This window comes from Rhinoderma darwinii, chromosome 2, assembly GCF_050947455.1.
Source record: "Rhinoderma darwinii isolate aRhiDar2 chromosome 2, aRhiDar2.hap1, whole genome shotgun sequence".
NCBI lineage: Eukaryota > Metazoa > Chordata > Amphibia > Anura > Rhinodermatidae > Rhinoderma > Rhinoderma darwinii.
Genome location: NC_134688.1, coordinates 412694682 through 412838860, shown reverse-complemented (window position 1 = coordinate 412838860; position 144179 = coordinate 412694682). Strand labels below are relative to the sequence as shown.

The following is a 144179-nucleotide window of genomic DNA, read 5'->3' as shown; positions in this document are numbered from 1 at the left end:
GTTACGGACGTGGCGATACCAATTATGTATAGTTTATTTGTTTATTTATCTATTTTTATTAATAATAAAGGACTGATAAGGGAAAAAGGGGGATTTTTACTTTTATTACTTTTAAAACTTTTATTTTCTAATTTTTACACATCTTTTTTTTATTTATTTTTTACTTTATTACTTTGTCCCACTAGGGGACTTGAGGGCAGGAGGCTCTGATCGCTATTCTAATACACTGCACTACATGCGTAGTGCAGTGTATTAGAATTGTCAGCTACTCACTGACAGCAAGCATAGTGTGTCCTGACATTGTCAGGACCCACTAGGCTTCCGTCGATGGCATAGCCGGACGCCATTGTTTGGTGTCCGGTTGCCATAATCACCATCGCCGGCCGCTATCGTGTAGCAGGCCGGCGATTGTAGCTTAACCCCTAAAAAGCTGCGATCCCTATTGAACGCGGCTTTTAATCACAGCTGCCCTCCTGCTTGCAATCATGCAGGCACACCTTTTTTGCCCATGGAATTACCCAGAGGTACATGCACATCAAAACGTGGGAATTATCTCCCTTATAACGTATACATGTAAGTCAATTTGCAGGTAGAGGTGTTTATTGTGTTTTTGGCCCTTCTACAACTATTCTAATTTTCAAGTATTTTTGAGCAACGAAAGGGCAGCAACACTTAGTAGAAGTTTACAGGAGATGGTGTTGTGTTTGGTGCTGCCACCTAACCTTATGTCTGAAATTCTTGGAATGTTTGCACCCCCACAATAAAAAGGGATGATATTAGTCTCAATAGTATAATGTCACTTAGTGAGAAACTAGACATAGACTGCACATCCACAATATATACATTGATCTGAGTCGCTAGGCATAATTTATAAACATGAAAATGAGGTTCTTTGTTAACATTTTGATGAAACTGTATAAGGCCACTTGCCACTTCACGGCGACCTCTTAGAAGTGGGTCCCTACTCTATCGGTTGCAACACCACATGGCAGCCACTTCCACTGCAGCATCGCTCCTGCAGAGGGAGCAACCCAAAAGCACCCATGCTATCAGGCCATGCCAAGCCTCCTTGGCTCTGGGCCACGTCCCTCCACAAGTGCAGCGCCACAATGTTGACAAAGAACCTCATGTTCATGTTTATAAATGATGCCTAGCGGCTTAGATCAAAGTATATAGTGCATGTGCGGTCCATGTCTAGTCTCACAATGCTGATGTTATCATATAGTCTATCCCCCATAATTATTTTTTTTACTTGGCACCAGCACTCCACACATTTGGCCCAGCTAATTTTAGTTTAGGAATGACCTCATAAGTGTTTCTGCTCTTGCTTGTGCTCTCAGTTGTTCACTGGGAGTGCATGATAAGGTGATCTTATGCCATCTGTTCACATGTTGTGGTACTGTGGGGTGGTATCTGTTGCTGTAGTGCTGCACTTGTGGGGGGACGTGGCCCAGAGCCAAGGAGGCTTGGCACAGCCTGATATCATGGGTGCTTTTGGGTCTCTGGGTTGCTCCCTCTGTAGGAGCGATACGGTGCTGCAACCAATAGAGTAGGGACTTACTTGAAAGAGTAGGCCGTGAAGTGGCAAGTGGGCTTATACAGTTTGCATAGCTTCCAACTGTCCCGGACAGTCCCAGTTTTTCACTGCTGTCCCGGGCGGACTGAACAAGGTCCCGCCCTGCCCCGAACCCTCCCTGTTGCCAGCCAGGCCCACCTGTAAGGATGCTGCCTGCGCAGCAGTCTGCCTGGAGAGAGGGAGCAGACACACTGGAGCAGAGCACTGCAGAGCAAAGAAGCCACAGCACAGTGGTGAGTACGCAGTTTAAACAATTTAGTGCCTGGGAACACTAGCGTTTCTAAAATCATATAATAAATGACATTATTTTATGATTTTAGAAACTCTTGTTTCTCTAGGCACATTCTTTTTGTGGCTCCCCCCCCCCCCTCGCGACCCATCCTCCCGGATTCCGGGCAGTGTCCCGCTGTCCCGGGCGGCCTGGGGTATGTCCTGCTGTCAAACTAATTCAGAAGCAGGGAACCATTAGCTCCCTGCTTCAGAATTAGTTCATAGTGGAGGAGCAGAGGGAGCTCCTCCGCTCGCAGAGGGTTCCCCGGGCACAGCGCTACTTTAAGCGCTGTGTTCGGGGAAGCCCTTGATGGTACTGTCCATTTATGAACGGAATTACCGGCAAGAGTCGGCAACGGGGATTCCGCTCAAGTATTAGCCACTGTCGTCACTGTCCATATATGGACAGTACCGTCAAGGGCTTCCCCGAGGACAGTGCTTAAAGTAGCGCTGTGTCCGGGGAATCTTCGGCGAGCGGAGGAGCTCTCTCTGCTCTGAACTATTTCTGAAGCAGGGAGCTGATAGTTCCCCGCTTCAGAATTAGTGGCTACTCCTTGAGCGGAATCCCCGTTGCCAATTTTCTGCCTGGGGTTCCACTCCTAGAGGAAACCCCTGAGGTCACTGTCCATATATGGACATTGACATCAGTGGCTCCTCCTGGAACGGAATCCCCGGCTAGAGTCGGCAACGGGGATTCGCTCAAGGAGTAGCCACTGATGTCACTGTCCATATATGGACAGTGACCTCAGGGCTTCCCTCTAGGAACGGAATCCTTGTCCTATGCTCTGGCTGGGGATTCCGCTCCTAGGGGGAGTCCCAATGATGTTATCTACAGGGCGGGGTTAGTGTTATCTACAGGGGGTTGGCACTATCAACATGGAAACTGTGGCACTATATAGGGGCTCTATCTACATGGGCACTGTGGCACTATCGAGGGGGCATTGGCACTTTATATATGGGCACTGGCACTAGGGGCAGCTTTGGGGGTATTATACTGTATAAGGGCAGCTATGGGGGCATTATACTGTATGGTGGAAGCTAGAGGGCATTACACTGTGTAGGGGCAGCTATTTGGTATTATACGGTGTGGGAGGCACTATAGGTGCATGATACTGTGTGGGCTGAATCGGGTGTGTATGGGCGGGGTTGGGTGGGATTAGAGGCGTGGCTTAAAAGAAAAAAAAATTGTCCCTCTTTGTGATACTTGAAAGTTGGGTGGTATGCAGTTTGATCAAAATGTTAACAAAGTTCCTCATGTTCTTGTTTATAAATTATGCTTAGCGGCTTAAATCAGAGTATATAACGGATGTGCGGTCCATGTCTAGTTTCACAATGCTGAAGTCTCAATAGTATATTAAGGTTGAAGTCATTTCTATGTAGTAGTAAACAGGTTAACAGAAAGTGATACTTCAACTGATACAATGAAACTTTGGATATTTTACCATTTCATAATCGTTGCAGATTACCAGATTGATGCAGTAATCTCTTTCCTGTGTCTCAATTATCTGTAATTCTTCAATTTATCTTCATCCATATCACAGTGAAATAATGAGGTAACTCAACTAACTTTTAAATATATGCAAAGTAATCAACACAGAGAAGGATAATGTAATGTTACAGTGGGATTTGGGAAAGCTGGAGGTTTGGGAAGAAAAATGGCAAATTAAGTTTAATGTGGATAAATGTAAGGTTATGCACCTGGGCCAGGGAAACAGATTTTACAATTATGCATTAAATGGTAAAACACTGGGTAAAACTACCACTGAATAAGATTTGGGGATATTGGAGGACAGTACATTTACCTTTAGCAACCAATGCCAGACAGCTGCTGCCAAGGCAAATATAATCATGGGATGCATCAAAAGAGGCATAGATTCTCGTGACAAGAACAAAGATTTGCCTTTATACAAATCACTAGTCAGACCACATATGGAATACTGTGTACAATTTTGGGCACCTGTGTATAAGAAGGAGATGGCTGAACTAGAACGGGTGCAAAGTAGGGCAACCAAAGTAATTAAGGGAATGGGTGAATTGTAGTACCAAGAAAGGTTATCAAACTTGGGGCTATTCAGTTTAGAAAAAAGACGGCTTAGAGGCGATCTAATTACAACGTACAAGTATATAACTGGACAGTACAGAAATCGTTCTGATGATCTTTTTACACCTATGCCTGTAACAAGGACAAGGGGGCATCCTCTACGTCTAGAGGAGAAAAGGTTTCACCACCATCACAGAGACGGGATTCTTTACTGTGAGAGCAGTGAGACTATGGAACTCTCTGCCGTAGGATGTTGTGGTGGTTGATTCTTTGAACAAATTCAAGAAGGGCCTTGATGCCTTTCTTGAAAAATATAATATTACAGCTTATGAGTACTAGAATCTGGAGATGGGATGTTGATCCAGGGATTTATTCTGATTTCCATATTTGGAGCCAGGAAGCTATTTTTACCCTAATGAAGTAATTGAAAATCACTGAACAAGCCATTCTTACTCACAAGGGCAGGTACACACACCAATTCCCAGCAGGATGCAGACAAACCACAATGCTACATAGAGGAAGATTACCCAGGTGCAATATACTGATGAACAGACACTCTACTATTCATGAGGGGGATGGCTGCTTAGTATTAGCATTGCACACAGATATAGCTTCTATAAGTGTGCCAGTAACACGGTTACATGTAGTGCACCATGCTGGCATACAGCATGGTGCATAATATAGTTCTTTTTCTGTAATGAGGCAATTGGCATCAAGCTCATGGGAGCTTTGCCTCCCTCCGGATTAACACAGTAGGATTATAGGTTGGACTTGATGGACCATTGTCTTTTTTCAACCTTATCAACTATGTAACTATGTTACTATCTATATTTAAATTTTTCGACCTTTCACTTGCTCTCGTTTAGCAGACATTTTGTTAGCATGTTACAAATTCTTTTTTCAGCTAAGGCTGAATTCACACTACCGTTGTCTCCTGTTTATTTGTCTTCCATCAGAGGAAGAGATGACCAAAAATCCAAATGGAAAGTGTCGCTTCCGTTTGAATTACCATTGGTAATTCTTTTGTTTCAGTTGGATTCTGTTCGCCTATGTTCGCTAGGTTTCCGTTCTTCTCACGGAAGCAAAAGTGCACTTGAATAGGAGCATTGCTGCAGTATTGCAGCATGGCTGCTTTACAGTGGTCGGAGCCATCTGCTTCCGACACTGACTACTGCATACCTTCCTATGCCGGAGGCAGCCGGAACAGCAGATTGGTGCGGGATCCGGATGTTGGACCACCACCGATCATATACTGATGACCTATCCTGTGGAAGTATGAATAACCGCCCCATGCCCAGACAACCCCTTTATCTCCACTTTTGGGTGATAAAATGATGAAAATTATGTCACACGGCTGTTAACAAGCTGCTCATGCCAGTTTTCTTTAGCGTCACTTTAGATGACAAAATTTAGTGTCTTAAGCTATGTACACTGTCACATCTAATTACTCCAATAAAATAAAAAATGTAACTTAGCAACTTTGCAAATAGTCTTATATTAAAATGTCTTACTGTTTTGGGTCTAAAACTCATTTTCAAACATATGTGTCTTTATGGCTACAGATTACAAACAACTCTGGGTAGTCTGATCCTGCAGTCATACGCCCTTTCATCTATCTCCTATTTCTTGCTTACCTACTTAATGTACATTAGGAAGAAGTAAGGGACAGATAGGAGGGAGTATGACAGCAGGATCAGAATACACATGGGTTTGAAGTATGTAAACATGGATATGCATGGGTCAGCATTAGTCTCAAAATATAACAACGTATGAGGAATATGGCATACACCAGATTTCAGTACTCTGATGCCTGGTATACATTTCAGATACATTGATAAATCTGCCCTATTATGCTGTAATAAGTGTACATTAAGGTCTAGTTCACATGGAAAAATTTGCAGGCAGAAAAAAAATCAGCCTCAAAATTCCTTCAGGAATTTTGAGGCAGATTTTGACCTGCCTGCACATTCTTGCTGCATTTTTCGCCCGCGGCCATTGAGGACCACGGGCAAAAAACGCAACTAAAAATGTTTTCTCTGCCTTCCATTGATTTCAATGGGAGGTCAAAAGTGGAACTGCGGCAAAAAAGAAAAGCCGTTGCGAAAAAAACAAACACCTTAGTCTCCTATTGAAATCAATGGGAGGCAGTTTCGGACATTTTTTAGTGCTGATTCCGATGCAGTTTCTGTGTGAACTGGCCCTAAATGTACATTTTGTTGTATCATTTGTACTACGAACGAAGACATTAGTGGTAAAGCACTTGGCAAACAAACAATTGCCACTGCAAAGTAATTTCTCAGTTTGGCTACAAATTGTGACAATTACACAGAAAAACAGACATGGATAAAACTTTTAAGAAATATCTCCCATATTGCACAACTCAGCCTCAGGTAATGTTTCCGAGTGGGGAATTCCATTTCTATTAGAAAGAGTGAAATAAACAAAATTCGTCCCTCTTGATCTTATTTCATGGAAAGGATGAAAGTCAGACATGGGACCTGAGCCAAATGACGCAAGAAGTTGAAGATGTGGCAGTGGAGCTAAGTTTTTCCAATATATTAATGTTGTATGCACTGTACTGTACATTTTGCATGTTTTAGTGGTAATAAAAACAAAAAGAATATGCAAAGCAAGCTGGGAATGTAGTAAAATGAAAAATGTAACACTCTTACACTCTTTACTCTTTTCATTTATTCTTTCCTTTATTTGGAAACAATATCCATGTAATGCAAGCAAATCTCATTCTGCATTGTTTCTGAAGTCATACATTTTATAGTTTGGCCAGTTTTAACTGGTTGCCGATCACTCACTGTATATATATGGTAAGTGGTCCAGGTCCTTAAAACCAGCACCATAGTATATCTATGGCACAGGCTTTAGCTGACTGTCCGAGCGATCAGGCTTCTACAGTACATGTCGGGTGCCGGACTTGCCGGAGTCTGTTCCAGGGCTTCATGCCAACACGTTGGAGACTGTTTGGACTAACGTGTCATCTGGCAGTTTGACCAACGGGCACAAGGACATTTCATGGATGGCCATCCAGAGAGGACTGCCTCTTAGGTCATTCATGCATGCCCGCAACCTGTGCAAGACCCGGTACTGCCCCAGGTGCCCCTTCACAGAGGAAACATCTTTGCACACTTTCTGGCAGTGCCCCTTTGCACAGGCTCTGTTGAAAGCCTTGGAACACGAACTCAAGGACTCAGTTCCCAGGAACAGACTGTTGTACCGCTCGGTACTTTATGGACTATTTCCTGGGAGTAACACGGATGGAGCAATCCAGGAGGCCTGGTGCCTTATGAACTGTTTTAAGGACGCTATATGGTTTGCCAGGAATCGTCTAATTTTGCGGAGAGAGAGTGTGTCCGTCCAGGACTGCCGCAGGCTGATCCACAGCCTGCTCAGAGACTATTCCACCTGGGACAGCCCGGACATCAATGAGGAAGATGACTGATAATCCCCTTCCTCCCCACTCTCCCTTCTTGTGTGTTGTCTTTCAATAAAGTTTCGGGCCTTTAATTCCCCCCCCCTACCCTCTCCTACCCACTCCCCCACCCCATCACTAGTCTGTAATGCTTTGTTGTTTGGCTTTAGTGAATGCAAGAATGTTAGTGTAGCATGTGGTGTGATGTATAGCATAGGTTAGCCTGTACTATGTATTACACTGTCATGTTATGTTTGGCGACTGTTATTATTTATTATTTACTGCTTCATGGCTTGCGCTGCGTCGCAGTAATGTTTGTATGATGACGATTGATTGTCAATAAAGCTTTTTCAATCAAAAACATGTCGGGTGCCCCAGAGAAAAGACAGAAGTGATTTTCACCACTTCTGACTTCTCTGTTCCCTTGTACACAGCGTTGAATGAGCACTGTGTATAGAATAAGCGCTGCCTCTATTGGTCCTGGTAATCATGTTACTGGTCACATGATCGCCGGGATGCCATTAGTAAGAGGCTGCTGCTGGGTCTAACTAGACCCAGCACAGCCCTAATACTGACAATATTAAAGAGGTAAACTCAAGCACTCCTTAGGTTAATTTGCAAATAAGAGGCAATAAATAATAACGTTTCGGCCACAATTCGGCCAAATAATGTTGGTATATGATGCTAATTGTATAAGGTACCATGTACCATGGGTATGCGTCAAGGTACCTTATATAATTAGCGTCATATACCAACATTATTTTCTATTGACCAGCGGCAATAGTGTTTGGCAAAGGCCGAATTGTGGCCGAAACATTATTATTTATTGCCTTATTCTAAATAAAACCACTTTTTTGCAAATTAACCTAAGGAGTGCTTGAGTTTACCTCTTTAATATTTACGGGGTGGGAACCCTACCCAAAGCACCCAGAAGAACTTGCAGAGTGCCACAGAATTTGATCAACATCTAATACTGACAATAGTCACTAACAGGGCTGATTTCCCCTCTAACTGGGGCTGCTGTAACCTGTATCCTCCTCCCTAGTCCTTTTACGATTTACTAATTCTCCTACACATGACGACATGCATTCATTTGATCTGGTCTTCTACCGGCTAAGCTCAGTTTTTGACTTCGTTAACTCTCTTCTCCCACACTCTGACCATAACGTTCTCTCCCTAAAGTCCTCTTACACGGCCCAACGTGGGCCAGGTAAACAAGCGCCGATCAACAAGACAAGATCAAGATCACAGATCTGCTCTCGTTTGCTCCTTTCACAAGGAGCTATGTATGGGAACGAGCGCTCGTTACTCCGATTGCTCGTCCCCATACATTTCTATCATGTCGGAGGCGCATCTCCCTGTTTACATACGGAGATGTGCTGCCGACATTGATAATATTTTATGCTGCCTAAACTATACAATCAGCCGATGAACGAGCATTTGCTCATTCATTGGCTGATCATTGTCCTGTTTTCACTTTTGTGAATGCTCGTGTAATGACAGGGTGGGGAGACAGCACTGGGGCAGAGATAAAGCACTCCTTAAGGATCTCAAAAGCCTGGACCGCCTCCTGAGGCCAGTGGAGGAGATCAGCACCTTTGCGAGTAAGATCCGTAAGAAGCTTAGCGATGACCGAGAAGTTAGCAATAAATCTCCTGCAAAAATTAGCAAACCCCAGGAAGCACTGTAACGTCTTCAGGGAGGCAGGTTGGACCCATTCAGCCACAGCCTGAACTTTGGCAGGGTCCATTCGGAATTCATTAGGAGTGAGGATTTGACCCAAAAATGGTATCTCCTGCACCCCAAACACACATTTTTCGGATTTAGCAAAGAGTTTGTTTTCCTGAAGGGCCTGGAGCACCTTCCTGACATGCTCAATGTGGGAGGACCAGTCCTTGGAAAACACAAGTATGTCATCAAGGTACACTACAAGAAATACCCCCAGGTAGTCTCTTAAAATCTCATTTATGAAATTCTGGAAGACCGCGGGAGCATTACACAACCCAAAGGGCATGACAAGGTATTCTAAATGACCTTCGGACGTGTTAAACGCAGTCTTCCACTCATCCACTTCTCTGATTTGGATAAGGTTATAAGCCCCCCGAAGATCAAACTTAGAGAACCATTGGGCCCCCTGGACCTGATTGAATTGCTCAGGAATCAAAGGAAGGGGATACTGGTTCCTTACAGTGACCTTATTCAAGTTTCAGTTTCGGTAATCAATGCACGGCCTAAGACCACCATCCTTCTTCCCTGCGAAGAAGAAGCCAGCACCTACCGGAGAAGTAGAGGGGCGAATGTAACCCTTGGCCAGGCTTTCCTGGATATATTCTCTCATGGCCTCACGTTCAGGACAAGAGAGATTAAAAATCCTACCCTTAGGGAGCTTAGCTCCTGGTACCAAATAGATTGCGCAATCGTATTCTCTATGAGGAGGTAACACTTCGGAGGCCTTTTTAGAAAAAACATCAGCGAAGTCCTGAATAAACTCAGGTATAGTGTTCACCTCCTCAGGGAGAGAAATAAAATTAACAGAAAAACAGGACGTCATGCATTCATTACCCCATTTGGTAAGATCCCCAGTATTCCAGTTAAACGTGGGATTATGCATCTGCAACCAGGGAAGGCCTAAAACCAAATCGGACGATAATCCCTGCATCACCAGTACAGAGCACTGCTCCAAATGAATGGAGCCAACAATGAGTAAGAAAAACAGGGGTATGCTGCGTAAAATAACCATTAGCAAGTGGAGTGGAGTCGATACCCACTACCGGGACAGGTTTAGGCAAATCAATCAATGGCATAGCTAGAGACATAGCAAATTCCACAGACATAATATTAGCAGAAGACCCTGAATCCACAAAGGCACTGCCGGTGGCAGACCTACCCCCAAAAGAGACCTGAAAGGGAAGCAAGATCTTATTAGGTTTCATATTTACGGGAAATACCTGTGCGCCCAAGCGACCTCCCCGATGGTCACTTAGGCGCGGAAGTTTTCTGGCTGCTTATTCTTACGCCTAGGACAGTTGTTCACTTGATGCTTGTCATCCCCACAGTAGAAGCAGAGACTATTCTTCCTGCGGAGCTCTCTACGTTGTTGGGGAGACACGGAGACCCTGAGTTGCATTGGTTCATCCGAGATTCCCGTGGAAGAACGAAGCAACGGAACCTCGGGAGCCATCATGGGGGAGCCAGAGGAGGAGGCACAAAAACGTTGCAGTCATCGTTCCCTGAGACGTCGGTCAAGACGTACCGCTAAAGCCATAACCTGATCTAGAGAGTCAGAAGAGGGATAGCTAACTAATAGGTCTTTCAGGGCGTTCGATAGACCCAATCTAAACTGGCACCTCAAGGCAGGATCATTCCACCGAGAAGCTACGTACCACTTCCTAAAGTCAGAACAGTACTCCTCAACGGTTCTCTTACCCTGACGTAAAGTCACCAGCTGACACTCGGCAAAGGCAGTCTTGTCAGTCTCGTCATAGATGAGCCCGAGAGCAGAAGAAAAAAGGTCAACAGAGGAAAGTTCAGGGGCGTCAGGAGCCAAGGAGAAGGCCCATTCTTGGGGGCCGTCCTGGAGCCGGGACATAATTATACCCAGAGCCGGCCCTAGTATAGGTGGCGCCCTGTGCGAAATGATCTTTCGGCGCCCCACCCCATCATTAAAAAAAAAATGCCCCATAAAATTATAATGCCTCTTTAGTGCCCCCTACAGTATAATAATAATAATATAATATATTACAACCCCTTCAAGGACACAGTATTTTGTCCTCTAATTGTGCCCACAGTATTATGCCACCTGTAGTGCCCCTACACAGTATAATGTCAGCTTAGTGGCCCCCACACAGTATAGTGCCCCCCTGTAGATTTTGCCATATAGCCTGCCTGTAGACAGTGTCATAATCCGCCACCTCCCCCTTGTAGACAGTCCCATACAGTCTGGACTGGAATCCCCGGTCATAGTGTCTGCAATGCTGTGACCGGGGATTCCGCTTCAGGAGCTTCCCCTGATGTCACTGTCCATATATGGACAGAGGCATCAAACAGCGCTCCAGGAGCGGAATCCCTGGCCACATGGGGATTCCGCTCCTTCAGGGAGCTACTGTGGCGCTATCTATCCTGGAAGGGGGGGGGGTTGCTATCTACAGGGGCACTATAGCAGAGCAGGGAGATATCTCCCTGCTCTGCTGTCTACTAGCGCCGCTGTAGCTGAAGGGAGCTACAGTGGCGCTAGTAGACAGCAGAGCAGGGAGATATCTCCCTGCTCTGCTATAGTGCCGTCGCTACCGCTATAGCAGCCACAGCAGCTGCTAGCGGCGCCACCGCCCTCATGCCCGATGTCACCACTAGCAGCCGCTATGGCTGCTACAGCGGTAGCGATGGCCACTAAGTGAAGAAGCGCCCGGGTGCGACTGCAGTTAGTGTGTGTATCCCCGCTGGTAGTTGCAACGGCGCAGGGATACACATACCCGCTGGCGCCCCTCTTGCCGTGTGGCGGCTGGCGCCCTGTGCGACCGCACTGGTCGAACATAGCTAAGGCCGGCCATGATTATACCCACTCGCTGGCTCTCAGAACCCGAGGAGTGGGGTCTTAATCGGAAATAGAGACTACAACTCTCCCGAAAGGAGAAAAAAGTCTTCCAGTCCCCTGAGAACCGGTCAGGCAACTTGAGGTGGGGTTCAAGAGGTGAGGTGGAGGGCACTACCTGGTTAGCATCACGCTGGTTGCACCTCTGAGCCAGGGCTTGGACCTGTAGTGAGAGACCCTGAATTTGCTGAGCCAGGGTCTCAAATGGGTCCATAGTAGTGTAGGAACCAGGGTAGAAAAGGTATATGGGCCTGTGATTATGTAATGACGGGGTGGAGAGACAGACAGGTGAGCCCTAATCTACCCGCCACTCAGTCCCTGCCTACTTCCACGGCCCGTCCTAGGCGACGGCGTACAACTGGGCGACGGTCCCTACACTCAATAAGTGCATGACAGACAAACAGACAAGGGTACACAGAAGCTAAGGAAAATGGGGCAGTTGCCCACGGCAACACCGTGAGAACCAAGAGTAGTCAACGAGCGAGTCAAGCCAGGAGTGTACGAGGTACCAAACGCAGAGCAGGAGCGTAGTCAGTAAAGCCAGGGTCAATTTGAAGCAGAGGTCAATAGTACTAGCAGGAACAGCAGAGCCAGTAAACAAGACAGAATCACAGGCAAAGGAAGAGCAGGAAATGAAGGTATAAATAGACCGAGGGCGGGAGCTAGCTCCGTCTGGCCAGGCTATGATAGGTTCTCCCACTCCTCAGCCTACCAGCCTGAGTGGTAGCAGATCGAGTCACTCTATGAGACCTAGGAGCAGATGCAGACTGATAAACCATGGGCGTTGACACAGAAGCTGTGTCTGGCAGATCCATTACAGCTCGTTTTCCCGATAATTTGCCAGTGAAGAGACCCTTACTCCCAAAATTCTCTGCCTTCTCATGATACACCCGCCCATCACGGATATGGAAATCTGCTTGGCCTTAACAGTTAGCAACTTATAGATAGTTTATAGTCTTCATTGTCCCCTATCTCTACCATCTCCTATCCCAATCTGTTAAATCTTTGCAATGAAACACTGAAAAGTGTCTTGAAAAAGCATCTCTACTACACTCTGATCCTCCTGACACAAATGACGGCAACCTTGGTACACATCTCAAACCCATTTTCTTCAGTCGTGCTTTAGGTGTACTGAATATGGGGAAACTCACATATATTAGCAGACTTACTCCATTACATGTTTTTGTTTTTTTTAAACATTTTTATTAAAAAAATCAAAGGTTTATACAAAGAACTAGTATAAATTTATATATAAAGAAAGAGAAAAACATAGTCAGACACATAAAAGCACATACTGTCTGCCTAATACATTTTGACAGTTCCTTACAAAGATTATGAACAAGATCACATATATAATCACGACACTTCAGTAAAGCATGCTTGGGAAGTCCGATATGAGCTATCCCTCCCGATAACAACAAACAACATCAATCAGATTGCATTAAGACTCCCAATGAGCCCTTCAAATCCTCTGTGTAATACCACCTGGAGAATCGAATTCTTGACATAGTTTCTCTGATCTCATCTGAAGTAAGGTGAGTATTGCTATGCCTCTCAGCGTCAAGTCTATCTGAATATAAGTATAGTTTCAACTGATCTGACACATCGGTTATCGAGGGTATGTGACTGGTAATCCATTTATTCAATAGACGTCGTTTCGCCACCAAGAAAATGACATGTATCAAGGCGGGCAATTTATGTTCCTTTTTAGATTGAGGTATTATAGGCGTTATATAGTGAAACAGTATCATCAGAGGCGTCATCTGAATGGGGATTCTCCACATGGTATTTATATAGGTAAGTATGCTCTTCCAGTAATCTTGGATCTGTGGGCATGTCCACATACCATGATAAAGGTCCGTACAGTGCTTTTGACATTTCGGACAGCTTGTCAATCTGTCAGGATTATGAGATGTGACAGGTAAATTGAAGGCATATATAGCTGCGTGTATTAGTTTAAAATGTGTTTGCCTCCAAGTTTCATTTATAATATGCTTTCTTAATAACAACCACCCCTCCAGAATGCATGCAGAAACTTCAGTATTACGTAATACCTACTCCCAATAGGGAAATCTGAGTGGTAACTTATAAGTCCCACATTTATCTCGTATTGTCTAATATATGTCAGAAATCGAGTTAGCAGTTAATCTCTGATCTAATAATTTGTCAAAATCATTAACAGATATTTCCCTAGAAACGCCACCAAAACTCTTGACACAGAATTATTTAAGTTGCATATACTGGAAGGTCTGATCACCTTGTAAGTCAAATTCTTGCTAATAGTCTTTATACATGGTATAGAATCATGCAATATATGTGCTAGAGTAGTGATGCCGCTCTGTTTCCAACTTCTGAAGAATTTATTAAGCCTTCCAGCCAGAAAATCTTTGTGACTCCAAAGGGGCAAATGTTTAGAAAACTGGAAAGAAAGACCGAATCGCTTTTTCAATTCCTTCCAGGTTGCTATTGTGTCACGTATCGTGATTGAGTGTTTTGCAATCAGCGGGGGAGAAGCATAACTGGAATGCACTAATGACATCAGATCAGCTGGTTCCACCAATGCAGACTCCAAAGCAAAATTAGAATATGAATTAGAGGAATGAGCCCAATCCACAATGTGCCTGCCCAAACATGCCAAATTATAGGTTCTGACATTAGGGACATTTAACCCTCCCTGCGTTCTACTCAGACACATCTTAACTAAAGATATCCGGGATCTCTGCCCTTTCCATAAAAATCTGGTAAATGCCCTGTTCAAAGTAGTGACATCTGTATTCTTCAGGAAAAGGTGGTATAGTCTGTAAGTGATACAAAATCTTAGAAAAGCTGATCATTTTAATGACATGTGCCCATCCCATTAAGTTTATTGGAAGTGTTTACCACCGTCTTAGTTCAGACTGTATTTTATGTATTATGGGGGGATAATTAAGACCATATATGGAAGCCGAGGTTTTACCTATTTTGATCCCCAAGTAACTTAAGTGTGTATGAGCAATTTTCAATCCCACCAAGTCAATAGCCTGTCGATCTAAATAGGTCATGGGGAATAAATTTAGAAACTCACATTTTTCGGGGTTAATTTTGAATCCCGACACTAACCCAAAGTCGCCAATATGTTGAAACACTGGCTGTAAATGAGTAGCAGGATCTGACATAAATAATAAGATATCATCAGCAAAGAGGGCAGTACGTACCATTTGAGATCCTATTTGTACGCCTAGAAATAAGGAAGTTCTCTCCAAATTATATGCTAAATGTTCCAAAGCCAAATTAAATAATAAAGGGGACAGGGGGCATCCCTGTCTGGTACCCTTTTGTAAAGGAAATAATGACGGTCTACAACCTGGTGAATATACAGCCGCTCGTGGTTGCTTATAGAGTGCCGAAAGGAACGTTCTAAAACTACCTATTATACCAAATTTGTGTAGTACCAAATCCAGCCATTTCCATCTAACGTTATCAAATGCCTTTTCGGCGTCTAAGGCTGCCAATGCATATTGCTTGGTAGATCGAATTTGAGCATGTGTGGCATCTAAGACGGTCAGAACCCTTCTGATGTTAGTTACTGCCGCCCTGCCACACACAAAACCCACTTGAGTCGGATATATTAGATTAGGGAGTATATAGGAAAGACGCTCGGCAAATTTTTGCAATGAGATTCAGATCCTGATTAATTAAAGATATTGGGCGATAAGAGGAGGGCAATAAAAGGTCCTTACCCGGTTTAGGGGGCACTCTTATATACGCCAAGTTAGCTGCTGGGGGCATATCTGCACCATGCAATATGGAATTAAAGTAGGCTACCAACGCAGGGGTAGTTTGCTGCCTGAGAGCCTTGTAGAACTCAGCCGAGTACCCATCAGGCCCCGGCGACTTATTGTTTTTAAGAGCTTGGATTGTCCGCAAAACCTCTTCCTCTGTGACCTCTGCATTTAACGCATCCAACTGTGTGGAAGACGGAACTGGTAGATCTAATCATTGAAGGTATTGGCAACCAAGATCTTTATGAAACGGAGTACCATCTGCATATAATTGCCTGTAAAACTGCTCAAAAGTGTGCATTATTTATGACGGTTCAGTGTGAACTGTGCCATTGCTATCTTTAATTTTGGATATATGGGAGGAGGGTCTATGCCCCTTAGCGAGATTGGCTAGTAACCTGCCAGATTTGTTACCGAATTTAAACAACTCTGCCTCCATCATTGAACGATGAATCTGCTCTCTGCGGTCAAGCCATAACTCAAATTATTTCGTTCTGGTAAGTTTCCATTCCTGCAATGTGGTCGAGGAAGATTGTAGAATATGCTTATTGTAAGCCTCCCTAAGGGCATCACTACTATCTTGATAATGTTTCTGAGTAATTTTTTTGAGTTTAGAAACGTGCGCTATCAATCTACCTCGAAGTACAGCTTTCACTGTCTCCCAGTATAAGGAGGGATTGTCGCTATGTCCCTTATTAAAAGAGTCATATTCCAACCACCAACCACTCAAAAGCTCTGTGAAGAATTCATCTTTTATCAAAAAAGAAGGGAAAACGCCAAATAAAGTCATTTCTACGTATGTGCATATCCGCTACCTCCAAGCAGACTGGTGCATGATCCAAGATTAATAGTTGTTCTATAGTTGGATTAGTCATGCGAGGTAAAAGCGAAGTCCCTGCCAACATGTAATCAATCCTCGACCAAGACCCATGAGTATTAGAGTAGTGTGTGTATTCCCTCCCATCCGGATTAAAAGATCGCCATACATCCACCAGTTGCAGATCTGAGAGGAAAAATTGTACGATTTTATCAGATGCTCTCACTGTCACTGGAGATGTTCTCATGCCCTTCCTATCTTCCATGTGCGACAATACAGTATTCAAATCTCCTGCAACTATTTTGTTGTGGGCATTATCAAGTGAAATTTGGTTCTGCAAGTTCGCGTAAAATTGCTTGTTATCCCCGTTCGGTCCATAAATGTTATAAATGCTAAGTTCCCCTGCTGGAGTGTCTAAAAGGGTATGAATAAGCCTACCTTCCAAGTCTGCATGTTGGGATTTTACCTGAAAAGCTAATGATTTACTCAAAAGCGTAAGAACTCCACCTTTTCTATCAGAGTCTGATCCTAGTACTTCTCCCACCCAGAATTTTTTCATCCGAAAAAATCCCTTTCATGTAAATGAGTCTCCTGGAGGAGGGCTATGTCAGCTCCCAGACGCTTCAGGTGTCGGAGTACCATAGAACATTTATGAGGGGACAGTAGTCCCTTGACATTCCATGTCACAATCTTCATGGGGGGAATAGAGTAATACACGATTTAATGTCTCAGAGTTCTGTCCACACCCTGCATAACATAAGGTATAGGCAACAATATAAGAATCTGCAGCCCTGACCAATTTGTCCATGTGTAACACCCCTTTGGGCCGACCTCTGTAGGCAGGGTGTATTGTAGTTCTCACCTCACTATGGTGCAGTGCCCCCACCCGAATCTTGCTAGGAGCTCTATAGGAAAGCAGGAGGGTCTTCCTCTTCTGCCAGGGGTCAACTCGGGAAACCCCCACCTGAGCTCAGTACACACGCACAAGCGGTTATGGTGAAACTACTCAACAGTTTTATTTAGGGAAAGGTGAACGAGAGCGATCTGAATAAGAATGATGCAAATAAAGAAATAAAGCACAAATGACATAACAGTTACAGTTCTGTGTGATTGACCCCCTAGTGGTGGGCATGGACTATATTCCAGGCCTGGCTGGTACAACACTTACAATATTCCCTGAAATGTTATGGGGATAACAAAGGGTTAGGATACGGTCTTCACCAAACATATACAGTATATCAGTGACCCACACAGGATAATGATCACTCACCCACGCTTATACTGCTGGTGATAGCTGGCACACACTTATACTGTTACTAATGGCAGCAGTAATGCAATGAACACAGTCCAAACGTTGGGGCCCTGTTGCCGTGGACGTTGGCGCGCTTTTCTGTAACCGTTGGTGCACTTAATTACTGGAATTCCTCTCAAGAATAGTTCTCTCACTAAGTCCTAAATATCAGCACAATAAGTTCCAGCAATGTGTACTCACTACTTCTTGCAGCAAAGATGATATTCCCCCGGGATCCAGCTTGGAGCCGCAGCGTTCAGACGCGTGGACGATAATGCGAGTGGCAGGCAAAATCCTCCTGTGCTGCAGACCAGGGAACCTCCCTGGAATCAGGCTGTTTTGCAGAGGTGATGCTGCTGCAGCATTTCTTCCTCTAATACAGTGAGCTGGTGGGCTGTCAGGACTGTCTCTGGGTAACACCCCTTGAGGAAGCATACCGCGAAACGCGCGTTGGGGTTCACCTGCACGCCGGACCGACTCTCCTATCCAACGCCTTATGGGTAAGACTCTCCTAAGATAGAGGGGTGGGGCGGACTGATCAGTCTGCGGACTGACTGTTATTAGCGATCTACTCTTTACTCTAAACCTGTTCACTGCATATACAGGTTGTACCATGTTAGGGTATGTCTATCGATGCATATTATTTAGCTCACTGCCCACACCCCATACTTACCACCTGGAGTGTCTGAAATTTTCCCTTGGACCACTATAGGGAGTCTCTTTGTTGTGCTTTACTGGAACTACAGAGTCTTCTTGTCTTTTTGTACCTTCTTTTAAAACGTTGTGTGTATTTATGTGTTAAATAAAATAATTTATTTTTATAATATTTGGCTTCTATGCTCCTTTCTCTCCCCCAGTTTATACATGTATATATAGGAGTTGCCTTTCATGGTACTTAGGGAGGATGCTTTACTTGCATAGCACCTAGCCCCTTACTTTAATTGCTATATGAGTCATTTTGTTTGTAATGCAATGAACACAGTCCAAACGTTGGGGCCCTGTTGCCGCGGACGTTGGCGCGCTTTCTCTAACCGTTGGTGCACTTAATTACTGGAATTCCTCTCAAGAACAGTTCTCTCACTAAGTCCTCAATATCAGCACAATAAGTTCCAGCAATGTGTACTCACTACTTCTTACAGCAAAGATGAAATTCCCCTGGGATCCAGCTCTGGGCCGCAGCGTTCAGACGCGTGGACGACAATGGAGTGGCCGGCAAAATTCTCCTGTGCTGCAGAGCAGGGAACCTCCCTGGAATCAGGCTGTTTTGCAGAGGTGATGCTGCTGCAGCATTTCTTCCTCTCATACAGTGAGCTGGTGGGCTGTCAGGACTGTCTCTGGGTCTCTGTGCTGTGTGCCCCAGTGCAGGACTCTCTTTTCTCTGCAATGCACTCACAGTCTCCCTATCTCCTGACCATGTGCCTCTACCAAAGATGGTCACTGTCTCTCCTCCCTGCTCAGCCTTGTCCCACAAACCCCTGCTCAGCCAATCAGTGCTCCCCTCTCCTGCTCCTCTCCTAGGCTGCAGGGGTATAGAGAAGCAAGTGTTGCTGGGACATGTAGTCCACTGCACTTCAGAAGAAGAAGTGCTAATGTCTGTTGATTTGAGTCCCTGCTTGACATTAACTGCAGCATCCTCTATACACAATGCTTTCTCTGCAGGTGTTACACTTGCACATATATAACCAATTGAACAACGAAATAACAGACATTAACCATAGCAGTAAATCTGCAAATCTCCTGTAGGAGAAAAATCATCATAAATGAACTTCGCTTTTTTTCCGACATGCGGAGTGCCCGTATGGCCATTTGTAAAGAGAAGGAGGTTGCACCAACAATTGGTGAACATAACCCGACATATCGACTCCATCAATTACCCTTTACACAGTGAATATCACAGAATTAAAACATAGCAATATGCATTTTGTATATCAACCATACTCACGCAGCCCCATATCCTGTCATACCACAGAGTAGAAGGATGGTCATCTATTGCAAATGTGAGCATAATGAATGAAAACAATCAAATCAGTCCTGCAGATATTAAAGGGAAAAATAATGGTTAAGACAGTGGAAGAGACCCTATTAGTCCCGATGTCAGCAATGTTTCAGAGGCGTCTTCGCCGCACCAATGGCGGCTGTTGAAGACTGCGTTCTGCTTGCTGCAGCTGTTGCATATGTTCCAGATGATGAGGCAGCCAAAAGATCCGACAGCAATGTCTCCACTTCTTCAGGATCCGTGTAAGTCTCATTGGTGCCATCTGGCCTGCTAAGGTGTAGTGTCGCGGGATATTGAAGCTGAAATCGCCATTTATTGTGATGGAGCGCTGTACAAATCTTGCTGAATGCTCTGCGCCTGCGGGTAAGTTCAACAGAATAGTCTCGAAACAATAGCACATTGACCCCTTCAATGCGTAAGGGCTGGGCCTTTCTTTTATAGGCTCTCAAAATGGCCTCTTTTTCAGAGTAGTCGAGATACTTGGCTAGAACTTGTCGAGGCCGATCAGGCTGACTCCTAGTCTGTGGCATGGTGGTTCGCTGCATATTGTCAGGGCCCAGACGGTGTGCTCATTCAACTTTAAATGGTCCCTCCAAATCGAGAAGGAGAGGTATTTGCACCGCACATATGTGAAATAGTGCACTGGCAGGCACAGATTCCGGAAGACCCACCAACCTTAAATTACTGCGTCTGTACCGATTTTCTAGGTAATCAATCTTTTCCAGAATATGGCCTTTTTCCCTCAGCAGATCCTTAATATGCGTGTGTGCTTTCGCCATATCATCTTCAGCAGCTGAAATGTGATGCTCCGCTTTATCTAGTCTGGCGGTATGCGCAGTAACTTCCGATTGTAGAACCTGGAGAGAGTCAGTGATAGTTTTTGCCAACGTAGATTGCAAATCCGGTGAAATCTGTTTGACGACTTTAATAGGCAGTTTTTTATAATCAATGTGAAGAGGCTGTGCATTAGATTTGGAGTCCTCAGACTCTGCCTCACAGGAAAGATCTTCCACTTCCTCTTTGCTAGCAACCTTATATGTGCGAGATGTCGGAGAGACAGTAGCAAGACAGGCTCGGCTGGGACTAGGCAGCAGGCAGGCGCCAGGTGTGGTGTAGCAGGACAGGCGTGGAACACAGCACAGCACGACTTCAGCTCAACATGGCACTTGACCAGGATAGCACGGGATACAGGTTACAGGTAGCAGGAACGGGGAACACTGGGAACTGGAAAACACTTAGGAGACCATTTGCATAGACATACTAGGATAACAACAACAATGCTCAGGCATTATAGGGAGGGGCACATCCCGTCTTATAGCCCAGGGTGCTCTGGGAGCAATCAGCTCAATCTCCCACCTGTGTGCGCTTTGGCTCCTTAAGTCTGGACTGAGCTAGCGAGCGCACCCTGTTGGTCACTGTGGAACAGGACGGCCGCATGTGCAGACATCTCTGGCGAGAAGGGCGTCGACTGGATGGAAGGAGTTTGTGGTCAGTGACCACGGACGTTACAGTTATACACCAGCTTGCTCCATTTTGGACTCTCTAACAGGCCCCTTAGGTCCTGAAGGTAGTTGAGGCCCTGGGACATATTTACCTTGTGCCTTTCCTATAATACGGCCGTGGCAATTTTGATTGATGGATGCCTTTAAGGACAGGGGCCCTTTTTTCAAAGTACAGTTGTCCTTCTCTCACAATAGAATGCAATTGAACACAATTTTCAACATGTGTTATACCCCAGAATGCTTCATGCCTACTTGTGTTTAAATACACTTAAGTTTCGGGTCCAAAAAAAAATATATAGTTAATTGCAAGTATCAAAAATATTTATTTGTGATTAAAAAAAGCATAATTTTCTGATAGAATAATTGTGGTGTGGCTTTAAAGAGAATATCTTATGAATGTATGTATGAATACTGCATGAAAGAACACAGAAATCGCCTGGGTTAATGCCTACCAGTGCCTCTTATTACAGTAGCTTCCTTGCAATTGTCACGATGCGGGGTGTGGACCCACTGGGCCATACCGCGTAGCGGGATGGCGGCTGGCCAGACAGGTAAGTACAGAGTTCAATTAGTTCAGTGAGGGTACCTGGGGCAATCGTAGGCAGTAGCGAGGCAGTCACGTCCAGGACCAGGCGGCGGGAAGTCGTCAGGTGAGGCGTAGCTAATCAAGCGTAGACTGTAGCACAGCACGGCAATAGCACAGCACGGCACTAGAACTAGGTAGCACGGAAACAGGATACGGGATACAGGAGCAAGGTACACTGGGAAACTGGAAGTCACTGAGAGACCATAAGCACGACAAACGATGGCAAAGAGCAAGGGGACAGAGCCCTTTTTATGGCATGCTGGACTAGATTTCAGACTTCCTACAAAAATGCGCGCACTGGCCCCTTAAGGCCATGCACGCGCGGGCGCGCGCGCCCGCCGGAGACACTGGAAGTCCGGAAGTGAGTGCCGGAACCTCACAGGAGGACGACGCTGCAGCGAGGTAAGATGTCCATGGCCACGGCCGTCGAGGTTAATGACCGAACGACGGACCGTGGCCATAGACGTTACAGCAATCATGAATAATCTAATAATACAGTAGTTAACACACAGAGAATATGAATTTCCTCTTTCTTCCGTATCAGCCCATCTGTAGACACATGCTGTTTTACAACATCCAGTGTCTGCTACTGTAATTTAAATAGTGGTGACACTTTTGTGCACTTTCGAGGGGTGGTAGAATGTTGACATTTTAGGGTTCTTTATCCAGATGTATGTTTTTTTATTTTTTTCTGATGATTCGACGGTGGCTTTAGCACTGTCAAAAAGGCATTTGAGTTTGTCAATGTAGGTATAGGTGAGATTTCTGGATATTCTAGCATAGTATTCTTTGTCAGACAGGATTCCTAGTGCTTCGTTTATGTATTATTGGCGGTCCTGAATGACTACACCTTCACCCTTATCGGCGCTTCTGATAATTATATTCTGGTTTCTGGTGAGGTTGGTTAAGTCTCTGCTTTCTAGGGTGGTTAGATTGTGAGAAAGGTGTAATCCTTGAATGATTAATTAATCTTAAATCTCTAGCCACCAGTACGAAGAAGGTTTCTATTTGGTTCCCCCTTCGTTGTATTGGATTGAAGAGTGATTTTGGTTTGAGGTCCGTTGGAATGGTGGGTGGTGATAGGATGGGGATACTGTTGGGTATTGTTTTTGCAGTGATCTTTGTTTTTTTTCACATAGGGAAAAATGCATTATTTGTGTGATTTTTCTAATGAATGCGTTTAGGTCAATGAAGAGGTCAAATTCATTGAATTTTTCTGAAGGGCAAAATGACTAGCATTTGGTAAGCAATTAAATTTCATGTTATGCTAGTGGGTGTGAGGAGAGGTTGAAAATTTTGACTTTAGAGTCTTCTTCCTTTTGGTATTGGATTTGCTGGAATAGATCCTTTGGGCATCCTGTTAGGTTTTCTCGTACATTTTTTATTTTTTGGTTAGGGGATAAAAAAAGTTTGTGGTTTTCGTTGATTTGGGCTTTGTCTTCTTGAATACATTGCTGTCGAGGTGATGACCCCGGAAGAGGTAAAAAAGACACTGAGTGTGTGGAGCTGAGTGATATGTTGGGTGGATGTAGCCTTGCTCTACTCCAAAACTCCAAATATGTCAGTACCTTTCTACTGACAACCTTATGCCAACCGCAGAACCTGAATTTCTTCTAAAAAAGCATACATTTTATTTTAATCCACAATATCTTAAAATTCAAAGGTCTACTATACAGACAAACCCGGGGGACTGCGATGGGATGACGCTTTGCACCATGCTTTATATGGGAGATTTTGAGGAAACCTTTATCTATAAGAAACATGAATGGAACAAAAAAAATCATAATATACAAGAGAAGTAACGGCAGATAGTGCTGCCAATTTGAAGTATACCGTAATAACAAAAACAACAACTGGAGACTCAACTTTACAGAGACAAACTCACACACCAGCATTGAGTATCTGGATCTATCAGGAGAAAGCAACAAAATTATAACCAAGACATATTTTAAAACGGTAGAGAGTAAAAGCAACTTAGACTTCTGTAGAACGCATTACAAGAAATGAAAGACCAATATCCCATTCAGCCAGTTCAAATGTCTTAAACGTAACTGCGCAAAAATAAGTGACTTCATCAATCAATGTAAAACCCTGGAGGCCAGATTCAAAGCAAATTTAGAACAGAGGTAGGAGAAAAGAACGGATTTTCCCTCTGGCGCAACCTACATGGAATTTGTTTGTTTCTACTCAGTTGAAGGACAGGTGAGTAAAAGACAGGACTTTTTTTGTACAAAATACAACAAAAAGTTTCGAGATTGAACAGATCTCTTCCTCAGGTTATGTACGAATGAATGTAATTAACACAGACTCTGCTATATATCACAGGAGGGGAATCGGTTCAAGAACGACTACCGGGTCAGCACTGACGGGTCAAGTGATCGGTAACACGGTATATATGTAAACAGTAAGTAGTGATGTTTCTTTTAAAAACAATAGTAATTGTATTACAATAGACATGTTAAAATAAGATAAGAATTATAGGCATTAAGAAGTATATAAGCAGGTAATATCATGTGTTAAAAACATGTGTTAAAATAGATATCATAACTGAGGTTCAGATACTGAAATATCATATAAAAAAAGGCATATATAAATATAATATAATAAAAGATATGGCGTTACAAATTATCTAAATATATATATAATTGTATCATTCACAATTATGTGAAAAAATGCTAGAAACGTAATATTGGTGAGGCTTAACCCCTTAAGGACGCAGCCTTGTTTTGGCCTTAAAGAGGCTCTGTCACCAGATTTTGCAACCCCTATCTGCTATTGCAGCAGATAGGCGCTGCAATGTAGATTACAGTAACGTTTTTATTTTTAAAAAACGAGCATTTTTGGCCAAGTTATGACCATTTTTGTAGTTATGCAAATGAGGCTTGCAAAAGTCCAAGTGGGTGTATTTAAAAGTAAATGTCCAAGTGGGCGTGTATTATGTGCGTACATCGGGGCGTTTTTAATACTTTTACTAGCTGGGTGCTCTGAAGAGAAGTATCATCCACTTCTCTTCAGAACGCCCAGCTTCTGGCAGTGCAGATCTGTGACGTCACTCACAGGTCCTGCATCGTGTCGGCCACATCGGCACCAGAGGCTACAGTTGATTCTGCAGCAGCATCAGCGTTTGCAGGTAAGTAGCTACATCGACTTACCTGCAAACGCCGATGCTGCTGCAGAATCATCTGTAGCCTCTGGTGCCGACACGATGCAGGACCTGTGAGTGACGTCACAGATCTGCACTGCCAGAAGCTGGGCGTTCTGAAGAGAAGTGGATGATACTTCTCTTCAGAAAGCCCAGCTAGTAAAAGTAGTAAACACGCCCCGATGTACGCACATAATACACGCCCAGTTGTTGCTGAAGCGGTCTACTACCACCCACACCACCGACTTGCCCTGAGATGGAGGCAAATCGGTGATAAAATCCATGGAGATATGGGTCCAAGGTCTCTGGGGAATGGGCAAGGAACGTAGTAGGCCCGCAGGTCGGGACCTAGGGGATTTGGACCTAGCGCAAACCTCACAAGCGGCGACGTAAGCCCTAACGTCTTTAGGCAACCCAGGCCACCAATAGTTTCTGGTAATGAGGTGTTTGGTGCCCAAGATGCCAGGATGACCAGATAGAGCGGAGTCATGGTTTTCCCTGAGTACCCTTAGCCGGTATTGCAGGGGAACAAACAGTTTGTCCCCAGGGACGTTCCCGGGAGCTGCACCCTGATCAGCCGCGATATCAGAAGCTAAATCAGAATCCGTGGCAGAAACGATTATACCAGGGGGTAAAATACAAGCAGGATCCTTCTCGGAAGGAGGATTGGCCATGAAACTACGTGACAGGGCATCAGCCTTAATATTCTTGGACCCAGCCCTATAGGTAACCAAGAAATTAAATCTGGTAAAGAATAGTGCCCACCGAGCTTGTCTAGGATTAAGCCTCCGGGCCGATTCTAGGAAAACCAGATTCTTGTGATCCGTAAGGACCGTTACCTGGTGTCTGGCCCCCTCCAGGAAGTGCCGCCACTCTTCAAAAGCCCATTTAATGGCTAGAAGTTCGCGGTTGCCAATATCATAGTTACTCTCCGTGGGCGAAAACTTCCTAGAGAAGTAAGCACAGGGGCGGAGATGGGTGAGGGAGCTGGTACCCTGGGACAAGAAGGCCCCCACTCCCACCTCGGATGCGTCAACCTCCACAATAAATGGCTCCTCTTGGTTGGGCTGAATCAGCACGGGGGCCGAGATAAAGCACTTCTTGAGGGTCTCAAAGGCCTGGACGGCCTCAGGGGGCCAATGGAGGACATCAGCACCCTTGCGAGTAAGGTCCGTAAGAGGCTTAGCGACGACCGAGAAGTTGGCAATAAATCTCCTGTAATAGTTGGCGAACCCTAAAAAACACTGTAACGCCTTAAGGGAGGCAGGTTGGACCCATTCCGCCACAGCCTGAACCTTGGCAGGGTCCATGCGATCAACAGAGGAAAGTTCAGGGGCGTCAGGAGCCAAGGAGAAGGCCCACTCTTGGGGCCCTTCCTGGAGTCGGGATATGAAGATACCCACCCGCTGGTTCTCGGAACCCGAGGAGTGGGGTTTAAGGCGGAAATACAGTCTGCAACTCTCCCGGAAGGAGAGAAACGTCTTACGGATCCCTGAGAACCGGTCAGGTAACTTGAGGTCGGGTTCTAGAGGTGAGGTGAGGGGAACTACTACGGCAGCGTCACCCTGGTTGACCCTCTGGGCCAGGGCCTGGACTTGCAACGACCCGCCCTAGGCGACGGGGTACAACTGGGCGGCGGTCCCTACGCTGTCTAAGTGCACGGGAGAACAAACAGGGAACACGCAAGGGAAGGGGCAGTAGCCCACGGAACGCCGCGAGGAAAGGGAGCGGTGAATAAGTTGTCAGGACCAGGATGAAGTGGAGTATACCCAAGTGAGCACGGAGGAGGAAGCAAGCCGGAGGCAAAGCAAAGCGGGTTAAGCAGAACAGCAGCAAGGCAGAAGCACGGTAGAAGCAGGCTGGAGCAAGCAGCAGTGGGGCCAGGAATCCAGAAGAATTACAAGCACTGAGGAGGAGAACACAGCAGGTAATAAAGGACAGGGGGCGGAGCTAACTCCGACTGACCAGGCCGCGATAGGCTCTCCCACTCCTGAGCCTGCCACCCTGGTTGGTGGGAGATGGTGTCAGTCGAACAGGTCTGGCCTCAGGTGTGGATTGATTAATCCCAGGAGTATACCTAGACGTAGTACCTGGCAGATCCCTAACAGGAGTGTACGAGGTACCAAAAACAGAGCAGGAGCGTAGTCAGTAAAGCCAGGGTCAAAATAAAGTAGAGGTCAATAGTAATAGCTGGAGCAGCAGAGCCAGGAAACAAGATAGAATCACAGGCAAAGACAAGCAGGAAATGAAGGTATAAATAGACCGAGGGCGGGAGCTAGAACCGTCTGGCCAGGCTGTTATAGGTTCTCCCACTCCTAAGCCTACCAGCCTGAGTGGTAGCAGATCGAGTCACTCTATCAGACCTAGGAGCAGGTGCAGACTGATTAACCACGGGCATCGACACAGAAGCTGTGTCTGGCACATCCTTTACAGTACCCCCCCTTTTATGAGGGGTCACTGGACCCTTCCTAGGTGGACCTGGCTTATTCGGGAACCGAAGATGGAACCTCCTGATCAATACCCCAGCGTAAAGATCCCGAGCGAGTACCCATGTCCTCTCCTCAGGCCCGTATCCTCTCCAATGGACCAGGTACTGGAGGGAGCCTTGGACCATCCTGCTGTCCACAATCTTGGCCACCTCGTATTCTACCCCATCAGGGGTGAGAACAGGGACCGGAGGTTTCCTCGAGGTAACCAAGGACAGGGAGCAGCGTTTCAGGAGGGAGGCATGAAACACGTCGTGTATTTGAAAAGACGGGGATAACTCCAGCCGGAAGGAGACAGGGTTAAGGACCTCAATGACCTTGTACGGCCCTATATACCGGGGAGCAAATTTTTGGGACGGAACTTTAAGGCGCACATTTTTTGAAGACAGCCACACCAGATCCCCGACCACAAACAAGGGGTTAGCAGAACGTCTTCTATCTGCCTTTTGTATGCTCTGGGACGCCTCTAGGTTCTTCTGAACCTGGGCCCAGACTGTGCACAGTTCCCGATGAACGACATCTACCTCGGGATTGTTGGAACCACCAGGTGAAACGGAGGAGAACCGTGGATTAAACCCAAAATTACAGAAAAAGGGGGAGACCCCTGACGAGTTACTGACCCGGTTATTAAGGGAAAATTCGGCATTTGGCCATTAGTTTCAGGATGGAAGGACGAGGAGAAGGACAGATCAATCTCCAACTTCTTACAGAAAGCTCTCCAAAACAATTAAACAAATTGTACCCCTCTGTCAGAAACAATATTGACAGGAACCCCATGGAGACGCAGGATGTGTTTGACAAACAAGGTAGCTAACGTCTTAGCATTGGGTAGTTGCTTGAGGGGCACAAAGTGGCATATCTTACTGAAGCGGTCTACTACAACCCACGTCACCGACTTGCCTTTAGATGGAGGCAGATTGGTGATAAAATCCATGGAGATATGGGTCCAAAGTCTCTGGGGAATGGGCAAAAAACATAGTAAGCCCGCTGGTCGGGACCTGGGAGTGTTGGACCTAGCACAAATTTCACAAGCGGCGACGTAGGCCTTTATGTCTTTAGGCAACCCAGGCCACCAATAGTTTTTAGCAATGAGGTGCTTGGTACCCAGGATGCCTGGATGGCCAGATAGTGCAGAGTCATGATTTTCCCTGAGTACCCTTAGCCGGAAGTGCAGGGGAACAAACAGCTTGTTCTCAGGAAGGTTCCCGGGAGCTGAACCTAGATCAGCTGCAACAGAGGATATGATTATACCTGGGGGCAAAACACAAGCAGGATCTTCCTCCGAAGGAGGGCTGGCCATGAAGCTACGCGTCAGCTTTAATATTTTTAGACCCAGGCCTATAGGTGACTACAAAGTTGTTATCTAGTAAAAAACAACGCCCATCGAGCTTGTCTCAGGTTTAGCCTCCGGGCAGATTCTAGGAAAACCAGATTCTTGTGGTCGGTAAGGACCGTTACCTGGTGCCTAGCCCCCTCCATTAAGTGGCGCCACTCTTCAAATGCCCATCTAATGGCTAAGAGTTCGCGGTTGCCCACGTCATAGTTACTCTCAGTGGGCGAGAACTTCCTGGAGAAGTAGGCACAGGGACGGAGATGGGTGAGGGACCTGGTACCCTGGGACAAGTCAGCACCCACTCCCACCTCGGAGGCGTCAACCTCCACGATAAATGGCTCCATTTGGTTAGGCTGAATCAGCACTGGGGCAGAGATAAAGCACTTCTTAAGGATCTCAAAAGCCTGGACCGCCTCCGGAGGTCAGTGGAGGAGATCAGCACCTTTGCGAGTAAGATCCGTAAGAGGCTTAGCGATGACCGAGAAGTTAGCAATAAATCTCCTGTAATGATTTGCAAACCCTAGAAAGCACTGTAACACCTTCAGTGAGGCAGGTTGGACCCATTCAGCCACAGCCTTAACCTTGGCAGGGTCCATGCGGAATTCATTAGGAGTGGGGATTTGACCCAAAAATGGTATCTCCTGCACCCCAAACACACATTTTTGGGATTTAGCAAAGAGTTTGTTTTCCCGAAGGGCCTGGAGCACCTTCCTGACATGCTCAATGTGGGAGAACCAGTCCTTGGAAAACACAAGTATGTTATCAAGGTACACTACAAGAAATACCCCCAGGTAGTCTCTTAAAATCTCATTTATGAAATTCTGGAAGACCGCGGGAGCATTACACAACCCAAAGGGCATGACGAGGTATTCAAAATGACCTTCGGGCGTGTTAAACGCAGTCTTCCACTCATCCCCTTCTCTGACTCGGATAAGGTTATAAGCCCCCCGAAGATCAAACTTAGAGAACCATTGGGCTTCCTGCACCTGATTGAAGAGATCAGGAATCAAAGGAAGGGGATACTGGTTCCTTACAGTAATCTTATTCAAGTTTCGGTAATCGATGCGCGGCCTAAGACCACCATCCTTCTTCCCTACAAAGAAGAAGCCAGCACCTACCGGAGAAGTAGAGGGGCGAATGTAACCCTTGGCCAGGCTTTCCTGGATATATTCTCTCATGGCCTCACGTTCGGGACAAGAGAGATTAAATATATTACCCTTAGGGAGCTTAGCTCCTGGTACCAAATTGATTGCGCAATCGTATTCTCTATGAGGAGGTAACACTTCGGAGGCCTTTTTAGAAAAAACATCAGCGAAGTCCTGAATAAACTCAGGTAGAGTGTTCACCTCCTCAGGGAGAGAAATAAAATTAACAGAAAAACAGGACGTCACTCATTCATTACCCCATTTAGTAAGATCCCCAGTATTCCAGTTAAACGTGGGATTATGCATCTGCAACCAGGGAAGGCCTAAAACCAAATCGGACGATAATCCCTGCATCACCAGTACAGAGCACTGCTCCAAATGAATGGAGCCAACAATGAGTAAAAAAACAGGGGTATGCTGCGTAAAATAACCATTAGCAAGTGGAGTGGAGTCAATACCCACTACCAGGACAGGTTTAGGCAAATCAATCAATGGCATAGCTAGAGACATAGCAAATTCCACAGACATAATATTAGCAGAAGACCCTGAATCCACAAAGGCACTGCCGGTGGCAGACCTACCCTCAAACGAGACCTGAAAGGGAAGCAAGACCTTATTATGTTTCATATTTACGGTAAATACCTGTGCGCCCAAGCGACCTCCCCGATGGTCACTTAGGCGCGGAAGTTGTCCGACTGGCGTATTCTTACGCCTAGGAAAGTTGTTCACTTGATGCTTGTCATCGCCACAGTAGAAGCAGAGACCATTCTTCCTGCGAAGCTCTCTACGTTGTTGGGGAGACACGGAGGCCCCGAGTTGCATTGGTTCAGCCGAGTATTCCGTATAACCTCGGGAGCCATCATGGGGGAGCCAGAGGAGAAGACACAAAAGCGTTCAGGTCGTCGTTCCCTGAGACGTCGGTCAAGACGTACTGCTAAAGCCATAACCTGATCTAGAGAGTCAGAAGAGAGATAGCTAACTAATAGGTCTTTTAGTGCGTTCGACAGACCCAATCTAAACTGGCACCTCAAGGCAGGGTCATTCCACCGAGAAGCTATACACCACTTCCTAAAGTCGGAACAGTACTCCTCAACGGGTCTCTCACCCTGACGTAAGGTCACCAGCTGACTCTCGGCCAAGGCAGTCTTGTCAGTCTCGTCATAGATGAGCTCGAGAGCAGAAAAAAAAATCAACAGAGGAAAGTTCAGGGGCGTCAGGAGCCAAGGAGAAGGCCCATTCTTCGGGGCCGTCCTGGAGCCGGGACATAATTATACCCACTTACTGGCTCGCAGAATCTGAGGAGTGGGGCCTTAGCCGGAAATAGAGCTTACAACTCTCCCGAATGGAGAAAAAAGTCCTCCGGTCCCCTGAGAACCGGTCAGGCAACTTGAGGTGGGGTTCAAGAGGTGAGGTGGAGGGCACTACCTGGGTAGCATCACGCTGGTCGCACCTCTGAGCCAGGACTTGGACCTGTAGGGAGAGACCTTGCATTTGCTGAGCCAGGGTCTCAAGGGGGTCCATGGTAGTGTAGGAACCAGGGTAGAAATGGTATATGGGCCTGTGATTATGTAATGTCGGGGTAGGGAGAAAGACAGGTGAGCCCTAATCTACCCGCCACTCAGTCCCTGCCTACTTGTACGGCCCGTCCTAGGCGACGGCGTACAACGGTCCCTACGCTCACTATGTGCACAACAGACAAACAGACAAGGGTACACAGAAGCTAAGGGAAATGGGGCAGCTGCCCACGGCAACACCGTGAGCAACAAGAGTAGTGAACGAGCCGAATCAAACCAGGAGTGTACAAGGTACCAAACGCAGAGCAGGAGCGTAGTCAGTAAAGCCAGGGTCAAAATGAAGTAGAGGTCAATAGTAATAGCTGGAGCAGCAGAGCAAGGAAACAAGATAGAATCACAGGCAAAGACAAGCATGAAATGAAGGTATAAATAAACCCAGGGCGGGAGCTAGAACTGTCTGGCCAGGCTGTGATAGGTTCTCCCACTCTTAAGCCTACCAGCCTGAGTGGTGGCAGATCGAGTCACTCTATCAGACCTAGGAGCAGGTGCAGACTGATTAACCACGGGCGTCGACACAGAAGCTGTGTCTGGCAGATCCTTTACAGATAAATGGTTAACAAGGGGAATGGGTTGCTGAATGCCAGAGGATAGCAAGTAAATGGTGGGAAAGGGTTAAACAGGTACCAGGGATTAAACAAGTACCAGGGGATATGCAGGTCAGGCAGGTGGGAAATGGTTTAACAGGGAAGTGTTGTGGGGGGAAGTTGCATGTAGCTGCTGCTACACGTGGATACTTAGCAGTTCATCTGGTCCAAGGTTGGTGTCGTCTCTCATGAGGGAAGAGCCATGAGGCAAGAGGAGACCACGAGGGAAGATATCCGTTGGTGGAGCCGGGGAGTGTGGGACAGTTGACCCTCTTATACCTTGTTCGTGCTCATCTGTGTGATATCACAAGCTCATGCACGTGCAAGTGTGGGGGGGGGGGAGGCCATGTGCTCATTACCTGTCGAAGGGTGGGGGAGGGCAGGCAGTATGAACTTCCTGCTTCCTGGGTTTGTTCACTGCTTATGGCTTCCACCCCCACAGGATGTCTCATTACCTGGTGAGGGGGGAAAGGCAGCTGGTGTGAATGCATTGGATGTGTCTAATGTCTTCTCCCCCTTCCACCAGAGGGCAGAGATACACACCTAACTAATATCTGACATAGAAAACACTTCCCTTTACAATGGCCTTGGGCAAAACAAGGAAATAAATTAGTTCAGAATGAAGGACTCCAACCTGGAGCTTCAACGGCTTGGTTTTAGAAACGATGGGATCAGGCAGAGGCAGTCCATTCACTGAGGCAACAGCCAAAAGATGTCTCCAGGGGAACTTTGGGCAACTGAAGATGATCCACTTTTGGATGAAGTTTGCAGCAGACCCAGAGTCAAGATAGGCAGAAACTCGATGCGTCCTCTCGCAGGATACTAGGGTCACAGGAATAGTCAGCTTGGAACAGAATGCTTTATTAGGTACCATTACACCTAGGGTTGCCTCTCCAACCAATCCTAGGCAATGGGGTCTCATTGGCCTGCCATAATGTGGCCACCAAAGCCTCATTGTTCCAGGTTAACTCAGCAGCCAGGATACGGAAGTGAATAGCATACTCGCCCACAGAGAGGTCTCCCTGGTGTAGGGTAAGCAGGGATGCAGCAGCCGAAGAAACTCTCCCAGGTTGCTCAAAGATCGAGCGGAAGGTCCGAAAGAAGCACTGCAAATCACGGGTCTTTTGTCCCTCTTGTTCCCACAGTGGATAAGCCCAAGCCAGGGCTTTGCCAGTAAGGAGAGAGATGATGAAGGCGATCCTGACGTAATCCGAAGAGAAGGACCTGGCATGTAGTCTGAAGTGGATCTGGCACTGATTCAAAAATCCCCTGCAGGTCCTCGGGTCTCCGTCATAGCGTGGAGGTAGCGGCAAGAAGCACAGGGGATTGGTACTGGTACAGACAGGATGTGTAGCAGGAGGAACAGCAGGAATGGGTGTGGTGACGACTGTGGTTGGAGCAAGCAGCCGATGGGCTATGGCGTTCACCAACAGGAGGATTTGGTCTTGCCGTGACTGGAGGTCTTGCATCTCGGCCAGCATGGCATGTGTCGTCAAGGTCTCAGGTTGACCAGCGCGGTCCATGGCCTGAGCGTACTCTCATGGTTTGTGGGTATGTGGACCCACTAGACCGCACCGCCGTAGCAGGGAGGCAGCTGACCAAACAACAGGGAACCCCAGAAATACAAAGTCCCGCACAAGGGTACCTGGATAGTCCAGACAGTGGCCGCAGCTCTGGCACGGATGGAGGTGGGTGCAGCAGGTAATGCCAGACGTGGCGGATGACAGCAGGTGCTGCAGGTTGCGCCAGACGTGGCAAATCCCTCAGGTCGTGGCAGATGACACAGGACGTGGTGGATGACACAGATGCCGCAAGTTGCGCCAGACGTGACGAATCCCTCTTGATGTGGCAGATGACTTAGAACGTGGCGGATGACACAGGTGCAGTAGACACGACTCCAACTAGTAGGCACAGGAACAAGAACACAGCACGGGATACAGGAACGGGTAACAGGGCACGGGAAAGAACTGGAATGGGACACACTAAGGGACCATTTGCAAGACAGACTTGGGGTATACTAACAACGCTCAGGCAAGGATCAGATGGTCTGGGGCCTTCTTATAGCCCAGGAGATCATGTGTGTTGATGATGATGATTTCCTACATGTGCGCGCGCTGGCCCTTATAGAGCGGCCACGAGCGTGCGCGCGCACCCTACGGGACACAGCGGACCGGAGCGGAAGTGAGCGCTGGCGTCTGCTGGGAAGGAGATGGGGACCAGTGCTCACAGATCCATGGCTGTGGGCGTCAGGAGGTGAGTGGACCCGATGGACCGCGGCCATGGACGCTACAGTATTCAATCCCTTTTTCACTCTTTATTTGCTGAGGAGACTCGCCTCCTTCATGAGAGAGGCACTAATAGTTCTCAAACCCTGTAAATACCCTAGAGCAGGGGTCGCAACCTTTTTTGTACGGTGTTCAGATCTAGAACAAAAAATTAAAGATGAAGTACCATGTATGTGACATCAAATAATTAATCAGTTAATGAAACTTACATTTCAGTGTGACCCTTGTCCCTGACTTTCTTTGCATAGATGATCTATCTGTGATGCATAGGAGGTTACTGAACTGAACACAGGCCTCACTGTGGTCTGCAGTAAGCCTGCTTCATGAGGGGCTGAGGATGGAATTCATGTTTGAGAGGATCTGCTCACACAGATATGTGAAAAAAGTTACATCCGCTCTGAGACGAGTTCACGTATTGTTCTTTGCAAGGCTAATGTGGCTTTTGACGGATGGGTGTATATGTTGTATTAGGGGCGACAGCCGCTGTCTATAGAATTGCACTGCGTACGTGAGCCGGGCACCTACATTCCAACCAAATGCCACTTGACTGATTGCTCTAGCCTGTGCAGACGTCACTGGTTTCTTTAGAGCCATCAATCAAGTCAAGGGGGTGACATTGGGCTAGGTTTCGGGTGGTGAGCAGTTGCTGTGCTTACAACTCAGCGTGCCAGGCAAACATGTCCAGCGTGCCAGCAGTGGCACACGTGCCATAGATTGCTGTCCCCTTGCCTAGAGACTGTGGCTCCTGTCGGCCTATCTCACTTCTCAATTGCGATACAAACTCCTAGCTAAGGTATTAGCAACACATTTACAAAAAAATTATTTCCTACATTAGTCACCGGGTTCAGTCTGGCTTTATGCCAGGAAAAGCTACTTATATTAATTCATGTAGATTATTCTCCAACTTTTCATCTGACCATAGTAACTCTGGCTCTAATGCTTCAGTAGATTTAGAAAAGGCCCTTGATTTGGTGGAATGGCCCTATCTGTGGTCTGTACTATGCAGATTCGGCTTTGTGCCGAAATTTATTCAATGGGTACAAATCCTATACTCCCATCAGGTCACTAGTGTGAGAACTAAATACCATATTTCCACTGTCTTTACTCTGGGTCGGGGAACTAGACAGGGCTGCCCTCTGTCCGCCTCCCTTTTTGCATTGGCCATCAACCCTCTAGCAACTGGTATAAGTCACTCACTTGACATAAAGGGATTTCTGATAAGATTAAGAGAGGAGTGTGTCTCTCTTTATGCCGATGGCAAGCTTCTATTTCTTAATTATCCCAGTCCCTCCCTGCGGGCGGTATTGGCTCTGTTTGATACATATGCATCTTTTTCCGGGTTGGGAGTCAATTAGTTTAAGTCGCTAGTTCTGGTATTGGAGAAGTCGGTCAAATATATATGATTGTCCCCTCCCCTTTACAATGGGCGGACAAGATTACATTCTTCGGAGTGGTGATGAGCTGTAATGTTAATAGCTTTATACCTGGCAATATAACACCCCTGTTAAAAGGGCTCAAAGCCGATTTTGATAGATGCCATTGCAGTGACGGGTTGTATTAATCTCATTAGAATTAAATCTCTCCTCAGGCTCTTGTAATTATTTCATAACTTTCCTGTGTGTATTTCCCCTTGTTATACTCTAATGTGAATAGAGATATTAGATCCTTTCTTTTGGCAGGTGGAACTCCCCGACTTGTCCTTAGTACTCTTCATTTGCCCATTGGAAAAGACTATTTGGCACTAACGAATCTCTATCTTTATTTCCTGGCGAGCCAGTTAGTGTATTTTTGGTGGTGGTTTACCCACAGGCATAGAAATCTTTGTACGGACCTCGAAGCATCACTTCTGGACTCCCCTACTAAACTTCTTGGTAATTTGAGAAGTTTGAGGAAAAAACTGATTTTCCCTGGCGCTGCTAACTGGTAAAACTCTTCTTGAGTAATGAGGACTTAAAATAAGCAAATGCAATATCAGATATTGTTTTAATTACTACGTGTTTCAAGGCCGGACCGGCCGATATCATTTGTATTTTACCCGATGAAGAGGCCGGTCCGGCCTTGAAACGCGTAGTAATTAAAACAATATCTGATATTACATTTGATTTTTAAATCCTCATTACTCAAGAAGGGTTTTACCAGTTTGCAGCGCCAGGGAAAATCTGTTTTTTCCTCAAACTTCTCAAATTGGCATTTACCACTGGACCCTTTGGATCCGGACCGGAACCCAGGCTGCAGCAATATTTAAAAACACGCTTTCAAGGATGTTGTGTTCCTAGCACAACCAACCAGGTCAGCCAAACTGATCACCTATCTGTGGCTTTTTTACTTTATCATTTGATGCACTTTGTGCACTTTGTGTTTTTTTTTTCTCCTCTACTGTTTAGCTACTAAACTTTTTGTACAGGTTGGGTCCCCATCCAGGTTACTCCCTCACGACCCCAATGAAAACTGCTTTAAAGATATGGCAGAGCTCCTTGTTGTTATTCCACACTGAAAAGGTGACTTGGTCACATGTGACACCATTATGGTATTATCAGCTTTTGCCACATTTACGACGACATCCTGACCCTAGAGGGGTTCTGACTTTGGAAGGTGTTGTTGTGGAGGGTAAAGTGGCCACTTTCACACAGATTAATTCTAAATACTAGGTCTCCCCCCCACCTAAGGTTCTATTATTTCAGCTACGACATGCCCTTTGTTTACAATTTGCAGGATATAATGTGAGACTATGTACATCCCCTGTAGAGGTTTGGGTAACACAGGACGCACTGGTTAGACCTCTGTCACTGTTATATAAACAATTGTTAAGTGTCTATTCTGACAATCATACTCACGCCCCATGCACACGACCGTAAAAACGCCCGTAATTACGGGCCGTAATTACGGACCCATAGACTTCTATTGGCCATGGGTACCTTCCCGTTTGCGTACGGGAAGGTTCCCGGGCCATTGATAAATATAGAACATGTCCTATTTCAGGCTGTAATTATGCCACAGGCAGGCCCATAGAAGTCTATGATGCTCCCGTAATTAAAGGGTTGCTACGTGTGTGCACCCGTAATATGAGCGTTGCTAGGCGACATCAGGGGATTTCAATTTTTGAATAAAGAGAAGCAGAGAAAATGGCGTCTGAGTGATCATGTGACGCATTTAAGGGGTTTGGACATGATTGTGACATAATTTCCAGCCCCTCTTTTTGACAACGGACCCGTTAAATACGGATTAAAAACGGGTGACAAAGGACCCGAGTTTACGGACAGTATTTACGGGAGCGGAAAAAATACGGTCGTGTGCATGGGGCCTCAGGCTTTGGATTGCTGGTCCCTGACTCTCCCTCTTGTGTCCACTGAAGATCATGAGGCAATAGACTATCTGACTGGCCCTTTAATCTCAGCCAGAGAACCCCTCATTCAGGTTAAATTATTTTATCAGATTTACTACACTTCTAAATTATTTAAGATTGGAAGGCTTGCCTCCCCTATTGGCCCTTATTGTCTTGGGGCAGATGGCTGTTTTTACAAATGTTCTGGGACTGTCCCGTTATCCTTGGCTTTTAGGTGGAGATTATGGAATTTATTGAAATTAAGGTGGGCCTCCCACGAGTACTGAATCCCAAAGTCTTTTTACTTATGTTGGTGGAAGAGTTTATACAGCCTGTAGCTTCCAGATCTCTCATGATGCTTCTCTTATTATATGCCAAGATAATTATTCTCATACATTGGAAGGACCCCAATGTCCCTATACTGAAGGCGTAGATCTCAATGGTAAATATTAACTGGTTCCCGACCGCTGGCTGTATATTTACGGCCTGCGGTCAGGGTCCTTAAAACCCGAGCCATAGACTTTTTACGGCTCGGGTTTTAACTTGCTGCCCGCGCGATCGGGCAGCTGAATGTCGGGTCTCCGGCTGTCAGTGACTACCGGGGACCCTGAGGAGAGGATAGAAGCAGCTTTCACTGCTTCTGTCTTCTCCGATGTGTTTTTACACAGCGTTCAATGAACGCTGTGTATAGGAATAGAGACAGCAGCGGCGCTGTCTCTATTCCTCCCGGTGATCATGTGACAGGTCACATGATCGCCGGGTCCCGTTAGTGACAGACTGCTGCTGGGTCTTACAAGACCCAGCACAGCCCTATTAGTGACAATCGTCACTATGAGAGGGCTGATTTCCCCTGTAACTGGGGCTGCTGTGCAGCTCCAGTTACAGTGGAAAAGATGGTGTAAAAGAAAGAAAAAATATATATAAAGTTCCCCAAAGGTCTTTTTTGACCTTTGGGGGACAGACCATAGTAATAAAAAATTAATAAAGTAAAGTGCAAAAAAAAATAAAATAATAAATACACATAAAATACCCACCCCAAAAAAAACATGTTCCCCCCGCCAATCATTGTTGTAACGCTAGCGCTGACCCAATTACCCTAAGATAGACATGTAATATATTAAAATTTACGGTAGACAATGACGATCACAAATAAAAGGTCTATTTTAGGTTAAAACTATATTATTACCCCAAAAAAATAGCTGAAACGTAAAAAAGCTTATTTTTTTACTATTATTTTCAAACTTTATGAATAAAAATTCTAAAATCGCAAAAAAGGTGTGTATAAAAACGATAAAAAATGAAACCTGCATTGCCTACGGAAAAAACGTCGCAAAAATCACGTCGTTAGCCCAACAAATAAAAACGTTATAGTCATTTAACTAACACGTGCTAAAAATGGCTAAACGGTGTCTGGTCCTGAAGGCGCAAAATAGCCCGGTCCTGAACTGGTTAACTTGCCTCTCTTTAAACTCACATATGAGGCAAGAGGTTTGCCCTGATAAGTTTGATAAAATACGGCAACCATTGATATCTAACCCCACACCAGCTCTTCTTAATCTCCAATGTTGTACTGAGTAATGCTCCTTTTTCTGAAGGCTACTGATATATCACCTTACTTCTTTAAACCTCAATTGTGCAATTACTACAGGCTGTACTGCTCTTATGCTTTCTATGTTTTGTAAAGTTGCTGCTCAGGTTATTTTGGTTGCTTGTTTTTTATATATAATGTGCTGCACAATGAATATATCTACCGTATATCCGTGTACTTTGTTTTTTGTTGACCTACTGTACTCAGGTGCAGCTGTAAAACATGTCATCCACCAAGTCATGTACCTTTGTTATCTGTGGTCTTAATAAAAGTTAACTTTAAAAATGAAAAAGTATGTGTAATAAGGAAGCTTAAAAACACACAATGCTTGCTACAGCATACAAATTATTATAATATAATATTATTGTTAGATGAACACATTAAAAGTTATGTAAAGCAGTTTCTCTCCAAGCCTACAGTGTGTTTTTTTTTTACAGAATTTACCATGTATTTAATCAAAACACAATATTCTCTATCTGTAAGCTGCTTGATAGGCTGGGTTCACACGACCTATTTTCAGACGTAAATGAGGCGTATTATGCCTCGTTTTACGTCTGAAAATAGGGCTACAATACGTCGGCAAACATCTGCCCATTCATTTGAATGGGTTTGCCGACGTACTGTGCAGACGACCTGTCATTTACGCGTCGTCGTTTGACAGCTGTCAAACGACGACGCATAAATTGACTGCCTCGGCAAAGAAGTGCAGGACACTTCTTTGCAACGTAATTTGAGCCGTTCTTCATTGAGGTCAATGAAGAGCAGCTCAAGATTTACGAGCTTCAAGGACGCCTCGCATAATGCGAGGAAGAGCTTTTACGTCTGAAACTACGCAGCTGTTTTCTCCCGAAAACAGTCTGTCTTTTCAGACGTAAAAGCCACTTATCGTGTGCACATACCCATACAGTTATTGCTATGGAATGTGCTGTCTGAATTATATAAACCAACAATATTTTGAATGGAAACATTCAATCCAGAACAAATTACCTCTAATCTGGAGCAAATGATAAACCATTTTATGTACTGCAAGGCCAGATTTACCAGTAGGCACTGTAGTGCTATGTCTATACAGACAGAACATGCATCATATAATAAAGATATAAAACTAGTTGAATAAATAACAAAAAAAACATATGATGTGAGTTTAGTTTGTTTTATACTATTGTCTACAGTTTATTTCCACTGTACAGTTGGTGGGGGCTGTCTATCTGAACTTGCAGAGATATATGATATTGCGACTGTTAATACATATCAGGAAATGCCAAAAAGCTGTTATCACAAGTGGATGGAAGCATCCGGCGTGCGGCTCCAATAGGCACCATTTGATTTTCATCTTCTCTGAAGCTGAAAAATACAGTGCAAGGCAGTATTTAATAGCTTGGTCTTCTGCCTTGACAGAGAAGTTGATTATGTTGAAATATAGGCTTTCTGTGCATTTACATCAGTTGAATAATCAATTCTATCTATCTATCTATCTATCTATCTATCTATCTATCTATCTATCTATCTATCTATCTATCTATCTATCTATCTATCTATCTATCTATCTATCATCTATCTATCTATCTATCTATCTATCTATCTATCTATCTATCTATCTATCTATCTATCTATCTATCTATCTATCTATCTATCTATCTATCTATCTATCTATCTATCTATCCATCCATACCTCTATCTCTCTGATAATCTTCCAGCTTTAATTCTACAACCATATACTTAGCTTTTTATTACATATATGTATTTTTTACTATTGTATGTAGTGTATGAGAATGCTCATTTATGCAAATATACTTAAAGCATACCTCCTATTATAAAACAACTTTGCATAAATCAATAGTACAAGCGAAGTTAACAAACTTTGCAATATATCTTAATAAGGAAAAATGCCTCTTTCTTCCCTTATAAGGCTTCTCCCCCATCCTGTTTACTGTTCAGGTTACAGCTGTCCATAGAAGTCTATGGAGAGAGGAGGGGGAGGACGATTCATTTTAGACAATTGTATGCTTACAACTTTGTGGCAATAGTTTGGGGGAGTTCTTTTCCTTTTCTAGCATGACTAAGCCCCTTTTCACAAAGAGACATGGTTTGATGAGTTTGGTGGGGAAGAACTTAAGTGGCTGCACAGAGCCCTGACCTCAACAGCATCCCATACTTTTGTAATGAATGGGAACGCCGATTGTGAGCCAGACCTTCTCATCCATATCAGTGCCTGACCTCACAAATGCTCTTTTGGCTAAATATGTGCAAATTGCCACAGACACACTACAAATTTTTGTGGTAAGACTTTCAAGAATAGTGAAGTGTTAGGAATAGTGAAGGAATAGGGAAGTGTTGACCAGTTCGTAGAAAAGATAAAAATTAAGAGATTTTAGTAGTTGATAGCTTTTAATGGCTAACTGAAAAGATGATGACAAATAGCAAGACTTTGAGACTACTTAGGTCTCTTCATGCCTGATGAAGAGACCTAAGTACTCTCGAAAGCTATCTATTTTTCATCATCTTTTCAGTTAGCCAATAAAAGGTATCAACTACTGAAGACTTTGCATTTTTAGTAAAGGCTGTTATACTGTAGCTGGGGCCCAATTCCATATTAAAGTCCATTGTTTTGGAATGGTATGGTATGTCTAATACACTCATTTAAGTGTAACGGTCAGTTGTCCACATGCTTTTGGCCATATAATATATACATCATGTCCATGGCCGCGGGCCGTCAAGCTCACTCACCATGCCTGAGCGTTGTTGTTATACCCAAAGTTTGTCTATGCAAATGGTCTCCTAGTGTTTTCCAGTTCCCAGTGTTTCTCGTACCTGTATCCCATGCTATCCTGGTTAAGTGCCATGCTGAGCTGTAGTTGCGCTGTGCTGCATACCACAGTTGTCCTGCTACACCACGCCAGACGTCTGCCTGCTGCCTAGTCCCAGTCGAGCCTGCCTTGCTACTGTCCGAGCTGCCACAGGTACCCTATACAAACTATAGACTGTTACCTGCGCCCTGTTGGCCAGCTGCCATACTGTCAAGGCAGTACGGCCCTGTGGGTCCACAAACCCAACATGACAATACGCTCTGGCCATTGACCCCGATGGTTGATCCAAGACCATGATGACCTGGCAGTGTTTATCCTCAGACTACACCTCCTGGCAGTGTTGATCCCCGTTTTTCTTTGCCACTTCCTGACCACTATGATCGAGACGCAGGTACCTGTCGTGGATTTTTTAACCACTGCCAGATCCACTTCAGTCTGTATGCAAGTGCATTTTCGTCTGACGGTGCAAGGGTCGCTTTCATCATCTCTCTCCTCACTGGCAAGGCACTTGCATGGGCGAATCCTATCTGGGAGAGACAAGGACCAGAAACCCGTGACTTCCAGGGCTTCCTCCGGACTTTTCGCATGGTGTTTGAGGAGCCTGGAGAAGTCTCTTCTGGCTACATTCTGGCAGGGACTGTCTCCTAAGATTAAGGACGAACTTGCCCTCTGAGATCTACCGTCTACCCTGGATGACCTCATCCTTCTGTCCGCCCGGATTGGTATGAGGATCCGAGAACGGCTCCAAGAAGCTCGTCGGGAGGGAGGCCTTCCTAGTCCGGCCCCAACCTTGCGGCAACCTCTGCTGTTCTCAGATGCCGATCCTCCTAAGGAGTCTGTGAGGATGGACCAGTGTAAGCTATCTACCCAAGAGAAACAACGCAGACGCACTGCAGCCTCGGAGGCCATCTGGTGCATCTGTGTACCCAAAAGCCTCAAAGCCTAGGGTTGGTAGGAGAGGCAACCTTGGATAAAAAAGTACTTCCATCTAAATTGTCCATACCCGTGACCATAGTGTTCGGCGAGAAAACGCATCGGGTCTTTGCGTATCTGGACTCTGGATCTTCTGCTAATTTCATTTGTAGAGACCTGGTGGATCTTCTTCAATTACCCACTACCCCTCTGGAGAGGCCGATGATAGTTGCATCGGTAAATGGACTACCTCTGCCAGACCCAGTTATAGCTGTGACCAAGCTGCTGAGGCTCCAAGTGGGAGCTCTCCACTCCGAGCTATCTTTGTCTTGTCCAAGGTCGTTAACCCCGTGCTGCTGGGCCTGCCTTGACTCCGACTTCATCCCCAAGTCCTGGACTGGAACTCTGGAGAGGTTCTCCAGTGGGGTCCCGAGTGTCACAACCGTTGCCTGGGACAGATTAGTTCGGCTCAGCCTCCTCAGGAAGACGCTGCCCCCACACCGCGGGTATGACTGTCCTATCGAGCTGGTTCTTGGTGCATCTCTTCCCCATGGTAGGGTATAACCTCTCTCCTTACCAGAGACTCTGTCCATGTCCGCCTATGTTAAAGAGAACTTGGAGCGGGGCTTCATACGGAAGTATTCCTTCCCGGCAGGGGCCGGGTTCTTCTTTGTCAAGAAAAAGGATGGTTCTCTGTGTTCCCGTAGTGACTACCTGGGTCTCAACCAGATCACGGTGAAAAATAAGTATCCATTGCCATTGATCTCAGAACTATTTGATAGTATACGTGGTGCCAAGATTTTTTAAAAACTAGACCTGCATGGGGCTTACAACCTAATCCGTATTAGCCGGGGTGATGAATGGAAGACTGCATTTAACACCCCTGATAGACACTATGAATATCTAGTAATGCCCTTTGGCCTATGTAATGCTCCCGCGGTCTTCTAGGAGTTTGTTAATGACATCTTCCGTGACCTCCTCTATGTTTGTGTAGTAGTCTATCTTGATGACATCTTGATTTTTTCTCCAGATCCTATGACTCATCAGAGACATGTCCGTCAAGTTATGCTGCGGTTAAGGGAGAATCGTCTGTACGCTAAGTTGGAGAAGTGTTTGTTTGAGAGAGATGCTCTACCCTTCCTGGGCTACATCGTCTCGAATCGAGGTCTCAAGATGGATCCTGAAAAGTTAAAGTCCATCCTGGAATGGCCACACCCTCAAGGCTTGAGGGCCATACAGCGCTTTCTGGGATTCGCCAATTTTTACAGACAGTTCATCCCAAACTTCTCCTCACTGACATCTTCTATCTCTAACCTCACCAAGAAGGGTGTAATGTCCGTGGCTGCGGGCTGTCAGCTCCAATCCCCTCCTGACAGCCGCAGCCACGAGTCGGCAAGCGCTGGCCCCAGCCTCCTCCTCAGGAGACGCCAGCGCTTGCTTCCACTCACCTCAGCCGGATACCATAGGGTGCGCGCGCACGCTCATGCCCGCTCTTAAAGGGGCAGCAAGCGTACCGAACTTTTGATGAACTTTGACCCGTGAGTACCCTGGACTATAAGAGGGGTCCAGCCCCCTGCTTCTATAACTGAGCGCTGTTGATGTTTTCTAGTTTGTCTATGTACCTGTACCTGTTCCAGTTCCTGTTCCTGTTCCTTGCATTCCATACCATCCTGGTCGAGCACTGTGCTGTGCCAGAGTCGTGTCATGCTGTATTCCACATCGAACTTGCTCCACCTCACCTGATGTCTACCTGCTGCCTAGTCCTAGCCGAGCCTGCCCTGCTGCTGTCTGAGCTGCCACAGGTACCTATACGAACTATAGACATTCACCTGCGCCCTGTTGGCCAGCTGCCTTACCGCCAAGGTGGTACGGCTCAGTGGGTCCACAGACCCTTCGTTACAAAGAGCATGAACGCCAAGGTGTGGACTCCTGAGGCAGAGTCCACATTCAATAGCCTGAAGAGTGCCTTCCCTTCAGCCTCTATCCTCCATCATCCAGATGTTTCTCTACAGTTCGTTGGAGGTAGACGCCTCCACTGTTGGTGCTGGTGCACTCCTGTTACAGAGAGGTTCCAAGGGCAAGTCAATGGTATGTGGATATTTCTATAAGCTCTTCTCTTCCGCAGAATGCAACTACTCGATTGGCGATCGGGACTTACTGGCCATCAAATTGGCTCTGGAGGAGTGGAGACATCTACTGGAGGGCGAAACTCATCCCAACCTAATTTTTACAGACCACAAGAATCTCACCTACCTCCAGACGGCCCAACAGCTGAATCCTCATCAGGCCAGGTGGTCACTGTTCTTTATCAGGTTCCAGTTTGAGCTCCATTATCGCCTGGCTGACAAGAATGTGAGGGCCGATGCCTTGTCCAGGTCTTTTGAGACAGAAGACACCATGGAAATTCCACAGAACATTATTGATCCTTCTTGCATTGTCTCTGTCAACCCTCTACAAGTTGGGGACATTCCTCCAGGGAGGACTTTTGTGTGCCTGGCTGAAAGAGGGAGAATCCTCCGTTGGAGACACTCCTCTAGATTGGCAGGTCACGCGGGGACCCGTAAGACCCGAGTTCTGATTTCCCGTCATTTCTGGTGGCCCACGCTGCCCAAAGACATTATGGACTTTGTTTCTTCCTGCTCAGAGTGTGCAGCTAACAAGGTCGCTCACTCCAGACCTGCTGGCCTGCTCCAGCCATTGCCTGTGCCCGATGCTCCCTGGCATCATATAGCTATGGACTTTATCACTGACCTGCCTCTCTCTGCCTGATACAGTACTGTCTGGGTGGTGGTGGATTGATTTTCGAAGATGGCCCACTTTGTTCCTCTGACCGGTCTTCCTTCTGCTCCTCAACTGGCCAAGCTTTTCATCCAACACATCTTCCGCCTGCACGGCTTGCCGCAGCATATTGTGTCTGATCGGGGGGTTCAGTTCACCTCGAAGTTCTGGAGAGCCCTCTGCAGACTCCTAGGTGTAAAGTTGGACTATAACTCGGCCTACCATCCTCAGTCCAATGGTCGTCGAGAGGATCAATCAGATCTTTGAGAACTACCTACGCCACTTCATCTCCATGCAGCACGATGACTGGGTGCAGTTGCTCCCGTGGGCTGAATTCTCATACAATAATCACACCAGCGAGTCCACAAGGAATATATAGTTCTTTATTGTCTATGGCCAATACCCACAAATTCCTCTCCCGGTGCCTGATATGTCCGAGGTACCAGCTGCTGACACTGCTTTTAGGGACTTTCTGCAGACCTGGCAGCAGACTCGATCCTCCATCCTGCTGGCGGCCGACCGCATGAAACTGAAGGCGGACACAAGGAGAAGAGAACCTCCTCAGTTTGTTCCTGGCACAAAGGTCTGGCTGTACTCCAGGAATATTTGACTGAGGGTGCCATCATACATATTTGTTCCCAGGTTCCTCGGACCCTTTGAGACCCTACAGCAGATCAACCCTGTCGCCTACAAGGCAGTACGGCCCTGTGGGTCCACGAACCCAACGTGACAACATATCTGTACATGTAGAAAGGGGTTTTCTGTACTTAGCTTAAAGAGGATCTGTCACTAGTTTATTAGTTCCCTATCTTCTAACTAATCTAATAGACGCTTTGCTGTTGATAACTACAATGTGATTTTTTTTCCCAAAAAAGTTTATTGTTTGCAAAGTTATGAGCGTTTTTCTGAATATTCTAATTTGGCTATACTTGCCAAATAGGAGGTGACTCTTTCTTTTCACTCTGGGCTTTGTAATGTTTTCTGTATGATGCTGTCCAATCGTAATACAGCTTCTCCCCATTCCCTGCCCAGCAACACAATGTAATCATATAGTATACATCTTCCATTCCTGACTGTGTTTTCAATTGGTGATATCTCCATCTAGAACTGCGATCCTCATCTTTCATATGACACCAGAACCACTGTTCTAGGTGGTGCACAGCCCAAGATATTGCTGTTTTAAGTGATCCCCCTTCCCTCCAGCCTCCGTCTCTCACACTGAGTGAAGCAGCTTCATGCTGATAGGACAGCGTCAGAGGCTGTGAGGTAGCTCCACCTCAGGAGAATTGCTGGTGTTGACACCCACTTGTCAAGCATAGGCTCATTTACATATTTAGAACAAAGCTCATAACTTCTAAAATAATAAACTTTTGGGACACAATTTTCACTAGCATTATCAGTGTGACAGTGCCTATTAGATTAGCGTGGAGATTGGGCATTACTATACTGGTGACAGATCCTCTTTAAAGTTTCAACTCCGGTCATTTACCGCTGTTATTATGCTCCTTCATGCGCGCTGACATGACGTCCATAGTGACGACATGTTAGGTTACTAATGCAGCCAGGGTAACCACAGCAGTCAAGCGATGCATCTGAATGTCAGCACAAAGGTGCAGCAGGATTAAGGATACACGGTACTGCTGACGGGGGAGCAGGATTAGAATGTAAATATCTTGCACAGTTTAAAAAAATGTTAAATCCTGAAGTGGGGATTGCTTAAGGAAATAAAACTTTCATTTAGCGCTGCTCAGGTAAAGGTTTCTATGAAATAGCATGATAATATCCACGGTATCAGTACATCATAATATTGTGTAATGCAGAGGTTGTCACTTCCCTCGCAGCTAAAAATAATACTTTGGGTGAGGTCCAATTTATGTATACTAATTGTAACAAGTGGGTGTGGAAAGCAAAACAATAATATTTGTATATTCCGCTTGCATCAGGATAGAGCAACATATATATGTAACAATAATAATTCTTTTTAAATGTTTCCTTCCTTCATCGCTGTCCTTGTTCTATTAGAGATGTGGCAACACATAATACTATAGCTTCAGGAATCAACCATCACTCACCTCTTTCATTGTGTATATTATAGGCATGGTAGATCCTTGTCGCTCTAAAATAGACAAGCGTCTATACAGAGCAAACAAAATTATGAGGGGGCCTCACAATTATATTGCAATCATGGCATTGTCTTCATAATGCAGGCATACAGAGATAGTGAATAATTGGTTACTGCAGCAGAAATACTGATGCTGAGGGCAAAAGGTGCTACAATTTCACAAATAGGTTACAACTGCCTACAAACCTTAGCTGACTGCTGGCTCAAAGCTATCCAGTTACCAGATATCACACCAGATACCCTTTTACCTATTCACAGTGATGCTCCCGTCCTAACAGTGCTGCTATGGGTCTCTGGGAGGCTTCTCCCTACTACAGCCTGACCCACCTTTTGCTTAAGCTGTGGGGTTGCACCAGTTACTTAGTCTAGATGTGCCATGCGCCACTATCCTCCAATTTACATCACTCTCTCTCTTGTACAGGCCTCAGTCCACTTACTTTACAGGGCTCTCTCTCTTGTAAAGGCCTCACGACAATGCAATCCTATTACTAGGCCTCAGGGTAATATAGTCCTCTCCCTAGGCCTCAGAGCAGCCATCTCCAAGTAAGCGCTGGTTACTAATATACTCCCAAGGCTGATTCTTCACGTCTTAGACCTATGGCTCAACACTAATGGCTTCCCTCCCAGCGACGAATATGAGCTTTCAGGTACACCACCCTTCAGGGATTTAGGACTTCTGACCTTTGCCACAGCGCACCAACAGTTTAATGGCGACTCTCCTGATCCAACTCTGCACCTCTCTTCTCTGGCATCCCATCGCTATACTTTACAGCCCACCACCAGCCTCAAAGTGGCTGAACTCACCGCCCAACTGCAGACACAGTATCCTATGGTACAGGGCCCACAACACTTCAATTGGTGTAGCCACACTACTCACTTCTGTCACCAATTCTTGCCCTTATATCTCCTGTCTTTCCTTCACTCACTGCTCCTAAATAGCATCCTGGTGCATAGAACAGTGCCACAACGCTCACCACTATGCTAGTGTCAGATTCTACGTGGGCCCACACTGACACCGGCCACTGAAACTGCTGCGACGACAGAGTCTGGCGGCGCAGCCGTGAACAGTGACCCATCAGCCTTCCAATAACAATGGGCAGATAGGTGCGCACTAAGCATCAATATACAAACAGGGCAGAGTACAATATATACACAGCATATCAACAATCAACATTTAAAGTTGTATACACACTAGTGATAAAGCAATACGACACAATTTTATGCATGGGGATGGAACATATGAGTTAGCACCTTACAACATTCATGTGCCGTGTTACTGTTACTTGAGGAAGGAAGGATGATTGGCTGCTGGACACCATCGGTGATGCTCAAAACAGCAGAGATCTAAAGACTGGCTACAAAAAGTACAACAGTATTAAATCTTGTATAGCTAGTAGAAATCATTCACATTCAGATTTATATAAACATTGTGGTTTCATGATTTTAACACCATTTTCATTTTTAGATCCAAAGCTCTGTTTAGATTAATTGATTCATTTTAGAGTATATCATTATAGAGGTTGAACCCTGGATTTTCTTATACAGAGATCCGAATTCCGCACTTTCCTTTAAACAACCATAAAGTTAAATAATGAAATTCTGGAGGCCTGAAAGGGGGTGTCCACTTTCTAATGCAACTTCTGTGTTCTGACCCAAGCAACTGTAAATTTCCCCATCACTCACCCTTGCGTTTCATTTCAGTGTCCCATTCTCTTCCTGGAAGGACTTAGAAAGCAAAGGACATTGTGATTATCCAGTCCATATATTTGAAAGATGACGGCAGTCAGGGGATTTGGCTACTTCCCAGCTGCCTGTACTTCTGCGCCAGCGTTATATCATGGCTAAACTCATTCAGCGCATGCATAGATACAGGCAGCAGAATCTTATGTATCGGTGCATGCGCTAAAATTATTCAACGCCGTCTCAGAAGATAATGCAGTCGGAAGGCGGTCACATGGCTAAATCACTTGACCGCAAAGAATCTTTGAAATCTATGGACGGGATAATCCCGCCATCCTCTGTTTACTAAGCCTTTCCATAGTGGCCAATCCCTTTAAGCCACCAATATGGGGTATTTTGGAGCTTATTGCATACCGATTTATTATTAAGTTCAATGTATAAATCCACATGGCGTAAACTCCTAAGCTTTCACTGACAACACGTATTTTATTGTTTGAAAATTTGGAGACAAGGATCAGATTTACAGGCCTAAAACCCTAATATATATATACACTATATGAAACAAAAGTATTGGGCCACACCTCTTAATCATTGAATGCTGCTGTTTCATTCAGTCCCATTGCCACAGGTGTATAAACTCAAGCTCCTTGCCATGCAGTCTGCTTTTACAAACATTTATCAAAGAAAGAATCTTTCTAAAGATCTCATTAAATTCTACCGTGGTGCTCTAATAGGATGCCACCGTTGTAACAATTTCTTCCCACCTAGATATACCACGATCAACTGTGAAGGATATTATTTCAAAGTGGAAGCTCTTAAGAACCACAACAATTCAGCCACGAATTGGCAGACCACGTAAAGTTACAGAGCGGGGTCATCGAGTGCTAAGGCACAGTGCATAAAAGTCACCAATGATCTGCTGACTCAATAACTGCAGAGTTCCGAACCCCCTCTGGCATTAACGCCCACATATTTTCTCCTAGCAGATTCATGGCATGGGTTTCCATGTCCAAGCAGCTGCATGCAAGAGTTACATCAACAAGTACGATGCCAAGCGTCGGATGGAGTGGTGTAAAGCACGCCACCACTGGACTCTGGAGCACTGGAAACGTGTTCTCTGGAGTTACGGATAGCGATTCTCTATCTGGCAGTCTGATGGGCGAGTCTGGGTTTGGAGAATGCCAGGAAAACGTTACCTGCCTGACTGCATGGTGCCAACTGCAAAGTTTGGTGGAGGAGGGATAATGCCTTGGGGTTGTTTTTCAAGGGTTGACCTTGGGCCCTTAGTTCCAGTGAACAGAAATCCTAATGTTTCAACATACCAAGACATTTTAAACTATTGTATTCTTCCAACTTTGTGGGAACAGTTCGGGGGAAGTCCCTTTTCTGTTCCAGCATGACTGTGCCCCAGTAAAGAAAGAAAGGTCCATAAAGGCATGGTTGGGTGAGTTTGGCCAACAGAGAGCCCTGACTTCAACCTCATATTGAACACCTTTGGAATTCACTATAGCGGAGATTGTGAGCCAGGTTCTCTTGTCCAACATCAGTGTCTGACCTCACAAATGACACACTCCAAAATCTTGTAGAAAGCCTTCTTAGAAGAATGAAAGCTGTTTTAGCGTGACATGTGCCATTGCACAGGGCGCATCACTCCAGCAGGTGAAAGGGGGCGCTGCGCTGGCTCACTTTCCCTGCTTGTTTCAGAAGCGCACAGGCCCGGCGACTTAGCAGCCACCTTTCCGCCCGGGCGCTTCTTCACTCAGTGGCGTCGCCATAGGGGCCGCTAGCGGTGACACCGTGCATGAGGGTGGTTGTGCCGCCCATCGGGATGGGCCCCTTATGGCCGGTGGTGCCGCTGCAGCTGCTACAGCGGTAGCGACGCTGCTATAGCAGAGCAGGGAGGTATCTTCCTGCTCTACTATCTAGTAGCGCCACTGTAGCTCCCTGAGAGACTGGAATCCCTGTGTGGCCGGAGATTCCGCTCCTGGACAGAGTGCTTTATGTCTCTGTCTATATATGGACAGTGACATCAGGGGCCATTCCTGAAGCAGAATCCCCGTCCACAGCGTTGCCGACTCTGTGACCGGGGATTCCACTCCAGGAGAAGCCCTTGACGTCACTGTCCATAAATGGACAGAGACGTCAGGGGCTTCTCCTGGAGTAGAATCACCGACACTGTGACCGGGGATTCCACTCCAGGAGAAGCCAGTGACGTCACTGTCCATAAATGGATACAGACGACAGGGGCTTCCATGGAGTAGAATCCCCAGACACAGCGTCGGCAATGCTGTGGACGGGGATTCCGCTTCAGGAGTTGCCCCTGATATCACTGTCCATATATGGACAGAGACATCAAGTGGAGCGCTCCAGGGGCGGAATCCCCGGCCACAGGGGATTCCGCTCCTTCAGAGAGCTACAGTGGTGCTATCTACAGGAAGGGGGGTGCTATCTATAAGGGGGCTGTGGGCTGTGTGCCACTACCTACAAGGGGACTGTGTGGCACTACCTACAAGGAGGCTGTGTGGCACTAACTACAAGGGGGCTGTGTGGCACTATCTACAGGGGGAATCTGTCAGTGGCGGGCTGATGGTCATTTTAGTGAGAGTGTCGGGCAGATGATAATTTTACTGTGAGTGGGGGGCTGATGGTCATTTTACTGTAAGTGCTGGGCTGATGGTCATTTTACTGTGAGTGAGGGCTGATGGTCATTTTACTGTGAGTGGGGGGCTGATGGTCATTTTACTGTGAGTTGGAGGCTGATGGTCATTTTACTGTGAGTTGGAGGCTGATGGTCATTTTACTGTAAGTGGGGGGGCAGATGGTCATTTTACTGTGAGTGGTGGGCTGATTGTTATTTTACTGTGAGTCGGTTGCTGATAGTCTTCAAGTGGTTTCCACCTCTGAGCTCCAATTTAAATTAATAGGAGGCAGAAAATGCCTGTGGCGCCTGTTTGGAGTGCTTTTTTGCCTGCGTCTTTTGCATTAGCTTCAACGGCTTAAAAAAAATGCAAAAAAAAAAAAAGATCAAACTACGCTGTCAATTCAAAATCTGCTACAAAATTCCTGAAGGAATTTTGAGTCAGATATTTTTTGCCATACATAAAACGTGTGCAAAGTGTAGTGCTTGTTTTTAGCTGTTTTCTGTCTTTCTCAAAACAATTTTTGGTAGGGGTGCCCTGAGAAAATTTTATTTTTCCAGTGGTGAGTGGAGTCCAAAAAGGTTAGGAAACTCTGTACTTGGCTACAGGATCACACCGGCCTATGCAAGGAACCAGTTGTGGAGCAGCTCAGTTCGTCGTGGGAACAGGGCATAGGTGAGTACAATTTTTTTTTTGGGTTTGGGGGAACTGTCTACATAGGGGAGGTTGGAGGCTGTATGGCATGATCTACAGGGAGTAGGTGGGGGACTATGGCACTGTCTACAGGGAGGCTGTATGGCACAATCTACAGGGGGCCACTAACTGCAAGGGGGGGCTGTGTGTGGCAGAAAGAGGAGGGGGGCATTATACTGTGTGGGGGCCACTAAGCAGACATTATAATGTGTGTGGCACTTAGGGGGCATAATACTGTGTGGACACAATTAAAGAACAAAATACTGTGACCTTGAAGGGGTTATAATATATTATAATTAAATATTATTATTATTATACTGTATGGGGGGCACTAAAGGGGCATTATACTACTGTGGGGGGCATTATACTTTTTATGGGGAATTTTTTTTATGATGGGGATGGGGCGCCGAAGGATAATTTCGCACGGGGCGCCATCTATCCTAAGGCCGGCCCTGGCTGTAAATGAGGGACCAACTCCATATTAATGCTTATGGATTTAGAATGGAATATCATAAAAGTTCCTGCAGGTGTAATGTGCAGGTGTCCCAATACTTTTGTCCATATATTGTATACTAAAAAATAAAAAAGCACATAATTAAGGACATATTTAGAGTAGAAAAAAAATGAAATTGAGAGTTAGAGAAAAACTGTGTGTGTGTACATGTATGGGTGTATGTAACTACATAGACACGCATTAGAGAGGGGAAACTGTGAAGACAGGTATAACCAGCCTCCACTGGTCATGGCCTTGGGACACATTGTAAAGGTTTAAAAGTACAGAACTGATGTTCTAGAACAGAAGAAATTACCACGACCAGCGCCTGCATAACAAGCCAACCCAGCACCACAGAGAGGATCCTTAGACCAGAGACTGATAAGTAATATACCCTACTTCCCTACACTACATTACAGACCCCCATATACCTCCTACAGCCCATATTACCTATTTAATCTTTGTCATGTAAACCTTATAAGACGTCAGGGGCTTCTCCTGGAGTAGAATCACCGACACTGTGACCGGGGATTCCACTCCAGGAGAAGCCAGTGACGTCACTGTCCATAAATGGATACAGACGACAGGGGCTTCCATGGAGTGGAATCCCCAGACACAGCGTCGGCAATGCTGTGGACGGGGATTCAGCTTCAGGAGTTGCCCCTGATATCACTGTCCATATATGGACAGAGACATCAAGTGGAGCGCTCCAGGGGCGGAATCCCCGGCCACAGGGGATTCCGCTCCTTCAGAGAGCTACAGTGGTGCTATCTACAGGAAGAGGGGGGTGCTATCTATAAGGGGGCTGTGGGCTGTGTGCCACTACCTACAAGGGGACTGTGTGGCACTACCTACAAGGAGGCTGTGTGGCACTAACTACAAGGGGGCTGTGTGGCACTATCTACAGGGGGAATCTGTCAGTGGCGGGCTGATGGTCATTTTAGTGAGAGTGTCGGGCAGATGATCATTTTACTGTGAGTGGGGGGCTGATGGTCATTTTACTGTAAGTGCTGGGCTGATGGTCATTTTACTGTGAGTGGGGGCTGATGGTCATTTTACTGTGAGTGGGGGGCTGATGGTCATTTTACTGTGAGTTGGAGGCTGATGGTCATTTTACTGTGAGTTGGAGGCTGATGGTCATTTTACTGTAAGTGGGGGGGCAGATGGTCATTTTACTGTGAGTGGTGGGCTGATTGTTATTTTACTGTGAGTCGGTTGCTGATAGTCTTCAAGTGGCTTCCACCTCTGAGCTCCAATTTAAATTAATAGGAGGCAGAAAATGCCTGTGGCGCCTGTTTGGAGTGCTTTTTTGCCTGCGTCTTTTGCATTAGCTTCAACGGCTTAAAAAAAATGCAAAAAAAAAAAAGATCAAACTACGCTGTCAATTCAAAATCTGCTACAAAATTCCTGAAGGAATTTTGAGTCAGATATTTTTTGCCATACATAAAACGTGTGCAAAGTGTAGTGCTTGTTTTTAGCTGTTTTCTGTCTTTCTCAAAACAATTTTTGGTAGGGGTGCCCTGAGAAAATTTTATTTTTCCAGTGGTGAGTGGAGTCCAAAAAGGTTAGGAAACTCTGTACTAGGCTACAGGATCACACCGGCCTATGCAAGGAACCAGTTGTGGAGCAGCTCAGTTCGTCGTGGGAAAAGGGCATAGGTGAGTACAATTATTTTTTTGGGTTTGGGGGAACTGTCTACATAGGGGAGGTTGGAGGCTGTATAGCATGATCTACAGGGAGTAGGTGGGGGACTATGGCACTGTCTACAGGGAGGCTGTATGGCACAATCTACAGGGGGCCACTAACTGCAAGGGGGGGCTGTGTGTGGCAGAAAGAGGAGGGGGGCATTATACTGTGTGGGGGCCACTAAGCAGACATTATAATGTGTAGTGGTACTACAGGGGGCAATATACTGTGTGTGGCACTTAGAGGGCATAATACTGTGTGGACACAATTAAAGAACAAAATACTGTGACCTTGAAGGGGTTATAATATATTATAATGAAATATTATTATTATACTGTATGGGGGGCACTAAAGGGGCATTATACTACTGTGGGGGGCATTATACTTTTTATGGGGAATTTTTTTTATGATGGGGCGCCGAAAGATAATTTCGCACGGGGCGCCATCTATCCTAAGGCCGGCCCTGGCTGTAAATGAGGGACCAACTCCATATTAATGCTTATGGATTTAGAATGGAATATCATAAAAGTTCCTGCAGGTTTAATGTGCAGGTGTCCCAATACTTTTGTCCATATATTGTATACTAAAAAATAAAAAAGCACATAATTTAGGACATATTTAGAGTAGAAAAAAAATGAAATTCAGAGTTAGAGAAAAACTGTGTGTGTGTACATGTATGGGTGTATGTAACTACGTAGACACGCATTAGAGAGGGGAAACTGTGAAGACAGGTATAACCAGCCTCCACTGGTCATGGCCTTGGGACACATTGTAAAGGTTTAAAAGTACAGAACTGATGTTCTAGAACAGAAGAAATTACCACGACCAGCGCCTGCATAACAAGCCAACCCAGCACCACAGAGAGGATCCTTAGACCAGAGACTGATAAGTAATATACCCTACTTCCCTACACTACATTACAGACCCCCATATACCTCCTACAGCCCATATTACCTATTTAATCTTTGTCATGTAAACCTTATATGATCGCATATCACTGCAATCCATACCATCCTTGTTCTATAAACCCTATACCATCCCTCAGATTATCCGCTGCTCTCCCATACCCTGACATATCCAAAACCCCCTTTAGAAAGAGGGACAGTCCAGTTGGGTGATGGGTCGCATGTGTGTGCTGGGTTATTTTTACCGTATCCATATATGTCAGGTGGTGTGTGTGTGTGTGTGTGTGTGTGTGTGTGTGTGTGTGTGTGTGTGTGTGTGTGTGTGTGTGTATGTTTGTACGGTAGGTGCTTTTTTTGCTAACTAATCTAAGGTGATTGTATTTTATATTATTTGATTTGCACTGTGTTTGGTAGAATCTTCTGTTTCTTATTTATTGTACATATATCAATTAGCTTCATTATACAAGCATACCATTATTTTATAGCGCCCTCTCCAACTGTCTGAAGAATAACAAAATCCCAAATGTAAACATGTATTCATTTATCAGCAGATGATCCCAGACTTCGGGTTGTATTTCTTAGCTAGTCAATTTAAAGAGAACCTTTCACCTGCCCATACATGTGCAGCTGAGTGCAGCATGTAATGGGCAGGGTTGCACAAACCCTTGGGCACTTAAAAAAAAAATTTCTACCCTCCTCCGCTATTTAGATATCGGTGCCGTTATATTTGGCACCCGATATTTAAATAACTGTCAATGGGGCGTGTAATGGAAAGGGGGCATGTAACATGGCTGTGTCACTGTTCAATCAGCTAAGGACAGTATCACAGCAAGAGCTGGAGACAGGAGAACGTGTGCGCGCGCATGCTCTCACTCTTTAGCCCTCGGCAGACGAGGACAAGACTGATTTCTCACGAGAGATCACACAGTCTTGTACTTGTCTGGTGAACTGGCAAAAGGGCGTGTAATGGTAAGTGGGTGTGTCACTGCTGCGGACTGTGCAAGAGCTGGAGAGAGGAGAGCGCGCATGCGCATGCACGCTCTCACTCTTCAGCTCTCGGCAGACAAGGACAAGACTGTGATCTCTTGCGAGAGATCACAGTCTTGTCCTTGTCTGCCGAACTGGAAAGGGGGCGTGTGACTGCTACGGACAGTGTAAGAGCTGGAGAGAGGAGAGTCTTGCCCTTGTCTGCCGGGAGCTGACGAGCGAGAGCGTGCGCGCGCATGCGCTCTCTCCTCTCTGCAGCTCTTACACTGTCTGTGGCACTGACAGTCCCTTTGCCATTACATGTCCCCTTGACAGTAGGGCAGTCAAGTACAAGACTGTGTGATCTCTCGCAAGATCAGTCTTGTCCTTGTCTGCCGAAAGCTGAAGAATGAGAGCGTGGGTGCGCACACGCTCTCCTATCTCCAGCTCTTGCTGTGATACTGTCCGTAGCTGATTGGACAGTGTCACAGCCATGTTACACGCCCTATTGCCATTACACGCCCCACTGACTGTTCAGGGGGTTATTTCAATATCGGGCGCCAAATACAACAGCACCGATATCTAAATAACGGAGGAGAGTAGAAAAAAATGTAAAGTGCCCCAGGGTTTGTGCAGCCTTGCCTATTACATGCTGCACATGTATGGGGAGGTGAAAGGTTCTCTTTAAGGGGATACAAGGATGGGTTTAGATCAATGAAAGATATGACATTTTAATGGCAGAATTAGGAAAATCTATTGGTTGCATTGGAGGGAAAAAAAAATGGTGAAGCACTACCCAATTTTTGAGAATCTTGTATAAAATGTATGAGAGGAGATTAAAAAAAAAAAGCTTTAAAAATTGAAGGATATACCAAATATCCCCCCCTTTAGCTTTTAGGTTATAAGAGATAACAAAAATCGTTACTGGGTTTGACAGCTGGAGAGTAGGGGGTTGACAAGACTTCAGCAGCTGCATGAGGGATCCTCAATAGAATCGTATGACATTTTATGCCAGAAATTTGGTAAGAATGAATTCTCCAAATTTGCCAATTGTTTACAGGGCTAAAGACTATGGGGTTTGATAAAAATGCTCATTTTGATTGTTTAGATTGCTTGAGTTTATGTTACTGAACAGGAATGTGAGGGGTGGCATTCATAAGATCTGTTATCGAGAAGCTACTTGGATATGTTCACTAAAGATCTTTTTAAGTCAAGATGTGAATATGGGGTAACAATAATGATGGCACAAATCTATCCAGTCTCCTCAAATAATAGTTGCTCCGATTCATCCACAAGTGTGTTGCTTCATGTATTTCCGCTGGGACGTGTAGTTCTAAACCATCTCTACTCACAAAGAAAGGTAGTAAGACCTTTCAAAAGATCAAGGGTACATGGAAGAGCACTGCATAAAGTTTTTCTCAAATCAGAAAGATTTAATCATACTCACAATGCTAAAATGTATAACAAGCATATCTAAAAACAAATAGCACGATAAGTAGATATCCCGACCAGGGTTTCACCGTTTCGGGTTCTTCTGGGGCTTACATGACGTGTCAAGTTCACTCCTATTTAACTAGCCGCTCCACAGGATACAAATTAAAAGTGTTTACAATGAAGTAAAAACATCTCTTGCAATTCACAAATGTGTATCACTCAGCTCTCCGAACATGATATCCTCACCACTCCCAGTTACTTATTCAATTTAAACCCTTCAGGACACAGCCTGTTTTGGCCTTGTGGACTCAGATGATTTTTTCAAATCTGACATGTGTCACTTTATGTGGTAATAACTTCGGAATGCTTTTACCTATTCAAGCGATTCAGAGATTGTTTTCTCGTGACATATTGTACTTTATGGGGAAATATCCACCTCTGAGCTCCAATTTAAATTAATAGGAGGCAGAAAATGCCTGTGGCGCCTGTTTGGAGTGCTTTTTTGCCTGCGTCTTTTGCATTAGCCTCAACGGCTTAAAAAAAATGCAAAAAAAAAAAAAGATCAAACTACGCTGTCAATTCAAAATCTGCTACAAAATTCCTGAAGGAATTTTGAGTCAGATATTTTTTGCCATACATAAAACGTGTGCAAAGTGTAGTGCTTGTTTTTAGCTGTTTTCTGTCTTTCTCAAAACAATTTTTGGTAGGGGTGCCCTGAGAAAATTTTATTTTTCCAGTGGTGAGTGGAGTCCAAAAAGGTTAGGAAACTCTGTACTTGGCTACAGGATCACACCGGCCTATGCAAGGAACCAGTTGTGGAGCAGCTCAGTTCGTCGTGGGAACAGGGCATAGGTGAGTACAATTTTTTTTTTGGGTTTGGGGGAACTGTCTACATAGGGGAGGTTGGAGGCTGTATGGCATGATCTACAGGGAGTAGGTGGGGGACTATGGCACTGTCTACAGGGAGGCTGTATGGCACAATCTACAGGGGGCCACTAACTGCAAGGGGGGGCTGTGTGTGGCAGAAAGAGGAGGGGGGCATTATACTGTGTGGGGGCCACTAAGCAGACATTATAATGTGTGTGGCACTTAGGGGGCATAATACTGTGTGGACACAATTAAAGAACAAAATACTGTGACCTTGAAGGGGTTATAATATATTATAATTAAATATTATTATTATTATACTGTATGGGGGGCACTAAAGGGGCATTATACTACTGTGGGGGGCATTATACTTTTTATGGGGAATTTTTTTTATGATGGGGATGGGGCGCCGAAGGATAATTTCGCACGGGGCGCCATCTATCCTAAGGCCGGCCCTGGCTGTAAATGAGGGACCAACTCCATATTAATGCTTATGGATTTAGAATGGAATATCATAAAAGTTCCTGCAGGTGTAATGTGCAGGTGTCCCAATACTTTTGTCCATATATTGTATACTAAAAAATAAAAAAGCACATAATTAAGGACATATTTAGAGTAGAAAAAAAATGAAATTGAGAGTTAGAGAAAAACTGTGTGTGTGTACATGTATGGGTGTATGTAACTACATAGACACGCATTAGAGAGGGGAAACTGTGAAGACAGGTATAACCAGCCTCCACTGGTCATGGCCTTGGGACACATTGTAAAGGTTTAAAAGTACAGAACTGATGTTCTAGAACAGAAGAAATTACCACGACCAGCGCCTGCATAACAAGCCAACCCAGCACCACAGAGAGGATCCTTAGACCAGAGACTGATAAGTAATATACCCTACTTCCCTACACTACATTACAGACCCCCATATACCTCCTACAGCCCATATTACCTATTTAATCTTTGTCATGTAAACCTTATAAGACGTCAGGGGCTTCTCCTGGAGTAGAATCACCGACACTGTGACCGGGGATTCCACTCCAGGAGAAGCCAGTGACGTCACTGTCCATAAATGGATACAGACGACAGGGGCTTCCATGGAGTGGAATCCCCAGACACAGCGTCGGCAATGCTGTGGACGGGGATTCAGCTTCAGGAGTTGCCCCTGATATCACTGTCCATATATGGACAGAGACATCAAGTGGAGCGCTCCAGGGGCGGAATCCCCGGCCACAGGGGATTCCGCTCCTTCAGAGAGCTACAGTGGTGCTATCTACAGGAAGAGGGGGGTGCTATCTATAAGGGGGCTGTGGGCTGTGTGCCACTACCTACAAGGGGACTGTGTGGCACTACCTACAAGGAGGCTGTGTGGCACTAACTACAAGGGGGCTGTGTGGCACTATCTACAGGGGGAATCTGTCAGTGGCGGGCTGATGGTCATTTTAGTGAGAGTGTCGGGCAGATGATCATTTTACTGTGAGTGGGGGGCTGATGGTCATTTTACTGTAAGTGCTGGGCTGATGGTCATTTTACTGTGAGTGGGGGCTGATGGTCATTTTACTGTGAGTGGGGGGCTGATGGTCATTTTACTGTGAGTTGGAGGCTGATGGTCATTTTACTGTGAGTTGGAGGCTGATGGTCATTTTACTGTAAGTGGGGGGGCAGATGGTCATTTTACTGTGAGTGGTGGGCTGATTGTTATTTTACTGTGAGTCGGTTGCTGATAGTCTTCAAGTGGCTTCCACCTCTGAGCTCCAATTTAAATTAATAGGAGGCAGAAAATGCCTGTGGCGCCTGTTTGGAGTGCTTTTTTGCCTGCGTCTTTTGCATTAGCTTCAACGGCTTAAAAAAAATGCAAAAAAAAAAAAGATCAAACTACGCTGTCAATTCAAAATCTGCTACAAAATTCCTGAAGGAATTTTGAGTCAGATATTTTTTGCCATACATAAAACGTGTGCAAAGTGTAGTGCTTGTTTTTAGCTGTTTTCTGTCTTTCTCAAAACAATTTTTGGTAGGGGTGCCCTGAGAAAATTTTATTTTTCCAGTGGTGAGTGGAGTCCAAAAAGGTTAGGAAACGCTGTACTAGGCTACAGGATCACACCAGCCTATGCAAGGAACCAGTTGTGGAGCAGCTCAGTTCGTCGTGGGAAAAGGGCATAGGTGAGTACAATTATTTTTTTGGGTTTGGGGGAACTGTCTACATAGGGGAGGTTGGAGGCTGTATGGCATGATCTACAGGGAGTAGGTGGGGGACTATGGCACTGTCTACAGGGAGGCTGTATGGCACAATCTACAGGGGGCCACTAACTGCAAGGGGGGGCTGTGTGTGGCAGAAAGAGGAGGGGGGCATTATACTGTGTGGGGGCCACTAAGCAGACATTATAATGTGTAGTGGTACTACAGGGGGCAATATACTGTGTGTGGCACTTAGAGGGCATAATACTGTGTGGACACAATTAAAGAACAAAATACTGTGACCTTGAAGGGGTTATAATATATTATAATGAAATATTATTATTATACTGTATGGGGGGCACTAAAGGGGCATTATACTACTGTGGGGGGCATTATACTTTTTATGGGGAATTTTTTTTATGATGGGGCGCCGAAAGATAATTTCGCACGGGGCGCCATCTATCCTAAGTCCGGCCCTGGCTGTAAATGAGGGACCAACTCCATATTAATGCTTATGGATTTAGAATGGAATATCATAAAAGTTCCTGCAGGTGTAATGTGCAGGTGTCCCAATACTTTTGTCCATATATTGTATACTAAAAAATAAAAAAGCACATAATTTAGGACATATTTAGAGTAGAAAAAAAATGAAATTCAGAGTTAGAGAAAAACTGTGTGTGTGTACATGTATGGGTGTATGTAACTACGTAGACACGCATTAGAGAGGGGAAACTGTGAAGACAGGTATAACCAGCCTCCACTGGTCATGGCCTTGGGACACATTGTAAAGGTTTAAAAGTACAGAACTGATGTTCTAGAACAGAAGAAATTACCACGACCAGCGCCTGCATAACAAGCCAACCCAGCACCACAGAGAGGATCCTTAGACCAGAGACTGATAAGTAATATACCCTACTTCCCTACACTACATTACAGACCCCCATATACCTCCTACAGCCCATATCACCTATTTAATCTTTGTCATGTAAACCTTATATGATCGCATATCACTGCAATCCATACCATCCTTGTTCTATAAACCCTATACCATCCCTCAGATTATCCGCTGCTCTCCCATACCCTGACATATCCAAAACCCCCTTTAGAAAGAGGGACAGTCCAGTTGGGTGATGGGTCGCATGTGTGTGCTGGGTTATTTTTACCGTATCCATATATGTCAGGTGGTGTGTGTGTGTGTGTGTGTGTGTGTGTGTGTGTGTGTGTGTGTGTGTGTGTGTGTATGTTTGTACGGTAGGTGCTTTTTTTGCTAACTAATCTAAGGTGATTGTATTTTATATTATTTGATTTGCACTGTGTTTGGTAGAATCTTCTGTTTCTTATTTATTGTACATATATCAATTAGCTTCATTATACAAGCATACCATTATTTTATAGCGCCCTCTCCAACTGTCTGAAGAATAACAAAATCCCAAATGTAAACATGTATTCATTTATCAGCAGATGATCCCAGACTTCGGGTTGTATTTCTTAGCTAGTCAATTTAAAGAGAACCTTTCACCTGCCCATACATGTGCAGCTGAGTGCAGCATGTAATGGGCAGGGTTGCACAAACCCTTGGGCACTTAAAAAAAAAATTTCTACCCTCCTCCGCTATTTAGATATCGGTGCCGTTATATTTGGCACCCGATATTTAAATAACTGTCAATGGGGCGTGTAATGGAAAGGGGGCATGTAACATGGCTGTGTCACTGTTCAATCAGCTAAGGACAGTATCACAGCAAGAGCTGGAGACAGGAGAACGTGTGCGCGCGCATGCTCTCACTCTTTAGCCCTCGGCAGACGAGGACAAGACTGATTTCTCACGAGAGATCACACAGTCTTGTACTTGTCTGGTGAACTGGCAAAAGGGCGTGTAATGGTAAGTGGGTGTGTCACTGCTGCGGACTGTGCAAGAGCTGGAGAGAGGAGAGCGCGCATGCGCATGCACGCTCTCACTCTTCAGCTCTCGGCAGACAAGGACAAGACTGTGATCTCTTGCGAGAGATCACAGTCTTGTCCTTGTCTGCCGAACTGGAAAGGGGGCGTGTGACTGCTACGGACAGTGTAAGAGCTGGAGAGAGGAGAGTCTTGCCCTTGTCTGCCGGGAGCTGACGAGCGAGAGCGTGCGCGCGCATGCGCTCTCTCCTCTCTGCAGCTCTTACACTGTCTGTGGCACTGACAGTCCCTTTGCCATTACATGTCCCCTTGACAGTAGGGCAGTCAAGTACAAGACTGTGTGATCTCTCGCAAGATCAGTCTTGTCCTTGTCTGCCGAAAGCTGAAGAATGAGAGCGTGGGTGCGCACACGCTCTCCTATCTCCAGCTCTTGCTGTGATACTGTCCGTAGCTGATTGGACAGTGTCACAGCCATGTTACACGCCCTATTGCCATTACACGCCCCACTGACTGTTCAGGGGGTTATTTCAATATTGGGCGCCAAATACAACAGCACCGATATCTAAATAACGGAGGAGAGTAGAAAAAAATGTAAAGTGCCCCAGGGTTTGTGCAGCCTTGCCTATTACATGCTGCACATGTATGGGGAGGTGAAAGGTTCTCTTTAAGGGGATACAAGGATGGGTTTAGATCAATGAAAGATATGACATTTTAATGGCAGAATTAGGAAAATCTATTGGTTGCATTGGAGGGAAAAAAAAATGGTGAAGCACTACCCAATTTTTGAGAATCTTGTATAAAATGTATGAGAGGAGATTAAAAAAAAAAAGCTTTAAAAATTGAAGGATATACCAAATATCCCCCCCTTTAGCTTTTAGGTTATAAGAGATAACAAAAATCGTTACTGGGTTTGACAGCTGGAGAGTAGGGGGTTGACAAGACTTCAGCAGCTGCATGAGGGATCCTCAATAGAATCGTATGACATTTTATGCCAGAAATTTGGTAAGAATGAATTCTCCAAATTTGCCAATTGTTTACAGGGCTAAAGACTATGGGGTTTGATAAAAATGCTCATTTTGATTGTTTAGATTGCTTGAGTTTATGTTACTGAACAGGAATGTGAGGGGTGGCATTCATAAGATCTGTTATCGAGAAGCTACTTGGATATGTTCACTAAAGATCTTTTTAAGTCAAGATGTGAATATGGGGTAACAATAATGATGGCACAAATCTATCCAGTCTCCTCAAATAATAGTTGCTCCGATTCATCCACAAGTGTGTTGCTTCATGTATTTCCGCTGGGACGTGTAGTTCTAAACGATCTCTACTCACAAAGAAAGGTAGTAAGACCTTTCAAAAGATCAAGGGTACATGGAAGAGCACTGCATAAAGTTTTTCTCAAATCAGAAAGATTTAATCATACTCACAATGCTAAAATGTATAACAAGCATATCTAAAAACAAATAGCACGATAAGTAGATATCCCGACCAGGGTTTCACCGTTTCGGGTTCTTCTGGGGCTTACATGACGTGTCAAGTTCACTCCTATTTAACTAGCCGCTCCACAGGATACAAATTAAAAGTGTTTACAATGAAGTAAAAACATCTCTTGCAATTCACAAATGTGTATCACTCAGCTCTCCGAACATGATATCCTCACCACTCCCAGTTACTTATTCAATTTAAACCCTTCAGGACACAGCCTGTTTTGGCCTTGTGGACTCAGATGATTTTTTCAAATCTGACATGTGTCACTTTATGTGGTAATAACTTCGGAATGCTTTTACCTATTCAAGCGATTCAGAGATTGTTTTCTCGTGACATATTGTACTTTATGTTAGTGAAAAACTTTGGTCGATAAATTTAATATTTATTTGTGAAAAACGTAACATTTAAGCGAAAATTTGCAAAGATTTTTCTACATTTAAATGTATCTACTTGTAAAACAGAAAGTAATACCACGCAAAATACTTACTAGTTAAAATCCCCCATATGTCTACTTTATGTTTGCATAGTTTTTTTCACGTCCTTTTATTTTTGTAGGACGTTACAAAGCTTAGATCTTTAGCAGCAATTTCTCATATTTTCAAGAAAGCTTCAAAAGGCTATTTTGTCAGGGACCAATTAAGTTCTGAAGTGGCTTTTAGGGCCTTATATATTAGAAAGTCCCCATAAATCACCCCATTTTGAAAACGGCACCCCTCAAAGTATTCAAAACCGCATTCAGAAACTATTTTAACCCTTTAGGCGTTTCACAGGAATTAAGCCAAAGTAGAGGTGAAATTAAAAAATTAAATTTTTTTTGCTGAAATTCATTTGTAATACATTTTTTTCTGTAACACAGAAGATTTTACCCGAGAAATGCAACTCAATATTTATTGCCCAGATTCTGCAGTTTTTAGAAATATCCAACATGTGGCCCTAATGGGCTAATGGACTGAAGCACCGGCCTCAGAAGGAAAGTAGCACCTAGTGGATTTTGGGAATATATTTTAGGCACCATGTCAGGTTTGAAGAGGTCTTGTGGTGCCTAAACAGTCGAAACCCCAGAAAGGGAACCCATTTTGGAAACTACACCCCTCAAGGCGTTTTTATAGGGGTATAGTTAGCATTTTTACCCCACAGTTTTTTTGCAGAATTTAGTGGAATTAGTCTGTGAAGATGAAAATCACCTTTTTTTCTGCGAAAACATATAATTTTTTTCAATTTTACAAGGAATAAAGGAGAAAAAGCACCACAACATTTGTAAAGCAATTTCTCCCGATTACGGAAATACCCCATATGTGGTAATAAACTGATGTTCGGACTCCCAGCTGGGTTAAGAAGGGAAGGAGCGCCTTTTGGATTTTGGAGCGCAGATTTTGCTGGATTGGTTTTCAGTGCCATGTCGGGTTTGCAACGCATTGGAGGAACCAAAACAGTGGAAACCCCTCAAAAGTGACCCCATTTTGGAAACTACACCCCTCAAGGAATTTTTCTAGGTGTATAGTTAGCATTTTGACCCCAAACGTTTTTTGTAGAATTTAGTGGAATTAGGCCGTGAAAATTAATATCAACATTTTTTTCCACTAAAATGTTGAATTTTTTAATTTTCACAAGGGATAAAAGAGAAAACCACCCCAACATTTGTAAAGCAACTTCTTCCGAGTATAGCAATACCCCACATGTGGTCAAAAATGTTTTTTTTATTAGAAATGAATTAACCCTTTCAGGACTGATCCTTTTTTGCTTTTTCATTTTCGTTTTTCACTCCCCACCTTCCAAGAGTCATAACTTTTTTATTTTTCCATCAATAGAGCGGTGTGAGGGCTTATTGTTTGCAGGAAGCGTTGTAGTTTCTATTGACACCTTTTAAAGTACCATAAAATGTACTGGGAAACTGAAAAAAAATGAACAAATTTTCGGGCAGAAATTGGAAAAAACTGTGATTCCTCCTTTGTTTTTGGGGTTTTGTTTTTAGGTCTTTCACCGTGCGGTAAAACCGTCAACGTTAGTTTTATTCTGCGTCTAAGTTCGATTACGGTGATACCTAATTTATATAGTTTTTTTTTATATTTTACTACTTTTACAAAGAAAAGACTATCTGTTAAAAAAAAAAAATTGTTTTGTATCATCACATTCTGAAAGCCAGAACTTTTTTATTGTTTGGTCGAGTGAGGTCTGGGGGCTTATGTTTGGCGAGACAAGCTGTAACTTTTATTGGTACCATTTTATGGTACATACATCTTTTTGATCACTTTTTATTACATATTTTTTTTTATCGCTAAGGTGACCAAAAAACAGCGATTTTGGCGTTTTAAATTCTTTATTTCTTACGGCGTTCACTGTGCACAATAAATTACATTTTACTTTATTCTGCGGGTCAGTACGATTACGATGATACCACATGCATATAGTTTTTTTTATGCTTTGCAGCGTTTGCACAATAAAATTTAGTTTCTATAAAATAGTTTATTTTCTGAGACACCATATTCTGACCCGTAACTTTTTTATTTTTTAGTCAAAAAAGCTGTGGGAGGTCTTGTTTTTTGCGGTATGGGTTGTAGTTTTTATTGGTACTATTTTGTGGTAAATAGCGATGCTGGCATCGTTTTTCATTTATTTTCTTTGCGGCATTCACCGTGCGGGAAAAATAACATTATATTTTCCTAGTATGGGTCGTTACGAACGCAGTGATACCAAATATGTGTACTTTTTTCTAACGTTTTAATTTTTTTCCTGTAATAAATGACTTATTATAGGAAAAAAAACAACTTTTATTTTTACACTTTTATAAAACATTTTCATAAACTTTTTTTTACTTTTTTTTACTTTTTACACTTTCTTTTCTTACCTGCAGCTCTGGTCGCTGCTAGAATACATTACACTACCTTGTAATTTAATGTATTCCAACTGTCAGACGTCACAGTCACTCTGACAGTAAGGCTGGGTTCACACGACCTATTTTCAGGCGTAACCTCTGCGTATTATGCCTCGATTTACGCCTGAAAATACGGCTACAATACATCGGCAAACATCTGCCCATTCATTTGAATGGGTTTGCCGACGTACTGTGCCGACGACCAGTAATTTACGCGTCGTCGTTTGACAGCTGTCAAACGACGACGCGTAAAATTACTGCCTCGTCAAAGAAGTGGAGCTGTTTTTCATTGACTCCAATGAAAATCAGCTCCAATTACGTCCGTAAAAGACGCCGCAAAAAACGCGTGCACTTTCTCCTGAAAACAGCTCCATAATTTCAGACGTATTTTGCGTTGCCGGGTGAACATACCCTAAGTCTACGAGGACCAGCCAAAAGCTGGTCCTCATAGGCTTCCATACATGGCAGACCCGGAGGCCGTTGCCTGGCCTCCGGGTGCCATCACAAGCATCAGCAACCCCCACAATTGCATGGGGTCTGCCGATGTGCTACAAACCCCCTAAATGTGGCGATCCACGCATTTAAGTTGTTAATTGCCAAAATCAGCGGCGATGAGCCGCTGATCGGCAACACTGGAGTGTTAGCTGTCGGGGACAGCTGACTTCCCAGTTCCCGATGCACACCGTGTCGCCGACAGTGTGCATCAGGAACGACACAGTCACTCTGACAGGAATCCTATCAGGACCAGCCGGTGGTTGGTCCTGATGGGCTTCCGTCCATGGCAGACACGAAGGCCATTGTTTGGCTTCCGTCTGCCATGCTAACTATCGGCAAACCCCGCGATTTCAGACCGTGGTCTGCCGATATGCTAGAAACTCCTAAAATGCGGCGATCACAACTGAATATGGAATATTTGTTCCTATCTTGTTTTGCGGTTTGCACTGAAATCTATATAGACAATAAGGGAATATTACTTTACATATAATCGGGATGATTCGTGTACACTTAGTTAGATATATACAAAGGCATGTGATTTCAAATTTTAAACTATAGAATATAACCATGGGATTTGCACAGCTCACTGTAAATGTAGACGCGGTTGTTTTTACTTACATCATTGCATCTATACATTAGAGGAAAGATGGGGAAGATATGTATTTCTAATCTGACCAATATTATATTGTATGAACCATTGTCATCAACATACTCTGTATTTGAAATATTGCAAAATCTATTGTGATCGATATGTATTATAAAATGGATTAAAGTGAATAAGTAACTGGGAGTGGTGAGGATATCATGTTCGGAGAGCTGAGTGATACACATTTGTGAATTGCAAGAGATGTTTTAACTTCATTGTAAACACTTTTAATTCGTATCCTGTGGAGCGACTAGTTAAATAGGAGTGAACTTGACACGTCATGTAAGCCTCGAGAAGAAGTCGGAATGATGAAACCCTGGTCGGGATAACTACTTGGCGTGCCAGCGGAACTACACAGAGTGACACCTGTGAATGTACACACCAACTCGTGGATGGAAGGGACCGCATTGGAACAACTATTCTCTGAGGAGTCTGGACAGAGGCGCAGCTAAAGGCTCATAGGCCCTGTTGCAAAAGTACAGCTTGGACACCCCGCCCGCCCTTGCCATCTTTGATAAAACCAAAATCTCGTATTAGTCATAAATACGCATAGACATTTTCCATAGCATGTTAACCAAATTACAGAAACCTCATTCACATATATGGGATTTTCGTCGGATTCTACTTGTAATTCTGACACGTGTGAGCAGGGCCTTAGGGTGAGTTCAGAAAAACTCTCCTGCAGATTTTGTTGGGGATTTGCAGTGGATTTAACCCTTTGCAATTCTGCAACATGATAGACATGCTACAGTTGATAATCAGTATGCCCTAAATTCTATGCAGGTTTTTTTCTGTTGCATGTGCATGGGGTTTTGAAAACTCCATTCACATGTATTGTATGGCAAGCTGTAGTGGATTCCTAGTGTGCAATCTGAACCGAAAATTTGAGACAAATCTGCAATATCTGACTGTACCATTCATTTAAGCAAATAAAAAAGGAAAAGACACTGCGCTCAAACTGTATAAATAGAGAGCTGGATAGTGGTGGTGGTGGTGTCTGTACCCCAAATTATTATTTTTATTATTTTATATTACATTAATTATAATAATTATAAAAAATATCCTATTTAATCTGTGTACCATCTGTGTCCCTGTACTATAATCATTTATAACAAAAAAATTATTTTATTTGATCCATAATAAACCCACAACCAACATGGATTGATTGTACGTAAATCTTCTTGGATTGGAAGATAGAAGCATTGGGGAATGACCTGATATTTCTCTAGCTTCAAAAACAACCTTATAGGGCAAAAACAAGAATAACTTAAAGGGGTTGTCCGGCCACGGGTCCGCAAGATAGGTCATCAGTATATGATCTGTGGAGGTCCGACATCCGTACCCCGCACTGATAAGCTACTCCGGCTGCCTCCGGGCGTCGGATGTCTGTGCCAGAAGCAGATGGCTCTGGTCACAGCATAGCTGCAGTACTGCAGTTCTGCTCCTATTCAAGTGAATAGAAGCAGAGTTGTAGTTCTGCAGCACGGCCGCTATGCAGTGATCGGAGCCTTCTGCTTCCGGCACCGAACACTGCATGCCGTGCATAACATCTGGTGCCTAGAGACAGCCGGTGGAGCTGATCAGTGCGGGGTGCGGGTGTCAGACCCCCACCGATCATATACTGATGACCTATCTTGTGGATAGATCATTAGTATGAAAATTGGTCCTGTGGCCGTTTCATGTAGACAGGTTTTTAGTTCTCCATGGGTCAAACCAACCAAGTTCAGCAATTAACAGAAAAAAAAAAGAGTTACTTGTCAATCTCTTCCAGGATAAGTACGTTTTCCTATCCAATTTTCCCTCAAGTACTTGGCTAAAGTCACCTTGCAATATATTGTAACCATCAAGTTTTTCCCCGAAGATGAAAGTAAACAGTTGAGTTTGGCAAAGAGCATCTGTGTCTGTCTTACTGCGCTATTTTTATGGCGGGGCACTCTCCATCAGACCCCCTTGTCTGTCAAGGGGTTCCATGACCCTTGTCCCCATGCTCAGTTCACCTATTACAGTGCAGACAGACCAGCGTGAGGTGTTGTGGAAATCCATCTGCCCTGAGCTCAGCAACTTTAAGGCTGGTGGTGGGCTGAAAAGTATAGCAACGGGAAGCCAAGGTGGAGAAGTGCAGAGCGGGTTTAAAACAGCTGCTTTAAAACCGTCAGTGATTTGTGACAGAGGCCAGATTTACCTGAGAGATTGTATTTGTCGCTGGGAGGGAAGCCGTGAATGGTGAGAGCCTGCACTTATTGGGCGCCATAGCTTGGTCTGTGTGAGATACAAAGTGTCAGTCCTGGGAGAACGTTAGTAACCAGCGCCTATTGGGTGGTGACCACCCTGAGGCCCAGTGAGAGGATTGTATTGCCCTGATGCCTAGTTAGAGAGGATTGTATTGCCCTGTATAGCCCTGTGGTCTGTACAATAGAGTCCTGTAAGGTAAGTGGACTGAGGCCTGTATAATGGAGAAAGTCTTGTAAAATGTGGACTAGTGGAGGATAGTGGGGCAAGTGGTAGTGAGTAATCCTTCCTCTTGCAACAATTGAAGTTCAGTGTTTGCCGCTGTATTCTGTAAGCACGTTTCCGTATTGTTACTACTGTTTTATCACTGGGGCAGGCTGTGGTAGGGAGGAGCTTCCATGAAACCCATAGCAGCACTGTAAGATGAGCAGAAACCGATAGTTATTTGGGGTTTAACCGAACCTTGGGTTAGCACCCATTACAACTGTGCTAAAAGTCTTTCCTCCAGTCTAGTTCTCTCTAGGAAATCTGGTAAACTTTAAAGGCTATGTACCCATTTAGGGTCTTTTTTAAAAAAAAATATGAAATGCATTTATTTAGTGATAAAAACAACTTTTGTAATTTACTTTTATTTAACCCCCTTAATGACCGGCCTATTTTAGACCTTAATGACCAGGCTATTTTTTACGTTTTTCCATCGTCGCATTCCAAGAGCTATAACTTTTTTATTTTTGTGTCGACATAGCTGTATAAGGTCTTGTTTTTTGCGGGACAAGTTGTATTTTTTAATAGCACCATTTTGAGGTACATATTATTTATTGATTAACTTTTATTAACTTTTTTTGGGTGGGGATAGAAAAAAATCTGAAATTTCACCACTCTTTCTTGCGTCCTAAATCTACGCCGTTTACCATGTGGTATAAATAACACAATAACTTTATTCAGCGGGTTGTTACGATTGCAACGATACCAGATTTGTATAGTTTTTGTATGTTTTACTACTTTTACACAGTAAAAACGCTTTTTTTTCAAAATTATTTGTTTTTGTGTCTCCATATTTGAAGAGCCGTAATGTTTTTATTTTTTTGCCGATGCGGTTGTATGAGGGCTTTTTTTTTGCGGGAAGACTTGTAGTTTTTATTGGTACCATTTTGGAGTAGATGCGACTTTTTGATCACTTTTTAATCAAATTTTTTTAAAGTCAGGATTCATTGAAAACAGCAATTTTTCCGTCGTTTTTTATTCAATTTTTTACGGCGTTCACCGTGCGGGTTAAGTAATGTAATAGCTTTATAGTCGGGGTAGTTACGGACGCGGCGATACCAAATATGTGTAACTTTTTAACTTTATTTTGGTTTTTTAATAGTAAAGCAGTTTGTAAAGGGAAAAAGTGGTTTTTTCATTTTTTTTTCACATTTTTTTTTATTAACTTTATTAAACTTTTTTTTAAACTTTTTTACTAGTCCCACTAGGGGACTTCACTATGCGATCCTCCGATCGCTATTATAATACACTGCAATACTTTTGTATTGCAGTGTATTATGCCTGTCCGTTTAAAATGGATAGGCATATGCTAGGTCATGCCTGCGGCATGATCTAGCAGGCATTCATTACAGGCAGACCTGGGGGCCTTTATTAGGCCCCCGGCTTCCATGGGAGACACAGACACTCGGCGATCTTATTGCCGGGTGTCGGTGGGATGAGAGGGAGCTCCCTCCCTCTCTCCAAAACAACTCAGATGCGGTGCTCCAAATTGAGCACCGCATCTGAGTGGTTAAACGGGTGAGATCGATACTAATATCGATCTCACACGGCAGAGCAGGGACGCTCCCAGCCCTCAGCTGCCTCTGGCAGCTGAGAGCAGGGAGATTTGACAGCTCCCTGCTCTGTTTACTTATTCCGATGCCGCGACGTAAAAAGTCTATGGCATCGGAATAAGGCCCGTTAGTGACCGACGTAAAAAGACTATGGGCCGGTCACTAACGGGTTAAATAAAAAGCACTGTTTCACCTTGGCAGCTTCTATGTAATACAGCACATAGAAAGCTGTTCTGAGCCAAATCCGTCAGTGAGCTGCAGCTTGGCTGACAGCGGCTCCTGTGTGCTCCTGAGCGATTTTCGAAGCTCAGTTCTAATCAAGTTAAAGTGGAGTGTTTTTGTTTTTTTATAAAATTAAATTACAAAAGTTGTTATTATCACTAAATAAATGCATTTTATTTAAAAAAAAGACCTTAACTGGTTGCCGACACAGGACGAGAATACTCGTCCTAAATGGCGGGTACTTGGCGCATCAGGAAGAGTACTCTCGTCCTGTGTGACAGCCAGTGTCCGCGCGCCACGATGAGTGGGGTAATGGCTGTACCTCTACTCTCCGCTGTTAACCCCTTGAATGCCGCGATGAAAGCTGATCGCGGCATTCAAAGCTAAAGTGTGAAGGGGGTCTCCCCTCTGATCGTGTCACAGGAAATCCCTGTGACGCAATCAATGGCTATACCTGGTATGGGCAGACAGCCCAGGGTCTATTGAAGGACCCCAGGGCTGTTTGACCATATTTCCTGTTATCAGGGCATACTGAGGAATGCCCTAACAACTGCCTGTGTACAATTAGTACACAGGCTAATGTACTGGCATATACATATATACCAGTACATTAAAGTTCAAAAATCAAAATCAAAATGAAAAATCCCTCTATGGGATTAAAAAAAAAAGTTACGTTAATAAAAAAATAAAAAGTTTTGTTAAATAAAAAAAACAATAGTAAAAACAAATACACAGAAATACTAATTTTTTTACAATAAATAAACTATTCAAAATATAAGTCACAAAACATGAAATAAAATATCCATATTTAGTATTGCCACGTCCGTAACAACCTGTGCAATAAATGTATCATGTTATTTATGATGATCGGTGTATGGTGTAAAAAAAAATAAAGAAAACTCCAGCGGAACTGCTTTTTTTTCTACATTTTTGCCAAAATAAAAATGTATAGAAATGAAACGATAATGTAAATGTACCAAAAAATGGTACCTACATAAAATACAACTCGTCCCGCAAAAACACAAAGTCTCATACAGCTACGTGGAACAAAAAAAAAAAAGTTATGAGCGTCGGGATGCAAGTAGGGAAATATAAAAAAAATGTTTAATCTTCAAGGACAAAATTGAATTAAAGGTGTTTATAGCCTTTAAGTTTGAAAGATATGGTTCTGCCAGGATCCATTTTCCTCATCTACCCCCTCTGAAGACAAAACTGGCAGACCTGCCATTCCAACCATGCCCTGTGCAGAGCAATTAGGTGATCATTTTCTATACTCCATTGTAAAAAGCAATTGCAAGATACAATTAGAGAGTAAGAAAGTGTAAAAGGACATGAGGCGGTCTTTAGGTTTAGATTCTGTAATCCACAACTAAAGGGGCTTTCCCATCAGGGACATTTATGACATATCCACAGAATATTCCAAGAAAAGTAGTAGGACAACAGCACACGTCTCCAGATCTTCAAAGTGGTTTTATTGTCAGAACATCCACGGCAAACAGGCAACGTTTCGACCCATAGTGAGTGTAGGGTCTTTGTCAAGCCTAGACTGGCAGGTGATCATAACAGGGATTAAACATATTGCTTTAAATTCAGCACAACGACTGTCTCAATTCTATATCATACATAGACTTTATTATTCCCCTAAGAAATTGGCCAAAATATATTTACTAAGGGAGCGAACGACTTACATATATTATGGGAATGTCACCTTATTGGGAACTTTTGGATTGGGATGGTCCGTAGCATAAATAGATGCTATGGAACTGCGATAAATCCCAGTATTGAGTAATGCATTTTAGGATTACCTATGGAACTAACTGGGTGACAGATGAACAACAGTACTATGACTAAACTATTATTCAATGCTAGGAAGTGATTGTGAAAAACTGGATAAGGAAAGAGACTACGGCAATTGAAATGTGGGTCAGGTACTCAAAATTTTTCCATCCACAGTGAAAGTTTGATAATCTTGAAAAAAGGAAACTATTATAAGATTAAAAAATGTTGGGATAATGGCCATCTCGGAACATGCTCCAGGAGGAACATGCTAAATACTCATTTTAAACAATATGACAAGGAGCTAAGATTTGTCTGGCTGCCAAGGTGTGTAATAGTCCTTAATCTTCCAAACAGGTGAACCCATGTGAGTAAAGCATGTGAGGATGGCAAAAGTAAGATTGGTTAACACAGTTTTGGCTGAAGTCTTTCTAAATCTGCAGATCACCAAAGAGGAAGCTGCTGTCAAATGATTGCCTCTCTGTTGTTTTTGTTGTATTATGGACTCATGCACACGACTGTTGTTTTCTTCAGTGTCCTATCCGGTTTTTTTGTCGATAGCATACTGAACCATTCCCTTCAATGCCCTGGACCCACAGATCCGCAAAAAAAAGGATGTGTGCATAGCCTACATGCACACATCAGTTTTTTTGTGGATCTGTGTGCCCATTCCACAAAATTATAGAACATGTCTTATTCTTGTCCATGTTTGCGGTCTGTCTCACCCATTCTATGTAGATCAAATCTGTGGCACTCTGCAAAGTGGTCTGGGTGCTGTAGGTAGGGTTCCCACCCCGTCAATATTGATAAGATAAAACTCAAGCACTCCTCTGGTTAAATATGCAAAGAAAATATAACATTTTCGGATCAGGCAATGTAAGGCTGGGTTCACACTGAGTTTTTTGCAGGCGGAAAATCTGCCTCAAAATTCAGTTTTGAATTTTTAGGCAGATTTTGCTCTGCCTGCACGCCTATTTTCGCTGCGTTTTTCGCCCGCGGCCATTCAGCGCCCCTGGCAAAAAATGCCGCAAAATACGCTTTCTCTGCCTCCCATTGATGTCAATGGGAGGTCAGAGATGTAAACGCCCGAAGATAGAGGATGTCGCTTCTTTTTCCCACGAGATGTGAAATCAATGGGAGGCATTTTCGGACATTTTTTGATGCATTTTCCGACGCGTTTTCCACTTCAGAAAACTCTGTGTGAACTGGCCCTAATAGAGAAATATGTAACGTTTCGGCCACCATCCGGCTTTTGTCAAAACTCTATAAGTAGATACAGAGAATGGTAAATCCATTAAAATGGATTGAAAAAGATCACAATCACAATAAACATATGAAATGAGTCACATATGAAAAGTACATAGTAATACAATGATTCAGGATAAACAAGCAGGTCCGACCAGGTCCTGTAAAGTGCATGACCAGAGTCATGGCAAAATTGTTAAAGTAGTCAAAATATAAAGCTAAATGATTGAGACTAACAGTGTTAATTTACAGCATGTGGCAAATAAACAATAAGAGAATAACATTTGACTACTGCAAAAAAATCTGATCTCCCTTGGAACATTGAACCCAATCTAGTGTATGTGTCCATAAAAAAAAATAGACAGCACACGGAAGCCACTAGGATCCGTGTTTTGCAGTTCACAAAACGGAAAAGATAGTGTGCATGATACCCTATCTAATACAGTTGAAAATGAAAAGTAGATTGATCAGAAAAGCAAAAAGGAACCACGCATTTGACATCAATATTGGCATAAATAGTCTAGATTAAAATGTCTATATGCACTATGGTTTTAGTTTCTAATAAGCCATAACGCCAACTTGGATTAATCGTATGACAAATCAAACAGCACCTAACAGACCACATTTACTTATAATGGAGCCTGTCGGCGTTCCATCATGCTGCGCTATTCATGTTGTTAAAAGTGACAAAATCCCGAACAGAACCCCCGGCGGAAGGGCCATACATAGCCTTTTATGCTAAATCGTTTATGTATGCTAGATCTTGGGAACAAATCGAAACACTCAACTGGATGTACTGAAATACTGTACGTCTCCACGTGTAAGCGAGTGACATCTAGTGGTAAAGGATAGTATTTCCCAATTGTACCATATCACTGAAAAGGCACACCTTTGAAACGTAAATTTTATACTGTAAATATGAAATTACTATTATTATTATTTATTTTAAAGCGCCGTTAATTCCAGGGCGCTGTACACATGATAAAGGGTTTAACCCCTTCCCCCTGCTTGCATTCTGGGCCCTAATGTCCAAGCCATTTTTTACATTTTTACATTGTCACATTCAAAGAGCTGTAACTTTTTTATTTTTGCGTCGGCATAGCTGTATAAGGTCTTGTTTTTTGCGGGACGACTTGTAGTTTTTATTGGTACCATTTGAGAGTAGATGCGACTTTTTGATCACTTTTTATCACATTTTTTTAAAGTCAGGATTAACAGAAAACAGCAATTTTTCCATTGTTTTTTATTTTATTTTTTTACGGCATTCACAGTGCAGGTTAAATAATGTAACAGCTTTATAGTCGGGGTCGTTACGGACGCGGCGATACCAAATATGTGTAACTTTTTTGCTTTATTGTAGTTTTTTTTAATAGTAAAGCATTTTGTAAGGGGAAAAGCTGGGTTTTTCATTTTTTTTTTTTCACTTTTTTTTTTTATTAACTTTATTAAACTTTTTTTACTTTTTTACTAGTCCCACTAGGGGACTTCACTATCCTCCGATCGCTATTATAATACACTGCAATACTTTTGTATTGCAGTGTATTACTGCCTGTCCGTTTAAAACGGACAGGCATCTGCTAGGTCATGCCTGCGGCATGATCTAGCAGGCATTCGCTCCAGGAAGACCTGGGGGTCTTTATTAGACCCCCGGCTGCCATAGAAGACACAGACACTCGGCGATTTTATCGCCGGGTGTCAGTGAGATGAGAGGGAGCTCCCTCCCTCTCTCCAAAACCATTCAGATGCGGTGCTCGCTATTGTGCACCGCATCTGAAGGGTTAAACGGGTGAGATCGATACTAATATCGATCTCACCCGGCAGAGCAGGGACGCCCCCAGCCCTCAGCTGCCTCTGGCAGCTGAGAGCAGGGAGATTTCACGGCTCCCTGCTCTGTTTACTTTATTCTACAGCAGCGACGTAGAATAGCGGCGCTCTAGAATAAAGCCCACTAATGACCGCCGTAAAAAGACGTATCGGCGGTCATTAAGGGGTTAATCACATAACTTTAGACAATAAAACAAGTACAATAAACATGAACTTAATAAATGACAAACTGGCACAGAAGGAGAGAGCCCTACCTGCAAGGGCTTACAATCTACGAGGGAAGGGAGAAGGAGATAGAAGGTGAGGGTACTAGCTGTTTATCCAGTAGTGTAGTGGCAGCAGGGTTATTATAGATTGTAAGCTTTTTCTGAAGAGGTGGGTTTCAGGATACTTTTGTAGGTTTCCATGGGGGGAGAGTCTGATATGTTGGGGTAGAGTATAGGGGGTTCACGGGAGAAATTTTGGACACAATGATGTGAGCAGCAGATAAGATGAGAGCAAAGAAGGAGGTCTTGGGAGGAGCGGAGATTACGTTGGGGATATATCGGGAGATTTGGTCAGAGATGTATGGAAGAGACAGGTTGTGTATTAATAATTTTAAAATAATATAAAGATATAATTCATCAATTGTATAGTCAGTAAAGCTTTGAGGAAACATTTATCAACAAAAACAAAAATTCTAACACAAGTCTACCAGATAACTAAATACCACACACAGACGTTAAGAAATGATGCAGCCTATTTTCCAGAATTTGGTAATCAGTCATGCATTGATTCTGCACAAGCAATTTTAATGCTATTGCAGCCCAATGACTCAATGATTTTCATTACCAAGCCTAAAATAACTTTTTGTTTTTATTTTGTGTCTTGGAAGGCAGAACAAGATTGACAGAATATCAAGGATTTTCCCAGTAGTTAAATAAACAAGTTCTGCCCCTTCCACGTCCAGGGTAATCCCTGTTTTACATGATCAAGACTTGTAAAGACTATTTAAGTGTTCTTCTATAACACTTCCTTACACTCTTTTGAAGATCAACCAAAGCAAGAGCCAGGTAAGATAAAGTCATTTGTTTTTTTACTTTTCTTACTTTACTTTTTCCTTACAGTTCTATATTTGTCCCTATGGCTTTTGATATTTTATTCAGTCTAAATATTTATGCCTTTAAGGCCTCCTTCACACACATTTTTTTTTTACGTTTTTAAAAACGCATTTAAAAAATGCCATGAGTTTTTGGTGGCATTTTTTATTTCTTGTCATATCGTATCAGAATTTTTCCTGACGTTCGATAGAGATACCTATGGTAAAAACAAAAGAATAGACTTACCTAGAGTATGCTGCGTTTTAGAAAAAAAAAGCCACTGACCCTAAAAGTGCTACAAAAATGCAACAAACCATTTTTGGGCAAGAAATAAAACAAGAATAAACACAGTGAAAAAAGCCCCCGAAAACACAAGAAAACGCTGTGTGTTTTCCAGCCTTATGCTGACCTTGTGCTTTACTCACAGTTTCTGTGTCCCATCACCAAAAACCTTCAACTATCATCTAGTTCAACCAGTGCAAATATCTTACACTTACAAATACTTTAAAAAATATTATACCATAATTCTACATATTGGACAGTTAAAAGGAGGTTAAGGCTGGAAACCTGGAGTTGAATCATTATAGTAGAATAAAGTTTATTCTGTAGTAATGATTGGGTTGCCATGGAGCCGCACATGTTGATGCACTGACGCTACCGGAAAGGGTCTTGTAAAAGGAGCGGGTACCCCTGCTGTGGCTTTAGTGAGCATGAGCTGGCTCCATAGAAGCAGCAAACAAGAAACTGGAGTTAGGTGAGTATTTTTTTTTTTATCTTATTGTCCCCTTCTTTGGTAAATTTAATTTTAGGGGCACTAAGGAAGATAAATTATTAATAGGGGCACTCTGGGGAGTACTATTATTAATGGGGGCACTGGGTAAGCACTATTATTAATGGGGCACTCTGTGAAGCACTATTATTAATAGGGGCACTCTGCGGAAGCACTATTATTAATGTGGCACTCTGGGAGAGCATTATTAATAATGAGAGGTAGACTGGGGAGAACTATTATTAATGGCAGAACTCTGGGGGAACACTTATTAATGGGGGCACTCTGGGAAGCACTATTAATATTAAGGACACTATTACTATTAAGGGCACTATTACTAAAAGGGGAACTATGGACTAGCAATATTATTATTATTATTATTGCGGACCACTTTTACTAATTGTGGCACTCAGGGGGACTATTATTACTAATGGGGACACTATAGGGGAGCACTATAACTAATGGGGGGCACTCGGCATCTCACAATTATATTTGGAAGCACTCCTTGAGCACTTTTAGTCAGGGGCACTATCTACTTGCCAAAATAAGATATTGGGGCACTTAGTGGACATTGTTCCTGTCAGGGGCACTATTTGTTAGGCAGAATTATTTTTGAGGGTACTATGTCTGGCACCAATTACTTTAGGTTTGGTACTAGTATTTTCAGGGGGATTATCCAGAGTGGTGAATATTTCTACAGTACAGTATTTGGGGGACACTGGGCAGCACAGCAGCCAGCACTTAGGGGTAGGAGCAGAGTGACTGTGTTAGGCGTGAGATGGTAGGGAAGATGAAGAAAAAGTGAGGAACATAAATTGTCTTAGCAGTAATCTCTGCCGAGACAAGTTGTGGATTGAAGAAGCATTCATAGCGGCCTGAGTCAGAGGGAGAAGATGAGGAAAGAGAAAATGTATCCATTCAGAGAAGACGTCACCTGTGAGTCACTGGATATCATTGTTGTGTATTTCACCTGTGACTGCCTCTGTGTAGTGCTGGATACTTCTGTATGTTCTGTAGCGCTAAATTTAATTTAAATATTCATACCCATCCCGGGACAGTCTTTTTTAAGACCCTATCCACGCCCCCCTGGTAACTTATACATTATTCCCCTCATGGTTCGTTCACAAATCAGTACCAAGTAGATCTCATGACCCTCCTAAGTTGCAACTGTAGATCTCCAAATCTCTAATGTTGTCTACCCCTGCTGTGACCTATTAGAAAAACAAAAAACAATATATATATATATATATATATGCATTAAGCAACTTTAAAAACATCAGACTAAAAAAGTCTCTAAACTAAAACACGAAATTTGTCATATGGGAATTCCATAAATAAAACAGCTAAACTACAAATCTTCTGATGCAGTATAAAAGAAAAGATGTAAAGGGGTTTTAAAGTGTCCCACCACTGCCCTATATACTTCCATGTGTTGGTGGCATGGCATCCATAGTAACGTGATTGACGGCCATGGTCATGTAACATGACGTCACCATGAATGTTACGTAACAACACAGTGAAGTATATAAAAGAACTGCAGCAACACATTAGGAAAAAGGGGCGCTGTGGCTGGGTTCAGTGGTGATTGGAGGCTAAATCCATATGAAAGGTAAGTGTTTTATCTTGCTATTGCAGACACAAGCAGGGGTTTATCTTGGAAAACATCTTATATATGTTTAGAAAGTAAATTGTCACACAAAAAAACAAAAAACAATCATGCATTAATATATTGGGACTGCATCTTATGTGATAGGTTTAATCTATAATCCTACAGTATGTAAAACAAGACAGTGATATTTTGGTAAATTTTGCCTCATAACACCCCAGCTCTACTACACCTGACAAACCCAGCCCTGCTACAACTGTATACAAGTAGTTCTTTTTAGGTCATGTGTACTTCTAATAACGCAGAAGAACCTGAGCATAGCAGAGCTGTGATAACATTCCTTTATGTCTTCTGATTGGACTGATAATGAAGAAGGAACAAGACAGTGTTTATAGATCCACCTGTTCCACATAGATAATAGTCTGGGAATATTTTCAGATTTATCATCATCTCTCCGTCTGGGGGCTGGAATAAGGAAAGTCATACTTTTAAAGGGACAAAGCTTAACATTTGAAAGGTAGAACATCTTTGTAGGTGCTAATGTATTTCTAGGAAATAATATGAGACTTCTTATACTGACATATTATAAGGTCCTGCATATTATTAAGGACAGAGGTGTTTTAATTTTGACTTTCTTGATCACCTACCTTATCCCTATTTCTCACACCTTGTGACTGGAGGAGCATTTACTATTACTACTGATATGGACTCAATGAGTAAAGTCAATACATTTCTAGGAATTATATAGTAAGGAAAAAACAGATGCCAGTGACAACTAAACCTTCGGATGTACTAACCCATAAAAATGTCCATGTTATAGCAAATTACAAACGACATGAATTGCTATGATAGAGCGGGATAACGTTTCAATTTTGCAACTTAATATTCACAACTCTGTACTGAACATGAAGAGAAAGTCTTTATAATTCTAGTCATTAATCTGCAATATCTCCTGCGTGTGAACTTTACATGACGGAAATAAGTTACCAACTATGCAAATATCCTGTAAGGTCACATATATTGCGGGCAAATTTCATGAATCACACTAAAGAGATGTATCATATTGATAGATGTTACATTACCGTCCTTAGGAAAACAATTAACTGTAGACTCCTGATGCCATGCACCGCTGCGGCAGAGATGAGTTTGCCATTTGGCATGATGTGCTGAGATACAAATATGTATTATCTGTGGTTTTCCAGAGAACTACAGGTAAACCCACAGCATTCTGATGACTCCCAATCGTTTCTAAAGATATTAGCTCTGCTACATCCGTAAATTCAGTTTCCTTGTAAAAGAGAGTATGTAGCTTTTTATTAGAACTACAAGTTCCAGCGTAGCAATATACACATTTTCTAGCATCAGATGTAATAAATAAATGTCGACCTATCGTGGCGCCCTATTTTATGTAGTACTACACATAGCCCATAGCGTATCCTGAGACTAACACTTTTGCCATGTCTCTCCTTAACCCTGATTTAAGTTTAGTTTTTATCCCATTTCCAGTATTACACATATGAGTTTTTTGGTCTCAAAATTAACCCCTAGATAATCTATTTGTAGAGCTAACACATTGACAGACAAAAAAAAGTTACTTGTAGGAAACCCCTGAACTGATGATGATCTTTTTAGTATAATATGCTGTTTGCAACAGCCCAATAAATTTTGAAGGTCATGTATTTAGAGTGCAGAGGATGTCGCTCTCTATAACTGTGAGAAAAAAAATGTTTCCTGGACTAAAAGCAGCGTCTTTTTTTTTTTTTTTAAAGCCAGGTCCTATTTGTTTATCCAGAAGACCAACCCCCTGGGGAGACTTTTTTTGCACCTCGTGTACGGTCTGACTTATCACTGATACTTGAACAATGATGTGCCCATGGAAGCTGCTCATGAAATCTGGAAACATTAAGGGAAAAAAGTCGTATGATGTAACCGATCTGAACAACAACCTGCCGGAGAATGACAAACATCTCAGGTAAGGAGAATGTTCCTGTCCTATCTCTTCGCTCTCTTCATCCGATCCTAAGGATTTTACTACAATTAGAATTCTCCCAACTGATCAGAGTTTTAATGACCATCTTGTACTGAAATTCTTCTCTATAGTAAACTCTCCAATGATATTTTCTAATGACAAGGTATATGCAGAATATTGCTAAATCTTGTCAAATGTATTACCAATGACTATGCTTAATTGCTAATGACAAGACAATGACCTCTGTATATTTTGTGTTTTTTTCATCTACTTTGGTATTACATTCTAGTATAATACATTACCTACCGGTCGTTGCTAATATTTTAACATTCACTAATGTCACAGAAGATATATAAGCTGGTATGACCTGGGCATATTATATGTTATGCATATAGTTTTCTATGCAATAGATATCTAATTGAAACCTAGATTTACTCAGTTTGTTATGACACTTGTACACCTAGAAAGTCAATCAGACGTGCCAAAAAAGTTTGATCAATGAGGATTAAGCATCTCATTTCTTATTCTCAGTGAAGAGCTGGCAATGTATAGCTTGTCACTCACCATTGAAATGACTAAGGCCTGATTTACACGAGCGTGTGCGTTTTGCGCACGCAAAAAACGTGGCGTTTTGCGTGCGCAAAAGGCACTTAACAGCTGCGTGTGTCATCAGTATAGGATGCGTGGCTGCGTGATTTTCGCTCAGCCGCCATCATTATGACACTCCGTTTGGAAGTTTGTAAACAGAACAGCACGTGGTGCTTTTCTGTTTACATTCAGAGTTTGACAGCTGTTGCGCGGTTCACGCAGTTCGCACGGAAGTTGTTCCGTGCGGCATGCGTGGTTTTCACGCACGCATTGACTTCAATGGGTGTGTGATGCGCGAAAAACGGCGAAATATAGAACATGTCGTGAGTTTTACGCAGCGGACTCACGCTGCGCAAAACGCACGAACTGTCTGCACTGCCCCATAGACTAATATAGGTGCCTACAACACGCGTGAAAAGCACGTGCGTCGCACACGCGTATATTACGCTAGTGTAAATGATGCCTTAGGGTAAGGGTAGGGCTCCATGGTGATATGGGTCACCCGTGAGTCACGGTAAAATTATTACAGACTTGAATGTTTCCCTATGTTGAAAGAAAGTCGCAAGTGACCTTGAAACCATGGCAAGATATCTGACATGGTTGGATTTTTTGCAATAGTTGGAAGGTCCGTTGAGATTTTTTTTTCCATAGGGAAACATTAAATATGCACGTAAGTCATGATAATGCTGCTATGTTACTGCAACTTGCTGGTGACTAAATGTCGCCATGGTCCCATAGCCTTATGGAAACCTCTATGTGAGAGCCCACCCAGATAAAATGTCCCAATACATAATATTTCCTATTCTGTTAATAAAGTTACTTGCTGAAAACCATTTAGTGGACACTTATATTTAGTACATAAAGAATTCTATGTCACAGAATATGAATAATTCTTGACATTTTATGTGATCACTTATCTGTACATTGGAGACAATATTAAATTCAAAAAGCCGAGGGGTCTACTTGTGAAACTACACCCAGGGCAAGTACAGGAAATCTGATACAAATCCTCCCTAATAGAACCTGATACATTACACGATAAAGTTTATAGATAAGTAAGTCAGAATTTATACTTCTTTTGACTTCTATTTTTTATAGACATGGCATATAACATTGTACTGAATATATTCCAACAAGCCGTGTGTCTGTATGTACAGTACATATTATGTTCATATAGGCTGCTATGTAGACCTAGGCAAAAAGCCATTCGTCGCCTGGAAACCTTGGACCTGGAGATCTACAATAAGGATCAACTTTTACAAGGACAGAGTCATAACAATTGCAATGTTGTGGGTAGAAACAAGTACTGGACATTTACATAAAGGGGTTCTCCACTTTGGACAATCCCTACTTTTAAAAGAGTCCCTTGACAATTAGCTGATGACAAAGTGTCCCCTGATAGGACCCCCAGTGATCAGCTGTTATCTGTGGTGAAACCTGGCAGTAAGTTTTTAACCCCCTACAGCGCCACCACAGGGGAAATTAAGCATTGCACAGTCAAATCAATGTGTTGATTGTGTAATGTAGGACAGAACAGGTTCTCCAGAGCGTGAGACACTTTTTGTAACTGTTCTCCACTCTGGCATGGAAATGAGGACCCTGAGCAGAGGACCCCCACCCCTATTAATTCAGAGTTACCTAATAGGGTATATGAAAATGGCTTTTCTAAACTGGACAGCTCTTTGACCCTAATGCCACTACTCTATCTACATTCCCTACCCAATTTTCCATCTTCCGCACTTTCCCTAAAGTAAACCCATATATATTACTCACTATCTAATTACCCATCAAAATTGGTACTAAATTAGCAGACCTGCTACTATTAAAGTTGGACATTTATGGCATATCTACATGATTTTTCTTAGAACTCCTATAGAAGTGAATGGGATTTGGAAACAACATAGCACAGTAAGCTACACTGTTTCTATAGCTTCCGAGTTCAGGAAACAGAGTATCATGCTGTGCTACGCTGTTAAGAATTACAGGGTGCATATTTATGTCAGCCACACATATACTGAAAGATGCATGAAGATCACTCCTATGTGCTCAGGCATTGCAGGGTTAATAACAATGGCAGCCATATACGTTGAGCAGCGTTATGCAACCTTTTTTGTATGGCTTGCCAATGTAAAAAATAAAAAATCAATGATGAAGTGCTCAGTGTGCCATGCATACATGAACTTCGTATAAGACAAACTGTTACCACGTATGTATCATAACTCAATTAAACAGTATATTTAACTTATATTTCAGTGTGACCCTTGTCCCTGACATTCTTTGCAAAGATGATCCCTCTGTGGTGCCAACTAGGCTACTAAATACCAGCTGGGGAGGAGCACATAGATAAGACTGTGGCTACTGAACACCAGCTGGGGGGTGCACAAAGGAGAGACTGCGGCTACTGTAGACCAGTTAGACGAAACTGCACACAGTAGAGACCGCGGCTACTGAACACCAGGTGGGGGTGCACATAGGAGAGACTGCAGCTACTGAACACTAACTAGACTAAACTGCACACAGGAGAGACCGCAGCTACTGAATACCAGCTTGAGGTCGCTGTACACATGGGAGCGACTACTGAATACCAGTTGGGGAGGAGCACATAGATAAGACTGTGGCTACTGAACACCAGCTGGGGGGGGGGTGCACATAGGAGAGACTGCGGCTACTGAACACTAGCTAGACTAAACTGCACACAGGAGAGACCACGGCTGCTGAATTCCAGCTTGAGGGCGCTGCACACAGGGGAGCGACTACTGAAGACCAGCTTGGGGGCACATAGGCGAGAGCATTGCTACTGAACACCAGCTTGGCGGGGGGAACATAGGAGAGACCACGCTACTGAACACCAGCTTGGAGGGTGCACATAGGAGAGCTGTAAACTTTTGCTAACTTTTTCTTTTACAGAGCAGTTATTGAACTCTATCCTTGTGGAGCTGATTTACAGGAGAGAGCAGCGCTTAATTATGCACTTGTTGACGCTACACACCAGGACAGAGAGCAGTGCTGCATTGTGTGCATTGCTCTCTCTTTTGAACAGCGCCATCAAGCGTATAATGAAGTGCCGCTATCTCTCGCTGTGTTCACCGCTTCCAAGCACGCAATGGTGCTGGTCACTGGGAGAAGGAAGTGTGCGAGCAAACCATGCCCCAAGTGCCGTCTGTGGCCCCTGTGCCATAGGTTGCTGACCCCTGACGTAGAGGAAAAAAAGAGACATAGACGGTTACCCCTATGTGCTCAGAGATTACAAGGTTTATAATCCCAATAGTCATATATAAAGATCATAAAAGATAAAAGTACTAACCTTTCTTCCTGTGGTATTCATTCGTAATTGTATAATTCATATCTTTATGGTGATCATTTTATTATAGAAATATAGAGGAGTATGTAATAGGAGGAATGCTGATGATGCTGCTGGTTATTTGTTTTCATAGATCAAGATATTTTCTCCGTTTTATGTGTCTGCGATCCTTTTTTTTTTTTTTTAAAGGGAACACTGCAAAGATGAATAAGATGGCCATAGATTTACAGTAGGATAACTGGCAGTCAACATTTAGCAGACCTTACTCCCCCATTATCAACTATGTTCATCTCGTCCAAATGTACATGTTATTTCAATCAATTTGGAGATATGAGCAGCCATTTTAATAGATTTGGAGACATGTGTATGGCCAGATTTGCATTAATGTTGGTCTCGGCTCAGTTAAAACCATGACCTATAAGGGCATGTGGAAGTCATTAGCCATTAGCCAAGAGGGAGAGCCATTGCAAAGGGTGGATCTATCTCTGGAGAACTCGGTGCAACCATATATTACAAGGTCACCCATTGAATTCCATGGGTGCCTTGTATTTCTACAAACTTTTCACAGGAAATATATATGCACTGATCACTGGAAGTTTATGGCGGTCAAACCCCTGAAGCTGTGGAATGAATGGGGGCTGTTCTGATTGGATTATCCCTTTAGCCGCTACCATATATTAAAAGGGTTGTCACAAAAAGTCAACCCCTTTCTATATACCCTATTAGGCCATATGGACATCCTAGAGGAGATTGCTTGTGGACATGGCCCGTCCATGTATTACATGGCTGTCCATTCATGGGATATGTATAGTTAATTGCGGACCCGCAGTGATCAATGCATTGTCCATACAGGCTTTTGTCTAAAAACAGGTTTTCTTCATGACACATATAAATATATAAACAGAGTATTTAGAAATTTGCTTCCTAGGCTTATGACACATCCTGTTTATGACTTTTCCCGGCAATGAATAAATGAATTACTGGTGTTCGGTCTACACCTCAATTCATTTATAGTAAATTTCTTATATAAGAGTTATTGGATAAATCAATTGCCGACGTGTATTTTTTTTTAACTGGCACCATTTAGTCAGCCTTTCACATTATATTATGTTACGTGACTTCGTAACGACAAAGGGGAAGCTACAGTAGTAACATATGTAAATGTTACCAGAGATAAAAGAAAAATATTTGAATAAAAGTAAGAAGCAAGATTGTGTCTATGTCTGACAATATTACTGCTCACAATTAACCACTCAGGATCATTTTATTTTCTAAAGTTCGTTGAAACATGAGGATGTCAAATCCAATAGCAAAAAAAGTGATATGGCCGAAGTTAAAGCAGCATTAGAGGTAGGTACTAAATGATCACCCGGTTTTTAAGATAGTTGCTGTAGTTGGAGGCACTGATGCATTTTGTCTATGAAAAAATGTTACATATATATAAAAAGTCCGTAAAATAATAATATTGTTTTTTTGCATCTTGAATATTAACTTATAAATTCTGGAAAACGGAAACTGAAAGATATTTTTATGCAGTCATTTCCTGTGACTAACATTTGAAGGATGAATCTTGGTACTATCGTTGGTGGTTAGAGAAACTTTGGGACTATTATTTACAATGTAGAAATTGTGGTTAAGCTAACTCTTTCCTATTTCAGGGTTGTGGAGGCCCTTGGGGAAAAAAAAAAGTGGGCACCCCTCCCCATTAATAGTGACGTATCATGCATTGCAAGCTGCTCATATGCATTAGATAATTGTCAGACAATGATGGCAGGATCCGCATAAATCGTATTTATTTGGGGGCAGCCTAACTGGTCCTTCATGTTTGCTGTTGAGGAAATCAATAATCGAGGATGATGTAGGTTAATATGCCTGATACTTTGTTACCTCGAAAGTAAGCAGATCTGAAAGTGCCTGGTAGTCACTTATCCTCTCATTCCTATAGCAGTAAACATGAACACTTGACCACTTAATTTCTTATTGTTAGAGCCTATTCACATCTGTCCAAGTATGGACAGTGATGTCAGGGGCTTTCAACTATGGTGTCGCCAGCCCCAGCATCGGTCATGCCCTGGCTGGGGATTCCAGGACTGGAGAAGCTGTTGGCATCACTGTCCATATATGGACAGTGATGTCAGGAGTTTTTAACTATGGAGTTCCCGGTCAGAGCACCAGTAGCAATCTGGCCGGGGTCTCTGGGACAGAAGAAGTCCCTGATGTTACTGTCCATATATGGACAGTGACGTCAGGGGCTCCTCCACTCCCAGAGTCCCTGGTCAGAGCGGTTTCGATGCTCTGGCCGGGGACTCTGTAGTTTAAAGCCTCTGACAGGTTCTCCCTGTAAGAGTGGAATTTTCAGCCAGAGCATCGGCAACGCTCTTGCCAGGGATTCTCGCAGATTCTCGCATTACAGAGCCCCTAACGTCACTGTCCGTATATTTCCCAAGACAGGAGTCCCTGGCCAGAGTACTTGCGATGTTCTGGCCAGGGACACTATAGTTGAAAGTCGCTGACATCACTGTCCATATATGGACAGTGATGTCAGAGGCTTCCTCGGGCTCAGCACTTCTATTAGTTAATTAATGAATTCCTATACATTATGCCATTACAGTGGGATGCCTCGGTGCCTTCCGATGTATACCTCCAAGGGAGGGAAAAAACGTGATGTGAACAGGCCCTTAGTAGTTTTATCAGATGGGGTATTGCAGCTCTGAACAAACAGAAAGGGGTTTTGACACATATGTCTTGCTGATGGAAGCATAGAAAGCATTTAAAGGAACTGAAAAGTTGAGGTGGTGGAGGCCTCTGGGCAATTGCCCTCTCTATAATCCAGCCATTATTTCATCTATATTAAAAGGAGCTCAGCAATTTACGGTACATAGCAGTACTACACATTTGCCAATATTTAACATCTTCATATTTGCACCATTTTAACATTTTAAAAGAACATAGCCCACAATAAGAACAAACTACATCCTGATCCACCCTCATTCCACCCTTATCAGTTTAGCCACCCTAAAATTCAAGTGATGCTAATCTTACTCTTCAAAGGCCATGTCCCACTCCTGATGTGGAAATTGGGACAGTGTCACAACAGGGAAGGCTTTTTATCTTTCATTTAGGACCTTTCTGATAATTGTATTTGCGTATTTCAGAAGAGTGCATCGGAAAACCATGGACATTTATGCAAAATAAAGGCTTGTCCCAAATACTTCAAGATAAAAAACTATGAAAATGGAAAGATTTGGCAAGACACATTACATCTCAAGGCAAAACAGGTATACTTTACTGTACCAAATCTAGCAGGAAAGATGAATGCTTTTGTTCAAATGCATTTTACATATCAATTCTTATGAGTTTTAAGTACAGCATATATTTTTGTGAGCACCAAGTTGGACAGCTCACTACAAGGAGAGTTGGATTAGGGCCATGGGGTTACCTACCGGTCTTTCACCCCTGGCTGTGCTGTTGATTCTTCCCTACTTATATGAGTTCCTATTGTAAGAACTTCTTGTTACATTTTTCCTTTCCGTTAAGAAATGGGGAATGCAGTTCACGCTACATTATAATTACATTAGTGTTATTACTAACTATATCTGTACTTTCACCTCTTGAAACAACCATTGTATTATGATTCTATAAGTAAGGGCTCTGTAAGCTAGAAACGCATAAGCGATTTTTCCTGTACAGATGTAGCCGTCTTTATCTTGACTTTTAACGCAATAAATACACAGTGGCAAGATCTCTTAGCTTAACTTTTTCAATGACTTTTGTTGTGTGATATCACGCTGCAGCAAGTTATCACAGTCAAGATAAAGATAGCTACATCCATATGTGTTTTTGTCACGTTTGGGGTCCCCAGTTGTTTTGCCTAAGGCACAAGTCCTTCTATTGGCGTTCCACATATGCTTAGTGTAATCATTGTATTAGTCTGTAAAATCTGACCATTATTGATCGATTAAAGACCTATTCAGCTTTTAAAAGGTTGTTTGGTTTAAGAAGTCACTTTGTCAATACAGTTTCATGTAACTCCAGCAATCCAAAATATATGTCTTTAAGAAATAATGAACAATTCATGTTATCATGTATCTCGTGTAGTGTTCTGATGATGATAATAATGTTATGAATCACAATTTCTTTTTACAGAACCTCAGCTGCCAATCAACTGTTTGTCATGGATCAATAATGAATCCTAAGTGTTATACGAGAGGTCCAAGGGATAAGCCAATACCTCAGAATGTTCTACTACCTCAAGCAATAGAGTTTATTAATCAATATTACAAGTCTTTCAAAGAGTAAGTCATTGTTATGAGTAGTTTTCTACATTAAAGGCTGTAAACCTTTGATCGGCGTATGTTTTTTTTTTTATAAACAGGTTATTCTGTGTGTTTGGTGTAACCTTTTAATTAGACTTTATTAAAAATTTGTTTTACTTTTTTAGATACAACTGCTCTGTATTCTCTATAGGATCCACCTGTAATCTGTCACATCTAAGTTATGATAGATTACAGGTGGATCCTGCGTGTCAGAGACACGCAGGACCCGCTTTCACTGACCACGTCAGTCTCTTGGACCGTATGTCCGAGCGTGTTCGGCTCGTCACATAACTATGATGCTAGAAGCCCGGCTCCCTGCACTGTGATCGGTCCGGGAAATGCTTCCAACATGCGGACCATATAAAACGGACCGAACACGGTCATGTGAATTAGGCTTTAGCGCTACATACAGCGGCTGTGTATAGAGAATACAGAGCAGCTGTATCTAAAAAAGTAAAACTAATTTTTAATAAAGACTAACCTTTTTACCTTTTAACCAGTGTGTCTGACCTTTTTATAAAAAAAAAAAAATGGCCATCAAAGGTTTACATAGCCTTTAATATTCCTGGAAAGTCTATAACATGCACAGTTAAATATACATAGTTTAATCTATAATAAATATAAACAATTACAGAGGTGTAACTTGAAGCCCCAGGGCCCCAATGCAAAACCTGTAACAAGGCTTCCACCTACTATGCGCCATTTATAATTGTGGTGTCTTATATAGCAGAGAGAACTTTGAGCACCCTTAGGCACCAGAGCCTGGGTGCGGCTGCTAGCCCTGTACCGGTCTACTCCTACACCTCAGAATAATTTTATTTCCTGTAAACAGCAGTTTTTTCATTTTCATTTGGCCTTTAGGCCCAGTTTATGCAGTTTTTGGTGCTGATTTTGGTGGAAACCGCATCAGAATCAGCGCCAAAAAACTGCCGAAATCGCCTCCTATTAAAAAAAGTGGCATGTCCTTTCTTGCCACGGTTCCGCCTCTGACCTCTCATTAAAATCAATGGGGGGCAGAAAAAGAATTTTTCGTGGCGCTTTTTGCCCCCAGTCCTCAACAGCCACAGTAAAAATCCCTGAAGGAATTTTGAGGCAGATTTTTTCTGCCTGCAAAATACTCCGTGTGAATTAGGCTTTAGATTACTGCGTTATCCAAATAAATAATACTATTGGGCTAAAGACCTTGTGAAAAGATATCTGTCAAAATAAACAAAACCTTTAACTAAGCAACTAAGCCTTTCAAATCAAAATCTATTTCATCTGTTTTAAAGTTAACTGTAGAAATCTTAAAATATATTATTTCTCTCCATTAATTTTAGGCCCCAAATAGAAAAGTACCTTAACAGACTGGAAACAATCACCAAAGATATTGAGCTTACAGGAACCTACCAGCTAACGTACGATGAGCTGATTTTTGCAGCTAAACAGGCATGGAGAAATGCCCCTAGGTGTATAGGGCGAATCCAATGGAATAATTTGCAGGTACGTAGAAATTTGTAGTACTTTTAGTAGATATTTTACAGCCTTTTTAAATATCCCTATATCATCAGATCTTCTATGGGAAAATCGCTTTGATGGGTTCCTAGAAAGTACCCAAAGATGCCAACAAAAGTTTAACAAATGAACATAGGATATATCTAGTATAACATATACATTTCTATTAGTCATGTGATATTTATGCCTAAACAAATTTAAAGGGATGTTCCACTTAATATATGGTTGAGTTGTATGAGCATCTGAGACATATACCAAGTGTACTAATAGGACAGCTGCAGGGAATCAGATTTCCATGTGTTTGCTGCCCTCACCCTGTTTACCTATTACACAAATTCCTTCTGCTTATAGAAGGAACAATTCTGATTATTAGGAATTGCTTTATATCTATTCCCTAATACCATATGGGAGATTAACTTTTTTATGTATTAATTTATACAAAATTCTACGAATGACACATTTGTAATTTACATTCAAGGTGTTTGATGCCCGGAACATCAAGACGGCTCAAGAAATGTTCCAGCTTATTTGTCGCCATATAAAGTATTCCACGAATGGCGGCAATATAAGGTATTATTTATATAAAAGTTTTTGTTTTTTTTGTATTTTTATTAAAGTTCTACATTTTACATCCAACTTTATTGCACTGTCCTGGTAGGTGAAATATTTACTATAGATGGAAAGTATGAACCCGTCTTTCTAATTTCCTCTCTGATGTAAAAAATATATTAAATAAATATTAAATATTAAATATGATAATTAAAAATTTATTAATATTACTTACTGCAAAAATAGGAACTGTCCTGGTTTAAGGGCCGGACTGGGACATAAAATCATCCCTGGCATTTTAAGGCACACAGGCCCACCTGCTGTCCATGCAATATATTTGCATGGTTGCTGGCCCACATTCAAGCTATACAAAAACATTGTACATTGTTTCCGATTGTCCTTGAAATGCTGCTATCCTGTTGTGCTAGTCAGATATTTCACAAATTAGTAAGTAGTCTAAATAAGTACATCCCACAAAACTGCTTAATGGGTGAAGCATGTGATGGGCTTTATGTATACACTGGTCACAACTCTGAATGCATTCCACACCCCCTTTCGTTGCCACTAAATTACAGATAAGACTATATTGACACTTGCATTGTGACTTTAATTCATAACAGAATCCACAATGTATAGCACCGGCGCCCAACGGTCCCCATTGACTTACAATATGATACGTCGGGTTTCGGCATGGCGTCCGTCATTTTGAAAAGAAAGATAATGCTGCATATAGTTCTATTTTTCCAATCAAATCTGACGGAGACTGGGTCAGAGGCACCAACGACGATGTGAACAGAACCTTGTTTTCCTGTAGCTACTGATGGTGTTGGTTTACTGCATACAGTAATAGAGAGGTTGGCACTACTGGGCAGCTTGTGTATGCTAGGTCCAGTGACTGCTTAGTGGCTCAGAATACAGCAGCCATCTTGCTTAGAGACCTAAAGTGAATAGGCTTCAGGCTGTAGCTATACTTAATAAGAACTGTGTGGGTGGCAGCCAGCCACAAGCCCATCATGCATTTGCCAGAACTGCCAGATGGCCAGTATGGCCCTGACTGGTTTGATACCACACTATACAAATAAGGAAAATAGGTTAGCATACCTAACTGCTAAGTTGCAGCAGTTTGATACTCTTGAAGGCTATGTATGGAGTAGTAGACAGATGGAAGGGAGTCGGACTGTAGGATCATACAGGTTGTTTGTAGTCTGTAACCATGGAAACACATAAACTGCATATGGGGCTTGGGCAGTGTGTGGCACTATCTACAAGGGACATCATGACACTATCTACAGGGGGCGGTGTGGGGCACTATCTACAAAGAGCACTTAGTGTGGCACTAGCTATGCTGGTTTTTACGCTACCTGTAGTATTCAGCACGTATCCACTAGCCCAGCCCTTTATAATAGAGCTTGTAATATTAAGGGCTAGGCTGGTGGATAAGTGCAGACAAATACTCGTAGTGTAAAAAACAGAGAGTAGCGGGAGCGTAGTGAAAATAACTTTCTTCAAAAATTATGCGTTTGTAATCCCCCCATTTAAAAATCTTTTGTTTGCCCCGATCTTGTTACGTAATGTCCTCTTCTCCATTCACATTCAAAGCTGCATTTAAAATTCAGCTGGCTCAGTCAGCATTGTTCTGACAGTGCTAACTGAACAAGCTGATCTCCTAAAATGCAATGTGCTCTATTGAAGATGTAGTGATTTCTGTGTCGGACTACTGCATGGTGCCTGGTGTAAACACTACCACAATCCAACACAGCACGTTATTCTCTGCATAGACACAGCACCAGCAAGAGACTGTTTGGAAATGAGATATCATGCAGCCTGAGAACCAACAGGAAACCAGTATCCTGATCTTTAATAAAATTCTTACATCTGCCAACCTGCAAATGCAAAATGACAATGATTTCATAAGACTGAAATTCTATTTTAACTGCAAATCCCGTATTGTCTTCCGCTCAGATCTGCGATTACCATATTTCCTCAGCGTACTGATGGGAAACATGATTTCAGAGTCTGGAACGGTCAGCTGATTCGATATGCAGGGTATGAAATGCCAGATGGGGTAGTCATTGGGGACCCTGCCAGCATAGAGTTCACAGAGGTATGTGAAGAAACTCTGCACATGTGAAATACATTAGTAGTCATCATATTAAGACTGGATTCAAATGCTACGGATTTTCACACCACAGATTTAGCTACAGCAAATCCTCAACAAGATCCACTTGCGTTACATGCAGATTTAAATGTGGACTTGCTGCGGATTTCAACCTTTGGAATACAAAGGGTGAAATCCACAAAAAGTCAGAAGGCAAAAGTCAAATCCGCATCAAAATCCACGTGTGGATTTTGAGGTGGATGCGCTGCGGCCAAATCCGTAGTGGAAAAATAAGCCACGTTTGAATCCTCCAAACTTGTTCTCTGTACTACAACCATGGAACTATACAAATAAATTTGTGTGATCGGCTACAGCCTTATTAATTGTTCCTAATACAACTGTCTAAGAAGCAAGTGCTTTCATTAGTTTCATAAGGAAATCCATCATAGGTTGAATATTAAAGTGTAGCTTGGAAATTTGGATACAGTACATTGATTAAATATTGTGTTATATAGAGCTATAAAGCCATAGAGTTATAGACTGCAGTTTATAATAGGACTGATCCGATATATAAAAACGTGGAAGATGGATTTAGCAAAGGGAAATACTGAATACTGATAAAATAGAATTAATAACCTTATACATTTTATAATGCAATGTAAACTATTTTTCTAGCTTTGTGTACAGCTTGGATGGAAGCCAAAATATGAGCGGTTTGAGATTCTCCCTCTGGTACTGCAGGCAAATGGCGAGGACCCAGAATTATTTGATTTACCGCTCGATCTAGTATCTGAAGTCATAATGGAACACCCAAAGTAAGAATATAATAATTCAGATCACTCCAAAAACAAGGACACATATTTTTGTATCATTTCATGTCCAGAAATGTAAAAATAAAAAAGATAGATGTTAGATAGATAGATAGATAGATAGATAGATAGATAGATAGATAGATAGATAGATAGATAGATAGATAGATAGATAGATAGATAGATAGATTAGATAGATAGATAGATAGATAGATAGATAGATAGATAGATAGATAGATAGATAGATAGATAGATAGATAGATAGATAGATAGATAGATAGATAGATAGATAGACAGACAGACAGACAGACAGACAGACAGACAGATAGATAGATAGATAGATAGATAGATAGATAGATAGATAGATAGATAGATAGATAGATAGATAGATAGATAGATAGATAGATAGATAGATAGATAGATAGATAGATAGATTAGATAGATAGATAGATAGATAGATAGATAGATAGATAGATAGATAGATAGATAGATAGATAGATAGATAGATAGATAGATAGATAGATAGATAGATATGAGATAGATATGAGATAGATAGATAGATAGATAGATAGATAGATAGATAGATAGATAGATAGACAGACAGACAGACAGACAGACAGACAGACAGATAGATAGATAGATAGATAGATAGATAGATAGATAGATAGATAGATAGATAGATAGATAGATAGATAGATAGATAGATATGAGATAGATAGATAGATAGATAGATAGATAGATAGATAGATAGATAGATAGATAGATAGATAGATAGATAGATAGATAGATAGATATGAGATAGATAGATAGATAGATAGATAGATAGATAGATAGATAGATAGATAGATAGATAGATAGATAGATAGATAGATAGATAGATAGATAGATAGATAGATAGATATGACATAGGAGATAGAAAGATAGATAGATAGATAGATAGATAGATAGATAGATAGATAGATAGATAGATAGATAGATAGATAGATAGATAGATAGATGGATAGATGGATAGATAGATAGATATGACATAGGAGATAGAAAGATAGATAGATGATTATGATTATTATAGATGACGATTAACCGCATGATTTAGAGTTTCGATATGTTGTACGCGGGTTCCTCCAAATAATTACATTAGAAATGTATTTGTTGCAGTGTGTAATATGTATTGTAATATATGATTTAAAAAATCTGCTAGCATAGCAGCATTGTTCATCTGTGTAATTGTTGGTCTTGTTTTTGAAGGTTTGATTGGTTTAAGGATCTTAATCTGAGGTGGTACGTTCTACCTGCAGTTTCCAACATGCTGCTTGAAGCTGGGGGCATTGAATTTACAGCATGCCCCTTTAATGGTTGGTACATGGGGACAGAAATTGGTGTTCGAGACTTCTGTGATGTTCAGCGCTACAATGTTCTAGAGGTAATGTTTGTGCTGAGGGTTGAGGTTAAGGGTTAACACTTTCATTTTTAGAACATTAGAGAGAATGAAAACTATGCAGAAATGACTTGAGTACTGGTCATGGGAAAATAGTCTAACAGGAACTGACCCGTAGTCCACCCATTTCTTGTGTACTCTGAAACTCATACTGAAAATAAGTTGTCAGTCATTATAATACTAAATAGTTGTGTCGGCTTGGAAAAAAAATGAATAAAGCGAATTGGTTCAAAATAAACAAACTCTGGTTATCAATGCCACCCCCTAAAGTACATTATAATATTTACTGAAGATGCAGTCCGTGAAATACAGTTTGGCCATTAGTATAGACATCTATCATATACAACAACTTTAAATGTTTATAGAATGATTGTTGTCAAGATATATCACACATTAAGTAATAGGTTATTTCCATTGGTGTGCATGTAAATATTACCTGGACTAGCGCTGTATCTTTAGGAAAACTTACAGAGACCCTCACTTGTTATTTATGGACCCATATATATCAACCTACAGGCTAAAAAAAGCTGCGGGACCAACCAATATGATTAAAGAGGACCTGCCATCTCTCCTGACGTGTCTGCTTTAGTGAAAACTTGTATTCTCCATAAAATAACAATTCTGGAGCATTTTGTCTTAGAACTTTGCATTGTGTCATTCCTCTGTTATTCATCCTAGAAATGTATGAATATTTTGAAAACTGGAGATTACTAATCCCTTTGTTAAAGTGGCGTGTCCCTATACAGTCTGATAGTGTCAATACTGATTGGACGGTATCAGACTGTGTAGTGAAACATCGGCAACTGGTAACACCCAATTGTCAATTTATTCATACATTTCTAGGAGGTATAACAGAGGAACAGCACAATGCAAAGTTCAAAGAAAAGGTGCTCCAGAAATTTTCTTTTATGGGGAATACAAGTATTTGCTTTATAAAATTATTTTCATTTATAGTAGGTGGTACACTATTCTATATACTTGCATGCAGTATGTAATAGTGACATAAAGTACCCATAAACTGTTGCAGACAAAACATAGTAATGACACTTGGTAGTGGCCACATAGCAGGTAGTCCTCATACATTATAGCTCATAAAGTAGTGCCAATACTTCATCCGTGTAGCCTTAGGTTTTCACTTGCATGCAATTGGACAAATTCTATATCTTCACGGTAATTTTCAAAGTGGTAGAGTATGTGTTAGCATATAGAGATCAAACCATTATATATTTGTATAAGTACTGTGGATATTCATACAATGTTGTAAAGCACCCAAATATTCCTGATGGCTGATGTCAAATACGGCTCTCAAGAGGTTTATAATCTTCTGCCAATCAACGCCATATTTTCTTGGCAAGACAGAATTAAATAAATAATCACTTATCATAGGTGTAGATCGTCTCAATCACATACAATTTATTTGTATCTACATATAAATGCAATATCTAATATGTAACGATTTGACGTTTCAGGAAGTGGGAAGGAGGATGGGCTTGGAAACTCACAAACTGGCTTCTCTGTGGAAAGACCATGCAATTATCGAAATTAACGTTGCCGTTCTATACAGCTTTCAGGTAAGTTCTGCTGTCATAGGCAAGTTCAAAGCATTGTCTGTATGTAGGTATTATGGGCAAATTATATATTTTCCATAAAAAGGAAGATTTATTGTCACTGTATAGTTTAGTGTTAGGTTTTGTGTAACAGGACGGTGTCAAAGAAATGTGTTGTCTATAGCAACCAGCCTTCATTCCATAAACTGCAATTGAAATATTGATAGATGTGAACTGTGATCGGTTCCTATGGGTATCAAGACAAAGCAATTTTTTAGTTGAGGTGGTTTTGATACATGTCCCACCTATTGATGGCTAGAGTGTAACTCAGTCTCTCAGCCCAAAAGGATGGCTCGAACATTACTCCAGTATTATTTAACCAGCGACACTTATCTGTCGTTTTTGCCTGACATCATAGACACAGAATAGTGTTCTGGTTATACTCTTCTAGCAGTCTCATTGGAATACTGCATCACCTTTTGAGGTCTCTAGCCAATACCCATCATCAGAGGCATAACTTGAAGCTCCTGGGCCCCAATGAAAAATCTGTAACCAGGGGCACCATACCTACCATCTGCCATCTATAATACTAGTGTCTCTTTATGTGGCGGAGGGGTTTTCGGGCCTACTCAAGCACCCAGCCTGGGGGATTTTGCTTCTTCTGCACTCCCTATAGCTACACCTGTGCTTGTCAGGTTCTAAGACTACTTTTGGGGTGAGACTTGTAGGGTAGACACCTGGGAGTTGTGCTATAGAGTCAGCCTTCTTCCTTTTGGAGGAGAATATATACTTTTCCCAGGGAGAATGTCTACAATCTCTCTAACTTCTTGCTGGTTCTCCTTACGATATGGACATAACGCCTGGTTGTTTCTGTATCTCTTATAGAGATTGTTAAATGTGTATAGAATAAATTTCTTTCATGGGAAAAATCCCTTTTAAGGCAAAGCAGCATTCCAACAAACCTTTACATGTCTATAAACTATTATATACCAATATGGTTACATGTATTGTGTATATGATACATTTTTGAGAAATGTAGCAAAAATTAATAATGGGAACAGATGATGTTTGATTTTTGGTGAAACAGATGCTAACTATTCTATGTTTTAGAAACACAATGTGACCATAATGGATCATCATTCTGCGGCTGAGTCGTTCATGAAGCATATGGATAATGAACACAGGTTAAGGGGAGGATGCCCAGCAGATTGGGTTTGGCTTGTTCCGCCAATGTCGGGAAGCATCACTAAAGTGTTTCACCAGGAAATGCTCAATTACATTCTGAATCCTTTTTACTACTATCAGGTATGAGAAAAGTCTACTCAGGACATGATGTTATAGTTGTGTTTGTCGCAAACCACCAAGGATTCTATTTACATCAGAGGCACTAGTTGAAGCTCCTGGGCTCGATGCAAAATTGTTAAATGGGCCCCTCTTAATCTCTTATGCTATTTGAGGCCTTGTATACAATGAATTCATTATGAAATGACTTGAATGTAGTATCTAAAGTTTACCTACAATATGAACACAAATAAGTTTTCATTTGCTTAATAGGATAGATTTATCTAGTATAATGTTATGAAATTAACCGATCTGCAAGTGCCCTATGGGGAAAATTAAAGTTAATAGAGGGAGGTCTCATGTTCAGTACCCTCATGTGGCCAGAGTAATTATCGACTACAAAAAGCATCTCTTGTAGGAGACAGCACCTGCATGCATTACACGGACAGTCCATTGATTTAAATGGGAACTATGCAATGCTTCATTTTCCTGCGATGTCCAAAGCGGAAAAACCCTTTGAGATGAATGGAACTGTAATATTAACCGTGATAAAAATTGTACACTTCATTTTTTCTAAATTTTAAATGCCTAGTAATAATGTGGAAAGTTATTTGTTTACAATGATCCCAAGTAATGGTAGTTGGGCTCGTCTACCAAAACACTTGAAATTTTATTGTACCCAAATTTTATATTTTCTTTTCTTCTTTACAAAACGTTTTTGTTGGGCTCCAATTCCCATCTTTTTTTCCATTGTAATACCTATGTGTTTCAAATCAACAATTAGTCCTAAAAATATAAAGAAATCTCACAAAGGTTTCCAGATTATGCACCAATTTTTCTCCCAAAACCTTTTTTATATATATTACAATACATGCGGTTTATAGTGAAATGTGTGATGAATGACATGATTCAAATACTATAATAATGAATGAGGCTTTTTGGGTCTCTGGATAACATTTGAAAATATAATTTTTGTCAATCTACTGTACCACTCTCCCAAAACATTACTTGCCTTGGGTTACCGTACATGATTTTTCTTTCTTTGGTTTATGACATCATCAGTGCCTGCATATACACATTGTGCTGAATCCTGTATTATAAAACTGAGTGTTTCATTATTATTATTATTTTTATTAGTAGTAGGAGTAGTTTTTGTCCCAACTTTAAACACTTTGTGCACTTGGATGAGCATTTACATTTGTAGAACTTTTTTTCAGATCGATGCCTGGAAAACTCACGAGTGGCTTGACGAGAGCCGTAAACCAAAGAAGAAAGAATTCAAACTCAGTGTTATTTCCAAGTAAGAAATTAAGATTTTTAACCCAGATATCTGAATGGGAAACAAGCCTATACCCTTGTAGTAACATGAAAAGGTTCTGTTCCCATTCATCCTCTATGACAAGTCAATGGGTTTTAAGGGAGGTTTCAACATTGTAATAATGGAGCAAGCAGGCTGACGAAATGAGATAACTCTGAGAATCAACTTAGTTGGCGGACATGTATTGTAGAAGAAAATATTGCTGGACTCATAGGAAACAGTCTGTTAATCCTGTTACAGAAATAAATGATGTGTCGGCCTTCCATGTTTTGCTAGTTGTATACATTATATGTGTAATGTACATAGTGTTCTTGCTGTTTTAGGGCAGTTCTCTTTGCTTCAACACTTATGAGGAAATCTATGGCTGCCAGGACAAAGGCAACTATCCTCTTTGCTACTGAAACTGGAAAATCTGAGACATTTGCAAAAAAGCTACACTTGTTATTTAGCTATGCATTTAACACTAAGGTAAGAGAAAATGTTTTATACTTACATATAGATTCACATTGTGGGCTGAGCAAGCTCTCATGAGATCATAGCCTATAAGGGCCTGTTCCCATCAGCGTTAGGTTCCGTTGATGGGTCCCGCTAGACCTTTCCGTTGGAGGAACCCATTAGCGGAAAGGCAAACGGAAACCATAGCTTCTGTTTGCATTACTATTGATTTCAATGGTAATGCATCCGTTGCAAATGGTTTACGTTAATTTTTGTTCCATAGGATTTCAGTTTTTTTGGCAGAAACAGTAGCGCAGTCAACTATGCTAATGTTTCCGTAAAAAAATATGGAAACCTTACGAAATGGAAACAGACGGAAACCATGCAATAGATGGTAATGCAAACGGAAGTTATGGTTTCCATTTGCCTTTCCGCTGATGGGTTCCTCCGACGGAAAGCTCTAGCGCAACCCATCAACGGATCCTTAACGCTGATGTGAACACACCCTAACCTGGGCAATTCTATTTAAAATTCACACAACAGGAAAGTACAGTTTTTGCAGTACAATAATGTATTAAAATGGTGCAAGTTTTTACCTACCACACACACCTCCTCTGGGCTCTCCACTGGGATCTCAAGGGATACACAACCACTATGGGTGCCCATCAAGGACAAAAGAAGGCCCCACTCCACCATGTCCACCTTTAACTATATTGCAACTCCTCCCAGCAATATCAGCTGTTCCAGATTTTATGGGTATTCTTTGGCAATGAACTGAATTTTTTAATGATCACTAATGAATGGGTACATATCTTATTGGAACTTGACCAGTTCAATATTTAACATTGTAGGTAGTCTGCATGGAAGATTACAATATTGGTAACCTGGATAAAGAATCCCTTCTCTTGGTGGTTACGAGTACGTTTGGAAATGGCGACTGCCCTAGCAATGGAGAGGTGGGTGTAATATATCTTGTTTATACTTGTTGAAAAAATTGCCAGCTTCAAAAGCAATGAAGAAACAATGGGCAACAGTTAATTAAAACAATGCACATAAAAGGGTGACATTGTCCAGAGTATTTCCATTTACTGACTTTCTATAACAAAGGAGATATTTTAAGATGTAATATAGCCAGTTTCTCAAATTGGAATTGGATGGCAAAATGGCAATTCTTACAATGGCCATGATGACACCTTCATTTTAAAGATAAATAGATAGATTAGATAGATAGATAGATAGATAGATAGATAGATAGATAGATAGATAGATAGATAGATAGATAGATAGATAGATAGATAGATAGATAGATAGATATGAGATAGATAGATAGATAGATAGATAGATAGATAGATAGATAGATAGATAGATAGATAGATAGATAGATAGATAGATAGATAGATAGATAGATAGATAGATAGATAGATAGATAGATAGATAGATAGATAGATAGATAGATAGATAGATAGATAGATAGATAGATAGATGATAGATAGATAGATAGATAGATAGATACAACATTTAAATCATATATTTTAGTATTAAATGTGTAATAAAAACTATTATGAATAAATAATTACAATTATGTAGTTTAATGACATTCGTGTATTGAGGGGAAACATAAATGAGTCCCTGTCGATTTCTTGAATTAGGTCAGATATACTCTCTGGTAGGGTAGAATTAGTCTTCATAAGTTTAGTTCCTCCTGCTGTCCGGTAGCTGTATAGCATTCATATAGGCCTGTCTACTATTGAGTGTTGCCAATCAGGGCTATATATATATATATATATATATATATATATATATATATATATATAGTAGAGATTTTGCCTTCTATATACTCATACTGTATATATAAACACATATATATATCTTTTATTTATTTTTTATTTTTTTTAGAAATTTAAGAAAGCGATTTTCAACTTGAAGAAACTGCAAGACAAATTGAGGTATTTTAATACAGAAATAATGAGTAAATTAGAGTCACTCCTGGACAATACAGAAATGCACAGTAGGATAGGATATTTAATATTAAAAGCATTTATTTAACTTAAAAATAGACTTGATTTCAATGTCTTCTATAATTAAAATTGATGTATTCTCAACAAAGGTATTTTATGTGACCTTCCAGTACAAAGGCTTTTGGCTCCATAAAACATGCGTAATACACTAGCATATGCTCTTTTAGTGAATTAGCTGACATATTTCGTACAATGTAAAAAGTACATAATCTAGAGGAATGCGGCACCTAGAATTTTTTATTTGTATATTTGCATTGTTACCTATGAAGGACAGGAGGCATAACTGATAACCAAAAGGAATCAGCTATACTATTCTAATGCACTAAAATACTGACTGAAAATCATATATAATATGAACCATATGATGCATTGAAATAGTTTCTAGATGTTTAAGAAACCAAAATATAGTGAGTTATCCAGGCAGCCTGCTTGGGGTTTTTTGGGCCCCTGCCGATATAAGTTGCAGGTTGCAACCTACATGGAAGAATGTGCCATGCCACTCCATTACTGTACCTAACTCTGGACATTAGACAAAGAGGCATGTCATCCTCTTGTAGTCCATGCAGATGACTGTGTGGTGATTTGCTGTCTAGAAGAGAGGAGTTTCCTGGGTTAATAGGGGTCTTGAAAGCCCCAAGCGGGCTACACAACCCTCATTTATTTATAATGAGTGGCTAATGAGAAATCCATATATATAATATATATATATATCATATGTTATCTATCGATACTCCATATGTCTTACAAATTTAACATTTCACAACAGGTACGCTGTTTTTGGACTTGGCTCCAGCATGTATCCACAGTTTTGTGCATTTGCCCATACCGTAGACCAGAGACTGGCACGGCTTGGTGCCTCACAGATTAGCCCTACAGGTGAAGGAGATGAACTTAGTGGACAAGAGGAGGTATTCCTATCATGGGCTGTCCACACATTTAAGGTATGCATAAATGTTTAATGGTTTTGTCCATTTTCACATAACTCTCCTACATTTATTTATTTGTTCGTCTTTTGTATATGTACATTTATGGATTTACCACTGTTTTATACCATATTGTACAGTGTAGTCGAAGATGACTATACTACAGAAATATTGACGTTTTATTGACCAAGTGTGCTATATATATATTTATTTAACTGTTAAAATAAAAATGTATCAAGCTATTCTATACCAAGCCATTGTTGTTATCTATTCTTGTGTAATGTGTGCACCCTACACATTAATGGTGCTTGTATCATTCTCAGGCTGCATGTAAAGTGTTCAAGATTCGTGACAGACAGAAAATTATTTTGCCAAAATGTTATACCTCAACAGAAGGCTGGATTGCAGAAAATTATCGTCTTGTAAATGAAAGTCAGCCTTTAGATCATATTAAAGGTATTTGTCCATGAAAATTTTTTATTTGAACCTAAAATGTAAGATTTTTTTTCAGTTAAGAAAATTAATTTGCATACAGGGTAACAATGTATTAATGTAGAAAACAGCTATCTGCTTGGAGTCCATGACAAGAGAGCAATGTATGCTGCTGCTATGCTCATAGAGGACTCTAAGACATTGTAATAAGCCCATCAGCGGTATGAGCTGGACTAGGTCAGGGCAGGTTTTTGCTCTCTCGCTGACAGCACACATACATCTCAAAAATAGGAAGGAGATGAAACCCAAAGTTTATTAAAAAAAAGTTGACAAACTTTAAAAAAAAAAAAAAAAAAAAAAGTGACATAAAACATCTGGGAAAGCCACAAATAAGTAGGTAGATTTGCTGTAGATGTAGTAGAAAAAAGTAGTATCCGGCACTCATCCCAATACAGATTAAAAACCACACGCTTTATTTAGTCTAGATTAAAAACAAGTCAAAATATTCCTAGGAACTAAACAGTTCAGTCTGCTATGACTAAGTGCCAGATACTACTTTTTTCTACTACATGTATTACCTGCTACCGATGTGGAGCTATAATCCTGGCATTGCCTAGATGTGAAACACAAAATACAAGTGTGTGGAGACCGAACCGTATGCTTCATTCTAGACTAAGATTCACAGTAGACCTGAGACAAGCCGGATATGGTTTGAACATCTGAACGAAAAGCCCTTTCCATTTTTTCACAAATAATATTTCTCACCCATCGATACAATATGGGATAAATGTAAGATATTCGGCGTCCGACCACTTTGCCCCCCCCATCAATCACTAGAATGGGGGACCCTGACCTTTATTCCCTCTAATATGGTTGGCTACTAATGGGAGTTGATATATGGAGTAGTGGCCAAACAGTCTTGTGGCCCACTCATTACAAGTATATGGGACATCTGGAAACAGATATTCTTTGAATAGGGGATAAATGTTATTTGTGTTTGCAGAAATAGCAATTCCCTATGATAATGTTATTTTATAATAACGTGCATGAAATTTGCAATGCCCCATGCTTGCCCTCAATCGGCACAGGCTGAACATGATGACAGAAAACTGGCTGGAGTAAATAATGGCTAAAGTGAGCAATACTGACAGTACCAATGTATTAGAGAATTGCTGTGGAAGTGGCTCCAAAGACTTACGTCTGGGAATAGCAAGGCTCATATTCTGCTAGGCAAGCCAGCTTTTATGTTTCTAATTACTATACGGTTCCCAGTTCTCCTATTCTTGCTGCAGAGTTCTTACAGTAGCTCATTGTTACCCAACATCTGTCTAATAGCTGAAACACGGAAAAGGTGTGGACTCCATGTACAAAGGAAACCGGCTTCAGAATAATGTGCACATTAACAGCTGAGTAAAGGGACCACTTGTTCTTCAGCTGTAGACTAGTCTGACTATTGTTTAAGAGGATAATGAAAAGATATAAAAATTCTGCGGATAACAACCATTATTTATTTGATTTCTGTTTAGAATAGTTTATTGCTTATTATATAAAAGATTGATTGAGCCGAGAGGGACAAGGGGGCATATTTAGCAAATAAAATGCGCGAAAAGAGTGGCAGAAGGCCGGATTCAGTGGCATAGCTAGGTTTTTCTTCATTTGGGGCCAAGACTCAGTTTGCTTTCCTAGTCTGGCCCTGTATGTGAATACCCTAGTTAGGGCTGAGTGACTTTTTTTCAGCGACCCTCCCCTGCCCTCCAGCAGCCGGGCACGTGCCCTTTCAGAACTCCCTTCCCAGCTACACTCCTGGTGGGATTGACACACAATGCTTAGGTCATGTTTCAATACGAGAATATGACGTTCTCTATACACTATCGGGGAGATTTCCCAAAACTGTCTTAAAGAAAAACTGTCCATCAGCGTTGGCATTCAGCTTTCATTTATTAAGTTGGTCTGGGAAAATGAAAGCTGCGCTATGATTTGTTGCTATAGGCAACAAGGACAGTTTTTCTTTCAGTCAGTTTTGATAAATCATACCCAATGCATTTTTGAGGGTGTATTTTCCCCAAAGACTTATGAGTAAAAACCTATAGTTAAAAACGGAGTGTGTGTACTACAATGTCAGGGTGAGATTTATCAAAATTGGTTCATCACAAAAGTGGAGTAGTTGCCCATGGCAACCAATCAGATCACTGTTTTTATTTTCCAAATTACAACTGAAAAATGACAGGTGGAATTTGCCATAGGAAGCTACTCCACATTTACTTTGCATCTGCCCCTGTGTTTCTAACACTTTTAACCCATGTGATCAAACTGGACTGGAAGGCTGGATTAACACGAGCACATTACGTCCGTAATGGACGGAACGTATTTCGGCCGGAAGTCCCGGACCGAATACACAGCAGGGAGCCGGGCTCCTAGCATCATAGTTATGCCTCGCTGCAGGACAACTGTCCGGTACTGTAATCAGTACGGGACAGTAGTTCCACGGAGAGGCAGGGACTCCTAGCGTCGTAAATAACTATGATGCTAGGAGCCCGGCTCCCTGCAGTGTGTTCGGTCCGGTACTTGCGGCCGAAATACGTTCCGTCCATTACGGACATAATGCGCTCGTGTGAATCCAGCCAAAGTGTTTTGGAAACCATTTTAGGACAACTGAAAAAGCCACAAAAACAGCATAAAAATGCAAAAATCATGCCTTCTAGAAAGAAAAATGCGTTTGGAAATGCATCAAGAACACCAGAATAAATACATAGCGAAGTTTAAAACTAAATCATTTTTATGTACACCTTTCAATCCTCAAAAAAAATACCCAAAACTTTTGCAGCAGCCACCACTAGTATGTACATAATAAATGATACAGTAAGCTCCAAAGCGCCCTCTAGTGGCGGATGCAGGCAGACAGCATTTTACCATTGAACTCTATGACGATGCAGGAATCAGCACAGAATGTTGTACCTAAAAATTATAACGTTTATTTTAACAGGAATTAGATACACGCAAAATTGCAAAAATAGTAATACTAAAAAAGTATTTGTACTAGTCCGAACGTCAGGGTTAGTTAGATATTATTCACATAAATTATCATAATTTTCCATGTTCTTCCTTTGCATTCAGCACTTTCAAAACTGCATTCAAGAAATATCCTGAAAATGACCCTAAAGTCAAGACAAAATTTGCAAAGCCTTAAATCTACGTAAGTAACATGGAGACAATAGCACATCTTAATACAGCTTGGCATAAGAGGGATCTCCTAGAATTAAACATAAATGGATTCAGTCAAGTGTTTAGTAGAAACATTTGGCCCTTGGGTCACTTATCTTTGGGTAATATAAGGCCCCCTTCACATTTATCCTATCCTCCCATCATGACTCCCTCTGGCGTAGTACAGAAACAACGGTGGGAAACTGATGACAAAACTGATTTTATAGATTCCTATGAAAACAGTTTTGTGTTCGGTGACATCAGTTGTAATGCCGGAAATCTCCCTACGCCAGACAGACGTTGCCTACCTGAGCTGTAAACAACTGGCATAGCTAGGCAGATACCAGGGCCCACTGGGTTTAAAGGGCCCATAGCAATCTGTGCAAACATACTATAGCTATATCAACCTAAGGATGGGTTAGAGTGCCCACTGTAATTTAAGGACCCACATACACCTGGAGCTGGCACTCACTATGCTGATGCATGTTGCTTTAAGGTACCTGTACTTCAGATTTAATAGACCTGTTGCAGCATTCCAGCAGGAATAATCAGACATAATTATATTTATGCCATTCTACCATAACAATACCTCAAATAAATTGCATGTTTTTATGATAATTTCTTTGAATTTTTGCTGTTCAATCATTTTGCCCAGAATTTAAGGGGCTAACATCAAGTTATCATTTACTATGAAGCAGCCAAGAAGCAAACTTATTAATATGGTGAACACTTCACCATATTACTACGTTTGGCTGCTTCATAGGAGGTTATGACTTGGTGTTGGCCACTTAAAGGGATTGTCCCGTTTCAGCAAATTAATGTTATTTTTTGTATTCACATTTTTTAGTATACTTTCTGTATTAATTCCTCATAGTTTTCAAGATTTGTGCTTGTTGTTTTTTTAGTAGGAACATTCATTGATTACTCCCGGTAGATAAAAATTCTGTAGTTCCAGTACGTGTATCACAGCAGTGTCTGCTAACGATCCCAGCACCTGTGTGTCCATCACATGACCATGGAGAGAATTGTATCCACTGGAAGTAAACAATGAATGTTCCTACTGAATAACAACAAGCAGAGATCTAGAAAACCAGGAAAGATTAAAACAGAAAGTATATAGCAAAATTTTATAATTTTGAATTATACAAAAAATAACATTCAATTGTTAAAACTGGAAAACCCCTTTAAATTCAGTAAAAAAAAAGTGTCAGTCGGTCTGTAAATGGATTTGTTGATTCTACTCTGGGAGAGGAAATCCTGTATACGTAATTAGTCCTATTAAGAGTTCCTTCTTGTTGTTTTCAGCCGTGCCACCCTCCTAGTGAAACTTTCCAGTGAGAATTACCAGGAAGTTCAGTATCTGCCAGGAGAACATGTTGGTGTGTTTCCTGGCAACCAGCCAGAGCTCGTTACTAGCATAATTAAACTTCTGAAGGATGCTCCCCCCATCAATCAGGACATCCGGCTGGAGACACACAGTGAACAGGGTAAGAATCTGTTTTGTTTGGGTGAACGCCTTGACTTCCTTCATGGTATATTCAGATGGTTTTTGCGTCATTATAATAATCGACAATTAGGCTGTCTCTTTGATATAAAGACTTCCCGACTCCAATGATCAAAGAGATAAAACTTTTGGTTGAAAAGACTATTTTTTTTGCTCTGTGCTAGGTTTTATTGTTTCATCGACCTCACACCCCACATGTCCTAAAACATACTGTAAATAACAGCAAATCAATAACTTATAATGATTGATAATATAATTACATGGGGTATTACAGACGGTCATTTAATAGCAGGAAATCATTGTTATGACCGGGATTAGTCTGACACATGACTGGTAGCATCCTTCATTCTCTACAGTACTATTGAAGGTTAACTATTACATGAAATGTATATGTATTATAGGCAATGATACTTTATAACCAGGGCGTACATACCATGGTGGCAACATCTGCAGCTTCTATGGTTGCCTCCATGGTATATACCACAAGGGTTGAGTAGGGCGTAGAGTTGTCAAGTATTGGGCTTTCTTATACTTAGTGTGAATCAGCACCTGTAATTTACTAACCCCAAGCACAATTCTCAACACTAGAGGTAGCAGAGGTGTAGATCTCAGACCCAGCTTTCTTTTGGGCTATTACAAATAATCTCATAAAAAAATGACCTGGAGGATGAGGTTTGCAGAAAGAAGATCATAGTATCCTATTCATTGTCACCTAAGCAATTTGGATTAATATATTAAAAAGGAAAGGATTTTAGATTTTTTTTTATATTTCCAGATTGCTCAGTAATCACAATAGGTACATAAAGTAGATAGAGATTTATGCCCCGCGGAGTCTCAGGCATGGGTCCTATTAATTAGAATAGGGCCCTTCTATGAGACTCTTCAAGAGTCGCACAGTTGCTGTGGCAGCTCAATCCCCATTGGGCCCGAAGATTTTCCCTTGGAATATTTATTGTTACTGTTTCTGAGCTCACGCTAAATACAAACATCTTAAAGTAAACCTATGCTTTTATATGTTTTTCTATATACTGATTTATTATTGAGTTAGAGGAAAGTTGTATAAATCCATCTTCTGTAAGGTCCTCCTAGTGACAGCTGCAGGAAGCAAAAATTTTATCATTTAAAGCAATGGTGGGAAACCTTTTTTTCTGCCAAGGGCCATTTGGATATTTATAAAATCATTTGCGGGCCATACAAAATTATCAACTTAAAAATTATGCTACATTTGGTCAAACATTTAATTAACTCACCTCTAATGGGATAGCTGGAACAGCTTCTTTTTAGGGGCATGAGATGTTAGCCGGTATTGATGATGTTGCTACTGTGTCGATCAGTCTCGAGCACAGTCGACTCTTTGCAATGGTAAGTTTTGAAAAGAACTCACAGCAGTAAATTGTTCCGACTTACTTTAAGGGGTTTTCCCATCAGGGACATTTCTGACATATCCACAGGATATGTCATAAATGTCAGATAGATGCGGGACCCACCTCTGAGACCCGCACCTATCTCTAGAACGGGGTCGGCCCCCTAAACCCAGTTCTGGCTGATTTACGACTATGAAGAAGAAAACAGTGTAACTCGCTGAGCTGCGCTGTTTCCGTACCTACCATACTAGTGAATGGCAGTTTCGGAAGCAGCGTAGAATGCGACTTACGCTGTTTCCGTAACTACTATTCAGTTCTATGGGACTTACGGAAACAGTGCAGGTCCGCGAGTTACGCTGTTTTCTTATTCATGGTCGGAAATCACAAGCTTCAGCACAACACAAAGAGGTAGAATGGTGTTTATGGGCCCCGTTCTAGAGATAGATTTGGGACCCAGAGGTGGAGCCCGCATCTATCTAACATTTATGACATATCCTGTGGATATATCATAAATGTCCTTGATGAAAACCTTTTAAGTCACCTGGACCTCACTAAGAGGAAGTAGGGCGAGCGGACAGAGCCAAGGAGGGTCTGCTTTCACTGAACCCGTCAGTCCCGCGGATGTGACGAGTACAGGATTCAGTGAACGATACAGCTGCTCTGTATACAGGATAAAGAGCAGCTGTATCTTAAAAAGCAAAAAAAAATGTTAGAAAAAACTAATTTGAAAGCTGCACCAAACACACTGATCGACATTTTTAATAAAAAAAAAAAAAACAACACTTTTAAAGGTTTACATAGCCTTTAGGTCTATGGCTCTACAGAGGATTTGGATCTCTTTATCAGAAAAATGGAGCTCCAACCCCTAAAAAACATATATTCTAGAATTGATCAGCACCAATTTTTGAATCCAGGTACATTGTACATTGTAATACAGAAGAGAAGATGAAACACTGAACTGTTTGAACCCGAGAATCAATAAGTTGTTTGTACATAAAAAAAAAAGGATCATGTTATAGATGTATTCATAATGCACATAATGCTGCACATTATTATGGAGGGTGGTGAACTACCTGCCATTGTTCACAGTAATAATGTTGTAGGGTCCTATTTCACATGGCAATTTTCTAATTGACTTTGCAAGAGGTTCAAACATTTCAGGTCCAATGGCATAATACCTAATTTGCATAGGTCAAAATAATAGATTTTTATTTTCAGTATTTCCCTGATGACAAATAATCTACAATTAACGTAAGTGTAGGTTACAATTACATTACAGTGATAAAAGTTGCTAGGGTATGGAACAAAACATTTATTCCATCACTAAGTATCAGTTGCGCAGTTGGAGTGTTCAACCACACGGGGAACTCTATTCTTAGAGCCTCCTCGCCACATAAGTGAAAGGCTGTGATTGTAAACATGGGATCTGATATCAGATTTTTCATTTTGATTTAAATTTTTTAACTTTAATGTACTGCCATATATCTATATGCCAGTACATTAGCCTGTGTACTGATTGTACACAGGCAGTTGTTAGGGCATACCTCAGAATTCCCTAACAACAGAGAAAATTGTCAGACAGCCCTGGGGTCCTTTAATGGCACCATTTATTGAACCATATAATGTACTGAAAAACTGAATAAAAATCATTTGTCGGGTGGAATGGAAAAAAAACAGCAATTCCTCCATAGTCTTTTCGGGTTTGCTTTTACAGCAGTCACCACGCAGGAAAAATGGCGCCATAAAAACAAAACCCAAAAAACAATGGTGTAATTATGGGTTTTTTTCAACCACCCCAAATTTTTTTATAAAAGCTATACAGTATGTGCCCCAAAAGGGTGCCCGCAAAAAACAAGCCCCATGCAGCTATGTCAGCAGAAAAATTTAAAAGTTATGACTCCTGGAATGCGACAAAGGGAAAATGGCAGAAATCGCCGTGTCCCAAAGCCCCTGCAAAACGAAAGAGTGGAGATTTGGAGCTCTGTAACAGAAAAACATAGCTCCAACCACTATAAAGATAGGTTTAGAAATCAGTCAGCACAGAATGGGGGACCAAAAAATGACATGGTGTTAAAAGTAAATTTATGAAAGCAGCACCATACGTCTCCATAGTATGGGAAGATGAGGATGCAAAGACGGTCTACATGGATTTATCCATATCCACCAATAACAGTGTACAAGTTGACTTCAGAAAAACTTCATCTTTATTTTTTATGCCCCATACAACATCAACAGGCAATGTTTTGGCTTAAACAAAAGCCTTTTTCAAGCTTGAAATAGGCATTTGTATAAGCCGAAACATGGTCTGTTGGTGTTGTATGGGGCATGAAAATAAAGATGAAGTTTTGATGATTTCAACTTGTACACTGTTATTAAATTATAAGGTGGACATTCATTTTAAGCTCGGCAATCAATCATACGAGGAAAAAATGATATATGACAAATGAGGACCCCTAGTCGTAACAGCCTGTACAAAAAATGTTATCAATTAAAATATAAAACAAAAAAGAAACAATGAAAAACAAAAAAGAAACAATGGTGGAATTGCCGTAGTTAGGTCAACAAGCATAGCATAAAGCTTAGGTTTCTTGAGTGTTAGGCCTCATGCACACGACCGTGTTTTTGCGTCCGCAATTCCCCCGCAAATCCACGGGAGAATTGCGGACCCATTCTTTTCTATGGGGCCGTGCACACGACCGTAGTTTTTGCGGTCCGTGCACGGCCCGGGAACCCGGACCGCAGAAAGTACGGACATGTCCTATTATGGTCCGGAGTTGCGGTCCGGGCTCATTGAAAACAATGGCCCGGCCATGTGCATGTGCGGGCGGCTTGCGGCTGACAGTCCGCTGACAGTCCGCAGCCGGCCGACACGAAAATCACGGGCGTGCACACGGCTACGGTCGGGCTACGGTCGTGTGCATGAGGCCTTACAATATATTTGTAAAACGTCTAATTAGAAATCTGGAAAGGTCTCATAACGGTGTGTGGCAGTACAGGATTTAATTACATTTTCTACCATTGTCCTATGAACATGACTACAAGATGTTGTGGCATCTAATAGTTGTGAATGTTCCAGACTACAGTCTATCACAGAGGCTTTCAGGAATTTAAATTCCCTGCCAGCTATATTATTGGCAAGTTCCTGCTGCTAAGTCTTGGTTCACACTGTGCTTTATTGTGTTTTTAGCATGCTTTTTCAGAGAGATGGTATAGGGAAGGGGTGATATGGACTGTAGGAATATGGGATCTCAGGGGTGGTATAAGGTCTATACGACAGGGATGACATGGGTAATATGGTCTGCAGGAATAACATATATAAAAAAATAAATATATATATATATATATACATATATATATATATATATATACTGTATGGAAATATACAGGGGTCTGTAGGATAGTGCAGAGGAGTGGGGTATGATACTTATCAGACTTTTGTCTTAGGATCTTCTCTCTGCTGCTGGGTTTGCTTGTTGTCCAGGGGTAGTCGTGGTGATTTCTTCTTCCATAGAGCACCAGGTCTGGGATTTTCAACTGGTACTATGTGCCCCCAAGGCTGCAACCAGTGGAGGCAGGTTATAAATGTCTTTACAGTCCCGTCCCCCCCCCACACTCTCCGGCAACAGCATCTATGTGTTGAGGTACACACTTATAATAAATACAATGTTTGTATATATATATATATATATATATATATATATATATATATATACAGTGGATATAAATGGTCTAAAATGCCCGGTTTTTGTCATGCAAAGTCAGTACAAGATTAATCATTTCAGAACTTTCTCCACCTTTAGTGTGACCCATAATCTGTACAATTCAGAGGGGAAAAATAAAAATAAAAAAACTAATATAATATGGTTGCATAGATATGCACACCCCTAAACGAATACTTTGTTGAATTACCCTTTGACTTTGTGACAGCATTCAGTCTTTTTGGGTAGAAGTCTATCAGCACGGCACATCTTCACTTGGCAATTGTTGCCCACTCTTCCTTGCAAAAGCGCTCCTAGTCTGTCAGATTGCGAGGGCATCTCCTCTTCAGATCACCCCACAGCTTTTCATTGGGATTCAGGTCCGGGCTCTGGCTGGGCCATTCCAAAACTTTGATCTTCTGGTGACCCATTATTTTGTTGATTTGGAGGTATGCTTTGGGTCATTGTTGTGCTGAAAGGTGAAATTCATCTTCAGCTTTTTAGCAGAGGCCTGCAGGTTTTGTGCCAATATTGACCGATATATGGAACTGTTCATAATTCCCTCCATCTTGACTAAAGCCCCAGTTCCAGCTTCAGAAAAACAGTCCAAAGCGTAATGCTGCCTCCGACATACTGCACTGTGGGTATGGTGTTCTTTTGGTGATGTGCAGTGTTGGCTTTGCGACAAACATACCTTTTGAAATTATTGCCAAAAAGTACAACCTTGGTCTCATCAGACCATAACACGTTTTCCCGCATGCTTTTGGCAGGCTTGATGTGGGTCTTTGCAAAACATATCCGGGCTTGGATGTTTTTCTTTGTTAGAAAAGGCTTCCATCTTGCCACCATACCCCACAGCCCAGACCTATGAAGAAAACGGGAGATTGCTGTCACATGCAGTACACAACCAGTACCTGCCTTTAATGTTGCTGTAGGCCTTTTGGTAGCCTCCCGGACCAATTTTCGTCTTGTCTTTTCATCCAGTTTTGAGGGACGTCCAGTTGTTGCTAATGTCACTGTTGTGCCAAATATAATCCACTTTTTGATGATCGTCTTCACTGTGTTCCATGGTATATCTAATGCCCTGGAAATTCTTTGGTACCCTTCTCCTGAATGATGCCTTTCAACAATCACATCCCTTTGATGTGTTGTAAGCTCTTTACGGACCATGGTATTTGCTCTCACATGCAACAAAGAAAATGTCAGGAAAATCCTAATAGAACAGCTGAACTTTATATGGGGTTACACAGAATCACTTTAAATAATGGCAGCTGTATACTGACTACTATTTAACACGAGTTTAAATGTGATTGGCTAATTCTGAACACAGCCACATCCCCAATTATAAGAGGGTGTTCAGACTTATGCAACCACATAATTTATATTTATTTTTTCCCCTCTAAATGATTTCAGTTTGTTTTTCAATGGAATTGTACAAAATTATGGGTCGCATTAAAGGTGGAAAAAGGTCTGAGATGATTCATCTTGTACTGACTTTGTAACATAATAAAAACTGGCATTTTAACAGGGGTGTGTAGACTTTTTACATCCACTGTATAGATACAGATTTTAGAGGCAGTGTCTAGTGGAGGCAGGTTATACAATTATGCCTGCCCCAGAGACAACAACCAGTGGGGCAGGCTATGCCTCTTACCCAAGTATGCCGCTTACTTGGCAATGAACAACAGTAATATATATATATATATATATATAAATATATATATATATATATATATATATATATATATATATATATACAGTATATAACTATACATATATATATACACTTATATTTATATAAATATATATATATTATATATATACATACAACCATACATAGACACACATTTAATCCTTTACACTTAGCAAAGGTGGAGAAAAAACTGTCAGGAACACTTTGGATCCCATTCTAATACATTTCCTCTTTTAGGTAACTTCTGGACAACCAGTGAGAAAATCCCTCCCTGCTCGCTGTCCCAGGCATTGACTTACTTCCTAGACATAACTACTCCACCTCCCCAGCTGCTGCTGAAAAAACTGTCTCTTCTGGCTGCTGACGTGGAAGACAAACAGAGATTGGAAGACTTGGGCAATGTACGTACAACGTTCACTCACTCTTCACACAGATAGTCCATTAGATTTAACGCACTGTATCTATTTTGGGTAACTTATTTGGTCTTGGCAGAAATTACAAATCTTCTGCAAATTTAACTAGAGAAACAATTGAACTGAATTCTAAACATAACTTTTAAGGCACTTACGCATTTTGGGTATTTATAGTCCTGATGGAAGCCAAAGTCTATTTGTGTATATCCAGCCTATGATAGGTGAAGGTTAAATTATGGGATCTCTAAGATTTGGGGGGTCATAAAAGAGAGTGCCCTCTTTTCTAATTTGTGCTTACCTCTGGCTTATTGGCAGAGAAAAATCATCCAACCAGCTCCATAACTTCTTTCTTGTACAAGCACCCACTAAGTTTTTTTAGGACATCTCATAGATGCCCTTATATGAAGAGACTTGTTTCCATGACAGATCCTTGTTAGTTAGGATTAATGGAGAAAAAAATAGCAATTGTTATTTTAGTCATGATATCTAAAGACTAGTGTGCTACTGTTTATATCGGTCTACAGCCTATGACCTGTAGACTTAAAGGGGTATACCTATATTAAGTATTTATTGCATATTCACAAGATGTGCGATAAATCCCTGCTAGGTATGAGTCTCGCCTCTGAGACACTCACCTGTTGGGAGAATGGGGGTCCAGTCACCCCCATTCACCAATTGATGACGTAGACACACTTCCTGTGGATAGGCCATAAATGCCTAAAATGGGAATATCCCTTTAAACTGGCCATTGACAATCTTATGTCTTTGGTGAGTGACAGACTATACCCTGCCATCTGCCGTCTAGGAAATTGGGATCAGTGTCTGGCAACCGCCGTATACGTGTGCTCCTGTATTAGTTGTTTACTTTAGCTATGGTGTGCGTAGAGTTCGTTATTATTATTATTATTATTATTATTATTATTATCTATTTATTTATTTCGGCTGTACTGTAATATAAAATTATTTTCTATGTGTCTATTCTTGTGGGTCTTGGTTTGATAAACTATCTTTAATTTCTAGGATACAGAAAAGTATAATGCCTGGAAATCGTACAATTATCCATCATTCCTGGATATACTGGAAGAGTTTAAATCTCTTCAAGTACCGACTACATTTCTGTTGACTCAGTTACCACCACTTAAGGCAAGGTACTACTCTATCAGCTCCTCGAATGACATGACACCTGGAGAGATTCACCTCACGCTTGCTGTTGTAAACTACAGAACTAAAGGTTAGTGACTTACACTAGTGAGACAAAGAAGCACGACCTGAGAAATAAGTTATGCAATAAGTTCTGAAACTTTATTATATACTTTGTTTATTAATTCAATGTTTTTTTTGTTTTTTTTAAGATCTCTGTTTTCTGTCATTGAATGGGATTCTCAATTATTTACATTCAGAGTCTAAAAATCTGTCCTAGTCATGTGATAGACACAGGTGCATAACTCGTTATATGAGACAGCTCTGATACATTGTACTGTAACGAGCCCTGCACCTGTGAGATCATCACATGACCAGGAAAGATTTTCATTAAGTCAACAAGAATGAAGAGTCTCATTCAATGACCAAGAGATGAACTAAGTATATTAGAAAATTGTATAACTTTACATTTTACAATGAATAAACTTTATTTGCTGAAACTGGGATAAGTCTTTAAGATATTATGTGTCATTGTTAATAAGAGCAGTTGACAGCTTCAGTGTAATAACTGTAGGGAACATCCACTGGATGATTGGGGTAACGTGTCTTATTAAAATTGGCATGAATAAAGGTGTTTATGCTGGGAACGACTTGCTCTCTATAAAGAAATGATTTACGGTTATGAGAAAATGTATTGTAGGACTATTGCAGTACATTCCCAACCTATAGGAAAGCTTATCTTATAATATTAGACTTCTGATTCCCTTGATAAACTACCCAGTCTTCTAGATTATAGTTTATAAGCACGAAAACCTGATCTACCTTTAAACGTAATATATTTTTTTTTAAAGAAATTAAACGTTTGCCTTTCTATTGTTTTCTAATTGTTTATTTTTAGGAGGTCATGGTCCACTTCACCATGGAGTATGCAGTACATGGTTTAACACTATGAGCCTGAATGATGTGGTTCCCTGTTTTATACGGAGGTAGGAAAAGAATATAGCTATGTATGTTCTCCAATCAATTTCCAGTATGGTTTTATGTGGGGCCTCCCTATACAGGTCCACTCGTCAGATATATGACACTTTTATTAACACTTTATTTATATGTATTTGGGCTAGAAAACTCACTACAGTAAACATACAGTAAGTATGCTGTTTTACCATATGAGGGTCTTTCAAATATGATCCCCCTTTGGTTGAACAATATTCACTTTGTTCAATTCCTGCTGGGGTCTAAGTTTGTAAAAAAAAAGCCCTCCTCGTGGTTGTGCAGAACAGAGGATGACCCTCCATATCTGGTGGACATGCCCACATGTGGTCTTATATTGATCCCAAGGGTTCTCACTCAACTCCATATTTATCACAATCCATTTTCTGAAAAATTCAACAGTTCTCCTCTAGGCGGATAAAACCACGGGATTTAAAAATCAAACACAAAGCTAACCCAATTCATTTGCATGGCAGTAATATACATATAATGGCTCAATGGAAATGTTCCCTGCTAATATCTATCCTCGGTCAAATCTCGAGTATTTAAGATGATGTCATATAAGAGGATTCATACCATTGGCACATACGCCATCAATACCTGGCAACTTAAAGAAGAAATGGAGACAGCACTACCAAATTTTCAAAGTGAAGATCCTTTTATTCCACGGTGCAACGTTTCAACTCAATATGAGCCTTTCTCAAGCATTTCTCATGCTTGAGAAAGGCTCATATTGAGTTGAAACGTTGCACCGTGGAATAAAAGGATCTTCACTTTGAAAATTTGGTAGTGCTGTCTCCATTTCTTCTTTATCTTGACTGAGGGGTTACTCGGACTGTGACCCAGGAGACGTGCACCCTCTTGAAATATTTATCCTGTGCTGCTGATCTATACATATCAATACCTGGCAACTGAGGCTGTCCTATATCGACTAGCGATGTCTGCAACCCTTAGTCACATCTTGAATAGGAGATCGTTCTTAGGCTGGGTTAACACGAGCATGTTACGTCCGTAATGGACGGAACATATTTCGGCCGCTAATCCCGGACCGAACACACTGCAGGGAGCCGGGCTCCTAGCATCATAGTTATGTACGACACTAGGAGTCCCTGCCTCGCTGCGGGACAACTGTCCCGTTCTGTAATCATGCTTTCAGTACGGGACAGTTGTCCTGCAGCAAGGCAGGGACTCCTAGCATCGTACATAACTATGATGCTAGGAGCCCGGCTCCGTGCAGTGTGGTCGGTCCGGGATTAGCGGCCGAAATACGTTCCGTCCATTACGGACGTAACATGGTCGTGTGAACCCAGCCTTACTCCTACACGACACTTTCCTCCCTCATTATTTATAATGCTGTAAACCTGTGTTCCCTTGTCTGTTCTGTTAGATATATTTTTATTTATTTATTGTCTGACCATTATATAATGTGTGATCACAACTATATTTTCTGAAATGTTGCTGTTTGCAAATCGTTGATACCCCTTGCGGGGTCTCTTTTTGGGACTCTTGGTACTTTGGCCAATGGTTATTTGTTTTATAAAGAATAAAAACTTTTTAAAACTAATATGGTTGTATATGAAAAATCTCATACAAAAGAGCAGGTGATGAGTAAAATTGTGTTCCTATCTAGTGATGGCAGAAACAGAGAAGGGATTGTAACATAATATTTCATTTGTTTTTCTGGGAGGACGAGCAGTCATTATAATAAATGGATAAAATATCTACCATTGTAGTAGAATTGATTTGGTCAATGGAATTGTATCTTAAATGTTGATGTATAACGAATAAAAATAAACGAAATATTATTGCAAAATATACCATAAAAAGTTATATATGTAGTATGTAGAATTATATAAAAATCATCAGTATTACCTATTATATATAATTTATTTGTGGCTAATGTTAATATTTCTTTATTTTACAGCACAAACACATTTCATCTCCCAGGAAACCCATTATCACCATGCATTCTGATTGGCCCAGGAACTGGAATTTCTCCATTCAGAGCTTTCTGGCAGCAGAGACTGTATGAGATTGAGAAAGGTATGACAAACATGTATTGGCCTAAATGTATTACATAAGTACTACATGACCTGGTGCTTGAGTCCATTGTGTTAAAACTAAAGGTGTTGTCTGAGTGAACAACCCCCTTTCCAAGTGTCCAATAGGGCATTCTGATTTATTAGAAGGGGTCCTCATTCAGAACCCTCCTTTATCAACCAGAATGGAGAGATGCCGTAAAAAAGACCCAACGCCACAGACAACCCATGGATTTTTTGGGGAGCTGTGCAATGCGTGATTTCATCTGCTGCTTACCCTATTAATAACAGTTGATTGATGAGGGACCCGATGGCAGGACCCATTGCAATAAGCTTAGCACAGGGGGAAAACCCATTGGAGCAGAAATAGGCTATCTAATTCCCAATTGAAAATGTGAATGTATAATTGCGATCAAATTGTGTAGTTTCAGCTGCTGGATGCCACCATGACACCATATCTAAAACGTGAAAAGATTTATGCTGTTATAGGAGTTGGCCAGGATTACAAAACAGGATCTGCATTTTTCCTAGAAACAGCACCATGTCTTTCCATGGTCTCTGTCTAGATTAGCAGTTTAGACCTATTCACCTGAATGGGGATGAGCCCATAGACTACAATGACACTGTTTCAAGGAGAGAAAAAAAAAGAAAAAAACCCCCCAAAAAAAGAACACACTTGTTTTCTAATCCTGAACAACTCCTTTAACTACAATTGAACAGCCTGTGGGCTGATCCGGCAAGCAAGGTCTCAGATCTACTAAATTCAGTTGCATACGTGATTGGGAACTGCCACTCTCTGGGTCCCATTACCTTGCCAAATTGACCCTCAAGATTCAGGAATGGAGGCACATCGACACTGGAGAGCCATAAATAATCCATGACGAATAGCAGCAGGAAAACAAAAACAAATCCAATTTTGGGTTTCCATAGAAATTTAAAATGGCACTCTTTAATTCCCTGCTTATCTATCAATAGGCCAAGAACTGTCTATAGCAGTGTAGACTGTAAATGGAATTCAGAGTAAATCAGTCTGTTGTCTGCTAGTGGGTGGGCAGGGAAGTCACAGAGGATTTACAGACTTGGATTGCTACCAATGCTAATGTGAGCTATTCTAATAATATCATATTATGGAATTACTGTTTAAAGGGTTTAAGTGGGGACTGAAAAGTATTAGCAGTGTACTCACTGCAGTATGTGAGTACACTCGCTAATATACATTCCGGTCCCCCGTCGCACTGATTATGAGATTTTAATAGATTTTTATAGCACTGATGGCGGATCGGAAGTCTAGTTGCACAGTCTTCATTTATGGCGACACGACTCTCCGTCATGTGACCGGCCACGCTATACTCTATGTATTCGCTGTACTACTGCTTGTACATAGAGTACACTGGTGCCGGTCACATGACAAAGAGTCATGTCATCATAAAGGAAAACTGTGCAACAAGACTTCCGATCCGCCATCAGTGCTATAAAAATCTATTAAAATCTCATAATCAGCGTGACGGGGGAAGGGAATGTATATTAGCAGTGATACATACTGAAGGTAGTACAATGCTAATACTTTTTGGTACTTACATAACCCCTTTAAGCTATTCTGTAATATTTTCAGTAATATAACTTTAAAGCAGTGCTTCACTTTAAGGTATATATTCATTGTACTGTTTATCATAATTACTATAATCCAACATAGACCTTATAATGTTGTAAACTTGCAATTTTAGGTAAGAAATGTGGTTCCATGATATTGCTATCCGGCTGCCAGCAACCTCAAGTTGATGAAATCTATAAAGAAGAGAAGGCAGACATGAAAAGAAAAGGCGTTGTACAAGGTGTGTTCACAGCTTACTCCCGGCAGCCAGGAAAAACAAAGGTGAGAAATATTAGATAAATACACTGTGTCTTGCAAGCTTAATGTTAATACCATGCACAGTGCCATGCACTAAGTCTTCTTTGCTTTTTCATTTACATCACCTGGAAATAAACCAAGGTTTAAAACATTACCAGAACATTAAATGCTATGTGCACGTTTGAAATCGTTGTGTTTCTTTTTTAAATAAAAATGTCTATCAGTGTGATTGGTGCAACTTTCTAAATACTTTTTATTATATATTATTTTTAGAGATACAGCTGCTTTGTATCCTGTGTACAAAGTAACTGTATCTTGCGCTGAGACCAGAATCTGTCAGGTCAGCGGCACTGACGGGTTCAGTGACAGCGGGTCCTGGGTTTCTCTGACACACAGGATCCACCTGTTATCGATCACATCTAAGTTATGAATTTAGATGTGATCGGTAACAGTTTGATCCTTTGTGTCAAAGACACGCAGGACCTGCTATCACTGAACCCGTCAGTGTCACTGACCTGATGGATACAGGTTTCAGAGCTAGATACAGCTGCTCTGCATACAGGATACAAAGCAGCTGTATCTCAAAAAGTAAAAATTATTTTGAATAAAAAGTATTTAGAAAGTTGCACAAAACACACTGATACACATTTTTTACACAAGTTTTCAAAGATGTACATAGCCTTTAATGTGTAGCAATTATAAGTGTGGCCCATCATATGGTTTCCTAGGCATCTTGTCTGTCCAGTCTCTCAGCTGTCTCCCGCCATCACTTTTAAAGGGGTTGTCCGGTTTCAGCAAATGAATGTTATTTTTTGTAGAATATTAAGATGTACAATTATCCAATATATTTTCTGTATTAATTCCTCACGGTTTTTCAAGATCTCTGCTTGTTATTATTCAGTAGAAACATGTCTTGTTTACTTTCAGTGGATACAATTCTGTCCATGGTCATGTGATGGACACACAGGTGCTGGGATCGTTAGAAGACATAGCTCAGATACACATAAATGTAATGATCCCAGCACCTGTGTGTCCATCACACATGACCATGGACAGATTTTATCCATCAGAAGTAAACAATAAATGTTCCTACTGAATAAAAACAAGCAGAGAAAGTATATTGGAAAAATTTATAACTTAAATTAAACAAAAAATTACATTAATTTGATGAAACCGGACCCAAATCCTAGCCCCTAGTCAGGCCAAAGGACAAATCACTCATGGAAAAGGATTATCATAAGCTAAACTGTAGGTCATCAATAAAAAACAATCATAACATATAGAACATATACCAAGAAATACCAATGGCCTTGTCCCTTTGTATACAAGCATGTAAGCTCAGGACAGTGTAAATACCCCTATTAAATGAATTATGCAAAAGATATATATATATATATATATGTATATATATATATATATATATATATAAATATACGATCTTACTAATACTATCAAGGAAAGGGGTGCTTTATGTCTATGGCTCCATGAGGATCAGAGAACCCCATACGCATCGCCGTGAACCCGGATTTATCAGGGGCCCATTTCTTACAACTATATGAGAAAAAATATTTAAAAAATGATCATATTTATATAAATGATTCCTCTGCCTATTACCTACAGACATATGTTCAGCATATTTTGGAAAAGAGCCTTGAAGATGAACTGTTCAAGACACTTTTTAAAGAAGGCGGCCACGTGTATGTGTGTGGACATATAGAAATGGCCAGAGACGTGGCTACAACAATTAAACTGATTATTGCACGGAAGAAGGGGCTGAATGAGGAGAAGGTGGAACAATGTCTGGACCAGTTAAAGGTATATTACACATTAATCGGGGATTTATCATTCACTAACTGTGAGCCGCAAGCAAATATAGAAGGAATCATACTAATATTTATACTATCTATCTATTTATATACATTACACATCAGTATTGCCAACTATCATTGCAGTCTGAAAGGTACCAGTTGGACCCTTTAGTCACCTAGTCCAGGTCTTACATTATTTTTAATTTTATTAGTTGGAAGGTGGTGATGACTGCTGACATTTGGCCCAGCATCACACTCCCTTGTCTATAAGTATTTCTAATCAGATTGGAATATAATACGTTTTCTAGAAATTGTATGAAGACTGAGGCCAGAAAGAGGTGACTATTCTCTTGAACACATCAAGCCTCATGTATCAAAACTGTCTTGCAGTATAAGAAGCTTTTTGGCCCGACAGTCTTAGTATTTAAGGCCTTATATGCGTAAGGCTCTGTTCATTAACCTTGAAACCCCCGACGGCCCTATTAAAGTCAGTGGACAGGATTTGCTGGTATCTGTTTGAAAACAAATCCGGCATACAGATGTCATGGCTCTGTTATCTATACAGAAGCCATAACGCTAGTCTGAACAGAGCTTTACAGATTACTTAGGTCTCCCTCCTGCCTCAATCTTCATACTGTAAATAAAATTTGTAGGAAATGTATCAGTCTATTTTGAAAGACCTGTGGACAGATGAGTGTTATACTTGGCCAAATGAAAACAGTGATCACCACCTTCCAGCTAATAAACTATACACTGGATTATTAAATGAATACAATGTTCACCGGAGCTGGCGGAAAAATGGCTACACTATCTGATTCAATTAGATTTGGGCAGTTGTATTTTGGAACAGCCTTTTAAAAGGAAATCACATAAATCTTTACAAAAGTTGACCTTCTCTGCTTGTCCATGGAGTGTGATTATATCCAGGCTCGAAAAATATATTGATTCACAAATTTAAAGAGCCAACTGCAGAGTCTCTAACTGTCTTCTATTGTTTGTGACTATACATGTGTTCTGTTGTGTAATCATCACTGTAAACATTCAACATTACATGACCTAGTAATACATTTAATACAATCTGTACAGGTAGCACAATAGGCATATCGTCCTGCATGACAATACATTTTGGAATTAGTGGAAACCAAGGAAACTATAGACAAAGAACCAGACCCATCTATCCTGAAATGACCACTAAACCTAAACACACATGACATCAATGTGACGCTTATAGGACGTCTACCCAACATACACAAGCACTGTGTGAATAACCCTCCACTATTATGTGATACAAAGACAGTATAAAATACTTACTCTACAAGGAATATAAGTCTCGAAATGCTTATAGTATCTAACAATGACACTTATCTTATTTTACAGCATGAATTGCGTTATCATGAAGATATATTTGGGGCAACATATAAGCCACAGCAACCCCAGAATGGAATCTGTCTCCCTGAATCATCTGAATCGGTTTAAATCATCTTCGACAATTCAGAATTTTTCAATGTGAACCATGGTAACGTTTCTTCCACATTGTACACCAAAATATCATAAAGGCAAATTCCTTCCAGATTGTTTTGAAATAATGCATCTCCTGCATGGACAGTGCATGCCATGCGAAGCCAGAAGGGAAGAAATTAACTTTTATCAAAATGTTTTTATTTTTTTACCATTCAAGGAGGAATATAGGGTGAGCAATTTCACTATTTTCTATAAATATTATTGACCTTTGTGGCAGATTGCTTAAATCTATTATAAAATACTTCCCTTCTAATTGGAGCAAAAGAATTCCTAAAGATCCAGACGTGTCTCAGCAGCTGCAGATGATGAGTTTCCAATGGATCTTAACCAAACATGACTATCTCCTTTTCTTTTTTTTTTTTAAATACTATATTAATGCTCTAACATGAAACCTGGTAGTCCAATACCATGGCTGGAGAATATTTGGGAAAATCCTGATTTTTGCATTCACATGTATGTACAATGATTTGATATCAGTGCACTTGCAGTAAGTGTGTCGCTATTTTCATGTCTTGTGTTCTAACAAAATATACATTTATTTCGATTTGGTTTTATTTCTGTAATACATTGTACAAATATAGATTTTCCAGTTAGTAACACTAAATGTTATGATATTTATATCTATGTTTTATGATACTACGATGTTTTTTTGTAGTTATGATTTCAAAATTATTGTAGAGATTTTTATGTGTTGGAACAGTTTCGTCTTTCAGTTGTGGCTCTAGCGGCTCTGTCACTTGTTGCTTTTTTTGTTCAGATCATTTTGAAGAGCCAAAACGTGTACTTAAAATAATCTTAATACAGCAATGCTGTCAAAGTAATTTTGAATCGACCTCACATAATGTTAACATAATAAATATTAATGGGTTAAATTGGTTTTCTGATAAATGACTTTATGACAGATCAATCAGATTTGTTTATAGTTTATGCTAGTAGGGGTCTGGAAGATGGGACCATACGCGATTTGATATTTCCCCGAAATCTGAGGCAAAATTTAGCTGTGTAACATGTAGATTTTGTTATTGAATTTTGATACATAACAACCGGTGATATCTGCTCCAAATCTGAACAAATCTAAACCATGTTCTAAAACCCATGTGGATTTTTCCACTGCATGTGAATGGGTTCTCTAAATCCGCAATGAAAATATGCTACACAGCCAACCAAGGTTCTTGCACCTCATGTGAGTAGATGCCGTGACGGCGGGGGACCGGAAGTCTAGCTGCACAGTCTTCCTTCATGACGACATGACTCTTTGACATATGACCGGCCCCGCTCTACTTTATGTACTTGCTGAACAACTGCTACTGCTTATACATAGAGTACAGCGGGGTAGAACAGAGTACAGCGGGGCCAATCACATGAAGAATAGCCGTGTCATAGATTTTTTTTTTTTACGCCATACAACTCCCTAAATTGCCCTCAAATGTAATTTGTTCATTGGGAGAAAATTAAAGAATGAGATATACCCTACCCTATACACCCTATAGACACCAGCTTAAATTTACCCCTACCCCTTACCTTCACCCATCCTCTGGTTGGACTTGATGGACGTGTCTTTTTTTAACCATACTAACTATGTAACTATCTATTACTATGTAACTTTTGGCTCATGCACACTATTATGGGTCCATGTGGTGTACATCTAAAATTTGGTGGCCATAAAATGATATGTGCCTACACTGTACTTCTGTGTGTCCCCGATTTGATAAATTTTTTATGAAAATCTGCAGGAAGAAATACCTGTCAGTCCACATCCCATGCCATATTATGGTAAAGTGGAAAATAAGGTGCCTCGCAGAGGCATTATACATCACACCATATGGGTTCATAAGCATGAGGCCCAAATGGCTCATCCAATGATACAAAAAAAAATCCCAAAAGATATATATGTGCCTGTGGTTAATATTAAGGTACTATAGCGATATCTACATTTCTCTGTGTCTCTGTGTACCAAACTGGCTCTTGTTTGGTCATGATTGATTGAGATACATGGTTGGTAGCTGCCTGGCTGGACCAGGGGTTCAGCTAACAACCTCGTATTCATAGTTTGTGACTCGATATGACTTTTTAACCCAATTCTATATAATGTATCTGAATTTTATCAGAGCCTATATTAATATATTTAAATAATTATTTGTAATAATCATCAGTATGTGTTTTAAACAATATTCTTATTAATCTGTGTATAATATGCTTGTTTTAAAAAATGCATTTACTCTGTATGATAAATGTAAAATTAAATCAAACTGTATAATTCCTGCTTGAAATTACATTAGTTCTTTATTTATGTGTAATAAAATACAAACAATTCAACCATATTTAAGTGTACCTCGTATATGATTTGTAAATAAGTATTCAGTAAGGGTTACCTTGCTTTATGGCAGCTTTACTATTCTTTAGAAGCAGTATGGGAACCAATGGGACCAAGCGTACGGTCCGTTCAGGTTTCTGTAGTTCCTGCACAGTGTGTAGTACGGTCCCTATAAGGTCCTGCTGCAATATTTGTAAAATTAAGAAACATTCACTGATGTACTACAAGTGTATTGAAGAATTGACCAGCAAAGTCTTGGCTAATTATTTTTCTATTCCAAATTGCCAGTACACTTTAATAATAATAATAATAATAATAATACATATTTCATAGTGTGCTGTTTCTTTGCACACATGATGACCCTTTCTTCAATAAAGGATATTGACAATTACTGTATGGTATAGATATAGGGGAGATATATCAAAACTGGTGCAAAGGAAAGTGGAGTAGTTGACCATGGCAACCAATCAGATTGCTGCTTTCATTTTCCAAAAGGCCTCTGAAAAATGAGAGGTAGAATCTGATTAGTTGCCATGGGCAACTACTCCACTTTTCCATGGCACCAGTTTTGATATATCTCCACATAGAAAAGAATTTGTCATAGCTCATGAATGCTATCACAATGTGTTTGGGTTAGGAAAGGAGGTATACCTACTGCATTGGCTGAATTCAGAATAATCATCATAATGCATGAACACATGTATACAGCATTACTTTCTTTATTGGTTATCAATTATAAAAAGGTTGACTTGGCAATGCAATATATTTAAAATGTACCTATTGTTATTATACGGGATGCAGAGGTTGCAGTCGCACACTGACCCTGGTGTCATAGGGGGCACAACCACCTCTCTGCCGCATAAGGGGACTGTAAAGGATCTGCCAGACACAGCTTCTGTGTCGACGCCCGTGGTTAATCAGCCTGCATCTGTCCCTAGGTCTGATAGAGTGACTCGATCTGCTACCACTCAGGCTGGTAGGCTGAGGAGTGGGAGAACCTATCACAGCCTGGCCAGACGGTTCTAGCTCCCACCCTTGGTCTATTTATACCTTCATTTGCTGTCTGTCCTTTGCCTGTGATTCTTGTGTTTCCTGGCTCTGCTGTTCCTGCTAATACCATTGACCTTTGCTTCATATTGACCCTGCTTGACTGACTATTCTCCTGTTCTGCTTTTGTTACCGCGTACTCTCCAGGTTTGACTCGGCTCGTTCACTACTCTGTTGCTCACGGTGTTTCCGTGGGCAACTTCCCCTCTTCCCTTGCTTCTGTGTTACCTTGTCTGTTTTGTTTGTCGTTCACATAGTTAGCGTAGGGACCGTCGCCCAGTTGTAAGCCGTCGCCTAGGACGGACTGTGCAAGTAGGCAGGGACTGAGTGGCGGGTAGATTAGAGCTCACCTGTCCATCTCCCTACCCCAACATTACAGGGACACTTGTATTATACATGACACATGATAGTTAGGGACCCTGATACAAATTTTACATTGGGACTCAAAGAATCTCATTGAATGTTTAGAAATCTCCTAACTCACCAATAAATAAAAAAGTATACACAACATTTCTGACTTCACTATCCAATATACAGTATATAGACAAAAATATTGGGACACATTGAATTCAGGTGTTTCATTGAGTCCCATTGCCACAGGTGCATAAAATCCAGCACCTTGCCATGCAGTCGCCTTGACCAACATTTGTGAAAGAATGGGTCGTTGTAATGAACTCAATTAATTTGAGCGTGGTACTGTAATAATATTCCACCGTTGCAACAAGTCAGTTCATGAAATTTCTTCCCTTTCTAGATATTCCACGATCAACTGTGAGGTGTATTATTACAAAGGGGAAGTGTTTAGGAACAAGAGAAACTCAGCCACGAATTGGCAAACCACGTAAAGTTACAGAGCGGAGTTGCTGAGTGATGAGGTGCATAGTGCATAAAAGTTGCCATCGCGCTGCTGACTCAATAACTGCAGAGCTCCAAACATCCTCCAGCATTAACATCCGCACAAAAACCGTGCACAAGGAGCTTCTTTGCTTGGGTTTTTATGGCTGAGCAGCTGCATACAAGCCTTACATCTCCAAGCACAATACCAAGCGTCGGATGGAGGGGTGTAAAGCAGGCTGCCACTGGACTCTGGAGCAGTGGAAACGCGTTCTGTGCAGTGACGAATCTTGATTCTCTATCTGGCAGTCCGATGGACGAGTCTGGGTTTGGTGAATGCCAGAAGAAGTTTATCTGCCTCACTGCATTGTGCCAACTGGAAAGTTCGGTGGAGGAGGGATAATGGTATGGGGTTGTTTTTCAGGGGTTGGCCAAGCCCCTTAGTTCCTGTGAAGGGAAGTCTTAATGCTTCAGCATACCAAGACATTTTGGGCAATTGCAACTTTGTGTAAACAGTTTGGGGAAGGCCTTTTCTGTTCCAGCATGACTGTGTCCCAGTGCACAAAACAAGGTCCATCAAGACATGGTTGGTTGAGTTTGATGTGGAAGAACTTGACTGGGCCGCACTGAGCCCTGACCTGAACCCCATCAAACACTTTTGGGATGAACTAGAACGAAGATTACAAGCTAGACCCTCTTGTCCAACATTAAGTATCTGACCTCGCAAATCCTCTTCTGGATGAATGGGCAAAAATTCCCACAGACACACACCAAAATCTTTCCAGAAGAGTGGAATCAGTTTTAACTGCAAAGGGGGATTAGCTCCATAATAATGCCTATGGATTTGGAATAGGATGTCTTAAAATCCCCTTTAGGTGTAATGTGTAGGTGTCCTAATACTTTTGTCCATATAGAGTAGATATACACCTGCGTAAGGAGGGATTGGAATTTTGCTTTTGTAATGATAGGTACACAATAAGTCAGGGTAGGCAATGTTGGTGAGGCAGAAATCTACTGTAATAATACAGAAGGTTCTTCAGATCTACTGCTTCATACAGAAGAGAGTCAACCATGCGTAAGCCACAAACTCCACTTATAAAAGGTGCTCTCCATTCTTTAAAGGGGTTCTCTCACAATGACAATCCCTGTCCATAAACTCTATTTAGGCATATGAATGTTATAGATTGGGGTCCCTATATGCCAGAACAGAGTCCCTCTGCGGACCCGGCTCATTAATTTGAATGGCTAACATGTAATGCTACATTTGTATGTACAAATGAATGCCTGGACGTGGCTTTCCCAGTGAAAACATCTCATAGCTGGGGTAAGAAAAGCCAAACCCACAGCAATTCGCTGATCACTGTAACATCTTCTTTTAAAAAGATGTTGTCTACAGGATTTTTTAAGGATTTGTTCATACATTTTTTTAAATTGAAGCATCCTCATTGGTAATCTAAGCCATCACCGATCTTGTCAAGACCTGTCAGATATACTAGTACATCTTGATTCACTGGTTGCCTACCTAGGCTTTTTATTGGTATATTGGAGACACATACAGTATAATATTTTAGGGGCATAATATTACTAGTGTCTTACCCAGCACCACTTCTAAACACAGGGCGGACCTTACAGTGAATTTATTATAAGTTCATTGCCTGGACTAAATAAGCTCCAGACAACCTCTCAGTGTCATCCCTGAGGAAAAGTCTAGAAAACGCTCCCGCTTCCCCTTGCCAGCAGTTCTTTGCCACTCATTTCCCAAATATACTCATCAATCATGTTAATATTATGAAATACAGTTGGATCCAAAAGTATTTGGACAGCGGCACAATTTTCATCATTTAGCCTCTGTGCACCACCAGAATGGATATGAAACAAAGCAATCATACGTTGAAGTGCAGATTTTCAGCTTCAACCCAAGGAGTTTAATAAAAATATTACATTAAGCACCAGGAATTTCAGTCATCTTCTACGCAGTCCCTGCTCCCTCCTTATTGCATGACAAATTAAAGGGGTTGTCCCACTATTAAATGCTATTGCAATATAATTCAGCATTAAAATATAATTTGTTTTGTACTTTACCTTAACAGGTTCCAGCGGTCAGTGTCTCTGAAGTCCGAGGTATAGACTAATTACTGCGGCACTTCAGAGAATGTGCACGCGCGGTCGCGTGCACACAGCCCTGTGCCCTGGCTGTTGTTAACAGCCATGGGCACTGGGCAGAGTGTCAGGGGCCAATCTTTTGGTCCCTGGACATGTGATCGCTGTGACAACCAATCACAGCGATCACATGCATTTCTATGTAAAATACAGCGTGTACACAATCGCGTGCACACAGCCCTGTGCCCACGCTGTTACCAACAGCTCTGGGCACTGGGCAGAGTATCAGGGACAGCGATGACATTTGTTTTTATTTTGGAATTTCTGGCAGCAAATCTCCGGCCTTTTTTCTTCTCCTCACACATTGTTTCAGCGTGAGGAGAAGAAGAGACTCGAGAGAATTTCTGCCAGAAGAATACTGTGAAAAAAAATACAGTGTTACACTTCAATACACTCTTTGTATAGATAGATTTCGATCTATCTATACAATCTATCCATCTATCCATCCACCTTTCTATCTTTTATTATATTATATATATATATATATATATATATATATATATATATATATATATATATATATATATAATATAGCAATAGCAGTTTATTTTTTTATTAGTGGTAGTGTAGAGATTATATATACCGTATTTTCCGGACTATAAGGCGCACATAGAATGCTGAGAATTTCTCAGAAATAGAAAGTGCGCCTTATAATCCGGTGCGCCTTATATATGAACCCGACAGTAAAGAGAGGGGTTCATACAGGATCCTTTACCTCTATCGTGGGCGGCAGGGGTCGGCGGCGGCATACCACAGCACACACCATGCTCCTCCCCCCCGTGCGCCTAGGAATGAACTGAAAAAGTACGGTAAGGGTATGTGCACACACACTAATTACGTCCGTAATTGACGGACGTATTTCGGCCGCAAGTCCCGGACCGAACAGTGCAAGGAGCCGGGCTCCTAGCATCATACTTATGTACGATGCTAGAAGTCCCTGCCTCGCTGCAGGACAACTGTCCCGTACTGTAAACATGATTATACTACGGGACAGTTGTCCTGCAGCAAGGCAGGGACTCCTAGCGTCGTACATAAGTATGATGCTAGGAGCCCGGCTCCTTGCACTGTGTTCGGTCCGGGACTTGCGGCCGAAATACGTCCGTCAATTACGGACGTAATTAGTGTGTGTGCACATACCCTAAACGTTTTGATTTGCAATTACAGCTGAACCAGTTGCAAGTTATTGTTAAAAAGTGTAATAAATTTTGACTTGCAGTCTGAGCAATGGTTTATTTAACGGTAATGTGCTGCGCCTTATAATCCAGTGCGCCTTATATATGAAACATGATTGCTTATAAGGCGCTCATAGAAAGTGCGCCTTATAATCCGGTGCGCCTTATAGTCCGGAAAATACGGTATATATATATATAAAAAGTCCAAATACAATGTCAGCCGCACAGCCTTGTAAATCATAGGTGGGTGCCGACCTGCCTAGATCAGGGCTAACAGACCTGCTGTAGTAGAATCCAAAAATCAGGCAGCACTCCAAGGTATAAGCAAGGTAGAAAAAGGTGCTTTATTGGTCCATATACACACACGACGTTTCAGCTCAACACTTGAGAAAGGCTCCTGTGTTGAGCTGAAATGTCGTGTGTATATGGACCAATAAAGCACCTTTTTCTACCTTGCTTATACCTTGGAGTGCTGCCTGATTTTTGGATTATATATATATATATATATATATATATATATATATATATAGATCACATAAACACAACAAAAAGTTGAACAGCACATTCCAACTAAATGATACAAAATGTATGCAGGTGCAAGAACACCTGTGACTGCAGAAATACAGCAGACAAAAAATGGCGACAGCACCCTGCGAACACTAATGCCACCTAAACCACTAAATATAAATAAATATGCACTAAAGCTAAATCTACTTACAAATAGGGAGGTTCTTAGTGCACATTTTGATCAAAAAGTGTTAGCCCACCTGCCCTGGGTGATTTTAATCAGTTCAATGCTGGATCCTACCATCCCCAGGTATATATGTAGGCTTAGTCCCAGTTCTGGGTGTATGTGCAGCGTAGGTTCCCACCTTACAGAGGTCGCCTTGTCGTGGCAGGTGGGCTAACACTTTTTGATCAAAATGTGCACTAAGAACCTCCCTATTTGTAAGTAGATTTAGCTTTAGTGCATATTTATTTATATTTAGTGGTTTAGGTGGCATTAGTGTTCGCAGGGTGCTGTCGCCATTTTTTGTCTGCTATATATATATATATATATATATATAGAGAGAGAGAGAGAGAGAGAGAGAGAAAAATAGAGCGCAGTAACGGCACCAGGACTTCAAGATAGATGAAAGCAAAAGTGGATTTATTTCACCTCAACACAGCAACGTTTCGGTTCAACAGGAACCTTTCTCAAGCCATAATAAACTGAATAAAGTGTCAAGTATTTATAGGAGGAGCATACATCAATCGACAATAAAACAATTATATGTATAAATCCATCAAAACATGTACAAAATATATACCAGTATTGAATGAAAACATTCATAGAGTGCACATCACTTTTCCACTGTGAAATATATAAAAACAATACAATATACATGAAAAGTGTAGTAATAATTGCAAGGAACAAGGTAAATAAAGGCAATTTACGATAATTGGAAGCAGGCAGAAGCTAATTATATTATAGCACCAATGTACTCACTGTAAATCGTTCAATATGCAGAGAGATGAAAAGTGCGCCCGACACACACATGTGTGTGTCTAGTGCGCATGTCCCAAGATGGCGCCCACACCGGATATTAAATCCGGTGGAACGCATCAGACAGCAGGTCCCCACTGCGCACGCGCCACGACGGAGCTTGCGTTCCACCGTTCCTGCGCATGCGCCAGCCGGGAATTAGCTAAATAAAACCTATAGATATCTGAAAATAGCGTGATACCTAGAATTAGACCATAGTCCACACAATGCATTGGACTAAATTGTCCATCCATCAGAGATTGGATAGATATTGGACCACCTACACAAATAGGAAGGCTAGATAAAACAAATATATGTGCACAGATACCATGCTGTTGATGTAACATGCAGCCCCCTAGTGGTAGATAAATAAATCCATATGTCATGATGTCTCAATATGATGAGACTGTAGTCACCAATGGGACAACTGCGAATATTATATTAAAGGGAAAATTTACACTCCTATCAAGGATATCAGATATTCCCAATACATATCATGGCAGAGAAAGACACATCCGCCAAAATAACACAACATGGGTGAATATCAACGCTGAGCCCATATTTAAATGGAGACATAAACTGACATTTATTAAAAATACCAGGGAGGAAATACAGACATCAACAGCATTGGAGCTATATGGTCCGAATAAACAATACTTTTAGATTATAATTGAATTAGCTATCACCTTAGAACTCTGCTAATGTATATTCCAAAGTGTAACATTGGCGCTTTTAAAGAGAGGAAGACTTCTGCCGCTTTCCAATGTCTCTCAAAATTGCTTACCAGTACCAGAGGCAGGTCGACTCCAGCACGGGGGATACGGCAATATCAGACCAGAAAGAAAAACCCCCAGATCTAGTGGTGAATATTTCGTCATGTATACTAACCGATTCACAGGTCAAAGTGCTTAATCGTGGCCTATCTTTTTGTCCAAATAACCCTATAGATTGGTTTAGATTAAATCTAGATCTTGAATGTTTTTTTAGATCATTGAGACTTAAAGCGTATTTTTCTGAACAGTCTCAACCTGCTAATCAGTGGCGTAACTACCGCGGTAGCAGCAGTAGCGGCTTCTACGGGGCCCGGGGCTTGAGGGGGCCCGGTGGCGCCGCTAGCAGCCGTTATGGCTACTACAGCGGTAGCGTCGCTACTGTGGGGCCCGCGACGCCGAGCCTTACACAGGCCCTCTCATGCCTGTAGGTGTCGCTAGCACAGGAGGGGGCCCCAGTGCTAGCGGCAGCCAAATACATGTATTCGCACTGAATGGCCGGGCATGTTCCGTGCCTGACCATCCAGTGCCTTACAATGACACTGATTGGCTAGCGGCGCGATGACATCATCGCGCCGCTTCCATGCTTAGAAGGTGCTGATTGGCGGGGCAAGTCATTCTGCCCCGCCAATCAGCGTCATTGGAGGACGCTCGTTCAGCTCCTGCAGACATGCTCAGAAGAGAGCATGTCTGCATCGCCAGTGAACAGCGTGGGAACCGGAGAATGTGAGTATGTCAAGTTTTTGTTTTTTTCCCCTCATAAAAATGTGAATGGCATTATCTATAGTGGGGGGGGGGGGTCATCTTTATGTGGGCTATTATATATAGGGTTCTATATGTGGGGCAGTAGCTACAGGGGGGTCTATATGTGGGGCAGTAGCTACAGGGGGGGTCTATATGTGGGGGTGTGGGCCACTATATACAGGGGGCTCTATATGTGGGCCATTATATACAGGGGGCTCTATATGTGGGCCACTATATACAGGGGGGGTCTATATGTGGGCCACTATATACAGGGGGGTCTATATGTGGGCCACTATATACAGGGGTGGGTTACCTGTGGGGCACTAGCAACAGGGTGGCTATATGTAGTGCACAGTCTACAGGGGTGGGCTATATGTGGGACACTATATACAGGGGGAGCTATATGTGAGACACTATGTACAGAGGTGGGCTATACGTGGAGCAAGAACTATAGGGGAAGCTATATGTAGGGCAGCACCGTGGCTCAGTGGTTAGCACTATTGCCTTGCAGCTCTGGAGTCCATATGTGGGCACTATCTATAGGGGCTTCTATGTAGGTCACTATCTACAGGGGCCACGTTGTGTGTTTGTGACAGTTATATTTAGATGTGTTGAGAATTTTAACTTTGTTTACAGGTGCAGAAATGTTTTAAAAGTGAGAAGCTGAAGACATCTGAACGGAAAACTGCAGAAATGGGTCATGCCCGGGAGAAATCCATCATAGATGTCTGAACCGGAGGGAGAAGAAAAGAACTAGAATCTGAGACGTCACCGGTGAGTCACTTAATGTAAATGTTTATTCTGCCTCTAATCAGTAATGTAGTCACTGTATGATCTGCAGCGAGATGATGGTGATAGGATTTTTTTTGTGAAACCGCATCTCCCAGCATATCCTTATCATTGTTCAGGCCATGCTGGGAGCTGTAGTTTTACGCCGTACAAACCTATACGCAGTGGCGTAACTACCGCTATAGCAGCCGTAGCGACTTCTACAGGGCCTGCAGCATGAGGGGGCCCGTGCCACCCGCCGGCACGGCCCCCTCCCATGGCAGCAGGCTCCGCTAGCAGCCGCTATGGCTGCTACAGCACGACGCCACTGAAGGGGTTGTTCCTACATAAGACATGTATCCCCTAATCACAGGATAGGGGATACATGTGTGATCGCTGGCAGCGATGAGGAGAACGGGGGACCGAAAGTCCCCCCTAAGTTCTCCATGACAAACCTCGGACTTCCGGGGTCTGTGTCGGCAGCTCCGTAGAAATGAATGGAGCGCCGGTCGCGCTTGTGCGCATGCGTGACTAGCGCTCCTTTCATTTTTATTGAACTGCGCAGACGCCGGAAGTCCGAGGTTAGTCATGGAGAACTTCGGGGGACTTTCGGTCCCCCATTCTCCTTATCGCTGCCAGCGATCACACATGTATCCCCTATCCTGTGGATAGGGGATGCATGTCTTTTGTAGGACAAACTATAGGCCGTTTTTTTTTGGGGGGGGGGGGGGTACATTGCGTTATCTACAGAGGGGTTCTGTATGGCATTTTCTAAAGGGGGGGCTGTATGGCATTCTCTATAGGGGGGACTGTATGGCGTTATCTACAGGGGGGCTGTATGGCGTTATCTACAGAGGGGGTCTGTATGGCGTTATCTACAGGGGGGCTGTATGGCGTTATCTGCAGGGGGCTGTGTATGGTGCTATCTATAGGGGGGCGCTGTGTGGTGGAATCTATAGGGAGGCACTATCTACAAAGGGGGGGGGGTTGCGTGATACCCAGCAGAGGGGGGGCCCTAGTCAAAAGTTTGCTATGGGGCCCAGTCTTTCCTAGTTACGCCCCTGCTGCTAATGATATCTCTATGACTTCAGCTAGTGAGATGCTCCATCTTAGGGATTATGGGTTATTTAATAAGAGCAAATTTCAACCTCCCCAAAATATCCATGCTGTTGAAATGTATATTTTACTTGTTAGAGAACAGATAAATTCTTTGAGGAAAGTGCAGAGTGGTCAGTTTACTCAGAGAAATTTGACACACACAGAAAATATGGCGCTTAAAGAATTGATAGATAACAGGGATCTTACTATCAAACCGGCAGATAAGGGGGTGCCATAGTTGTTATGGACACCTCCCTTTATCTGGAAGAAATGACAAGACAACTGAATGATAGTAATGTCTATGCTGTTCTTTTGGGTGATCCTAAGTTCACGTATTTACGTGAGTTGGATACCCTGATCAGCAATGCATTCAAGAGCAAAATCATTGACAGAAATTTATAAGATTTTTTACAGGTGAAATTCCCTGTGACCCCTGTTCTTTATTTACTGCCTAAAATTAACAAGGACCCCATTCGGCCCCCTGGACATCCTATTGCACAGGGAGTGATTCCCTATTTGTCCCAGTAGCAACATTTTTGGATAAAATTCTTAGGCAGTTTGCCATTGGTGCGGACTCCTACATCAGGGACACCTCGGACTTCCTGGTCAGGATTCAGGATCTGGTGATCCCTGACCGGTCGGTTCTGGTTACCCTTGATGTGGGTAGTCTGTATACCTCAATCACCCATCAGGAGGGTATTGATGCCTCGCTTTTCTATCAATACTGGTATATATTTTGTACATGTTTTGATGGATTTATACATATAATTGTTTTATTGTCGATTGATGTATGCTCCTCCTATAAATACTTGACACTTTATTCAGTTTATTATGGCTTGAGAAAGGTTCCTGTTGAACCGAAACGTTGCTGTGTTGAGGTGAAATAAATCCACTTTTGCTTTCATCTATCTTGAAGTCCTGGTGCCGTTCCTGCGCTCTATTTTTCTCTCTCTCTATATATATATATATATAATCCAAAAATCAGGCAGCACTCCAAGGTATAAGCAAGGTAGAAAAAGGTGCTTTATTGGTCCATATACACACGACATTTCAGCTCAACACAGGAGCCTTTCTCAAGTGTTGAGCTGAAACGTCGTGTGTATATGGACCAATAAAGCACCTTTTTCTACCTTAGTGCTGCCTGATTTTTGGATTCTACTACAGCAGGTCTGTTAGCCCTGATCTAGGCAGGTCGGCACCCACCTATGATTTACAAGGCTGTGCGGCTGACATTGTATTTGGACTTTTTATATATATATATATATATATATATATATATATATATATATATATATATACAGAAACAAAAAAGGTTCCAGCAGCACCGGTTAAAGAATGTGGGTGCAGGCCTCAGGGAGCAGACCAAAAACTCTCAATATCAACAGCGATCAAAAAAGTAGGCAGCACACCATCGGATTTAGTGAAAAAGAGGGTACTTTATTAACCCTAAGTGCGACGTTTCAGCTCTATCCACTAGAGCCTTTCTCTAGTGGATAGAGCTGAAACGTCGCACTTAGGGTTAATAAAGTACCCTCTTTTTCACTAAATCCGATGGTGTGCTGCCTACTTTTTTGATCGCTATATATATATATATATATATATATATATAATCTCTACACTACCACTAATAAAAAAATAAACTGCTATTGCTATATTATATATATATAATATAATAAAAGATAGAAAGGTGGATGGATAGATGGATAGATTGTATAGATAGATCGAAATCTATCTATGCAAAGAGTGTATTGAAGTGTAACACTGTATTTTTTTTCACAGTATTCTTGATTCACCCCCAGGTAACGAGCACATGGCCTGATTTGTTGAATTATTGGAGTGCTGTGTTCATCTACCCTGGACTGTATATATATATATATATATATATATATATATATATATATATATATATATACACCAGTTAGTTTGTGTGTTTATAAAAAGAAAAAAAAAGTTTGTTTAGTTAGTGTAGGTGACGTTATGGCGAGGAAAGAAAAAAAGAAGTACTATGCACACCAATATGGAATTATTTATCCAAATAAATAATTCCATATTGGTGTGCATAGTACTTCTTTTCTCTACTGGATCGGGTTGGGCCCCTACTCATGCACCCACACCATTACCTAGTGCTATCAGAACCTTGTAACTAAGTTATGGCGAGGAAGTTCTTTAGCGCTGAGGAGGCATACGCCATGCTGTGGTCTGAGTCTCAGACCGCATCAGAGATGGCGTCCGAGATGGAACCTGTTTTAGGTAGTGACGATGACAGTGTCACTTCAGGTTCATCTTCAGGGGACGTTGTCCCTGATGCAGTTGGAACTGCAGAACATGAAAGCGCAGGGCCTAGTAGCGCTGTAGCACGGGACAGCCTGGTCCCTCCAGTTCAGGCTCTTGTATGGGCACCTGCTTCATCTTTTGGGCCTAGAATCCACGGATTTACTGCCACTCCTGGCATAACTGTGGACAATACAAATTTTGTCCAAATGGATTACTTCCATTTATTTATTACAGGTTACCTCCTAAATATGATTATCCACGAAACTAATTTATATGCCGCTCAGTATATAAGGCAGAAACCTTCATCCACCCATGCCATAGATTGGACGCCCACCAATTTGCTGGAATTAAAATAATTTTTGGGGCTCACCCTAAGTATGGGTATTGTCAAAAAGTCCTCCATAAGATCATACTGTTCAACAAGACCCGCCCAAGCCACCCCAGTATATTCTGCAGTAATGCCCAGGTCTTGTTATGAGACAATAATGAGGTTCCTCCATTTCAATGACAACGCACAGGCCCCCCCAAGTACCGATGCAAACCGGGATCGGTTGTTCAAAATAAGACCACTAATAAATTCCCTCAATAATTTATTTCTGCAACTCTACACCCCTGAGCAGAATGTAAGTGTGGACGAATCCCTCCTCAACTTTCATGGCAGATTTGGCTTTCGCCAATATCTACCTTCCAAAAGGGCAAGATATGGCGTTAAGCTTTACAAATTGTGTGAAAGCGGGTCAGGATATACCACCGCCTTCAGGATTTATGAAGGGCGGGACCGCACAATAAATGTTCCTGGATGCCCCCCTGATCTTTCCACTAGCAGTAAGATCGTGCGGGAGATAATGCAGCCTCTGCTTCGCATGGTAAAGGGGGACTCCTGTGCTTATGCATCTGAGGAATTGCTGGCGGTCAAGGACAGGGATCGCAAAGATGTGTATGTGCTAAGCACGATTCATACCGCAAGAACAGTGGCAGTGAGGGAAAGAGGGGCAACATCGGACAAGCACAAACCAGTGAGCGTGTCCGAATATAACAAGTACATGGGGGGGGGGGTGGATTTAAATGACCAGGTTTTACAGCCCTATTTAGTAAAACGCAAAACAAAAACCTGGTACAAAAAAGTGGCCATTTATCTGTTACAGGTGGCCATCCACAACTCATTTGTGCTCTACAAAAAAAACAGAGGCAGAGACACATACTTGGATTTCCAGGAGAAAATGATTGAAGGCCTCATTTTTGATGTTCAGGACACCAGAGAATGCCCCCAGTCTGAGGATGTCACGCGACTGACTGATTGACACTTCATCAGTCGGATTCCCCCAACACCAACCAGAAGCAACCCGCAGAAAAAGTGCCGCGTCTGCAGAAAAGATGGGCACCGCAAAGATTCACGATATTTCTGTCCCTCATGTCCCTCGTAACCAGGCCTGTGCATTGAGCCATGTTTTAAAAAATACCACACTGTTCTGAATTATTAGATTTTAGTTAATTAGTTGAAAATATATTTGCCCTACATTACGTTTTTATTTTCCCCATGATTTTACTCCAAGGGTGAGGGAGGGAATGGGTGGGAGGTGGATGTCATGTTTGCATATTTTCTAAAGTTCATCTGCTGGAGTGTTGCATTTGCATAAACCTGCAATTTCTGATTTTAGAAAACCCCAAAAATAAATTCCCATTATACCCCTAGATGAATATTTTGGGATTTCTGCTTCAAGAGCAGATATTTTGGAAGTGTTATAGAAACTCTGTTGAGTTTTGTAAAACCAGTTTGAAAAAAGGCGATTTGTGAAACAAGCTTCTTATATCGTCTGCCCTCCTACATCTCTATGTGATAAATAAGGTACACATATTTGGTATCCCCATGCACAGGAGAAGTGGCAGAATGTGAAAGGAGATGAATTTTGTCTGTGGTCTATACCGTGTGTGAAAAATGCTAGCATAAACTGACGAATTTGTATAAAAAATTGCTAATTTTATTTTGTTTCATCTTATTCAAGAAACTTTCAGAAGAAAACTGGACTGTCTAAAAATATGATAAACCCCTTGAAGGAAACCTTGTGGGGTCTACTTGTGTGAATGAAGTCATTTATGGGGTGATTCTAATGTTTCAGCAGCATTACGCCCCCAGAAAACAGTATGCGGCTATAAAATCAAATGCAAAATTCCTGGACCGAAAAGCCTCCTTTTATGCCAAGCCCTGGCACATGCCCGCACAGTGAATAAGGCACACATATTTGGTATCCCCATGCACGGGAGAAGTGGAAGAATGTGAAAGGAGATGAATTTTGTCCGTGGTCTATACTGTGTG

The 144179-nt window shown here is 41.9% G+C and overlaps 1 protein-coding gene across 1 annotated transcript; it reads left to right on the top strand.

Annotated features, from left to right (window-relative positions):
* The first annotated feature begins 83287 nt into the window (after window positions 1-83287).
* On the top strand, window positions 83288-127702 carry NOS2 (nitric oxide synthase 2). The gene is made up of 26 exons (XM_075850819.1): window positions 83288-83398; window positions 88562-88634; window positions 90440-90562; window positions 91431-91579; window positions 92920-93082; window positions 93573-93664; window positions 95606-95747; window positions 96417-96556; window positions 97796-97970; window positions 99455-99556; window positions 100643-100837; window positions 102031-102113; window positions 102455-102599; window positions 103418-103522; window positions 104463-104512; window positions 105351-105525; window positions 105831-105963; window positions 109054-109132; window positions 110446-110627; window positions 117637-117800; window positions 118833-119043; window positions 119851-119938; window positions 121867-121985; window positions 123706-123854; window positions 125451-125645; window positions 127016-127702. Exons 1-26 carry the CDS (start codon window positions 83289-83291, stop codon window positions 127112-127114), a joined length of 3441 nt encoding a protein of 1146 aa, XP_075706934.1. The 5' UTR covers window position 83288; the 3' UTR covers window positions 127115-127702.
* The last annotated feature ends 16477 nt before the right edge of the window (window positions 127703-144179 follow it).

Coding starts and splice junctions, on each gene's coding strand:
- NOS2 (XM_075850819.1), top strand. CDS start 83,289: ATGATGTGCCCATGGAAGCTGCTCATGAAATCTGGAAACATTAAGGGA. Junction 90,563..91,430: donor TACATCTCAAGGCAAAACAG/GTATACTTTACT, acceptor TTCTTTTTACAG/AACCTCAGCTGCCAATCAAC. Junction 91,580..92,919: donor TATTACAAGTCTTTCAAAGA/GTAAGTCATTGT, acceptor CATTAATTTTAG/GCCCCAAATAGAAAAGTACC.